Here is a 107395-nt window from a genome sequence, read left to right on the forward strand (position 1 = left end):
GGGTTCAGGTTCTTACAGTGTGCAGTTTGCATGTTTTCTCTGTGTCAACAGGTTTTCTCTAGCTGCTGCTGTTTCCTCCCACAGTCCAAAGACATGCAGCTTAGATGAATTGTAAACTGTGATAGACGAGACCAGGCTCTCACCTAAAACCTGCTGGGTGGAGTGAAGGAGAGATGATGGATAATGTGGCCCTGTGATATTTACCCATATATCCTATTACCAATTTAGATATACAAATATAAAAGATACCAATGTGTGTGTGTCTGTGTGTCTGTGTGTGTATATATATATATATATATATATATATATATATATATATATATATATATATATATATATATATATATATATATAATTATAATTATTATATATTATTATTAGATGGTGTAAAGAAAGGTGCTTCAAACCAACAAATAGTCAAATATGCCTACCACAACTGGAATTCTAATTTTCAGATGCCATTAAAGGTTAAGTTATATCACTAATCTTTTACACAACATAACAGATTTGTGTTTTCATTTCATGATTTCGATTCGTGTGTGTGTGTGTGTGTGTGTTTATTTTGATTAGTGTTGGAGGTTTGGGGGTGTCCTCGGTGATAGGCCGTACCACTAGGGAGCCCCTGGCCCAGCTGCTGTACATGACTCTCCCACCCATGGATGTATAATAACGCTCCCACCCTTCAAACCGTGTGCGGTTGTTTTCTTTGAAGAGGGCGCCGTTTTCTCCGCAGAGCCGCGCGCGCCGCTGACCGTGCTCTGCGCCCGGGCCACGTGACGAGGCGAAGCGGCCTCTCCTCTGTCGGTCCTTCCTTCCCAGGGTTCAATGAGCGCTGTGTGGCCCCACCCCGTCTCTCTTCAGCGCTGTCTATCTCCTCAATGTAGGCTACTATTCTCGGAGAGAGAGAAAGGGAGAAAATAATAACCTCCAAGAATTGGTTATTCCTGTCTTTCACCTTCCACGACCAGCGGCCAGGAGGGGAGCGGCCTTCGCGGTGGGAATGTGCTGCTACAACAACCCCGCGTACTATTTTTTTGTGAATGTAAATGCACATGCAGTCTCAAGCCTGTAGCCTATTTACCCAGCTCGGATTCAAGAGGAATATAGCTATATATAAATGTATGTTTGTATGAGAGTGTGTATGTGGGTACACACATATAGGCCTTATATGTAGGCTATAAAAACTGAGCCTGACAGCTGGGTTGCTTTTTCACCTGCAAGAAACGTGGATACATTTCGAGGGATCTTGGTCACGTTTCCTTTTTCTTTTCTTTTTTTCCCTTTTTTAATGATTTTTTTCGTGAAGGGATTCATCGAGCCGAGCCGGGAATTTAAAAAAAAAACAGTATCGGTGCGCAGTTTGCTCTGTGGTGATGTGAGGGGCTGATAACACATTTCAGCAACAAAAGCGAGGGGCAGGGAGAAAGAAGGCCCTTTTGGAGGAGAAAACAGCAAGGAACAGCCATCACAAATAAGGAGGACAAATCGGGGGGTAGGCTATTGGATCGTTTCGGAGTTGGAGGCATTGGGGGATCCAGCCGAAAAGACAACCGCAGTGAGTTTGGAGCTGTTTTGGGTTGATTTGATGCAGCGAATGAAAAGCAGCCGGATGACGACGGAAGCAATGAGAATATCACACATGTAGCTCGTTTGGGTGTAATATCATTTTCCTTCCTCCTGTCCTGCTGGGCCCCCCGACGAAGACAGCCGTCGGGGAGAAATATATAGAGAGTATTAGTGTACACCAATGAAAATGTTTATCATCAAAGGAGACGTGGAAACGACCCGCGCCACTGCACGGGCGAGGTTTTCGGACACGCCGAGTTTGGCTCCTTGTCACGGGCAGCAGTGAGACGCAAGACCCGGGCTTTTGGAGATGCAAATTAGGCTGTTTATTCTGCCTCCGTTAGAGGTGAAAGCCCGATTTTTGGTGTCTTAACAGACGTTGTGGATTACAATTGTTGATGTTAACGTTACACAGTTAACGGGGAGACACTGGGAAAACAAAACAAAAACTATACTGCATGTGAAGGAGGAAAAACCCGAGCAGCATTCAACAAACTGAGAAGGCGGCCTCGGTGTCGTCAGCAACAGTATCCTGTCCTTTCTCTGACAGCAAAATCCGCGTTATGGACAAATAATTTCTACACGGACAATTTTGGAGCAGGCCAGTCACGTTAAACGGTGTAAATGTGGGCGACATTGCTGCCAATTCCGCATGTCAAACGAGGGCTCTAGACTAGTTTAGTTTATTTATTTATATTTCTTTCTACATACCCCCTCCACCTTCTCCACTTCTTCCACCTCCTCCCCTGGACCTCCTTTTTTCTTTTTTCTTGCGGGAAGATGGGTTGTTTGGGCAACAGTAAGACCGAAGACCAGAGAAATGAGGAGAAGGCACAAAGAGAAGCAAACAAAAAGATAGAGAAGCAGCTCCAAAAAGACAAACAGATATACAGAGCAACACACAGACTACTACTTTTAGGTGAGTGTGGTTATTAATATATATGTTGTTATTTTTTTTATTATTTTTTTTATGCTTGCTGCTTTAAGTCCTCAGTCTGCACAGTTGAGGCTCTGCTTCCTCCCTGCATAACCTTCTGGGATGTTGTTTTGGGAAACATTGTCGACAGTGGGACTTTGCCATTGCATAAGGCTAAAATGCAGCACCGTGCTGGGTTTTCAGCATTGCTGTCAAATCAGTCTGCCAATACCAAAACATGCTGTAGCAGAGGCAATAGGTTGGGTTGAGAGTATACTGTACAGTGATGTAGAGGTAAATGTAAGGTGGATTAACTGCTGTCAGTGGTCATCATAAGAGAGACAAACTGGGTTTATTGTCATTTATAGTTAATTTATTCATGTTTTTTTTTAACATAACATTTCCCTTTTCAGCTGTATTAGTTTGGGACTTGCATAGCATGATGTGCAGTATTCACTTTAGTCTTAATTATGCATATAGGCGTGGAAAGTTAAACTAACACTACTTTTGTATTATATGCCAGTTTTAGGGCGTGTCACCCAAACAGTGTCTTAAGATAATGTAACTGTGTGTGTTGTGTGTCAGAGAGTGAACTGGAGGTGGGCTGGTTCTCTACATTACGTAAGAGACAAATAACAGTGTCCTTTCCCCTCCTTTCTTTTTTTTTTTTCTTTTTTTTATGTCTATTCGCATTTTTGCTTTCCATTCTTCTAAGAAGCTGTGGTGTTCTTTGTTTAATGTCAATTTTTTTTGTGTAAAGAATGCGTGAATGGCTGTATTTATGTTGGGAAGGAAGTTATGGTGACTTTAGGAAAGCAGAAGGACAGGACCCATATGAAAACAAAAACAAAAATGTCTGCCGTAAAGTTAGTTGCCTTTAATTTTTATGATCTACTAGTTGACTGACTTTATCATGGACCTGCAGGCTGTTTTTTTGTGATTTTTGTGATGTGTATACATACAGTGAACAAAGCCAAATGAAGCATCAAATTGTCACTCTCAATTCAAACCTGGTGCAGCTGAAAAACTGTAAGCTAGGCCTTGTGCTTGGTTTGTATCCATGTTGGGAAAAGACGTATCTGAAGTGGTACAATCCATATTCTTACCATAAAGAATCTAGCAGTCAGCAATCAGGAACCAAAACATGGTCAATTGTTCAACATTTGTGGTGTCAATCTTTACATTAATTGTAAGTGACACACAGATGTTGGCCGTCTTACTAAATTGAAGTTGTTAATCATTGGATTGTATTGCTCAGTATAATTTGTAACCTGCAACTTGAACTACACTGGTCATTTGATTAAATAGATTACCTAATTTAAAGTATTAATGGATTTGTGGTTCATATTAGCAAAGTTTGTTTCACTTTGATGATGATGCAAAATATGTGTTGTATTGAGGGATATAAGTTATTTTTTAAGTCCCATGTTGACAAAGTAACACTTTTACTAATCTATATCCACGACGTTCCACTTCCGGGATTGGTCTGTTGCTGCCGGAAATTCTGCCAATGTCACTCTTTACGGTCGGATGTCCGTTACCTTCCGCTTTCTTTGTGGACTATCTGTCCAATCTGAGTTTTCTGTTGCACGACTAAAACAACCTTCAAACGTACACAAGTTCCTCCAAAACAGGTTCCTTCCCGAGGCTATTTTGCAGCGGCACCGTGGCTCCGTCCGTCGCCCAAGATGATTGTGATTGGTTTTAAGACATGCCGATAAATCGGAGCACATTTTTCTCCCATCCCGGAATACTGTGTGGACTAGCCAGACCCTCCTCCGCAGCGCTGTGGAGGAAGATCTGACAATGCGAGACTACACTTTTACAGGCTAGACTCTCCATACTGAAAATATGATGACCTTCGGGTAACATTCTTTTAACCAAAATGTATCTATTGGTCTCCATCTTTAATCAGGCAGTTTATTTGTCTTTGTAGTTGTGTTTTACTTAATCTGACCCAAGATTCCTTTAAACGTTTTATAATTGAGGAGAACTTTTTGGTAAAATCATTGCAAGTATTTGAATTGACAGTGCAATTCTAATGCAATATCACCGCAATATTTGTAAATCAAAGGGACAGTCCTGTGTACACAAAGATCTGCAAATGTTTGTTTCATATGGTAATGTACACAGTTATATGTTATTTAACTGCAATATATGTTAAATAGACTAACAGTGTTCCACCCTTCCCAAGAGATCATTCACATTTTAGTTAATGAGTTCATGACTTTTATCTGACATATTGTTTACATATGTGTCTGCTCTACAGTTGTAACTTGATACTCTATGTATTTTCATGTCTCGGGTACAGAATAGATTGATTTACCACTGATGTTATCAGGAAATTTGTCATTAAGGTTATGGATCCTTAAGAGCGGACCGATCTCTACCAGCAGCCATGCTAGCTGTTAACATCATAATACATGAGTTTTCTGATTTGTTTCATAACTTCTCTCGTCAGAGAAACAACTATAGAATACTGGTAGATCATAGTATCATTCCAGATTTACTCTACTCCTGACCTCTGTACCTGGTCTGTATCGTGTTGGATGAGACACTTACACTTTTTATTTTTGAATTGGTGTTATTTTAGAAGTATGACTCCGTTATTAAAACTCTATTGGTGTGGTTTTAAACTTTCAGTAACATATAGTCAGACTGTATGAATATTTCCTGTTGGACATACAGTACCACTGATGTGCCAGGATTCTCTTGAGAATTTTACTTAGGCCAAAGGCTTGCTTTGCAGACTATAATTTAGCCAAACTTCTCAAATGCATCAGGGTTTAATGCTGTCTTCACAAACAGGCTAAAAGTATGATCTGGAAATATCTCAAAATAATGAATAAATAGACTAAGAATCGGACCAAGCCTTGAGGGTGAATTTTTTGTACCTGTTTTACATACGTTGTGCGATGGAGACAGTTCCGGTTCAATACCACACTTGATTTAGTTTGTGTGTTTTTCAAACATGCGACACAAAGTGGTTTCACGTACACAAGAAGCTACACTATTGTACTTTACTATTTCATGCAAGTATTTTTGCAAGATGCTGTGGCGTTTCTGGTTTATCATGTAGTGTGGGAAAAGATGGGGAGATGGGAGAGAAAGAGGAGGGCTGACATTGGGTCATCAGTCAGATTTGAGAGCATGATGTTTTGAGTTCATGGTATGCGCTGTAGCTTGCTGAGCCACCAAAAGGCCCAAGTCCCAGACTCTTCTGTGGCTTGTCTGATAATGTATCTGAATACCACAAATATGTCTCATGGGTAGGAAACGCTGGCTATTGATTGTCATTAAATGAGTGTTATTTACAAATGGATCAAATCTTTAGGTCTCTGCCTTTACCAAACAGCACAGATGTGGTCACAGTTGTTGTCCATTTTTTTTTCCATCAGAGAGATCCAACAAGGCCAAGAATAAAGTCTCCTTACTGAAATGCATCTTCATATCAAATCTTAATATTGGGACTATTCTCAGTTATAATCATCTGTGTTCAGAGAGTTTTTGGATAACCGTATCAGTACATACATTTATCACTACTCCAAAAATCACCAAAAGCTCATCAGGGGCTCCAGCCAAAAATGGCAGCCATGTCCTTCTAAACATAGTTGTGTGCCGTGCTTAAGCCAAAGTGTTTTTTTTAGATTTAGCTAAACATAACCAACATTGTCTTGAAATGAGACACATGGCGGTACAATAACTAATGTTTAATAATTTAGACCTATTTTATTTTATTTATTGGTTTGTTTAACAGTGACACTGTACTATGAGAAGCCACCTAGTTCAGAATTGAATACTTCACTTGCACATACAGTATATATGTACTGGTTGCACATACAGTATATATGTACTGGTACTAAACACTTTCACATACATATATACTTATCTTGCATATACATATATACTGGTACTAAACATACACATGCATACTTCAGTTGTGCACACATAGATACTAAACTTGCGCATATTTCACTTGCGCATACATGGATACTTCACTTGCGCATACATATATACTTCACTTGCGCAAACATGGATACTTCACTTGCGCCTACATGGCTACTTCACTTGCGCATACATATATATTTCACTTGCACCCACATGCATAACATGTGAGTATATATGTATGTGTGCATAAGTATTTACATATTTTCATGGGGTTGATGTTTGTGTTGGATGGAGGACCTAGTTACTTATTTATTTCTACCTTAACTTTCGTAACAAACATACTTATTTATCCCAACTTTGTTACGTTAACTTGAAGTTTCTACAACAAGGTGGCACACCAACCGCAAATAACATAAATGATGAGGTTGAGACAGGTAGAGGAAAAATGCATTATGGCAGTCAATAATGCATTTTGCCTGAAACTGTCTCAACCTCTTCATTAATGTTATTGGCACCTTGTTGTGGAAACTTCAAGTTTACGTCACTAAGTTGGGATAAATAAGTTTGTTACGAAAGTTAAGTTCGTAATCAATAAATAAGTCACTAGGTTACCTATGTTTTTGGACAGGACTTGAACCCCAACCTCCTGAGTGAATGTCCTGTGTTTATGTGCTCCACCATCCGCCTCAAATGCGTTATTATGGAACCCACGTAACTTCTAGGAAAGTCCTACCCTACGAAGCAGCTCAATTGGTTGGGGTTAGGCATTGACCTCGAGTGGTTAAGGTTAGGATAGCCGATTGGTCAGGGGATAGGACCTGAACAAATTGGGTTATGTTACCTTGCATAAGCATAGACGCCTTGTCAATAGTAGTGTGAATGCTATTGAAGGGTGGGCCTTTCCTAGTAGTTGCGTACGTTCCATAGTAACGTGCCCCAGACAACAATCCCACGCACAAACATATATACATACTCGCACATGTAATGCATGCATGTGCAAGTGAAGTGTATATATGAATGCGCAAGTGAAGTATCCATGTATGTGCAAGTGCAATTGTTTAGTACTAGTATATATGTATGTGCAAGTAAAATATTCAATTCTGGCCTAGGTGACTTCTCATACTGTACATTAATACACCAGAGTTTGTTAATAGGCTGTTTTTCCGTCTGTAGTCCCTGGACAGATTTGACATACCTAAAAGAAAAAGGAGTAAAAGATGAATCATGGTATTACATAGCAAGAGATGCAAGTTTCATTCTTAGATGAGTGTGAGCCAGCCACAGACCTGCAGCATACAGCTAACTTGCTAGCAATGCTAAACTAGTCTCTCTTAGAAGCATCATTTATATATATTATTTTACAATTTACTGTTTGTTGACAGCCAAATACCACAGACACAAACTGTGATCACATTTTCCTCACAGGACATAAAGACCTATGATGAGCACTTTTTTATTGAAAACTATAACACCTGCTTTTAAAGGGAAATGTTTAAACATGCCTTTTATGGAAAAGTCTACAGGCAGTCTTCATTGGGTCTAAACATATAATCTTGTGATTGTGATCACAGTATCTAGTGGAATAATCCAGTTTATTATTTCAACCATGACCATGCAGCACTGTCCTTGCCTCTGCTCCCAGTTTTCCCAAATAACATCAAAGTCATGTATGAAATTAGCTGTTTGTTCATTCCTATTGGGCATAGTAATTCACAGCCCAAACAGCTTATGAACTTCCAAAAACCTATTAGTGAAATACAGTGTCTATATCCAAATATGGTAAATAGAACTACTGTACATGTACTGTAAAGTGACATTTCAGAAAATTTGTATGGTCTATATCCCAACACTGTGTATGTGTTTGGTCTTGTTGCACATGCCAACAGATTCCTAATCTCTCTCTCTCTCTCTCTCTCTCTCTCTCTCTCTCTCTCTCTCTCTCTCTCTCTCTCTCTCTCTCTCTCTCTCTCTCTCTCTCTCAGGAGCTGGAGAGTCAGGAAAGAGCACCATAGTGAAACAGATGAGGATCCTACATGTCAACGGCTTCAATGCAGAGTAAGTATGATATGAGTAAAGGAGTAAAGTAGCTGAACCCGAGCATGTATCCAAAGTCGACCAGCATGCAATGGATCGCGAAACACTTACAACCAGTATTAGAGGAGCATTAAAATGTGACAGTCCTGTCACCCATCATCATGATGTGCTTGGTTTATGAAGTATGGACTGAAATGGGATGCAGTCTTTAGGTTTATAAGGCTGCTTTTTGGATCAAACTGTACTAGTCAGCCAGACTACACAGAAAGACGGTGGTGGCCTACTCAGACTGCAGTGCAGAAATTGAAGTTTGACCCCTTGAGAGGTAAACTCAGACTCAAAACTCAAACAAGAGTTTTAGCTCCAGTAGCAGAACTAATCTCCGTCCATATTAACATGCCTGACAACGGATATCACACGACCATTCGCATACACTGGACATGCACGTGCCGGTGTAAACAGGAAGCAGATTGTCTGATGTCGCTCTGCAGTTGAAAGTCATAGCTGTTTAAGTTGTAAATCCAGAAAATACTTTGGAGAAAGAACAACATTAGCGAAAAAATAAAACCAGCGATTTATTTGCTTGGACCGACAACGAGGTGGAGCTGTTATTGAAACGTATGTAAGCTTACCTAACCGATTCCAAAGGTCTCCGTTTCCGCCCGTCTAGACTACAAAGCAAGCCTGGAGTTTTCAAACCAAAATTTGGTATGGGTAATTTCCTTTACATTAGTAGCACATGTCCAGTACCCCACCGCTTATAATACTTATAAAGTGACACTACAGTTAAACAGCTTCATTTATGGTCTGTATTACAAGAAACAAACAGAAAGACAAAAGTGTAGAGCACAAATACAAATAGAAACAATGAAATAAAGTAACTTAAGAAAAAAAGCGATAACTATAAGTCTTGCAAACCTGTCTGTTTTCCATAATATAATTTTTTTTTACCCTGTCTCCATTGCACTATGCTTGGGGGCTCTGCTTTCAGCCAGGATGCTGTTATTGTCTTTTTAGCTATTAGAAGCAGAATCCTCAATAAGGAGATCAGGCCTCTATCTGTCATTTTCTCAGGAGGTATACCCAAAATGAACAGTGCCAGATCCAAAGTTAAGTTAATGCTCAGAATCTGCCCAACCTGATCATTGTTGTTATATTTTAGATAAAATAACAATGTGTTATTAGCAAGTATAGGAGGAAATGCCCATTAAGCTTAGAATGAACATAATATCACGTCTATACAGAAAAATCTGTATAACAAACCCTCTGTGTAAAAATTAATTTTGAGGCCAGCCTGATCTTTCTATAATGCTGTCATGTGTTTGTCTATACTGTCTAAACATTATTGTTTGAACACTAATCTGGTGACCCAAACAGTAAGACAAGCATCTGGAATATTTATTTCCAGTGTCCTGAAAAGAAAAATCCCTTATTGCTCTGAAGTCAACGTTCTTCTGCCTTCAAGCATGTAAATACAGAATTATTTAATTTAGTCTCATGACACACAAGTCTCAAGTATCTCTTACAAAAGATTACAATTCCACTGACCTCTTTTTCTCGCTTTTTGGTCTCTGGCTCGTGTGTGTGGGTGTGGGTGTGGGTGTGTGGGTGTGGGTGTGGGTGGGTGGGTGGGTGGGTGGTAAGGTTGGACTACAAAATCAGCACCTACGGCAGACAAGAGCATATGACCCATCGTGTGACTCCACAACACTGAGCTGTGTGTGTGGCAATATATGTGCCTGTGTGTAAGTTGGATGAGTGTCTTCAATAACAAGACACACATACAGCATTATCACTTACAATTAGATTTGTGACATTGATTGAATTATTTGGTCGATTTTTGTTGTTGCTGTTGTTTACTAAGCTACAGTATGTATTAGGCCTGCATGATTCGGGGAAAAATATGAATCACGATTTTTTTAGCTTAGAATTGATTTTTTTTCTGACAAAGTGTAATGTTTATTGCACACATGAACCATAACAAAACAAATTGACAGTACCAAACAGATTTTTTTTTTTTATTTAATTTTGGCACCTATAGCACATTGCGCCTCACCACAAGCCTGTAAACATAGAGGCTTCAGTGAATAAAGAAAATAAAGTATATACTACCAAAAATGGTAACATATAACACATTGAACTAAATATGGCCCTGATACAGGCTCTATCTGAACTCCTTGAACATGTCTTTACATAATTAAAACATGTCAATGTCAGTGTCAAATGCTTTCAATAAATTAATTGAAGGAGAAAAAAAATTAAAAAATCAAAACCGGGAGGAATCGAGATCACGATTTTTATAACAATTTATCGTGCAGGCCTAGTATGTATGACTCCTTTGTTTCCTTATGTTTTGGTAAACTTAGATACATGTTTTACTTGTGTGGTCAGATGTCATCTTTTAAAGGGATACTTCACAGAAATCACAGACCCAGCGTTGTATCATAACATTATGGGTCGTATGTGTGAACGAATTATGGTAAACTGTCCTCCATCTTGCCAGCGCCAAGATCTCCGTGCTCATCGCGCAGCTCAAAACGCAGCATCAGGGCACTTTTCGCTGGCTTGAGGTTCTGTTGCTCGAACTACAGATTGTATTTTGCATACAGACAAGAGTATAGAAAGCCGATTGTGAGAAAGAGAGCTGCCCCTCTCTCTCTCTCTCAAACTTGGACCTTAAGTGTAAAACTATGCAGTGCTGTTACTGTATTACCTATTTCTCACCTTCAATTTTTTTTTACAAACATGTACTAGCTTAATGTTTAACGGTAATACGAGATTACCAACCAGCGGGAGCGTTGATTGGTCAAGTGCAGTGCTGTGCATTCGGGTATTTGTAGGTTTTCTTCCCTTTGAATGGATAGGAATACCACAGCCCATTTTCTCTGTCCATGTAGCACCAATTTAAACAATTTTTAATTTGTAACAATGAATCACCTTTGTTTTTGAAGATCCGCTCAAACCAAAACGACAGTCTTGCAGGCCAGTTACAGGACAGACCTTTACTGATGTGGGACTGAAGGAGTTCAATAACTGTTGTGGTAACCTCAAGGTCAGAGTAATTGGCTTATGACCGGAAGACTGCTGGTTCAAATATCTGGCCTGATTTGAAAAATGAATGAATGACTGACTCAGCTCTCTCTATTCCTCTCAACTGTGACTAAGCTGCCCTTAGACAAGGAATGTAACTGCCATTACTGGAACTGTTAAGTGGTCAAGAGGACTGAAAATGTGTGGGACAGTTTGGTTTTTTTTATCGCCGAGAAAGCTCAGATAAACCCAAAAGCTCTTTGATTTGATGAGAGCCACCAGACTGAATCGAAACAGTAAAGTTGTGTCAAACCAAAACCATGTGCTGAAAGATGCTAAGTGCTCCACATAGCTGAGGGGAACTGCAGAGAGAATGTTGATTTTTCATATTTGCCTTTATTTTAACGTTTGCTGGTTCCAGCTTCTCAAATGTTCTTATTTTTTATATCAAATTTAAATTGCCTCGACTTTTATTTTCCTCTTGTATCCTGTGATGGCCATTTTGTCACTATTTCTTGACATTGAATAGAAGATAGAAATTATTGATTAGTTAACTGAAGATATAATCGATACATGCTGCAATGTTATTTTTTATATATATATATATATATATATATATATATATATATATATATATATTAAAAAAATAATGTTGCCCTGCCAATATTTGTGCACCCATGGGACCTTGGTTCCAGCTATGCATGTCTTTTTCATTTTCTCTTATGCTGTGCGCTTCAATGCATTGGACATAAATGTGATTATTTATCCTAACATTTTGCAGACGAATCCATGTCGTGACACACTGAATGATATTACAGAATTTTAGTTATTGTTATATTGATTTCAGCCCCAGTCCCTGTCATCTGCATTTATTCACCTTAACGTATCACCAGACATTGTCACTGAAGCATGTTGTGTCATATCTATTCCCTCTCTAGCCACACACAGGCATGCAGTCGTACTCTCATGATTGGAGAACACACACACACACACACACACACACACACACACACAAACATGTGATTTTTAATGACTATCAGGTTGAAAATGTAAACAAGGCCTTCTCAATTTCCCTCCTAACTCAATCAACTTTGTCTTACCCTCTCTCTGTTTCTCTTGTGTTGTTTTGGTGCACAGTGACCTCACAGGCTTCTCAGACTCTGTTACCATTTGTCTATGAGTATTACAAAGATTGTATAGTAAGTAGTAACTGTATTCTCAGTCTACGTGTATTTTTCGGTCCAATACACAAAATATTTTCACTAAAGTTTAGGTCAAGCCTTTCTGTTCCAAATTATAAACAATATTTTTAGAACAAACTTGTAAATTGTGGATTTTGTTTGAGGCATTCCTTTCTAGTCAAATGTACACTAGTAATTGTAATAATAATCATCTCTTGTTTTTTAATGTTTGTTTTTGTTGCATCTGCTAGAGAGCCAATGTTGTGACAGATATCTATGAAAGCATTGCAGTGACATGGTGGCTTGGCACAGGAAGGTGTGCGTGTGTGCTTGCATATGTGTATGCATTTTGTATGAGAGCTTGTGTGTATTTTGTGTTTGAGTGTGGTGTGAGAGAATACGTTCTCAGTATTGACCTGGCTGTTTGTGTTTGGTTGGATGTAATTTTAAGATCCTATGTGCTCTTTCACTTAAGCTGATACATGTTAGCAAATCTTGTTTGTTCATGTAAGCTTGGCGAAGAGTTTATGCTACGTGAGTGTCTACTGTCCTTGACTGTACGTGGCGATATTGTTGACATGTCTGCATCTACATGTCTAATCGCTACTGCAATTGCTTTCCTTGTAGCTTTGGAATGATTTGATTAGAAAATCTGATGCAAACATGCAGCCCTGACCTGGACTGTTAAAGCAATGACCCGCTCATAGATTTGACCTGTTAGGTGAAGTTGTGAAGAAATTGTACAGCAAATTGAACTGGTCTAAAGAAATTGATAAACCTTTGCATCAATTTGGTTCGAGTGCAGCAGAGTCCCTTGTGAAAAAAGTCCAAACTGTCAGAAAGGGGCCCGTCTTGCCCTTTGTCATGACTATTGTAAATACAATGCGCTGTTGTCCTGGCAGGCTCAAGGTGAAAGATAGGCTAACTGGCTCTCTGGTTTGTCTTTAATAGAAACATTTCTGTCACAGACAAATGTCTTGTACAAACGGCTATCTTTCACAGCAGACAGATATAATTTCTCTACCACACGTGCCAATGAAGGTCTGTTTACCCTTCCCAGATCCAAAACAAACTCCATGCAGCTCACTGTAGTGTGCCATCTCATGGTAACATGAACACTCCCTTAACTTTACTAAAACGATTCTTGCTAACTAAACCCTTATTTGTGTTCAAAAGAAGAGCTGATTCTCTGTGGTAAATATAAAACTTCCAAGACATTTGTTCCCTGTTCTCGACTAACAATTGTGACAGACATTCATGTACTGTAATTAATTAGAAGTTTTCTGATTTATACCATTATGTCTATATTTCAAAGTATTTGTATTACTTACTGAATTTAAATCTCAACAGTTTTAGATTATTTTGATATATTTTGTGATTATTGTACGTTTCTGTCCTGTCATGTGTGAGCACTTTTTACATGAATACGTCTGCATAGTAGCTAATACTGTGTAAAGACAAAAATCACAAACATAAAATTAATGAATTAAAGGGGCGCTCCCCCAAGTGTTTTTCTGTATAAGAAATTTGTTTCAGGACCACAGTGGTTTGTAGGTCTGTCTGTGATGAGCCTCCACATAGCACAAGGCAGTGGATTTTTTTTTCTTTGCATTTCTTACATTTGTTGTGAAGAAACTCTTAAGTCTGTGTGGTACTGCTGTACATCAATAATCCCTAACATGGTTGTCACTGAATCTGTGTGTCTGTTTCAGAGAGAAGAAGCAGAAAATTCAGGATATCAAGAATAATATTAAAGAGGCTATTGAGGTAAGTGGTGAAAACACCAAAATAGTTTGAGATACTTCATTCAAAAATCCTGTCCATCTTCTGCCTTTATGTCATCCACACTTAATTTATTTTATTTGTGTGTTTGTAATAGACCATAGTAACAGCTATGAGCACCCTGGCACCACCGGTGCAGTTGGCGTGCCCAAAGAACCAGTACAGGATCGAGTACATCCTCAACCTCGTCAACCAGAAGGACTTTGAGTTTCCGTCTGTGAGTAGTACAATATCGCACGCACGCACATAAATGAAAAATGTCTGGGCCTTATTCTTATTTTAGAAGTTTTACCATGTGGCATGCAGTTTTAGCTTCAATTAGATCTACCATGTACTTATATTTTGATATACAGGTGCAGGTATCCTCAGCTGTGTGTGTGTGTGTGTGTGTGTGTGTGTGTGTGTGTGTGTGTGTGTGTGTGTGTGTGTGTGTGTGTGTGTGTGTGTGTGTGTGTGTGTGTGTGTGTGTGTGTGTGTGTGTGTGTGTGTGTGTGTGTGTGTGTGTGTGTGTGTGTGTGTGTGTGTGTGTGTGTGTGTTATAGTAGGTAATAGTCCCAACATCCCAGGTCATAATCCCTCAACACGGGTAGCAAACACTGAGGTTTACTAATGACCTGATGGGTAACGTCTGTGTGAGTGTAGTATTCTCAGTGGGACATTACTAATTGTCCGGGCCAAGAGAATAAACCTCAAAGTCTGGGACTTGCGCTGTTTATCCACAGGCACCGGCGGGGCCAGGTTTAATTCACTTTTCAGTTCATTAAGTCTCACATATGAATAGAAGCTGTAGTTAATTTTCTAGTAATGCAAATTAAATTTCTTATAGCATCCTGCCACCATGGTACCCAGTTTATGTCGTTTTAGAGGCATCTGTCCGCCTGTCAGTCGGTCTTACCAAATTACATTACATGATTAAAATCTTTAACATTAAACCACAGGTACAGTACATGATTGAATTTTAGAGCAACTTGATGCATACATTTGCTTAATAATTAGAGGAAGAACAGCATTCCCTGAAAATGCTAAAGTTTCATGAACAACCATATCTGTGTTTTTGAATGTTTAGTCCATTTATCACAAACCATATTATACACTGACCATTTAAATGTTTGTTTTAAGCTTCTGGCAACCTCAGATTTAAGTATTATGTGAAAGTCAACTTGCAGAGTCTGGAAACATAAACATGTGAAATAGGCGATCCATGACATCGACCAAACTTAATCTCATAAAACATTGTTCAAACTTAAAGTCTAATGGTGTTTGAAAGGAAGGACAATTAGATGTTTATAACCTGGACGTTGACATGAATACTACTTGTTACACACCAGGTTAATTTTAGAGATGTACAACTGCAAAGACTTGGATGTGGCAAATCCATACTATAATCCAGCAAACCATTTTTTTAGATAACTCAAAGGTTTAACCATATTAGCTAAACATTTTATTTGGAATTGAAAATGGAGGCAAATGTTAAATTGTTACACAAACTGTGCATTGTAAACATCTGTTGGATTTTTTTTTTTTAGCTACTTTAATGGTTCATCTTTGGCCCACAATATGTACACACACACACACACACACACACACACACACACACACACACACACACACACACACACACACACACACACACACACACAACCACTCAGTTTTACATACCGTGGCTGGAATTTGGGGTGCATTCACCTTGAAGAGTTGCTTATGGAACATAATTATCCATTTTATATCCATGGGGATAAATAATGAATAAATAAATGAATAGAAGGTAGAGGTCAGGTAGTAGAAGTCAAGTGATCTTATCTTAAGAGTTATCTTGAGTGATTTATGATAAGTGAGCAAACGGCAACAAATGTCTTACTCAGCAACACTTTATTACATTAAGAATCCAATCTGTGAGTTTTCCTCTGCGGGATGCTCTCTTTACCACTAGATCACCCTGCTGCCCCAGGAATCCCACTCATGCTGAGCTGTTGGGAAGCAAATATTTGTTTAAAGTTGCTGTTTGGCTTTACTTGTTTGGTTGGTTGACTAGTTTATGACGAGCAAGGCATAGTTTCCAAGTTATTAAAGAGGATGGCGAAAGTGTATTCTGCTTTTCGATCTGCATGAGGATGGTTGGATAACTTTTGTGATATTTATCGCCCTGTGGAGTTATGTTATTATAGGTTGTACATTTCTGTTTATATAATACTCTCCGGACAAATAATCTGCTGTTTTTGAGTGAACGGATATGTCCTGACTCCTGCCGGTCATTTTTATTGTTGTCTGTTAATGAAAATATTAATGTACACATTGGCACAGTTTTGACTTGGTGTTGTGCGGTTGTTTAGTTTTAAGGTAATATGTGATGTATTATTAAAGACTGAAACTCTCCACCCTAAGTTTGGGTATTGATAAAGTTAATTTACGTGAAATAACTCCTTCGGCCCCTCCATAAATGCCACAAACGTATGGCTCGAAGAGTTAACCAGGGCTGGGTAATAAACCCTAAACCTACCAATCCAAACATGCCCAAGCATCAAGTTTAATAAAACTGTCAAATATTTGAGGTTCCCTTCAAATGCGTCTTGTTTACTTATTCTTTGATCAGATATTCCTCGCTGGCTTGTATTGTATTTTGTTTGTTAGTACAGCTGCTCATGTTAAAGCTTTAGTGCGTAACGTTTTGATATTAATAAACGTCTGTTACATTCAAGCCATTGCCAAATGAGTTGCTACAAAGCTAATTAAGACTATCCGCTCCACACAACTCTCTCTGTATTTCTCAGTATGAATATGTTGAGAAGATTGTGTCGTCCAGTGACTTTCCCGCGCAGAAGCTTGAGTGAAGATAATTACCTTTTCTGAAGATTCCATCATGTTAATTTAAACCTCAGTGTTCTCTTTGGCTACTAGCAACTGCGTGGAGGAGGGGTGGGGGCGTGTGCGCGATCACGTAAGGCTTGTATCATGTGGAGTCGCCAACAGTTTTGTTGTCAATACTTAGAATTCCTCATGTGACCGACAGAAACTAGGCACTATGGGCTCTATCTTGCACCTGGCGCAGCGCAATGCCTGAAGCAAGTGTCTTTGCTATTTTAAGACCGTCCAGCGCCCATGTTGTTTAAATAGCAAATGCACCTGCGCCCATGGGCGTGCTGGTCGTACAGGGAGGTTTGTTCAGGTGAATTCTTGGCGTATTGCTATCTTGAGGCAGCGGGAAGTGATCATGCCATTGACCAACAAAAACCTCATCTAAAGTCAATTGCTCAGCATTTTATTGTTATTTTAACAGCACATTAGTAAAATGCGTGTAGGCTTATGCACAGCACGCGTACACTATGCTTGTTACACACACACAGGGAAGCGCAGCAGCACACACACACATGCAAAACATTCCAAAAAAGATTTTCATTTTCACTGTAAATGCATATCGGTTCCAAATATCAGTTATCGGTTTCATTAACCACTAATAATCGGTATTGGCCTTGAAAAAACAGTATGTGTGTTGTTGGAAGTTTTTGTACAAGTTACTAGCTCATGTGTGCCATCTGGATCACTGTGTTTTCAGCAACTTTACAACATCCTTGAAATGAAATGAACAAAGGGCACCTGTTTTTCAGTCAGTACAAAGAATGCAAGAAAAAGTGAAGTAGTTAATCCATGCTGTGTCCCAGCATGTGAATGAGTGTCTATAGTGCCAGTTAACAGTGAAACGTCTCTCTTTCCCTCCACGACGATTTACCTTTACAGACATGTACACAGCCATCGCCTAGGCACAACCTACACTGCATGTGGTGTCAACAAAAACAATGAGCGCCCAGTGCCATCAGATGCACATTGCAGATGACACACAACCCTGTCCAACCTTTCTTTCTTCACACTAGCTATGTTTCCATCGACCCGTTATTATCCAAATTAAGTGATATCGAATGAAAAATGCCTTATGGAAACAGTAAAATCCGACTGAATTTCATGAATATCGACTCAAATGAAATACGTTCGGTCTCATCGGATTTTCTCTTGATCGATATACGGCTTATGCGATAAACGCTGATGGAAACGTTATTTGCCGAATAAATAATGAATTGCGATTAAGTTTTAGGTCATTTTATGGTTGCAACCCGCAATAAAACGAAGGATAAGAAGTTTCAGTTCATTTCCGCCCAGTATTTTCGCTCTGTTTGCAAAACAAAAACAGATGTAAGTGGACAAACGCGGAGACGAGATACTTTTTTAATTTAATTTACCAGAAAAATATAACAGCTATTTTAGATAGCAAAAATCTAAGAAACGCCATCATTTATCAGGAGCTCACGAAGGAAATGACCAACAGTTACGACGGGGACATTAAACGCTTAACTTGAAAAAGCTTAACGTGGTTTAATGTATCTAAACAACGATCAATCATCACCAGATTTATCATGGTTATATCTTGTCATGAACACTTAAGCCTGTCAAAAAAACTAAATCGAAATCCAACGATTATAGAAGTTATCTCACGTTAATGTTTTCTTCATCAGTGGCCGTATTAATATTATTAATATGGCGAGGAAAAAGCTTAACGTGGTTTAATGTACCTAAACAATGATCAATCATCACCAAATTTCTCTCTCATATTCCCCATCATAACCACGGAAAACTGTCAAATAATCTAACCCAAAGTCCAATTATTATGGACGTTATCTGACATAAAGCGTTTCTGCTTCAGGGCAGCGGAGTGGCTGGGGGTTGACTCTCCACGGTTCTCATTGGCTTTATAAGTCCTAATGTGAAAAAGCTTAACATGGTTTAATGTACCTAAACAACGATCAATCATCACCAAAAAATCCTCTTCTATATTGCTCATCATAACCACTTAAAACAGTCAAATCTAACCCAATGTCCAAATATTATGGACGTTATCTGACACATTAACGTGAGATAACTTATAATCGTTGGTTTTCGATTTAGTTTATTTTGACAGGCTTAAGTGTTCATGACAAGATATGACCATGATACTAGTGATGACTGATCGTTGTTTAGATATTAAACCATGTTAAACTTTTTCACGTTAAGCGTTTTAGAATGTCCCCTTACGACAAGCCGTGGGACGTCCTGCGGAGTAAATGGAAGGCGCTCAAACAGCGATACACAGCTCAAAAAAGAGAGTTGTCTCGCAGCGGTGCCGGAGGGAAAATCTAAGGCAAGTTCCACCTTTTTGATGAGCTGGATCATATCCTCAGCCAAAGGTCCATCGGAGCTTAGGCTATAGCTTGGCTTCTAATATTAACAACTACTTTTGTCTAGCAAAACTTTGTTCGCAAAAGTTCGCTTGAATCTTGTGCGATTCAGTTCAGAAATGAATGGAAACACCATAAAATGTCTCAAATCAATTCGATATACCAATTTAATCGCAAAACAGCATGTGACGTCATTACGCACAGGTTTTTATTCGCTTTAAAGCTGTTGGATGGAAACACACTTTCACCAGCTTTATTCGCATGAGTTTTTTTACCGAACTTCAGATAATTCGATTGACAAGTGGATGGAAACTTAGCTACTGTCATATTTGGTATAAGATGCACAGTAGATAATACAGAATGTCTCCTGCTTGAAGGAACAATTTCCTTCTTTGATTCCGCAGTTACTTGACCCTGTTTAATCAAGCAAAGGTTGCAGAATTTTGTACTTAAAATACAGTATGTAATCGAACATTACCATGAGATGAAACTCAATGTTTTTGACCAATGCATCATGTCAGCTTGGAAAACGCAGACAAACACCAGTGCATTACACCATTCAAATAATGAGGTAAACGTATTTTAGACATCCCTGTGAGCAGAAACTATTGTGAACGCTCTGGTTTCAACTGTGTTTTTTTTCTACTCTCAGCTAAGTCTTAGGCAACTCTAAGCCGGCCTGCTATGATTGGTCATCTGCTAAGTAGGCAGGACTGGAGTGTTATTTTTTTGTTTTTTTTGTTTTTTAAAGCCACTGTGGTGTTTATGTATGTACATGCTAATGGCAGTAAAATATGTCATCTTAGCTGCCAATGTTGTTAAATTCTCCCCAATTCCGGGTCGTATTACTGCTGAAACATGTCTGATTGGGTAGTGTTTGGTTCAGAAGCCTTTTTCTGCCATTTTTGACGGTAGCAAGTGCTGCTTCGTTCACTACAATCTAACGTTAGCATACTGCTAACTAATAAGCAGCTACAATAGGGTTGGGCATCGTTTGGATTTTAACAATTCTGATACCAATGCCGATTCTTCCTTTCGATTCCGGTTCTTATCGATTCTCTATTGGATTCTCTGGCTGGAGTTGAACCGGGTCACATTTTCACAAATAAGAGGATCGTTTTATTTTGATTCAATGGTGGTTTGAAGTTTAACAGGGCTTTTTCAACGTAAAATAAGGCCACACTAGAGCGCCGCTTACTGTGCTCCAGGGCTGCAACACAACAAGGCAGCTACGGAAACCAAAATCCTCCAAACGATTCCAATAAAGAAACAATTCTACTGGAATCATAATTTTTGGAACGATTCCAAGTAGGAATCGGTTCTTGATGCCCAATCCTAGTAAACCTATTCTAGTACAAATACAAAGTATAATCATGAAAATGCTATAGAATAGTTGCCCTTTTAGAAGCAAGAATGAATAAGTTACTCTGACAGTTCTTACGTCCTGTCATTCATGTATTTCTGTTTCCTCCTCAGGAGTTTTACGACCATGCGAAGACACTGTGGCAGGATGAGGGCGTCAGGGCGTGCTACGATAGATCCAACGAGTACCAGCTAATCGACTGTGCACAATAGTAAGTAACCAGCTACATGGTGACATGATCTCTACACTGAGGTACCGGTTTATTAGGTCCACCTGTTCAATTTAATACAATACAGTATTATAGTATGGTAAATGGAGTATTTTCAAAGCTTATAATGTTTCTGTGTCAGAAAGGTGTGGAATCAACTCTGGTCAATTTTGAGGATGTAGTTGGTGTTGATTGATTGGTTTGTCTATACTTTGTTGCATTTTTTTTGTTGGTATTTTTATATTTAGTTTTGGTGCACACTGCCAGATTACAAGTGAACCAGGGCAAGCAAAGTCAAATGGGCCTGGGACATCCTGGTGGTTCTGTGATGTTAGAGTACTTTCATGCAACACAGCAGTGACCCGTTTAGTTTTATGTACACTTTTGGCCTAATAATTGACAGGTTAAAGGTTGTACTATTGTATTATACAGAATATAATATATGCCAATATGTTTTGTGATGGGAGGTAATTATTTAAATTATTCAAAAAGGAGCGGTGCGCGTGATTACGGAAGGCTTGTATCATGAGGATTAGAGCTGTAATCGGGCCCGACAAGGCCCGAGCCTGACAGCTCTTTTGCCTTTTGTCAAGTGAGTAAATTATACATTTTCTAACAATTTATTCATGACTAACGTACACTATAGACCACTTGGAAGTTGGAACAAAGAAGCCTCCGTTTCACCTCCTCAGCATCCATTTTCGCACTAATCGAAACGCATCACCTGACCGCTCATTTACCGCACAACCCGGAGCGTAAGCCCGAGCCCGGTCCGAGCCCGTGTAAAATGATAGGGTTCGGTCGGGTTCGGGAAAAAAAAACTTCAGCTCTAATGTGGATGCAGCAGTGGTGTTGTCATGCTTAGAATTCCTCATGGGGGCGACAGAAACTATGCACTATAGTTTTAAAGTTGAGAGAAGTCACACCATCCTGATTCCAGTCCCTGAAACTGTATCTGAACATGATAGGCTTTATGTCAGTTTAGGACACACAGGCTAGCGTTTCTAGAGTTAGGTGGATTTCCTGTTTGTCCGGTGTTCGAGCTTAAGCCCTTTTGATTTTATGCAAACCAGCTCAACCAACACTTGCCATTATGACACTTTATGACAAATTAAAAAGTAGCCTACATCAGCAACCTGTGTCGACGGCGTCACAACACTAAATCCAACATGTATTGCATTAGTAACAAGCAGTGTTGGGCAGTAGTTTAACTACTTCTATGTAGCATTGTTGTTTTCGTAATCAAATAGCTTTTTCAGTAGCTTAGCTCTTTCATTGGTTGAGTACTGCAGTAGCATCCACCCGCTACATTTCCTCAAGCGTTTCTGAAGCTTAAGCGCAGCGGAGCGTTCTGCTGCGATCTGAAATAAAATGTACACAATGTAAAACTAAATTGGTTTTAGACTCAAAACAACGTCCTTACATCCAGAAAAGTGTGCATTGTAGGGTAATTTAAATGTTTTGGATTATGTCCTTTGGTTTAAAGAAAAAAATAACTGAAATTAACAGGGTTTCCCCAAGGAAATTCAGTCAGTCAGTTAGTTAGTCGAGGTGAGGTAAGCACTGCCTTGTGATTATCAAACTGACTTCAGTTTGGTGTCTGACCTGCAGTGCAGCGGTGAGTTTTTCTCTCACACATCAGCACCTTATTGTGACCGACTGGCTGTTTGTCACTACTTTACTTTTTCCAGCACAGGTTTTCTTCTTTCCTGATGTGTTGCTCTGATTAATTACTGTAAAGCGACTGTACAATGTGATCTATCAATCAGACAGATTGATTTAATTTCAGGGAAGATGGTGTGACTCCTGCCGAAAACCAGATTTTACAGCCTCTGTGCTATTCGTATTTGTTGTTACTTGTTTATTGCAGTGTCATTTCTCTCTCTTGCCTATACAACGTAATCAAAAGGAGAAGTCATACAGAATGAATGGAATACAACAAACATGCCTGATGTAAACTTTAGACAGCTTTACAGTATGTGTTGCGTATTGTAAAAGATAAACTCTTAGAAGTACACAGTGTACATTTATAAAGGTGCTATAGGATTTGCCTCTTTAGTAACCTCTATTGGCAGCTGTGGGACACCGTCACAAGCTTTGGTCCTAGGTTTAGATTTTACTTAAACCTCCATGTGTACCATGCAAATGTTATTATAATGTTATTTTACACTGGCGTACAGTGTAAATGGATTCAGGTCTCTTTCCTGTATAAACTGACAGACAGATATTAAGTCAATGCACAGATAGAACCAACATCCAACCAATATTTTACTTGGTTTGCATCTGTAGTTTTTTTTTTTTTTGGCGAAATATCAGCAAATAGTTAAAGCCAAGCCGAGTGCCTGTTTATGAAGCTATGGACCTTTTTCCACAGCAGACATTTTGACTTGTCCTAGTAGGAAAAGCACAACTGAAATTGATAACCTTAACGATGGCTCAATTCCATCAAGTGTCCCAGGAAGCTATTTCAGTGAGTCAGCATGCACAATACCAGCGCCTCTCCTAAGTGGAATGCAGCCATCATTAACGGTTTTAAACACACCTGTGCTTTTTCTACTATGACATGTCAACATGTCTGCCGTGAAAAAGGTCTATAAAGGCAACACAGGAGTCACTGGCAGTGATCTCAAACATTTGTAAATCTTAGACGGAAATTATGTCAGATACTGTTTCAAATAGTTCAGTTGACAGTTTGTTGAGCCCTGTAGTTATCTAGGCCCTTCACTGCCACCTGTCTTTAAGACTTCTGTTCTACAATCACCTCTGCCGTCCTTTTTTTCCCTAGGCATTTTCACCCTGTATAATCTCCAAAACATAACCTTTTCATTGTCATATCTAAATCATACATATGTATTTGCTTAAAGATCTAGGACATCTCAAATGTGTTCTTGACAGCTCAGAATTGAGTATCTAGTTATCATTTCCAAAGTAAAGGCAGGTTAAAAACACAGAGATGAGAAATATTGTAGTGGAAAAGTTTTAATGTAACGGCAGCAGTTTGCAGTGTTTGGGATAAAACATGGCCAAGGCTGAGTCATCTACAGATCAGAGGATGTTTATTGGTGGAGAAGGGGTGATGAGTGAGCAGGATACCATCGCTGCTCAGCTGTGGACTACAAGCCTGTAGCCTGAACTGCTTTTTACTAGTAAATTACTCTTGGTGAATATTATGTGCATTTAACTCAGCACTTCAGGCTGCTATGGTGTTTTGGGGTTAGGGTTAGTTTACATGAGGAAAAACTCTTCTCTCTCTACCCCCCATTTCTCCTTCAGGTGGTTGCGATGGTACAGTCCAGTCTTTTGTTCCCTCCCTCCTCGCTTGCACATCCAGCATAAAAACACAAGCTCATCCTCTCTTGCTTTCTTTTTCTCCTCAGTCTTCTTTTTCTCCATCTCCATCTGCCTGTCTTTTTCTCCATATCCATCTGTCTGTCAGTCTTCTTTCTGGAGACAGTCCAGCCGCACTAGATTGGGAGCTGATAGACTATTAATAGTGCCTGTGGTTGGGTCTCCATGGTAACCATGCTGGAGGCCAAGGCGCTGGGGAGCTATTTTTGAAATCTGCTCTGTAATGTCAGACGCCACTACACTTTCATTCTCTGTCCTCTCTCATTCTGTGTCTGACCCCTTTTTTCATGTTCGCTCTCATCTATGGATGTCCCCGACTAAGAATTTACATAGTCGAATCAGAATCGTCAAGTCGTTCCTGTCGACGACTGATCGTCAAATCATGTGGGGGGTGGGGCTTGACATTAATAAGTGGTACAAGGGTGTAGAAGATTAATTGAAAATAGTTTGGAGCGCTCGCGTGTCCAAGCAGTCAGCAGCTGTCCCCCAGTGATGAGAAGCAGAGCGCACAGAGCAAAAGTCTGTTGTCCTGGTCTTGACTTCATTTACAGTCCTCTTGTCATATTTTTCTGTTGCAAACGTTGCCTCTGCTTCACCCAGCTTGCTGGTCTAGTGTGCAGGATGTGGTGATCATGGGGCGGACGGATCATGCTGTGGGCTGCGCATTGGATCACAGCTGTGCTCCTGTATCTGGCAGTGGCACAGTGGCCATTCCAGCGATCAGGGTTACAATAATATGTTCATCCACTACAATTGTCAATATTACCAAGCACATTTTCAGCTCTGTTTTCTCAGCGTTTAGCTGTTATGTGAAAGATGCATTTACGCAGTTTTTTTTTTTTTTATTATTATTTTTTTTTTTGAGTTGCATACTACGCAGGAGGTGGCGGTACACAATAAAAAGTGAGGGTAGTCATGTAGACAACACAACTTGCATCTTACTTGGATCATCTTTTACTATTTCAAAGTGCACCCACACTCTTTTCCCAGACATTTTTCAGTTAAAGATTTAAATCCCTGCCGCCAAGATGTTCCTCCATCACGGATCATGGAAAGTAAAACTTAAGTCTGTCATGGGGCGGTTGGATTTATTCACGCATATTTGACAGCATTATATGTTGATATTTATATCATAATATGCTGTATATTAACTTATTGGGAGAAAACAGGTAGTGGTGTAAAATCTGACATAGAGCACCCCCATATTGCCAAAATGGCATGATCCTTGTTTCATAACACCTTTGCCAAGATTCAACCTACTCTCATCTCTCCTTTACACGTGCACTTTCCTTGAGCTAGTTTTTTCTCTCTTTCCTTGAGTTTCTCTTTTTTTTTTTTTAGGAATACACAGATTTGCTAAAATCCTCTTTCTGCTGTGAGATGAGAAGTTCACTGCTCATTTCCTTCACCCATGTTGCTAAAAGTGATTTAGTCTTGTGCCTGTGTTTTAGTGGAAGATGCGAACATTTCAGACTAACCAATCAAACCAGAAGTGGGCGACTTAGCAAGTCCATAGTTTAATGAAATAGTTTCAACTTCAAGACCCAGGAGTTATATATTTAAACTTATGTTTTCATTTGATGAGATGGGATTACATTGCACACATTAATATTGTTTTGACCACTCTGACCAGTCTGTCTTTTAAAAGGAGAAATAGAGTAACAGTAATAGAGCTTATGATGGAGAGTCAATCTTTCACTGGATATAAAGACAACTTGTATTTTGCTTTAAATGTAATCTTTTGACAGGGTTTGAAAAAGGGTTACTAAAATTATTCGGTTGATAACTTGATAAGGGACAATAACACTTGAATGTTTCAGTCATGTCTGGGGTTTTGACTGTTTTCAAACTTTGTCTCTGTGGACAACTGTGCATACTGTAGCAATCCACCATCTTTGGATAATCCACCATCCCTGTATATTTCTTATCGGTTGCATTTTACATTGAACATTGAAGTTCAGAGCCTGAAAGATTCCCTGGGAATGCTCCTCCACATGATATTTAGTCGTTTCCAGAAGATTTTCAATCATGGCAGATGCTGCAGGTGGCCTACTTCCTCACACTTAATAACTGCATATCAACAAAACCATTTCATCAGTAGGCAATGCAGCATTAAAGTAATAATAGTGCCACACACTTGAAGCTCTCGGAGTTTGCTTGTGTAGGAGAGCTGGATTTCTTCTGACGCACAGACCTGAAACCTGAAATGACCAATACTTACACAAGTGAAATAAGGTGTGTTTCTCTTGTTTTCTTTGTCGTCCTGATCACGTGTAGGTAAGTTTATTCCCTTCTGGCACATTGGAGTGCTTTAATGTCGTCCCATGCTATTGAACAAGCAGGGAGGATGCCTCTGCCTTTGTTTGTTGATGAGGATGCCCGCTGCATAAAAGTACTCTGTCATGTTTGGAAACTGTTCTTTTAGTTGTTTGATACTGATTGTGGTGCCTGAGCACATCTGTACAAGTCTTCTTCAACATTGGAACTGCAATCTGTTATAAAAAAATATACATTATATAATAATAGTGATATTATCCCCATACCAATGTTCTTACTTTTTTTTCTCTTCTTTCTCTTCAGCTTTCTAGACAAGATCGACATTGTGAAACAGAGTGACTACACTCCAACAGATCAGGTGGGTGAAACTCTGTCAAATTAACAAAACCACACACTTCATTATGCGTTTCATATATTAGAGGTATTTCAAGATGAAGTGGTTTTGAAAGTTTGATTTATATTCATCATTAATAATTAGTCTATTACTGTTTGGCATAACTAATAACCCTTACTCAAATGTCAAAAAAGGTACTGTGTACTAACTAGTGAATTTGTTTTCAGTTAAAATTTTTATCCTGGAGTAGAGCAGCATAGCGTTTTTACGCTGTTCATCAAAGCCCATCAACCATCAAAGATAAATTCTATGTAGTCTTTTTTTTCCCAAGTTGACTTATGCAAGCCTCAAAATAGGGGCAGAAAATAAAAAAAAATCTCCTGTCCCAGTCCCTTCAAGTTTTTTTATTCTGATCTAGAAAATAATTGCAGGCCACAGAAGCAATTTGCAGAGTGTAAAGCTTGCTGAAGATTTACAGTGTAGTCATTCAAATTCTGTAGGATATTTTTAAGATCTTGGAAACCGTTTTGTTACAATTTCTGTTATCTTTTACCAGGATTTGCTGCGGTGCAGAGTTCTGACTTCAGGAATCTTTGAGACAAGATTTCAAGTGGACAAAGTTAATTTCCAGTGAGTAAAAACATAAAGGAAAGGGCAGGGAAATAACAGTGTATATTGGTACTTCTTACTAACCTGACTCATAGCTTCAGTATATAAAACATGTACAATGACTCAGGATAAAAACACATGAGAATCTAAGATGTACAGTTTCTCCACACGATGGCAGTATTTCGCCTGTTAACACCAATGTCTCTTGTTTAATTTACACAGTATGTTTGATGTTGGTGGTCAAAGAGACGAACGCCGTAAATGGATTCAGTGCTTTAACGGTAACTTGTTTCTTTCTGCTTCCTCTCACTTCGCTCCACTCATGTCTTTTTCTCTCACTGTGTCTGATTGATCTCTGTCCCCTCTCTCGTCCTTAGATGTAACGGCCATCATCTTCGTGGTGGCCAGTAGCAGTTACAACATGGTGATCAGAGAGGACAATCAGACCAACCGTTTACAGGAGGCCCTCAACCTTTTCAAGAACATCTGGAACAACAGGTTAAGAGACATAGATACTGGATCCATCTGCATGTTGTTTTCTGTCACTGTAGTAAGTAAAGTGGAAAAAAGTGCCTTTCAAGGGATGACAAGGAACTCTATCTGTAGATTGAAAATCGGAAAGCCTTTTCAGAACTTAGATATTTTTTTATCGCAGACAAATAATTTTAATCGATCAAGGCTGGGTAACCTTTTTAAACCAGCCATCTTTTTCTCTTGAATGATTGCATAACCAAGTGTGGGGGTTCCCTAGCAACAAACGCAGCATAACACCAATCAAGGGTAGCTCATGTACTTTATTTACAAGTTACAGTGGCGTGTAAGCAAATAAAAGTTGCAGAACGGTGGAAAATTACCAAAACTTTTGGCAGCATGTCTCACGTCACAGAAGAAATGGTGGTCACTGAGTTTAATGACTCCATTAAAATGTATTCGTCCTAGTACTGAATCCACACAGTCAAAATGTATTCCCTTTGCTTTTCTTTTTTGCTGTTTAGACTTTTCAATAAACAGAACTAGTTTTTGTGCAGTTGGGCAACCATGCAGACACTTTGGGATAACTAGTATTTTCCAGGAATTATCTATCTTTTAATGTCATCCGCTGAAAGACCCACTGGCCCCATTTGTATTAATTTGACCAACTCTAAGCGGTGATTTCTTCTCATGTCGTTCTTCACACTAAGACACAGTTTGATAGTTAAGTGTGTGATGTTGATTCATGGTGTTTTGTTCTCTTCAGGTGGCTGCGGACCATTTCTGTCATCTTGTTCCTAAATAAACAGGACCTGCTAGCAGAGAAGGTGCTGGCAGGGAAGTCCAAAATCGAGGAATACTTTCCTGAATTTGCTCGCTACACCACACCTGACGATGGTGAGCAGTTGTACCACAGTTGTGTCCACTTCCAGATACTTTTGACCTCGTATGGCCATTAACTTAGACAGGAAGGTGTGAATTTAGTTCACCATTAATTCTCAGCAACACTATCCGTATTAGTAGCTGTACAAATACAGCTGGTCTTTTTCAACTTGTAAATATCTCCTTTGGAAACTGTTTCTTTAGTTCAGGAAATCGTGTGATTATTGTTTGTAAAGTGGGGTGACCAGACTCCCCAAACTGCCTTAAAAGAGTCCCAGCTGGAAACTGCTCTCTGAAAAATACCAAGATGTCCCAGTTTTCCACCACCTGTTCCAAATATGTCTCCGTTTTTAAAAATCCCTTGCTTCTCACTATAGCCTTGTGCTTCCACAGGGATACACAGACATACTGTGATAGTTCTGCTTTTAGTGTAAAGTCATGCTTTTTTTCTCCATCATTTAAACAGCTGTGCAAATACCGGCTCAAACTCTTGACTCCTCCAAAAAATGCTGCCCTATCAAATAAAGGCCTAAAATGCCCCCACCCCCAACAAAAAGAAAATAGGTCATCCTTGATACACACCTGTGACGTCATTCTGTTCTCTCGCATTTGATCACAATGACATAGAAAATGACTTACTTACTCAACTTGTTACAAAATTATTCACATCATTAGCCTCTCTCTCCTCTTCCAGCGACACCAGAGCCTGGAGAAGATCCACGTGTTACAAGGGCAAAGTACTTTATAAGAGATGAATTCCTGGTAAGTGCAATGGGCTTAGGTTTTGCTTTTGTGCTTTGTAATATGCAAATTTTAAAGGGTAAGGCTGCATTCAGACAGGATCAAGTGCTCTGGCGAGAAGTCAGTCCTCCCATTCATTTGAATGGGGGTAGTGGGTTTAGGCTGCAGCGCTGGGGGCCACAGGGTGGTGCTGAAAAAAAGTTGAGACCATGTAACCAGCGATCAGACTTATCAGTCCGATTTAGGCATCGTGAGAGTCCCTTTCAGTAAACCGTAAACATCCCTGTCTCTCACTGTCACAAGAAAGTTTAAAAAAAACTATGAGGGCAAAGAAATGAAACCCAAGCCCTTAACTGCCAGAGATGTGCTCATAGGTTTCTTGAAAATAACTCATTCAGGATGAATAAAGCATAAAACATGACTAATCGACTAAAGAAATCTAAGTTGACTAAGACCAAAACGACCGATAAGTCGACTAATCGACTAAGAGGGAGCAGCCCTAGAATGTCGAGATCGTGAAAACGCTTTGATGGAAATTATGGAATTATTGTAAAATATAAAGTCTACTTGTGCTACATTGGGGAGTTGAAGTACACAACAGGATGCCACACAAATGGGCCGTTTAAGTGACACTCCCACACTGCGGCACAACCCTGTGGAGAATTCCCAGAGCTCCTGAGGCTATGTCATTGTTAAAGTGCCCATATTATGAAAAAAACACTTTTTCTGGGATTTGGGGTGTTCTTTTGTGTCTCTGGTGCTTCCACACACATACAAACTTTGAAAAAAATCCATCCATGCTGTTTTGAGTGAGATACGGTTTCTGAATGTGTCCTGCTTTCAGTCTCCTAGTGAGCTGTTCAAAATCGGCCTCGGACTGTGACGTCACAGTCCGAAATGAGCTGGCTAACCACAACAGTTAGCTCATAGCGTTAGCGTTAGCTAACATGCTACGTGGTTCTCAATAGCAAAGCACTGCTACAACACACACAAGTTCACCATAATCTACAAAAGAACTACTTACATGTGCGCCCTCATTTAGAAGTCTCCCAGCTAATCCTGCCTTGTAACTGACCAAAGTTGGAGAAACAGGCTTTCTTTTACTGTCTCTAGAGCTAGCTAGCTGACATGCTCTACATCTGAGCTACTGCGCATGTGCGAGTGCAATCAAAGATAGTAGTGAAGAAGAAGATGAAAAGAGGTCTCACTCTGTAGCTAAAACAGAAACCAGGTGAAAAGAGGATCTGCAGCAGTGAGAGAGAGCTGTGCAGTACAACAACAATATGGTGTTTTTTGAAAATTAAACCATGTAAACCTATTCTGGTACAACCTTAAAATACAGTTATGAACCTGAAAATGAGCATAATATGGGCGCTTTAAGTTGGGTACTTTTAAAAATGTATTTTCAGTAAAAAACTAATGGGCTTGGGTCTGACTGCCACAGATATTGTTGAAAAGTGTTCAGAGTCTGTCTCATGGGATTTGTTGACAATTAACAAATATATAGAATCATTTAATTGGGTAAATATGGCATGATCATGAAGGTGTTTGTGCATTGTATGTCTCTGCTTTACATATGCTCTGTTAAAAATAAAAAAAATTGGAGACTGCTGCTCAAGGAAACCTTGACCAATCAGCAACTGTGTTAGTTGTAATATACACAGTGAAATGGTTTCTTACTTTTTCCATTTACAGAGGATCAGCACAGCAAGCGGGGACGGGAGACACTACTGCTACCCCCACTTCACCTGCGCCGTCGACACGGAAAACATCCGCCGTGTATTCAACGACTGTCGAGACATCATCCAGCGGATGCACCTGCGGCAGTACGAGCTGTTGTGATGGGAGAGAAAAAAAAGTGTTCGCCAAAAACACATCGGACTATGAAAAACCCTGAACCCTGAGTCTCGGAACTCCCCTCTTCCACAGAACTGTGTGAGCTCTTGTAAAGGAATGGGGGCCAAAACACACACATACACACACACACACACACACACACACACACACACACACACACACACACAGTTACAGACACACCCTGAACCCAGAACTTCCCTGATGCAAACTCCCTACCTGCAGTAGACACCGCTATTTTTCTGGAAGGGTTTTAGGGGTTAACACATACACAGACTCGGATCTTCACCTTCAGCCATACTCCCAGCTTCACACATCTCAACATCATATATCGTCCCCATACACGTTACCCTCACCTTTCTAGAAACCCCGAGTGGCCCAGTCTGGACTGTGTTTCCTGCAGTGAGGAGGGTTTGAGAGCCGCGGTTGAGATTGTGAGATTTTCCTCTCGTTGAGGTCAGAATGAAGACTGAGCGAGCTACTACGTCAGTGCAACTGGGAAAGCAAGGACTGTTGAATTACTGCAAATAGAGAATAAACATGTCACAACAGATCAGCTAAACACTGTATCTAACAAAAAAAAAAAAAAGAAAAAGCACTGTGCTCAGGACTTGACTCAATCCGTGTACACCAATCCTTCCTATCACTTACACACATCCATAAATCCAACCACAGGATCTGCTTGCACACAGAAACGTATCACATGCTTTTTACTGGACTGCACAACCGGCTTGGATACGGAAACGTACTGATCTGCCGACAAGTGGCAGGCTGGTTGAGCGGTCGGTGGATTTTTTCCGGCACAGTGCTTTGAGATTGAACTAAGTGACTGCGCAGACGAGGAGCAGCGTTACCACAGACTAAACAGACCAGGGGTGTGGTCAGTTGGGTCCGCAGTGCGGGGGCAGGGGTTCACCTAAACAGGACAGAGCTGACTCCGATGTGAATTTCTCTGATGGAGTCTAGATAAGTTTGCCAGAGACAACGGCAGTCCCTCGACTTCTCCACAGAACTGTTATGCCACCGGACTTTGCCTTGTTGGTAGTGGAGCAAAATATGAGGAGGATACATTGAGTTTAAAACAAAAAGAAACACAAAAAAGCCAACTTTTATGGAACTTAACTAACAGAGGGCAAAAAGCATCCTTCTACAGTACAGTACCATATAAGTTAAAGAGAACTCTCATCTTGTCATGATTGACCCTGTTTTACTGTGTAGACTTTTGTGCCATTGTGCCCTGTATGCTCTCTTTCTTTATCTTTACTCTCTCTGTCTCGGTCATTCTCTCCTTTTTTCACCCCTCTTCTTTCTCATACGACAATTTTACTCTCCATCACTCTCCATCTTGACAGTTCTCCCCCTCCCTCTCATTTTCTCCTTGACTGCACCTCCTCGTCCCCACCACCACTACCACCACCACCTTCCCATCTGCACTTCTACCTTCCTGGCTGTGCTCTTTTGGTTTAAGAGAAAATAAAATAGAATAATCCTGAAATATAAAAAAAAAAAAAAGATAAACAACAAACGGGACACTAATTTTTTTTTTTTGTGGTCATGTGGTCAAACAGCCCGCTCACACCTCCTTGCCATTCCCTCCCTCTGCCATCCCTCCATCTTTCCTTCTCTCTCCTTCCTCCCCAACCTCTTGCTCCTTTGTACGTCTGTCTTTACATTACTGCTGAACTATTATTCTTGTACAGACTGTAAAATGTATTATTTTGTACAACTTTGTTGAAAAAAAATAACTTTTAGAAGATCCCTGTGCCTTGATCACGACTGTATGTGTGTAATGAGCTAAAGTGGGTGTCAAACTGCGCTGTATAGCTTGGCCAATCCCCTCCTAACTCCCAGCCCCTCTCTCTCTCTCTCTCTCTCTCTCTCTCTCTCTCTCTCTCTCTCTCTCTCTCTCTCCTCTCTCTCTCTCTCTCCCCGGGGATGGAGGACAACCATTCGTAGCTTTTGTAGTTTAATTTCTCTCCCCTATCCTCCCATTCTCGCTCTCTTTATGATTTAAATGTATATTTTTGAATCCATATACCCCAAAAAGATAAATATATGAAATGTATATGGGTTTAAAAAAAAAAGAAGTATTTTATTAGAATCAAATGAACCTTGACAAATTGTACACTTGATAGTGTGCGTATTGCTATAACTTAAATCCTTTCAACTGAAGTTGTGTTCAGGTTTCATTTATTTTCTTTCGTTGACCTCTGCAAACAACATTTTGAAGGGTTAAAGTTAGAGGAGATGACAGATGCAAAGCATTGCTTGTTTCTACACAAATCTTATTCTTTTGCTAAAAACTGGCCAAAAAATTTGAAAAAAAGAAATTATTTTGAGTTTATTTTCTGATGAGGGGGATGTCCTTCTTCCTAGCCTTGCACAGCAGAGGCGGCCTGTACAGTATTAGCATATCTCTCCTTTCAGTGCCCGAGTCTTCATTTAATGTGTACATCAAATATGGGTCTCTACTTTCTGAACAGACGCTCTAAGAAATAAAGTTTTTTTTGGTGCAGACAGCAACAAGTCTGGGATTACACATGTAAACACACTCACAGACACAGGCAACACTACTTTCTCACATAAGCTGCATTTTTGCAATGTTATCCCTACATTTTCATCAGCCGGAAGGGTTGTTGTAAATCCAGGCTAGAGGAAGTTTCCTGTTTGTTGACCAGTCATTTCCTCTTCAGATATGCAGTGTATTTATTGGGACAATTATGAAGATTGTTAAGTCAGTGTCTGGCAGGGGGGCATCTGGTTTTGAAGCAACAATGTGAAAATTCAGGTTAAAACTTAAATAACAAAGTTGCCTCATTCACCATAAAAGTGTAACTGGTGGGTCTTTATTCTGCAGTAAGTCCCTGAAGGTTTAAAAAAAATGGGAAGTTCTGAATACCCAACTTAATTCTGGAAAATACTTCTGATGCATATTTTTTGATGTTTTGGCTGTGTCGTCATGACATTTTGAAATGACTTTAAAGGAAAGAATGTTCCTTGCTAAGTGTTAACACACAGTGAGTTAATCCCAAAGTGTTAAATTTAACTTTAATTAATCAAGACTAATAATTAATGTCTTAATCAAGACAAAACTTGACTCACCCTATAGGAATGTTTTGTGCCCAAGATGCTCAATATATATATAAGTCTCTGACCTCAGATTTGATCCAAAATACCAAGTTTTTTGTATAGCCATACTGAATTTACAAGTACATAATTTACCTTTTAATGTGTTCATTTTGAGCTGTGAAATGATTGCTATGCAACCAATAGAGTGAGGGGCAGTCAAGCTTGATCTACAGGAGCTAATTCACTCGGGTGGGCCTACCAACTTTCAAATAATCAAATAAGTTGATGTTGAGGGAAGTAGAAAATGAATTGTTGGTGGGAATAGTTGCTTCAAGAATACAGGAATAGATGCAACAAAAGCAGCAACCTAGCCTCTACCTTAACATTCATTTTTTATGAGAAGAGTATGATGGAATGAAGGCAGCAGTATTTCCCACTAGGGTAGAAATGAGGCCATTTGTAAAAGTAAGTTCAAGGTTAATAAATGTGACTGTGATCTGGAGGAAAAGGCACAGCATGGTAACCAGTTGTACCTGCTATATATCTGTATGTAATGTAAATAAATGTAAACTTTAGCCTACTATTTACCATGCTGTAACACTGGTAGAAGTGTCTGCAATGAAACGTGCAGTAAGTATAAAATTAAATATCTCTGAGTGCCAAAGTGATTACAAAAGGAAAATGTGGGCTGCAAGGCAAAATGTATCAAAACAATATGTGGTGGTAGGTTCTACCAGGCATAAGTGTAATTTATGCTTAAACCCCCGCCTCCTCTCTATTTCAATGAGGAATGCTGTGCCTGGCAAAGACACTTAACAGACATGTTGCTCGGGATAAGGACAAAGGTATGATTCTGGGAATAATGGAATTAAACATGAATCATGACTTTGTGTAGGAGTCTAAAATAACTAACTCAACTCCCAACAGTGGAAACTGATTCAAAACGGTACCTTTGTAGACCCCTGACTCAGCTCTTTCATGATTCATGTGAGGCCCTTCTCTTAAGACCAGATGTTACACACATACGGATGCATATTCCTTTTTAACAGAAGAAACAAAACTCAACTGTAGCACTTATGGGACATGACCCCTGCTATGAAGAGTATCAACCTGAATCCTATGTAGCACACTGTGTGTCTGTAGTTGAACCCTCTTGAATGTTTAAAGGTCCTATGACATGGTGCTCTTTGGATGCTTGAGGTGGAGGGTGGGGGTGTGGCCTTGACCAACTGCCACTTTGCTCGTTTGAAAGCCATGATTATTTCTCTCTCATGGTAGAAATTGGTCAAGGCCACACCCCCACACTCAACCTTTCCCCTCTCTCATCCTCAATAGCTACAGACACAGAAATGGCTGAATTTAGGGAATGAGACTTCAGATACAGTATTAGGGGACCACGGAGGCATTGCTCAACCAGGTGCACCTGGCCTGGGAAGGAAGCGCTTAAAAGCAGTTGTGCCAGCAGCAGAAAAGAGAGGCCTCTGGTATGGGGACTGCTGGTCTTGCTGCCTCTCAGCCTGGGATGTAACAGAACTAAAGAGCAGTGGTGGAAGAAGTATTCAGAACCTTTACAGGGCTGGGCGATATGGAGAAAATCAAATATCATGACATTTTTGACCAAATACCTCAATATCAATACCGGAATGATATTGTAGTGTTGACTATTGGTGCTTTCACAAAATATTTACACAATGAAATTTTTGAAAAATAATCATCAGTAATGTGGATATAATCACTAAGTGGGTAAAGGCAAATAATATAACAGTTACAACAGTCTGGTAAGTTCAGAAATGACATCACTTTACTGTAATGCAGCCTTTCAAACCAGGAAAAGACAACAGTTATGCCAGATTACGATATTATGATATCCTAAAATCTAAGACGATATCTAGTCACATATCACAATATAGATATAATATCGATATATTGCCCAGCTCTGGGGACACGGTGGTACGGTGGTTAGCACTGTCGCCTCACAGCAAGTAGGTTGTGGGTTCGTACCCCGGTTGGCCCGGCCTTTCTGTGTGGAGTTTGCATGTTCTCCCCGTGTCTGTGTGGGTTCTCTCCGGGTACTCCGGCTTCCTCCCGCCGACCAAAGACATGCGGGCTAGGTTTATTGGTGTCCCTAAATTGTCCGTAGGTGTGCATGTGTGAGTGAGTGGTTGTTCGTCTATGTGTGGCCCTGCGATGGACTGGCGGCCTGTCCAGGGTGTACCCCGCCTTTCGCCCGACGTATGCTGGGATTGGCTCCAGCCCCCCCACGACCCTGTGCGCGGGATAAGTGGTTGACGATGGATGGATATTGCCCAGCTCTACCTTTACTTAAGTAAAAGTACTAATACTACACTGTAAAAATATTCTGTTACAAGTAAAAGTCCTGCATTGAAAATGTTACTTAAGTAAAAGTATGTAAATATCATCAGGAAAATGTACTTAAAGTATTAAAAGTAAAAGTACTCAATGCAGAAAAATCCTCACATTTTAGAAACTGGAAACAATCAAAACAGTGATCGGCGAATCATTTCAGCTCGACTTTTAGGCCTGAATATTGTAGTTAATTTTATAATTAATGCATTTTTATAAACTAGCCTACATGTGTTTGTGTGCAAAAATCTTCATTTGCAAAATAACTAACTAAAGCTGTCAGATTAATGTAGTGGAGTACAATATTTCTCTGAAATGTAGTGTAGAAGTAGAATAAAAAGAAAAGACTGAAGTAAAGTACAAGTACCTAAAATGTGTAGTTAAGTACAGTACTTGAGTAATGTACTTAGTTATATTCCACCATTGCTAAAGAGAGGATTTCATGGGATTGTAGATGTCCGTGGCAGGGCCGTAGCTGCTATTGAGGACATTGGGGTCATGTCCTCTCTATTTTGGAGATGGAGGGTTTGGGAGACTGCAATTAAAAATGTATGCATTTTGTAGACTGATTCTAGACTCAATAGCCCTCATTTATCAACCTAACGTAGAAACCAGCGCAGATATGAGCGCAGAAATCGTCTTATGACAGGCTTCACGTGGTTTATTACGTGGCTTTGAGGCCTCGCCCCTACAATTTACGACATGGCGAGACATAATCCGGCAGAGAAGCGGCACTTTTCAGAGGTGGAGATTGATGCGGTCACTGATGCGGTCAACAGTGTTGCTGTAGTAAATCGGACTCCAGCTGAAGTTTAACCTATTTAATTTATTTATACATCCTTGACACATTTTCTATAGCCCTAATAGTAATATACAGGCTTTATTGTAATCTCTTAGGCCTACATGGTGTACTTATATTTAAATAAACACACGGTAGCGGAGTTTATGCAGTGTCTTTTATTTTACTCGTGTTTTTTTTCATGAGTCAGAACGAGACAACAGCTGAGGGAAGGCGTTCCTCCATACGTGCTGAGAACATTTTTCAAAGGGGGGAAATTAAATAAAAATAAATCTAAGAGCCAGATCTGCAATTGCTGATAAGTGATCAACTGATGACTTCTCCTTCTCCTGATAAACTGATTATATGCTCCGCAAGGCCACACTGACTCGGAAACTTGCGTACACAAGTTCAGACCAGACGTGAGATTTTATCGCAGCCTACGCTCACGTTCAAATTGATAAATGGCGAGCTTTGCGTAGGAATCGGCGTACGCCCGTCCTACGCCTGTTTTAGGTCGTACGTACGTTTCATAAATGAGGGCCACTGAGTTGAAATGTTTACTTTTAGGTTAACAAAATAATATATAAAGGCTTCAGCATTCCCACCGAACTATATATTCCTGGCCAAGTGGAGAAGGCTTTGAAACAGCATTTAGATCGTCATGTTGCTGGGAAATGAAATTTGCAATAAGCCTAACTGAACTGATTGAATAAACTAAAATACAAAATGGCATGTGTAGGCTACGCCCCTGGTGCATATAGTCTTTCTGATTAGTGTTTCAAACCACTGGCCCTATCTCCGCCTTAAACTGGTGCACGTTGGGTTTTCTATGTGAAGTTCACATGTACATTTTGTCTTTAAGGTGTGAACGTTTGTTTTTGCAATGGGCAAGTAATAAAGTAACCCCGTGACATATCGCACGAGCCCCGCCCCTCGCGTGACGTCGTCCCCCTCCTTCCTTCCCGTCTCTCTCTCCCTCCGCTGCTAACCAACAGTTAGCACTAGCACGTTAGCCTCCAGCAGCTGTCGGTGGCAGTCAGTCCGAGTGGTGGTGCATTTGTAATCATCCTCCTCCTCCTCCTCTCCCGTAGATAGACCGTGGACGGCCAGGTTGTTTCTTCGGGAGCCAGCTGCTTCACCTCCTCGGGCTACCTGCAGTAAAATTGTGTTGTCCTCGTCGTCACGACAGGAAGAAGCCCTGGGACATGGCCAGACCAGAACAAGTACTGGTGCTAGAGCCACAACACGAACTGAAATTCAGAGGTAAAGCTGAACCAGAGGGCAGGGCCGTGGGCTAGGTAACGTTAGCTAACCAAGAAGCCGTTAATGATAAGCACTGTATCGACTCCTGCATTAACCAGTTAACGTTTGCTAATGTGTCTGTATGTGTTGTTGCTGTTATTGCATTAGACGGATATAACGTTAGCTAGCTAGTCTACATTGTGTGTACGACAGCAGTGGCGATGACAGGTGAAACGACACTGTGTGCGACGATGCTAGCAAGCTAGCATTAAGCTAACCTAGCTAGAATGTCAAACTACTAGCTTTCATTGCAGCGTCAGGGCAGGCCCGCTGTCCCATTTCCCTAACTCATTCTAAGTAATTTGCTCCCAATGTCTAGTCTTGTATCCTCTGACAGCATGTGAAACACCGTGATGTGATCAATACTTGACATACATACATCCCCTTGATGTTGTTGCGAACACCCGGCTGCAAATAAGTGACTATTCTAGCAATTTCTACGATCAGGATGTCATTGTTTAGCCTTATTAGCATGGTTATTTCATAATATTATAAGCTAGCAAGCGGTGATTGGGAGATTTCCCGTTTACTCTCACTGTGCAACCTAAATTCCTTTCCAGCTTTTCTATATCCAGGCAGGAATATTGTGAAAATACAGCCTGAGTTGGTGTGTCAGAGATAAGGGCTACATTCTAAGATAATTGCCTTTAGGTGTGATATTGCTGTATAAATGGGTCAAGTGATGGCCTCAGGTGATGGGATCAGTCAGTAGCTGGTTGTTCACGGATTTATTATTGCAGAGCTTTGAGTGCAAAGATAACCCAGGAGAAGATGAATACGCCCACTCAGTTCCTGATACACAGTGGATCTGATTAGAGCAGAAAGCAAAGTGTGGTTGTATGTCCAGTACACATTGCCAAAAGCCAAGGTTCAGTTTTCAAAAGAGGTTGATTATTCCATTAAACGTGGTCTAATGGGGGATGCTGTGAGGGTGATGTACATGCTACACAAGCAACAAGAAAACATAGTAATAAGTTTTCTACAGTGTCAGGTTTTGGCTGAGGGCGGGGCATGAATAATAAAGTAAACGCTTGTACACTTTGCTGCTCTTTCCACCGCTTTAATGTTTAATGTGCACCGTGGAGTAACTCGCAAACACTACTCATATATCCATCCTTGCAGACACACAATGACAATATTTGTATGTAATTTATCATGTATCATACCCATGCCCACTGACTTTTGATTCTTAACCAGGAAACTAAGCCATGCACACAAATGACAAACAAACACTTAAACTAGTAGACACAAGTGTAAATTTACACAATCATACATGCTTGAGTCACTTTACTGTTTCTTGTGTCCTCCTCAGGCCCGTTTACAGATGTCGTCACTGCCACTCTGAAGCTCACCAACCCCACAGATAGAAATGTGTGTTTCAAAGTCAAGACAACCGCGCCTCGCAGATACTGTGTGCGCCCAAACAGTGGCGTTATTGATGCTGGAAACTCCGTCAATGTTTCTGGTTCGTGAACATTTTTGCATCTTCTAGCAACATTGGTAAAAAGCCCAGTCAAACTTCAAACCTAAAGAATGGTTTTCACATGTTATTCTGTTAATTGGTTGGTACTGATGCAATGAATCTGTATTATTGACTTAGTGCCTTAAAGTGGTGATAGAATGCAAAACTGATTTCACCTTGTCATAGTTGAATAATGACAGTTTAGTGGGTAACTAGGACATACATAGAACCTCTAAATCCCATTGACACCTCTTTTCTCTGCAAATCTCACTATTTGAGACTGCCTCTGAAAACGGGCAAATCTCAACGAGCCCCATAGTTGACGTCAACTATTGCGGCTCCTCCTCATTTGGCTCTAGTCTCTCTCTTTGTCACGCCCCAACATTTGCATAGGCTACACAACTGACCTGAGATCAGTTAGTCTTCTGAATCTAGGTCGTGCAGATCTCAGAAATTGTATACATTGTTCATCTGCTATTTTACCATTAAATTCACTTCTGAGACTTTTTTTATGCGACAAATCAACTATGTAGAGGTCAAATATGGGCTGTTTTTACGAAAATTGATGTCTAATTGCAAATTTTGTCCGACTGTGCGACCAGTGCTGCCTGGGTTGTTGCCTCGCCGCCCGGCCTGCCTTCCTTCACACACCCCGGCCTGCTGTGAGCTCGATTGAGCTCCGTTAGGCTGGCAACCCACAGCACTCCATACCCGCACAAATATTCATTAACTTGAAATCGGACACCGTTGTTAGCTTTATAAGACCTTTAGGGAGATGTTGTATAAGTGGCGTGATGAAATTCAAACTGTAAATATACTCAAATTACGACCAAAAATGAAGCTAACTATCCACAGCCAACTATACACAGATAGGATTGAAGGGACTGTCGCAGCTAACGAAACACTTAGTCTTCACAAATATTCATTAATTTGAAATCGGACACCGTTGTTAGCTTTATAAGACATTTAGTTAGATGTTGTATAAGTGGCGTGACATGTGTGTAACATGTGGTAAGAGATTGCTGGTGTAACAAGCTCGCTGACGGCGCTCTCACTGTCACAACGGGCCATTTAGCTAGCAGGAAGAGAGGAGTTGCAGGCCCTGGAGCTCTGTCAGGGCAGCGGCGTTTGGTAGCTAGTCCATTAGCCCAAGCGGTGACTTTGCGTGGGTGTGAGGTGCTGTGGGCTGCCAGCCGTGCCGGAGCTCAATCGAGCTCACAGCAGGCCGGGGTCTGTGGAGGAAGTCAGGCCAGGTGGCAAGGCAGCAACACAGGCAGCACCGGCCGCTCAACTCCGACACACAGTTTTACCAAATTTGCAATTAGCCATCCATTTTCGCTTTATATAGTTGATTTCTCGCATAAAAAAGTCTCAGAAGTGAATTTGGTAACGAAACTTTGCAGTGTCTGGAATATGAGATTCTGTCGCGTCTCTAATGTGTGTGATAGAATGTATTTTGTATTGGGGATTCGCTCAACCAATCAGCACGCGTCTCTACGTGCGTGTACAGGGATAAGGCTCAACCAAGCAGCGCGCAGCTCACCTAAATATTCATGACCATACCATATTTGGAAGAAAAGCTCTTGTTACAAATAGGGCCAAAACACAGGGGTGCATAAGGGCCAATAAAATATCAACCAGGACATTTTCAGCCCAACCAATGTTACATACCCCATTAGGAGACCATAAGGAACAGTGTGAAATACCCTATATAATCATTCTATCACGCCTTTAATAATGTGATGATCTGTAGTTGCTTTCAGACAATGTGTCTAAACGAGGGCTTGGTATTTGGTATCTGAGGGAAAAAAATAACATTTTATAACATTTGTGGATTTAATGGCCCAGCAGAAGGAGGCATTTATTGATCTTTTCACCCAGCAGTAACACGAAAATAAGTTGAGAAAATTTTACTTGAATGCAAGCTATAACACAATGAGCTATATCTAGCTATCAGTCAGCATGTGTTGTGTTTCAGCACCAAAATACATCTTCTCCCCTCAGTTCTACCAGCCATTGTACTAATACAGCAGTTGGCCTCTTGAGGTTAGAAATATTGTTAAGAAATCATCTGGAGGCATATCTGTAAAATCTTTGCAGGTGCTGGGTAACTACAATCTGCACAAAAAGATGAAAAAATACCTGCACAATGCTTTTTGTGTTCCAAATAATTGGAGAAATATAATTGGGTTGTTCAATTGAAGATCATGATATAGAATTGGTATTTGTATTGAACCTAAAATAATGTCTTGTGGATATTGTAATATTGTTTTTCCAAATAGCCAAACAGTCACCCTAAAATGGTGCAAGGTTATTTCTGGTTGAAGTCTTCACAACTCTGTAATATCTTAAAGCTGTAAAAGATAGTTTCAGTAACTTGAGTTGTGATTCTTCCCTGCTCTGTTATATCGCTATTTGAATGAACAAAAATAAACTGAATTTCTAACATTAATTATGAACAGAATCATTTTACTTGTATCATTGTACTCGTCAGTGACTAAGTAAATGATCATCCAGGCAGGTCATAGTGTAACCTAAATCATAAACCTGACTGACATCTTTTGATTGTTGTGTAATCGTTCTTATGGATCAATACAGGAAGCCACTCTTTCCCTAATGTTCATGCTTTCCATTCTGTTGTTGTTTTGGTCCACAGTTATGCTACAGCCGTTTGACTACGACCCCAATGAAAAGAGTAAACACAAATTCATGGTGCAGTCCATGCTGGCTCCATACGACATGACTGACATGGAAGGAGTTGTGAGTACCAGAGTGCAAGATTTGATTTTGGATTATATTATTGTTGGTATATTTATTCATTGCTTAAACTATTTGACTGTTGACCCTTAGTTTTTCTTGTTAAACCACACTTTAGGCATCTCCTAAAACTGTCAGAAACCTACGCTACCTCAAGATGACCTCCTTAAATATGGCAGTTTAAATCTGTCTGTCTCATTGTGCAGAAACTTTTCTGAATCATTTATAATACACTCCTTATAATTCACCCAGTTGCACACTCATACCTGGAAGCTGCCCAGTACAACCACAGTCTGATCCACTGGAGCAGTTAAGGGCCATGCTCAAGGGTACCTCAGTGGTCTTGAGGGAGGAACAAGCACTGCTCTTTCACTTTCCCCACCCAGATTTTTATCTGGTTTGGGGATTGAACCGACGACCTCCTGGTCACAAGCTCTCTTCTCTAAACCTTTAGGCCACCACTGCCACCTTTAGGGCACCACTAGAGCATTGCCTGTAAAGTAATGACTTATAATTTGCATAAAAGATACAGACAGAACTGATCTGATGCTAAAGAGTCCCCGTATGAACTTTCACTTATTTTCTTCCCATCTGTCTCTCTTTCCCTCTCGATGTTCTTGTTCCACAGTGGAAGGAGGCAAAGCCTGACGAGCTGATGGATTCAAAGTTGAGATGTGCATTTGAGATGCCTGTAGAAAATGACAAAACTGTAAGTCTAACTCTTTGGTTAATGGGCATTTGTTGTACTATTGTAAGCATTTGATCATTAAGTGTCAGGTGTGGATCCACAAAAGTCACATTTTCTCATGTTGCCTAATGTATTTCACAGATTTAAATGAATTATAATAGCCATTTTAGAAGAATCAGATTGAAACATTCACATCGCATGTTTCCTTTAGAGCTTTCTCAATTTCCTACCCATCAGCAACACATCACTGTATCACCCATTATATGTTTATTTATTCATCTATGATTTATTTGTTTGTACGGTCATCTCACTCCCTACCGCGTCTCTGCATGTGTCTTCATCCCCTTCCTGCCTCTCGCCCCACCACCCTCCCCCACCCTCACTCTCTCTCTCCACAGCATGAGAGTGAAACCAACAAAACTGTGTCTTCCTCTGCCTCCTCTGTTAAGACTGAGCTCTCCACGCTGCCCAAGTCAGCCAGTGCCTCGCTGGATGACGGCGAGGTGAAGAAGATCATGGAGGAGTGCAAGCGGCTGCAGATGGAGGTGCAGAGGCTACGGGAAGAAAACAAACAGATCAGGGTGAGACGCGCAAAAACAAAAAGGCAATCTGTCTGCGTTTTCTTGCTGCCTCGTATTTTCTACTCCAGCACTTTATCTATCATACACAGAAAGAGTGAATGTGGTGTCTGGTTTGAAGGGGAAAAAAAAAATAAAATCATGTGACATAAAAACATAAATGATTTAGATATTTGTTGGCTGCTGTCACAGTACAAGCAGTTAGTCGCCAGCTAACGACACAGGTGTGTGTGTGTGTGTGTGTGTGTGTGTGTGTGTGTGTGGTGTGTGACATTTCAGCAGCAAGGCAATTCAAAGTGCTTTACATAAAACATTAAAGCGCATTTTAACTGTCATGAAAATAAAACTGGTTAAAATACAATAAGATAAGTTCAATTCCGACCTGCAGCCTTTTGCTGCATGTCATCCCCTCCCCATTCATGTCTAAGCTGTTCTATCAAATAAAGGCCTAAAATGCAACAACAAAAAGTATGCTCATCTACATTTTCATCTCAAGGCTTGTCTCTTCATCATCACACCTAGGCAACACATTTGTTGGAACACTGTAGTGCTGTACTTGTGTTGAGGATGTGTGTGTACTCAGCTTGTGATTGGACACTTCTGACAGCACTGAAGGCAGCAGCATAATACATGCTTGCAACAAACAAGTGTGTGCTGAGCTGTTTTGACTGTACCTCTGACTCCTCTCTTTTGAACGCAGGAGGACGACGGGCTAAGGAAGAGAAAGGTGACCTCAATGGGCGCGCCTTACTCTTCTTCCTCCTCCGCCATGGCCACCTCTGCCATGAGGGACGAAGGCCTAAGCACCCGCATCCTGGCGCTCTGCGTGCTCTTCTTTGTCATTGGAGTCATCATTGGCAAGCTGGCCCTGTAGAGACACAGACAGTGACAGACGGGCGGATGGCGTGCTCGGGAGGACATGTGTCAATGACGGCAACGAGGATGTCTTCTGGGTTTATGTTGATTTCTCTTTCTTTTTAACATTTAAGGCAATATCACAATGGTTTGTCTGGATGGAAAATGATTTAACGTGTAAAAAGAGAACGAAGGAAGGCGATCCCTAGTGAAACCATGTGCGAGCGTTTTTGTCACAGGTCTTGCCTTTTTTTTGTGAAATAATCACCACCTCTGATCTGTTCTTCTCTGTCCATCCCTCCTTCCTAAATGATCTTCCGCATCTTGCACAGGTAACAGTTAGTTGTGTGTGGAAGTGGCTTCATGCTGGCTGAATGTCAAAAGTCTTTCATTGATTCTTCTTTTGATTCTTAAGTCTTCAAGTTCCTCACTCACATTGTCTATAAAAAAGATCTAACACTCCTCTTCTGATAATCTCTCTTCCACTTATTACTGCTAATCTGCAAAGAGAGGTGAACAGTAATCAGTGAAAGGTGTGTGTGTGTGTGTGTGTGTGTGTGTGTGTGTGTGTGTGTGTGTGTGTGTGTGTGTGTGTGTGTGTGTGTGTGTGTGTGTGTGTGTGTGTGTGTGTGTGTGTGTGTGTGTGTGTGTGTGTGTGTGTGTGTGTGTGTGTGTGTGTGTGTGTGTGTGTGTGTGTGTGTGTGTGTGTGTGTGTGTGTGTGTGTGTGTGTGTGTGTGACGATGAAATCACAGGCTGTTTAAGAGCGGAGGAAGAGGGGTGATTTGAAAACAAAATGTAATCTAAACAGATTTCCTGTACACAACAGAAAAATGGGGGGTCTTTGTTGGAAATCAGTTTAAAACTTGATCATGTTTGTCGCTTACTGGCCCAAGGAATCAGTAGAAATCCAATAAATCAATTTTTTTGGCCATTTGTGAAATTATAACCTGGTACGCATCAAGATATGGATAAGAATTTATGCTGCACGATGATGTAGTTAAAAAAACAAAGCTGTAATATTTAGTAAAAGACATCAGATTTTTCTAGTTCACATTTTTACTTGTCTTGATACTTCATCAGTTTGAGAGAGGCAGCCCCCTGGACATTTTCAATATATAACATACAGTATGTAACAATAGCTTTGGCCACCTTGTTTAATTTTGCCCATGGAGTATTGTATTTGCGTCCTCTAGTGTATTACAGCAGCTGTTTGCCTTTTTTTCTTATCATGTAGCCACAATGCTTCTGTTGTTTATAATATTCAAATGCACTATATTCAAGTGTCCACTCTGCATGAAATGACCTGGATTTATTATGATTATTATTCTCTTTTCTTTTTTGAGTGTTGAAGTTTATTGGCAAAACAAAAAAGACATACCGTCTTCTTAAAAGGGACCATCGTGGGTGTGTGCGTGTGAGAGAGAGAGAGAGAGAGAGAGAGAGAGAGTGAGTGTGTGAGTGAGTGTGTGTGAGAGAGAGATTATCTTTTTCTTTTGTTTCCTGTTGGGCTCTGGTGGTCGTGCGGTAACTGAGACAACACAGCTGTATTATCTCGGCTGTCTCATGACCATCTAAGCAGGTTGTTCAAGAAAAAAAAAAAGAATAAATATCTGTATTTTTCGTTGCCTGAGGGAGCTCTGGGAGCAGAGAAGTGGGAATGTGGATGTCTGGGAGGAGGACTGACCTGTGAATACACACTACATTAAAGAAGAAAAAAAAAACGACATTAGCGCTTCAGACCACACATGCAAAGATACAGTCACACAGCAATGTAATCACACAGTAATTGGATACTCTTTTGTATGTACATAAAAATATAACTGGCAAAGTTATTAACATACTGTAGTAAAGGAAGAAAATAAACAACCAACATGGATCATGTAGCATCATAATGAATTAAAATATATAAATTCCCCCCCCCCATCCCCAACTGTCTGCTTCTGTGAAAAGCTTGCACTTTTTTGGTATTTAATTCTAAATTTAAAACGAGATTGTAAGGTGTGTGCCAAAAAGAAATTTCAGATAGTAAGTAACGGAGCAAATATCTGGGGTGCAGAAACACTAAGCTGTTGCTCTAAATTAGTGGTTATCCAGTGCTGAAATAAAATGTAACTGCTCTTTGTATTAAAGGAGCACTCCACTGATTTTACACATGTAGATCATACTTTTTACTCGACATTAAAACAGTTGTAATTTGTCCTCTGGGGTTCTGAAGGGAGTTAATCATGACCAGTAGCCTGACGTGGTCACATTCAGATTCTAGTCAGAATGTGTGTCTGATACTGCTCCATTGGGCTGTGTTTATGGGGCGTGTTTCAACCGAAACAGGAAAGAAAATGCCTCTGCACTCTGGATAGACCTACAACCAATCAGAGCAACGGAGACAGACGTCACAGTAGCAGCGAGTCAAAGGCAGGCTTTACGTTACTGTTGATCATCTGTCCATCATCGTGTAAAGCCCGCCCTGACAATTTGATTGGTCCGAACAGCTCTGGTTCGCGTTCTGGTTCTTGCTCCACAACGGATCAAGTCCAGACTTCCCGACCTCAAATGTTGTGGGCGGGGCTACGTTCGGCTGGCATTCAGGCTACATGATCAGGGGCTTTGAGACTAAATTCTTAATTACAAAGAGGGGGGTTACAAAGAAATAGACATTTACCAAGTAGGGAAGGTCCAAAGAAAGATATTGGTTACATAGGAATTCTAGGATCTTTGGAGCTTGAGTAGAAGTCGGGATGTTTAGGCTTCTGCTGCATCGTTTTGACCATTATTTATTTAATTTCTCTGTTGCAAGTCACCCATTTGCCTATATTTGAAATTGTAAAACCTTATAGATACCCCCAGCATATTAAAGTAGGCTACATATAAGACATTTTAGAATAAGTTTTGCCTAAAAATATGTTTCCTCCCAAAAAGTACCTGGCCTGAATTGAGTGAAATGATGAAAAAAGCATATATAAATCCAGTATTTTTTAATATGAACATACTTCAAAGTTACAAAAAGAGAACTTTTCTACAACACATGTCTGAATGTGGGACTATAGAGACCGATGCAGTGCGTATTAGTAAGCTGTTTCAGTTACAGAACCATCTCTAACCAAGGCTTTATGCCTTTGTACAGAGGTGGAAAAAGTATTCAGAGTTCAGATCCTTTACTTAAGTAAAAGTACTAATACGCTACCACACTGTAAAAGTACTCTGTTATAAGTAAAAGTCCTGCATTGAAAATGTTTCTTTAAAAAGTATGTAGGCCTAAAGTATCATCAAATAAAAATCCTCACATTTTAGAAGCTGGAAACGATCCAAACAGTTCTGTGTTGAATCGTCTTATCATTTCAGCTTGACTTGTAGTTATATTGCTGGGTAGTTTAATTTATAATAAAACATCGTATTTTATAAACCACATAGGCCTATGTTTTGTGTGCAATCATTTTAATTTGTAAAGTAACTATAGTAACTAAAGCTGTCAAATCATATTTCTTTCTGAAATGTAGTGGAGTAGAAGTAGAAAGTGGCATGGAAAGAGAAGACTAAAATAAAGTACAAGTAGGCCTACCTCAAATATGTACTTAAGTACAGTACTTGAGGAAATGTACTTAGTTACATTGCACCACTGACTGTATGTTGGATGTCTCCGACAGCTGATGGAAAACACCTGCAGTGACGTCAGTGGTTTGGGTGTGGCCACAGGTTCACCGGGATCCGAGCAGCAGGCCCGTGCAGGTTCCCCTAAAATGTTTCTGAAATAAATTGCAATTATTTTATGAATTAAATGATCAACAATCTCAAGAACAAAATGCCAGGACAGTAAACAGCACAGTAGCCTACAGAAAAAATAGAAAGCATATTAAAATAAGTGAGTACAAAAAATAAATAGCCCAGATAATAAAATAATAAGTACATTGAAGTAAAGCGACACGAGTGCTCCAATTGTCCAGCAGATGGAGATAGATATCCAACAAGCACCGTGCTCACGCCTCATCGGGCAGCGAAATTACGAATCCAACTATGGCCACGCCAAGACCCGACCTACGAAGCAGCTCGATTGGTTGGGATTAGGCATTTCACCTCGAGTGGTTAAGATTAGGATAGCCGATTGGTCAGGAGATAGGACCTGAACAAATGGGGCTACGTTACCTTACGTTCCTGCTGGCCAATAAATGCTATTGAAGGGCGGGTCTTGGCGTGGCCATAGTGAGATTTGTAATATCCTGGTGGGTAATATCCATGGATGGTTCACAAATGTAGAATTATGAAATCCTCTCCCAAATTTGTTGTTTTTTGAAAATGAATTTAAAATGTATTTGAAATCCTTAAAAACTATGAAAAGTCCTAAAGCACAAAACATATATGATACCCTAAAACACTTCCCAACTGAGGTTAATAGCTGAACAATGACTGGAATCCCCTTTTTTTTTTTTTTTTTTTTTTAAATGTCTCTTCTCCCTTAATAGCCATCCTTACTTCTGTTACTAAGACTACATGTATATTTCCTGTTTGTATTAAGTGCTGCTCCATCTGGCTATATTTTCCTTGTATTACACTCTGTTAATATATATGTCAATGGTTATAACGAGTTCTATGCAGCCATGTTTGTTTGTAAATCTTAATATTTCAATAAAAAAAAAAAAAAAAATATCCATGGATGGGCAACATGACGTCATCGGGCCTTATCCAGGAAGTAGAAAAACATCAACAATCCTTCCAGGTTTCTGGCTAGGGCGAAGTGTCAGTGTAGCCTAGCAGCGAAGTAGCTAAGCTTGATTTTCTTGGGGTTTTCGCAGATTTGTTTTATTATTTATTTTTATAATTAGTGTAACGTTAACTGTAGCACTCCAGATATGTCGTTGTTTGGTAAGATATTTGGAGGAGGAGGAAAAGGAGGAAAGGGACCGAGCCCACAGGAGGCGATCCAGAAACTCCGAGAGACGGAGGAGATGCTAACGAAGAAACAGGAATTTCTAGAGAAAAAGATCGAACAGGAACTGCAAATTGCCAAGAAAAACGGCACGAAAAACAAAAGAGGTGAGATATCGGGGCGTATTTTCGGATAGTTTCTACGCTTTACCGCCACATTGCTTGGTCAACAACACTAGCTAATCTAAATGTTAGCAAGTTAGCTAAGTTGGCTAACTTTTCTCAGCTGTCAGAGAACTGTTGGCTGCCTCACCTACCGTCGTTATCACGGCCACGGTGGCCACCACAGGGAAGTGGACGTTTTATCGATTGTGTGTGAAATTAAATTATCTCATTATTGGTTATCGCTGACTTCTTTTCACTGAGGTAAGGTATCGCGAGCCTTGTCTTTTCCCAACATATCTGTGGTGATAATTTGTTCGTCTGATTGATCAGTGGTCATTTAAAAATCAGAAAGGTGCGGCAAGCGGTACGAATCCAGTTAATTGTCAGATACTGCAGATACTGGCTCAGTGTGTCAGGACAAGGGTTGAGCATGAGTTGCACATGTTAAAGGGACGTGATATCGCTGTCAGAGAGGTGGGCGTGTCTGCACCTTGGTCAGAAGTCTGAGACCTCTACACCTCCAGAGGTCCTACAGCTGCCTGACATGTTATTGTAGAAGCTAATAATGCCAGAACACCAGTACAAAGACCCATAAACTTCACGCTCTCTATCACCGGTAACCGGTAACATGGAAACAATTTTTTTGTTGATGTCAAGCATATTTGTCATCAACTAAGGCAAGGAAGTCAAACTGATATGTTGTTGGTAAAGTTTGACATTTTGGCCTGATAATGGCTGTGTAGGAAAGCTCATTAGTTGGTTGTTAAATTGTTATGATTATTACTTGTGTGTAAATGGACATGTTGGGCTAATGACACTGCTAGAATACAGATCAAGAGGCCACCAAATATGTAGTATAAATCCTCTGGGATTATGAATATCAATAGCGTATAATGTGGATGTCTGGGCAGAAGTTTTGAAGACTCCTAAAAAGCATGAAAGTGTTGATTAAGGGTACAATTTTGTACCTTCAGAGTGGTGAAAAGCAATGTAGGTCAGCGGGTCACCAAAATCAAAGGCACAAATATCCAAAGAGCACAAATATCCAAACCAAATCTCATGCCAACAGATGTTGAGCTATTTTGCTCTCAAATAAAGTGTTGGAGAAAGAGGAAAAACTGATAACTTGAGGTTATCCATCAAGTAAAGAATCACTGGAGATAAAGAATATTATACTTGGCTTGAATACTTTGTGTACATTGACCTTACCCTTATTATTATTTCCTCCTCCAGCTCCACAAAGGTTGACAGAATGAGTCAACCCAGCATGACACTGATAGTTTCACTACAGCCCATCAGGTGTGAGTTAGTGGTTGTGGTCATGTGACTATTTTGTGGCTGATTCATTTCTACTTTCCACTTTCTCCATCTCGCCAACCAAGTGCCAATCACAAGCTATATCTAGTTGTCCTAATAGTCACTAAAATGGTAAATTAGTGTGTCAGCATTTTATTTATGATTCCACTCAGTGGTGTATCACTGTAATTTCACAGAGCAAAAGATATGCTGACTAACCCTGCACATGTTCAACCACTCAGGCTCTCATTCCTGTTAAAGGACAAAAGAATCCCCATGGTGATGATTTACAGTTTTACTTTTACTGTCATTGAATGTCCTTTCTGCGCAGTCAATCTATTTTTGGTGTCAATCTATTCATCGTGACTCCTTCCCTCCTGTCTTTCTCTCCTCAGCGGCTCTGCAAGCTTTGAAAAGAAAGAAGCGGTATGAGAAGCAGCTCGCTCAGATCGACGGCACCCTGTCGACCATCGAGTTCCAGAGAGAGGCTCTGGAGAACGCCAACACCAACACTGAAGTGCTCAAAAACATGGGCTTCGCTGCCAAGGCCATGAAGTCTGCCCATGAAAACATGTAAGAACGAGCACCCAGTCACTGATTATTAACTTCTTTACAATTTTATTGATGGATTGGACTATAGCGAAGCCTGTTTATAAAAAAATATATGTGTAGCCTGCTGCTTCTCAATTGCCTTCATGGGACTACGGGGAGAGTAAAAAAAAGAGTAAGTAAATCAATCAAGAGATTATTCAGTATATGCTTTCCTCATAACAAAATCCAAAGGATTTGACCCATATTCAGTAATACCTCCCTAATCCAAACCAATCAGCACTGGATGTTATTATGTTATCAGTGAAATAATATGAAGAATATATATTAAAACAGGCATTCATACACATTTCCCTGCTAAAATACTTAGAATTCTGCCAATTTATCTGTGTTTAGGAAGATGAGGCTTGGTTAAAAGGTGTAATAGTGCATTCTGTTTTATGAATCATCCCTTGCTGGTTGTTTCAGGGACATTGACAAGGTGGACGACCTGATGCAGGACATTACCGAGCAGCAGGAGCTGGCCCAGGAAATCTCTGATGCCATCTCTAAACCTGTCGGCTTCGGAGAGGAGTTTGATGAGGTGGGCGACACTTTTCAGATACTAGATTTTTGCATTCTTGCGTGTAATCCATGATGGACTGATGACAACACAGGGTTAACCCAGTAGAGCAAAGTTCATTGTCATCCTTGATGCTGCCCAGCATTGTTTTGACACCCACCAGGTTAAACACAGTTTGTTGACCTGACATTAGGGCTGTCTTATTTTTCAATGGTCTTATTCATAGACCAACTTCACCACAGTTGATGGTATTCAGTCATTAGGGGACAGTATGGCAGAAAGAATGAATACGCTCTTTCTCAAATTCTCAGTCAACTGACTTGAAGTATTTTGATTAAACTCTCAATAGACGTTTTACTCACCAAGTGAACAGACACACAATATTAGGACCAGATTATAGTGGGGTTATACACACACACACACACACACACACACACACACACACACACACACACACACACACACACACACACACACACACACACACCTTTGTGGTTTGGATTTTACATAGTCTCGCATTGCCAGACCTTCCTCCTCAGCGCTCTCTGCGGAGGAAGGTCTGGCTAGTGCCCACAGCTGTCCGGGATGGGAGAGAAACATACTCTGGTTTATTGGCATTTCTTTAAACCAATCACAGTCGTCATGGGCGGCGCTGATCGCCACACAGAGCCCAGGTGCCTCTGCAAAATAGCCTCGGGATGAAACTTGTTTTGGTGGAACATGTGTACGTTCAAAGGTTGTTTTAGTCATGCAACAGAAAACTCAGATTGGACAGATAGTCTAGCTAGCTGTCTGGATTTACCCTGCAGAGGTCTGAGGAGTAGTTAACCATAGTCCTCATAAATCAACCAGAGTTTAAAATTCTAAAAGAAAGCAGAAGGAAACGGACATCCGGCTGAAAAGAAGGACATATGGCGGAATTTACGGCGGCAGCGGAGCAATCCTGGAAGTGGCAGGTCGTGGATATAGACTAGGTTTTACATGAATTAGTGTGTGATTATCCTCATCTTTAGTGTTGCTTGCTGTGTTTGTCAGGATGAGCTGCTGGCGGAGCTGGATGAGCTGGAACAGGAGGAGCTGGACAAAAACCTGCTGGAGATCGGGGGACCAGAGAACGCCCCCCTCCCCAACGTGCCTTCTACTTCATTACCTTCCAGACCTGGTAAGAGCCTTGATACAACAACTCTGTGAGCCTGACTGCAACATCTTATTTATTTTTGTTGTTGTTAAAGGAATAGTTTGACACTTTGGGGAAATATGGTTATGCGCTTACTGGCCGATGATATTAATCTTACAAATGCAAAATTGTGAAGCGACATAGATATTTGTTTTTGGATTGAAAAGTTTATTTTTCTAATATACCCCCAATACTTTGAGCGCCTTCACCATCCTGCGGATACAAAAATCATTCATTTATTATAAACTTGTTTGTAATAATCTTACTTTATATATATATATATATATAGACTAATTAATGACATACTTCATCCCATTATTGACAAGCATGTATAGGCTACAAGAACCATTAGAATAACATGACATACTGTTGGACTAATGAATGGTTAATGAAAGCTATTGAACTCAACTATTTAGAAAGGCTTCAGGTCTTTTACATAAAACTTCCTGTGACATCATTCATCCTCTTCTCTGTCCTCCCTCTGCTGCTGATGTTAAACTCGTACTGCAGACAGGTTCTGCTGGTAGAGAAATCCCCATACACAACTGGGATTGAAGTGCCATCCGTTGTCATCCACCTTATCAGACCTAATTATCATGTGAAATTCCACTCGAAATCATAACAACAATTTAATGTTCCTACTTATCGGCCAGTAATATACCAACCACCATCAATTCCAAGTATTCCTTTTGGCTTGAAATTTTACATTTGCATTTGCATGAACTGGGTAGACGCTCCATATTCATGAGCCATCTTGAAATACGTTAGCCGGTAAGGGACATACAGGACATACTGCTCCGCCTTTCACGTTTTCGCTGTCACATGATAAACTCACAGGTGCTGCTAATGCTGCTAATGGGTATCGTAGCTTCCCGGCCCCAGGATATTGAAAAGAGCAAGAGACCAGCTTTTTGAAGCGTGAAGGCTACCGTAGCTGTAATACGTACTTTGAACTGCGTGGTGCGAGAGAGTTGATTGCGATATATGATCTCAACGCTAGATGGGAGAAATTCCTACACATTGGACCTTTTTAAGCTCTGCTGTTAAGGCAGAGTACAAACCAGCTGAGAACAGCTAAACATAACCGAACCAATTCCTTTACATCTCTCACAACTGTTCTTTCTGTCTTTTCACCCCAAAGCCAAGAAAGAGGAGGATGAGGACGATATGGAGGACCTGCAGCGCTGGGCAATGGAAGCCATGTAAACGCAGCATCTGCCACATCATACCTGCATCAGAGAGGGAAGAGGAAGGAGCAAGGGGAATGAATGGACTGATAGGATGTTGTGTATGAGTATATTTTTGTGTGTCTGAGGAGAGCTGACTTGATGTAACACTACGAAAAAGCGAAAATGCTGTAGACTTTGTTTTCATGTCCCCTTCACGAATACAGAGAACCCTGGGTGCTCAGCCAACGAGTCAGTCAGGGGCTTTTATATTGAAGCTCTGTCACTGTACACAATATTTTTACCCTCAATTTTAACACAATACTAGCAATTAATGGTCATTGACTGGGCAGGGCTATTTCAGCACCCACAGAGTTCATAATGAGGTGTAATAATATGAGCTCTGTGGTGCAACAACGGAGTTGTTGTCAGATTAGTGTTACAGACTGCCTGCCATTGCTAACGTCTCTGGATGACCGGGGGAATTTTCATGGGGGATAATCCTCAAAGATCCGTTTCCGACTCACATATTTACCTGTGTTTGTGGCGTTAAACTGGCTCGATGTTTGTTTGTTTTTCCTTCTTGACAAAAATAACAGTCCTTTGCTCTCTGTTTTTTGTTAATGCTGTTGAAAAGAGGAGAACAGCTGAGCATGAGCTGGATGAAGAAGCTATGAGCTGTGTGCTTGCCAGAATCCGAACCTCTTCTTTTGTTTCAGGCTGCGTGCTTTGTCCCTTTCCCTCCTCCTCTCTCCTCTTCCACTCCTGTCGCCATTTCAGCGACTTTTACCTCCCTCAAAGGCGTTTTCACCAGTGGTTCTTGTTATTTGGTGTAAATATCCCAAATGTGTCTCTTTTTATATACTGTATTTCTGCCATCACTGAAAGGTTCTGTTGAGGTTGTGTGAAGCATGCAACATTGGGAAATCACAATACAGATTACAACGCACTGCTAGAAAGAGAGATGATAAGCCTAACCCTTTCATCCTGCTCGGTCTGTCTCGGTCCTTCTCATAAGGGTTTTTGTTTCAAACTGTATAATGTTGAAAAATAATAATAATTAAGTATTATCACACCGTATTAACTGCATCTTAAAAGGAGATGATGGTTTGTAAAAGATTAGATTATAATTGATCTACAACATTTTGGAGTTTTAAAGAGTTAGTTTCTTTAATTTTTCAAAGTCATCATGTAAATTTTTTACATAGAAAAAAACATAACACAAGGATGGATGGACAAGCATGTTTGCATTTCTATGTTTTATTTATCCAGATGAGAATATTATTTGCAAAATCATTAAAGGTTTTCAATTCTTTTATTGTAGTTTTGTCATTTATAATATGTCAGAACATCATAATCCATCATTATTTTCCAGAGCCCTAGAAGGTGTCCGACCAGCTGGCCAAAACCCAAAGATATTCAATTTACTATTAAAGAAGACAAAGAAGTGGCCGGGTTGGGTCAGTGGTATACCAGGCACACATATACTGAGAGGTTTATGCCTCGATGCAGAGGTCAAGGGTTCGAATCCGACCTGTGACAAATTTCCTGCATGTCTTCCCCCTCTTTCTCACCTAGCTGTCCTGTCAAAAATTAAAGGCGGAAAAGCCCATAAAATTATCTTAAAAAAGCAGCAAATCCTCACATTTGAGAAGCTGGAGCCATCAAATGTGTGGCATTTTAGCTTGAAAACTAAAATAAATAAATAAAAATAAATGTCAAACAGCATACGAGTAAATACATTCTAAATACAATAACATTAGAAAATGCAATCACTAGTATGAGACACCTGTAACAGACAACAGTAACTATATTTATCCTGCCGGCGATACTAGCTGTTCACAGGTTTTAGATGCAGGGCTTTAATATTTATACAGTACATTATAACAGGTGTATACTTCTGCTCAACATGGTAATGGTATAAAAACTGTAACATTGGGAAAGGAAGAGCAGAAAAAGTGTGATTATCCTGAGTATACAGCTAGTACACAGACACTATTAGAAATAAACTTTTAATTTGACTGTCAAGTCAAGATCCGTGATGGAACAGAGCTATTATACCTCTACAGACTCATAATTTACATATTTAGCAACAGTTTTGGTTGTGCAGTCTTGCTCTTGAACACCCAACTGGAATGCGACGTCGCAAAGTAATGACGCCCGGATTTGGAGACTTCACGCTTGCGTATTGCGGATCCAACGCTGATGCAAGACATTTTCGGCGCAGCATTGTGGGGCTGATCGAGGAACAAAAAGTAGCCAGATTGCAGTCACTTTTCAACCCGCAAACATGTCAGGAGACGAGGTAAGTCATATCGGGTTATCCGCTAGTTAGTGTGTGTTGGTGTGGAGACTGTGAAACGTGAAATTGGGCGAATTATCGGGTCAGATGGGTGTTGAGGATGACTTTGGGCCTCGGCGCTGCTGCTCCCCTCCCTGTCCGCACCAGCTCTCACATGGCTGCAACCGAGCTAGCAACGGCCCGACCAGCCAAGATGACAAGAAAATATCCAGCACACCACTGTATCACGATCTATCACATCGTGCATATTATTTATTCTCACCGTGGTTTATCAATCCGCCCTGTCACATTTGCTGGATAACTCAAATTGATAGGTTGGAGTTAGCTAGCTAGCTAGCTAGCGCTAGCTGGCCGGTAACTAGCTAGCTAAGCTACGGAGCTAACGGTCAATGTTCTCTAACGTTACCAGAAACAAAGCGATAGTTCACACCCAAGACAGAGTCCTGACAAATGTCAAAATGAAATATCTCGAAATGTAACTTGTTTATGAATTGTATACAGGCTCTAAATCAATTTAACGTTGTGACTGCTTGATGTCAATTTTATTTTTCTTAACTATCATAGTAACTTAATCTGGTTGCAATGACAGACCAGTGCAGTAATTCAATTAACAGTTAACGTTACTGTATTTAAGGAAGTTGCATCATGTAACTGAGATAACAAAACCAAACTAAAGCAAATCCATATTACACCATTAATTTGATGTTATTACTCGCAAAATCTCGTATTCATAAATCTAAATTATTCCCACCATAAACCACCTTAAATCTATGAACCCTATCTAACATTTAAATGAACTGATTTAGTATTTCTTTCTATTGTCTGATCCCCTGGCATTTTCTGTTTTTGTACGTTTCATGTTATTTGTAAATAAATTAATAAAAAAGTGATATAACAGCCGTTAAGACGAGGAAGAGTATTGCAATATTGCATACCAAGTCTCAGATCACAATATCTGTATTAAGGCTATACATCGATTTCGATCTCCTCGATATTGAGTCACACAAAATACTCCTTTCTGAATGGCTGGAAGGTGTTGTGGGGCTGCATCTTGATTATTTTCCTTATGGATGAGTCCATATTCTTTATGGTTTACTACATAAGACGGCAGAAAAAAAATCGCAACTCTTGTTTTGTCCTGCAAACTGTCCAAAATCTTAAGATAGCCCATTAGCTATCATTAAAGGCAAATAGTCCCATTTGTCTGTCTGTAACCAGAGAATCTTTGGCATTTTTGATAAACATGACATTAACAGAGATTAATTTTGCAGATGAATTGTCTGTTGATTGACTATTTGATTATCATCTATTACATGACGCTTTAATCAGTGTTGATCAGTAGTTGAATCACTCTGTTTAATATCAGAGCACAAATTATCTAACAGCACTTACCTTTCATTTAATATTACCAGTTGACTCTGATTAATGAAACTAACCATGGGTTAACCCTAACCTGTAAATGAAAAAATTGTTATAATATTATATATAATATAGTAATAGGTCATCTAGTAATAATACACAAAAATAATAGAATCGGCCTCATCTGGTACTTTTGTATATCAGGAGGACACATCGTCCCAAAACTGATAAGGATCACAGTGAAACACACTGAAAAATGATCTGCAGGGAAGATATAAACTAAGTTGTAATGCATTAAACACCTGCCTAAGGGGCACCCACATAGCTCAGTTGGTAGAGCAGGCGCCCATATATAGAGGTTTACTCCTCGATGCAGCGGGCCCGGGTTCGACTCCGACCTGCAGCCCTTTGCTGCATGTCATTCCCCCTCTCTCTCCTCTTCATCTGTCATCTCAAAAATAAAGGCTGAAAATGCCCAAAAAAATCAATCTTAAAAAAAAACCTGCCAAAGCATGAATATTAATAATCACACATGTGAAAGCTAGGAAAAGATAACATTGGTTGAATTGATAAAAGAACATTTCTCACAGGGGAAAATGTTAGTTAGAAACTTATTGATTTTCTCTCTTTTATTTTTCTCTCCTTCAGATGATTTTCGATCCCAACATGACCAAGAAGAAGAAGAAGAAGAAGAAGCCCTTCATGCTGGATGAGGAAGGAGGAGAAGGGGTGGGAGGAGAAGAGGCTAGAGAGGTGGAGGCGAAGGAGGCCGAACCAGAGCCGGGAGACGACAAGGAGCTGGATCTAGAAGAAGATGAATGCAGGAAGAAAGGTTAGAATGATAATAGAGATGTGTCAGTGCATATTCTTCACGAGGGATGTAACAATGTACATTTAACCACCAGCCTGCATCAAGTTGGAATTAAGCACTTTGTTTTGTCTTCTCCAGAGCCGTCCGATGATTTGAACGACTTGAACTTCTTCAACCAGAAGAAAAAGAAGAAGAAACCCAAGAAAGTGTTTGAGAATGATGTCGAGGAGGGATTAAAGGTCAGTCACTGCGAAACCACAACCAGTTTTTCGTCTTTCTCCTCATCCCCTTGTATTCTGCATATTTCTGTTTGCTTCCATCCTCTGTCTTTCTGATCATTTTACATCAGCACTTCTTGTTCCACTTCTACCGTTGCCTTCCCATCAGTCTCCTTTTTCCTTGTCGTAACCACATTCGCACAGTCATTTCTCATCATCATCTCCTCGCTGAATTTCACTTCTCATTGGTCCAAATCAGGAGCTGAAAATTGAAGGAGAGCAGCTAGAGGTGCTGGAGGAGGACAACCTGGATCTGATGCTTCCTACCAAAAAGAAGAAGTCGAAGAAAGTGGACTTTGATGAGGGAGAGTTGCTGGAGAAGGATGACGGTAAGAATAAGTGACATCATATTTAAGGCTGACAACTTAATGAAGGTGTGTGTGTGTGTAATAATATGTTTGTATTACGTGTTTCCAGTATTAGAGGATGATGAGGGGAAGAACAATGATGGGATCTCATTCAGCTCGTCCACAGGACCAACCTGGGCCGGCACTGAAAGAGACTACACTTATGATGAGGTAGGACAGCTTAGAGCTGGGCAATAAAACGATATATCGATATCGTGATATGAGACTGGATATCGTCTTAGATTTTGGAAATCGTAATATGGCGTAAGTGTTATTGGTTTTAAAGGCTGCATTACAGTAAAGTGAAGGAGGGAAGGAGGAAGGAAGGTATCTCAATTGTTATCATCTTTATTTCCTGTAAACTGGAACAAATGCATAACTTTTTTGGACATCGTTATATCTGATGTCCATCGTGAATAAACATGTAGAAATCACAGGAAAAAGACGCTCCTTATAACTCCAGAACTTGCCTGAGAATCATCACATTTTTTAAGATTTTTCAGCAGCAAAGTTATCTAATGATGGTTATCTGTACATCCATGGGTATGTTGCAAGAGGAACTGCTGTTAGTTCGGCACGCTTTTAATTGTGCCGATTTGCCAAAATGTAAACGATAACAGTCTTTCAAAATGGGGCTCAAGTTGTAGCCCTCAGCTAACACACTAACTCCATGGCAACATTATACTTCTTATTCACATCCACTGAAGGAAACGTGGTAATGACCAAATAGAATTAAGACAAAGAATAATAGGAGAAATCCATCATTATGGACTTTTCATCTTGCACTATCAATATGTTTTTTTTGTTTGTTTTTTTTTTACATTTCTCTAATACTGACACTCTCTTCTATCTATAACTCTTTGTGCCTTCTGTGTCTCAGCTCCTGAACAGAGTCTTCAACATTATGAGAGAGAAGAACCCGGACATGGTGGCCGGAGAGAAGAGGAAGTTTGTGATGAAGCCTCCTCAGGTGGTCCGAGTGGGAACCAAGAAAACCTCCTTTGTCAACTTCACAGATATCTGCAAACTGTGAGCCCCCCTTGTACACACCTGTGCACTTCTCACACTGTTATTGTCAATGTTACTGACACCAATGCTACATTTTCAAAGTGTTTTCTACAAACTGACCTTTTATGGACTTTATCACAGGTTGCATCGTCAGCCCAAACATCTCCTCGCTTTCCTGTTGGCTGAGCTGGGAACAAGGTATGTTTTTGTTGTATTCAAAATCATGAATAAACAGTATTTGTATTTTGTGTCAATTTCAGGCACTTAGTTCCTAAAATGAAAGGAAACTTTTCATGTGCATTTTAATGAAATTTTTGATTTGTGTGTTCGCTTTGTGCCATTTTTATTTTTTTCTGTTCACAGTGGTTCCATAGACGGAAATAACCAGCTTGTGATCAAAGGCAGATTTCAACAGAAACAGATAGAAAATGTGTTAAGAAGATATATCAGTAAGTAACAATTACACCTAGCGAATAGCAATTAATTATTTGACTCTTTTCAAATTAATACTTTGGTTTTACACGCGTTTTCCACCAACTCGCTCAGTGCCTGTATCCCTGTGAGTACTGCAGTGCTAATCACTGTCTTCCCACCCCCGCAGAGGAATACGTGACGTGTCACACCTGCCGCTCCCCAGAGACCATCCTGCAGAAGGACACTCGCCTCTATTTCCTGCAGTGTGAAACGTGCCACTCCCGCTGCTCCGTCGCCAGCATCAAGACCGGCTTCCAGGCTGTGACGGGCAAGAGGGCGCAGCTCCGCGCCAAAGCCAACTAAAGACCACCGAAACTGGGCTCCCCCTCCTCTCTCGGCCTCCCCTTTCTCCTCAGAGGGGCCGCGGCTGGGGTTGGACGCCCCCTTGATTTCGCTAAAAGGACTCTCTGAATCGAACTGTGGGAGGGTTTGGCTGTTGTTAAGTTGTCGTGGCCTGACAGGGCAGGGAGTGAGAGAGTATCTGAAGCTGAACAGATGGGGTTCAGGCACTGTAAGCAGATGATGTGTACCACATACACTGTTGGATGCATTTGATTTGTTGTGATCTGGCTGACGAATCCTCCACCTCCTAGTTTTTTTTTTTTCTTCATTTGCTGTGCTTCTTGATTCCAAGAAAACCCTGCTTTAATGTGGCTTCCTCATTCTTTCCTCTCCAATTTACATACACCAGACATGCAACCAGCCAAATTGCAGTAAAGCTAAGTTGATCTACAATAACAAGAGCGTAGTTGCTCTGGTATTTGTAGTCATGTGGCTAATGCGGTCACCTCTTTATTCTTAAATTCCACATTGCTTAAACTCAAGGTTGTGTTCCTGTTTCTGGACTGGCCTAGAAGTTACAGAACTGCCAGTCCAGAATTTTGTGCTCTAGCTTATCAAAGATAGAACTCAAAATCACCGGGCTAGGCGTACAGGAAGATTTGTCGCTGTAGCTGGTCTGTGACCGGCTCATTACACAGGCCTCGTGTTGATCATCTTATAGCAGGAGATGACCACAAAGTCGAACAACCAGGGATTGATAAAGGAGAGAGCACCTTCCTACTGAATACTTTAAAAGAGGTTGTGTGTTTGACAGACAGAATTATACAGTGTGTTTGTGAGTGCTTTTGTGGCATTGATGAGCAATTGTGTACTTCATTATTTCTTCCTTTTGACTTCTGAAGTTAAGATCAACCCATTTTATCAAACATTGGACATTTTATGGAAAATTGAATAAAATCAATTTTGTCAAGAAGAGCAGGTTTTTTTGAGCTCATGCCATTCCCTTAACACCCAAATGCTTCTCCCCTAAAAACAGCCTGTGAGAAGGCACCTCGGATCAGTCTTCTCTAACAGGTCTTTATTTACACCACAAGCTAATCAGGATATGAAGAGTGAGTCCAATGACACTCGATACTACATGATTTACACGATATTGGTTATCTTCTTGTTTGAGAAGAATGTGGATGAGAAGGTCTGGCTGGAATTGTTTTAAAACCTGGTTTTTACAAAAATAAAATATTCTACTCTCTCTCTCCATTCATTACTGCTCTCTCTTTGTGCTTACATCCATGTTGCCACAAAAGTTGTTTTGCACAGAAAAATGAAATGGTTATTCAATTTTTAATTTTTTTTTACCTTGAAAGTCTAACCATAGTTACTTGCTTTTTGACGTCAATGATTGATTACCCAGCAGCAGGTTTGTTACTCACTTGACATAGATGCCATGTTGCTGCAACTTCTGCAGGCCCTAAAGTGTTACTTGCAAATAATGCATTCATATAGCTGAGAGCCGTCCTACTAGGGACATGGTTACATTTATCAAGTGTCATTAACAAAAACAAAACTGTATTTTAAGTCTGCTAAATGCTTGTGAGGCTATTTACTTTATAGACATTTACTGTAGTATACCTGATTTATATTTTTAAAACACTGGCATTTGGGTACTTTTACAATTTTAGAGTGTACTAGACACTTTGCTGGATCATATTTTACATGCAGAGCACTAAGATCATACATATGTATCAAGGCCAATACCAAACGAAGTAATAAGACTAGTAGTTATAATCTCAATTATTATAAATAGCCAACATATTATTAAACTGCTTTTAGTATTGTTTCTTTGATACCTGAACTCCTTGAAGTCATATTCATCCCATCAGTATGTGATAAAATGCATAAATAGGAACATTAATCATTTTTAATTAAAGAATGCTTTTAATTTGAAGTATAATACCGGAAATCTCCCACCGTTAGCTTCGCGTTGATTGGCTAGTTTGGCCCCATCGCTCACAGTGCTAACGGCAGACAGCTGGCCCCAGCTTGGTAACAACTCGAGCCGTCGCGAAGAACAGTCGAGAAATCATGCCTCGTGTGTATATTGGACGACTGAGCTATCATGTCCGCGAAAAAGACATCCAACGATTTTTCAGCGGATATGGAAAGCTCATGGAAATCGATTTGAAAAATGGGTGAGTTTGTGGTTAACAAACGCGGGTATTTTCCAGCTAAGTTAGCATTAACGTTTACGACGTCAACGCTAGTGCAGAAACAATTCACGCTTCTAAGCAAATATTTTTTTCTTTCTTCTCTGCAGTCAATCAGCTTATAAAGTTAGCTAAACCAACGAGTTTGTTTTGTTGGAATATAACCTGTAATGTTAGTTTTTGTGCTTTGCGTCTCGCTCGTGTGGCAAGTGTCGCATGGCCAACATGGCGTCTTTGTGTTTGCTACAGCGCGGAGCTAGCGGGCCCAGCTCACCATAACTAACGTTAGCTGGTTTGATCTAAATGGACACATGGCGTGTTTCAAGTTATGACATAGCCTTCATTGATGTGGCTCTATTGTTTTACATTTAAAAATCCGTATTTCCCTTCCAGGTATGGATTCGTGGAGTTCGAGGATAACCGGGACGCAGACGATGCCGTGTACGAGCTCAACGGAAAGGAGCTGTGTGGGGAGCGGGTGATCGTCGAACATGCCCGGGGCCCGCGGCGAGACCGAGATGGCCATAGTGGGGGTTACGGGGGTGGTGGGCGCAGTAAGTGTAGTCTTTTACAAGATGACCTCCCCTTCCCTTCGGGGGGAAGTGACGATGTGGACTGCACAGAGAGCTGTTGGTTTCATACTGGCGCTAATGAACATACTTGCATAGATATTTGACTATTTTAACTGACTCTTGATTTTCAGGTACATTATCAAGGTTGTAACCAGAAGTCTTTAATCATATGGCTATACGTTTACGATGGCTCAGGTTGCTTATTTATTTATTTTTTTATAGAGGTACTTTACTCTATTCATGTTAACTTATGTAGAAGTACGTCCACATGGAGAGGTTCCTGATCAACATTCTTCTTGCTCAGTTTAACAGTTTTTATTTTATTTTTATTTTTTTTGCGTGTTCGGCCTCATCCTGCTGAACAGTTCTCATGTTCTACCGCCAAGGGTTGGTGACCTGCTGGTTTTTGCTCCTCCCTAGTGATCATGGGCCACCCTTGATTGGTCTGTGGTTCATTATGGGGTGGAACAACAATATGCAAGTCAGAGCCCTCCAATAGCAGAACTCAGGCTGTAGAGTTGACATTAGCTAAGATAGCTTGAAAGCAAGGCTTTCCTGTTGCGAGAGTTCTCTTGGATGATCATTATTTTGGTGAGCAATGTTTTGAAGGAGTGCAATTCCAAATTGTTTGCACCGCAGACGAAAGCTAATCACATGATCATTACAAAGCTAGCTAGTATAGTTTAGCTTAATTATTAGGACTACACTAACATTTTCATGTGAAATGTGTATTTTTTTTTAACTTTGGTATATATATTTTTATATTCAACATTAACAAAAGTCCTTGATGTTTCAATTTGAAAGAGTCCAGTTGCGGGCTGAGGCTGAGAGTCCATTGAGGCTAAAGATGACTGGCTAAGATGACTGCCTGTCCCGTTTGGCCTTGGCTTTCACCTTACAATGTGTGTGTGACCTTTGCCCCCCCTTGATCCTTGGCTGACCTAACCGGAAGCCATGATGACAGCATCCTTTTGCCAATAGACCAGGGGTGATGGTGAGGATTGCCATTGGTTTCTATGTTGACAGCAAACATAATTGGAGCGGCTCAAGTAAAGAACTTACAATCAAAAAATGTTGTAAGTCAGAAAACTGGAAAACCAAATTTCAGACCGACATCTGGTCAAATACCAAAAGATTGGTGTGTTTCTTTACACCGTTCTTTCTCAATTTGATTGAACAGTGTCCTTGGCCGCAACCTATGTGGATACTTCCTTTCTGTTTGTGTTACAGGGTTCGGCGGTCTTGAAAGAACATCACTGTTCATTTGTTTATGCAGCTTAAGCATCACAGTGTGATGTACCGAAGTAAGACAGGCTTTGTATTGCCGGAAACAGATGCAGTGGTGCTCTTTGCAGCAGAGAACAACATCAAAATGCTGTACAATACAAATAATAGAAAGAGCCCGCGCAGTGGCCTGTAGATCACTTATCTGAAGCTTTGTGTTTGGAAATGGGATCAGAGGGACTCCTTTCATAATTGAGTTCAAATTTATAACCCCCTTGGACTTTTATCTGGCAAGTCACTGCCTTGTGTTCATTTGATAACCAAGGCCAGTAGTTCTTTGTCTCTTGGCCACTTTTGTCGTTTCTAACTTTTTTCATGTGCTGTTGTTTTTAAAGGTAGCGGTTACAGCAGCCGGAGCCGTTCTGGCAGGGATAAGTATGGACCTCCAGTCCGTACTGAGTACCGTCTAATCGTGGAGAACTTGTCCAGCCGCTGCAGTTGGCAGGACCTCAAGGTACAGGTTTGAACACAAGCCATTGTTGGATCAAGCTGGTTTACGCTGTAACTGTTCCGACAGCATGAGATTGTCAGTAAATTTCATTATTCTTCTCTCATTTTTGGTGTCCCGCAGGACTTCATGCGTCAGGCAGGAGAGGTGACCTATGCAGATGCCCACAAGGAACGCACAAATGAGGGTGTGATTGAGTTTCGATCCCACTCAGACATGAAGAGGGCCATCGACAAGCTGGACGGTACAGACATCAACGGACGGAAGATTCGTCTGGTGGAGGACAAGCCTCGCAAACGAAGGTCTTACTCTGGCAGCCGCTCGAGGTGGGAATACTGAATAAGCTCTTTGACGCTTTACTTTTTGGAAAAGAAAATGCACGCTAAGGTCTTCTGTATATCCTCTGTGTTGCTAACAAACTCTTAACACTGATATCTGCCACAGGAATTGACCGTAGTTCGGTTTGTGACTTTGTGTTGCCATCCTTAGATCTCGTAGTCACCGCCGCTCCCGCAGTAGGAGCCGCAGAAGCAGGAGCTCCAGGAGTCGCTCCAGATCCCACTCCAGGTGAGAATGTGTCTTCTCTAAAATAAAACATAAAGACTGCAATACAGATTACAGTTCCAGTTAAAGTATTGTCATTTATAGGTAAGGTGTGTATATATAGGCTATGTGTTTGGTCTTGTGTAAGAAATCGATTAATTTCTTTAATTAGTGCAGTCAAAGCATGAAGTAAAACATATGCGTTTCTTTATTTCTTACAGGTCTCGTTCCCATAGCAACAAAAGACGTCGCCACTCCCGCTCCAGATCTGGAAGGAAGTCTCGCTCCAAGTCAGGAGAAAGCAAATCACGATCTCGCAACCGCAGGTCCCGTTCGCATTCCCGCAAATCTAAATCTCGTTCACGCTCCCACAAATCCCAGTCCCGTTCAGCCGACCGGAAATCGAAATCCCGCTCAAAGAGTCATTCAAAGGTAAAGTCGGAGCGGGAATCTCGCAGTAGATCCAAGGATATGTCTGGTCACAAGAAGTCCCGCAGTCGTTCAGCCTCCCCCATGGAGAACGGGGTAGGAGAGCGTGTCGCCAAATCTCCTTGCCGCTCCCCATCCCCACACGAAGAAGACCGGCGATCAAAGTCCAGGGAGAAACGTTCAGCCTCCCGCTCGAAGTCCCGCTCAAGGTCTCGCTCACGGTCTAGGTCAGCGTCTCAGAATTAGAGAAATCTGAAAAAAGGAGGCATTGTTGAGCTTGATCCCTATGCTGTACATAATGAGCAGTGTTGTCATACTGGCTTATGCTTCCTTGCTTGTTTACTTTTTCTCAAAGTGTGCACTTGTCTTAAAGGTGTTGAAGATGCAGTTTTATTAGAGGATGCACCGCGGTGAGGGCTACCTATTGGAATAATTTTGGTCACTGAATCGTCGACTCCAAAAAAAAAAATCACATCTTCTCCTTTTTTTTTCTTTTTTTTTTTTTTTTAATTTTCAAAAACTGAAGTGCTAGTCTTAAAATCTTTAGACCTGCAACCTGAGATGGTTCAAGTCAGTGTCCCAAATAATTAAACTTGATTGGTAAACTGTAGGTTTGTCACACCAACCAATCAAAAAACTAATGAATCAAAAACTGTTGCTTAGCGAAAGTTGAGTTGTCAATTTTATTAATGCATTTCAGTTTGCAACAGATCTTATTTGGTTGGTAGGTAAATACAATTTACTAGCATTGTTTAGTGTCCCTAGTCCATATATGTCTGGAGCGTCCCTCAACCACTGGTTGATGCAACTGTTTTTTTTTTTTTTTTTTTCATGTTCATTGAAACTGCATGGTTGTGGGAGAAAAATAGCATTTGGCTACAGTCTTGGGGTGGTTTCCCCTTTATTTTGAACTGCAGTCTCAATTGTTTTCTAAAGGAATAGGCCAATCTTAATGTCTTGCGGCACTCTAAAATGCACAACTGGGATGCAAGAACTTGAACTGCATATTTTCAAAAAAAAGGGTTTGTATTTCACGTTTGACCTTTCATTGTAGGTGGACTATTATGATCCCTTTTTAACCTCTTGTACATAGACCGTGTGATTAGCATTGAACTGATTTCTTCCTTTTTGTTGCCATCGATATTTGGGTTTTTTGTAACCTTGAGCAGGTAAATTGTGGAAGACACTTTTTACTTTCTATATTTCGGTTTACCTAGAGCTTCGAGGCCTCAAATACAATGTCCTGTTTTTCTCGCCTTTGCCGATTCGTTCTGATTGCCCCCTCCCCTCGAGTCATTTTCAGTTTGTATTTCATCTCTTTTTTTCTTTTTCTTTTTTCTGCAAGTTTAATACAAGGGTTAAGGGTTTTGTCAAGCCTATGCTTGCACTGGAGTTTTTGTACTTGCAAGGTACATTGTTAAAATCTCTGGAGGGTCTGCTTGTAGGTTCATAACGACCGCCATCAGACTGACTGACTGAATGCACCCCCTCTCTCCATCTTGTGGAACACATTTTTTTTTTCTCTCCATGCTAACAAGATCTAACAGAAAATTGTCCTTTTTTTATTGTATGTTCAATTAAAGATCTTAATGAAAAAATATTGCCGTGTGAGGTTGCTTTTTGTCTGCATTACAGAAACTGACTGCAGTATCGACGTGACCTATATCCTGCTAATTATATAATAAATGCTTTATCATTAACTGACGGCTCTTTTTGGATAAATGAACAGGATCAGGGTGTTGCAGGTGTAGCCTACGCAGAAGCTGTTTTAACTTTGAATTAAAAGCAGCCGAGCTCCGTTCTCCAGACTAATCGATAGTCCACTACATTATTTTCATTTAGTCCTATCGAAGGTGGAGCGGTTGCTCTGGAAGTCTGTAGGTCTTATAGCCTACGATCGCTGACTGTACTTGGGGGCCCACGCATGCGCAGTCGGAGCCCCGGAGCCGCAGGAGATCATAGCTGGTAAGCCAAATTTCAGTTGCGAATTGATCGGCAACCACGAATTTATTTTTCATTTATGATTTTACTTTTAATTGTGGCAGTGACGAGCATCTTTCATGTACACTTACGGTTTAAATGTGCATATGTAAATGTGTTTTTTGTTGAGGGGAAAGCGTTTGGCCATTGTGGGTATAATCAACCACAAAGCTTTCCATCTTAAAATATATAGGCTAAGCTTTATTTGATAATACCACGCGTTTAATTCATCTATCGGGTTAAAGTTAAATACTTTTGAATAAAATAAGCAGTCGCGCCGATGTTTACGAAATATCTAACGTGCTACGTTGTGGGGTGGAAATGTTGCTCATTCATTTGGGATGCAGCCGGAATGGGTGACATGGTTCAGTTTTCACTAAATGGGATTTTCACAGGATCGGAGAACGCTTTTATACATTTTTTGCCTCATGTTTTTTTTTTTGCCTCCGCCATTTTAACTGAAATGTATTTTTTGAGTGTGTGTGTGTATACTTAGGCTTTTTACGCACAAGCTTCAGTCACCATCATTGCCATGATTTTTGGAGGTAATGGATGGCTGTTAAAAAGTCACAAGGGGTCATGGCTGTTGATGGAGAAAGCCTCTGTCGTCATTCTGTAAATGGCACCATTAAAAGTTACTTACTTATTCTTTCTTTTTCTTTTTTTTAAGTTGGGGGAATTATCCCCAAGTATTTTTCTTGGTAGTTTTACATTTGATAAATCTTAATCCATTATGTTTCAGAGCCAATTTAGGAAACAGTTGAAGGCAGCAGGAGGTATACATGGAGAGAAAAAAGGCTCCGTGGTCATATAATCTAAAAATGTTGGTCATCAAAAACACAGATTTTGAGGTATGAAAGTATAATACTTTTTTAGTATGCCAAGCAGTGATGGGCAAAGCAGTTCTTTTCAGTGTACTGAATCACAAACTGTTAATTCATTCTGCTCAACTGAACTGAGAAATAAAATGGATTGTTTTAGAAGGTGATTCAGTTCGTTATCAAAAAATATCTAATTAATTGAATGAATTGTTCGCTAACACTAATGCCAAGACAGTTGGTAACAAAAACTGATAGGGGTCTTTCTGGAGGGCTATAGGAAGCTTTGTGCTGGGGAGAGACGTGATGGGCTTATGGTGGTGTCATTTATACATATGTTTATTTGGTTTATAGTTTAGTGTCTATTTTGTTATTATTTTTGTTGTATGGTCTTGAATACTGTCGTTTTTACTTGATTTTTGTCTGGGTGGGTGGTTATGACGGGGGGGAGGGATGTTCATGTTGCAAATTGTATGTTTTGTGGGTTGTGTTAAAGTTAAATAAAAATTGTTAATTATAAAAAAAATACTGATAGGAGGGTGTTGGCCCACCTACTAAAACTTGCATCAGATGAGGTGAGGCGGGGAAGGACATTAAGATCTGCCCCAAAGAGTACTCTATTTGCCATGTGACATTAAGCAGATACTGCAATAAATTACAAAACCTCAGAGAAAGAGGATCGACACAGCTGCCCTGTGTTGGCCATCACAGCAGTCAAAAAGTCTTCAATGCGTAGCAAGAGGGTGTCTTGACTGGTTAGTAGACTGAGGCAGCAGACTTGTATTTTGGACTCACTCCACGTGAGGTACTAATCATCTGACAGGTACAGGTTAGTGAGTTAGACCGTAGTAGGAATTAATTAATAGTGTATGCATTGTTGTAGTACTCGATATCTGTCTTGGTCTTAAAACCGGTCTCGACCACTTTTTAAAGGTCTCGGAATCGACCACATTTTAACTTTTACTCTTGTCTTGGTCTCGCATAAATAGGACTCTGGATTTTATTTCAAGACCAGTCAAGACCACAAATTCAGGGATATCCCTAAGTTGCCTGTGCATTGTCTAATTGTATGTGTTAACATCATCACTATGATTGGATGTAAAACTTCCTGCTTCAAATGCAACCAATAGCTTGACTCATTTCTAATTAGAAATGTGTTACTGTTAACCCCCCCCCCCACCACCTACACTTTGGTCTTGGTGAGATGACTTGGTCTCAGTTTAGGTGGTCTTGACTACAACACTGAGTGTATGTGTTTACTTGTGTAATTCTTTGCACCAGAGAGAATTGCTTTGTACTGTTCCTCACAGGCTACTCTTTGCTCTCCAGCGCTCCGGAGTAACGTTATGAGTGCCAAAGTGAACATGGAGGCTCCACCCAAAGAACCCGATCGCACACCTTTGGACCCGTCCTCATCGTCCCCCAGCGAGACCGTCCTTGTCTGTGGGAGTGATGGTGTGGCCAAAAAGGCTCGGCCCCAACCCCACACCACTACGACTTTCCTGCTACCCGGTGAGCACAGATCTGAGGGTGGCAGTGTGGTGGTGCCCAGGGTTTACAGAGACCATCCTTTAACTCTGGGATGCAAGTACAAGCTACTGTGTCAAAAAGTACCCTGTTAAAGACCCTGATCTCCTTTAATTGAGGATCACATTCACAAAAGAGTGTAAGGATCAGAGTGCCTTGGTAGCTGAACTGTATGTCTCAATATTTACATTTATGATTTATTGATGTCTAAAAGGAGATGCTTGGACCGGATTGTTCTCTTGGCTCTGAGTCAGTATTCAGATATAACTTAAAGTATTAAAAGGTATAACAAATTCAGGTATAAACATAATGATAACCATGTTTCTGCGCTGAAACAAACACAAAGGCTATTTGCCTGATTAACATGGCTATAAAGTGTTACTGGAAACTTGAACTTACAAATCAAAGCCTTTTGTGGCTCCAGAGGAAGCTGCGTACTCAAGTGATGGCAATTGTGTCATCATTGGTTGGGGCTGAAGACTCCAAGTTTAAAAAGAAGTGAGCTTACCAGACCTCTGCTCCTCATCTCTGTTTGGGATTAGTGGCTCAAGGCTACTTTAGCCGCTACTAGCTTAACACACAGGAATCTCTGAACGAACTGTCGGCAGTCTAGTTGCATAGTGGGTAATGTAGGTAGAGATGTTCCGATACCGATACCAGTATTGATATCACTTCCATATCCATACCAGATACCAGTATCGGTATCGGCTCCGATACTGCCTAAAACGCTGGTATCGGTATGGGGAAGTACTGGAGTTTATGCACCGATCCGACCCTGGAATGTTTCGGTTTCGGCAAAAGGTTCATAGCTTGGATTAGGCTCATGTACACTCACCCCACAGCGTCAGTGCTTACAAACGGCATCATCTCCCTCCCATTTGAACTGGAAAGAGGCACGAGGCAGGGAGACCCTCTCTCTCCTCTACTTTTTGCAGTTGCACTTGAACCGCTAGCGGTTGCTAAACGTAGAGAACCTGCATTTCCAGGCATACAAATCGGTGACAAATGTCATAAATTGATGATGTATGCAGACGATATCCTTTTGTTTGTCACAGATCCCGAACATTCTCTTGCATCACTATTTAAAATTATTGACAAGTTCTCATCCATTTCGGGTTATAAAGTCAACTGGACACCATACTGTCCCAAATCCCTCTTCCGGTCAGGCACTTTTGCCTGGCCTAAGAAAGGCATTAAATATCTCGGTTTAACATTCCCCCCCCCCCATATTGACGGATCTGATCAAAACTAATTTTGACCCCCTACTGAACAAACTGCGGGCTGATATAGAGCGGTGGTCTCCATTGTATCTCTCTATGTGGGGCAAGGCAAACATCATTAAAATGATTTGTGCTCCGAAATTCAACGAGTAGCTAAGATCTTTAAATTTGATCCATATCTGCACCAGTCTGCCAGGATCTGGCAAAATCCCAAGTTCTATATAAATAAATCTCCCTTCCTTTGGAAGCACTAGTTGCAAAAAGGGATTAGGGTGCTTGGAGACTTGTACCATGATGGGACATTAAAATCTTTTGAGGCACTTAGACAGGAATTTGACTTACCACGCAATCAACAATGGAAGTATTTTCAGTTAAGACACCTCCTGGTGCAGGTCTTCGGCTCCCCTTCATTAGTCCCACCGAGCGGTGACATGTTAGAGAAGGTCCTAACAATATTTGGGCGTGGCCATGAAGCCTCTGCTTACTACGCTATGTTCCTTACGGCTACCCTAGTACACATGCTCTGGAGTTGCCCAAAAATTCAGGCATTTTGTCTTCCCTACATACAATTGTACAGAAAATTGTCGACCAGAATATCCCGTTCACCCCTAGTCTGTTTATTTTGGGGGACCCCTCTGCATTAAGTGACCTGACCCCTGCACTCTCTAACTGGACCTAGACTGTCCTCATGTTAGGCCGGAAACTTCTGGTCAAAGAATGGAAAGCCCCCTCTGCACCAGGACTGGATTTGTGGCACGCCGCTCTGGGTCAGCTGGCTGCCCTTGAACAACTGTCCTATAGGTTGCTTGACAAAGTGGAGGTGTACAACTTGAAATGAGGGAAGTATCATTCGTACACTTTGGACATTTAATGGTGTTCCGGCTCACAAACTTAGCATTTAACTAGAAAACATGACTGATGGATACATTTTGATAGAATACTGTGCCTATAGGCAAGGTTGTAAACTCAAGGCCTCTTTTTTTTTTTTTTTATAATTTTCTAAAATTTATTTATAGTTTAGTTTTTGTCTATGGTCGTGCTATGTCTTCCTTTCATTCTATTTTGTTGTATGTGTACTGCTTCATGTTTCTGATGGATATGTGTGTGTGTTTAAATTTTCTGAAAAACCAATAAACTCTTAATCATAGAAAAAAGACAATATCCCTGATTCGGCTGTATCAATTTTGATCCTTTAAAATGTGTCCATCGTGACTCTGACTATGTTACACGAGTGCAATGCTAAATCTGTAGAGGACTCTTTTAAATGTTTGTATGTAGGGTAGCTGAAGAAACCCGGGTCTCTAGTAACGCAAGCTAATATGTCAACATGGTACAACTCAGTTTTTTGTATCATAAGGTAAATGAAAAAGAGAGAAAGTTAATGCATTTGAATGCATCTCTCTTTTCAGCTCCTGTTGCCGGCCATCAGAAGCTGGAGGTGACTCCTGTTGCCATCGGAGACCCAGGTAAAGGAGGCAGGGCCAATGAGACGGCCCCACCCACCCTGACAGCACAGGTGGGCGGGGCTTGTAGCATCGTCCACGTTCTGGAGTGGAAAGAGGGGATGGCCATCCTGCCCAGCAGCAACCTCAAGGTGAAGTGCCGTTTCTGGCTTAAACATTTGTCGTAAAAATTAAACTACATTTGTGTTCCTCCTGGTGTAGCAGCCTAGTAAGCCACAGTTCCCTCACAGCATCGTCTTTAGAGAGGATTTTAAGTTGTTTTTCACTTGATTGTTTTCTCCTTAAAGTGCTTTATAGATTGTCCTGGTAATGTCTCAATAATCTTATTCCCACAGCAGTTAGAATAACTCACATCATTGGAAACCCTCGTTCACAACATCTACTGCAGAAAGATGACACTAAACGAGGTGCACATCAGTCAAATGTCAGGAAACAGGCAAATATTTATGAAAAACACATTACATTGATTAGTGCTGATATGATTAGGGGATTAACCAAAAATGAATCTGTGATAATCCGATTTCTACATTAAGTCATCAAGTAAAAATACCAAATATTAATGTCAAATGTGTAGATTTGTTACTTTTTTCTGTTTCATATTTTGGTAAATTGAACTTTTTTATTTGTAGACTGTTGGTGAGTGGAAATCTACATCATGGTATAAAAGAGTCCACCGTAACAAGCTAAACTACTAGATAAACAAAATGTGATGCATCTATTCTCACATTAAAAAGAGGGTGTGCTAGCATGGGAACAGGTTAGGGACATAGAAACACAACAGGCAACATTACATATTTCAAAATTGTCTGATACATTGTTTTGAGGGGAAAAAATGGTTGAATGGACAAAACATCATTCATCACACATTAAGACAAATTTTAACAGATGGAGTGACGGTGTGTTGTAGTTCTGTGTGAGTGACGTGGGAACGCTGAGCACACTGATCACCCCAGGGACCACCAGCAGCACCACTGCACCAGCAGTCGGGACTTCTGGGAGATCCGCTGACGCAGAAATTGCTCTAGCAGACAAGCCAGGTAGAGTCATGGTTACATAAGGCTGTAGTAACGCCAGGGACTGAACACAAAATACTGCAGTTTAATGCCAATTTTAATGCCTTTTACAAAATTAGGTACCTTGAAGCACCTTGGTTTTTACTACTACTACTACTAATAATAATACTGTATATTATAGCCCTTGTTTGATGGATAAAGCTTTTGTATGATAGGAATAAAAGATCTGATTTCCTGGTGTATTGCCTGGTGTCATGGTAGTTAAAGGGGACATATCATGAAAAACTCCCTTTTTCAGTGCTTGTGTCTACATTTGTGTATCCTACCAACCCACAAACTGAACTGTGAAATCAGTTTGTTGTGGGCTGCCTTAAAGCTTTAGTGCGTAACTTTTTCATATTAATGAATGTCCGTTACGGTCACAGAAGGCTTGTATCATGTGGACGTGCCGACAGTGTTGTTGTCATTACTTAGAATTCTTCAGGGGGAGGGCAGAAACTATGCACTATAGCTTTAATCAGAAAACATGGGATTCAACAAGCCATTCCGATTTGGCTCCCCTTCCTATATCACAAGCAGGCTCATTAGAATATACCAACCCCCATTTGATTATCTCCACTCAGGGCTTGAGAACTACTGCACCATATATTTCTTGCAAGCCAATCGGAGCAGACTGGGCTTTTTGTGAGGGGGGCTTAAAGAGACAGGCTCTAAAACAGAGCTTTTCAGACAGAGGGTGAATAAAGGTATATTAAGATATACAGTATGAGAAAAAATAAAGTATTTTTTTTAACATTAAAGCATGTAAACATGCTCTAGTACAAACCCAAAATACAAGTATGAACCTGAAAATGAGCATGATATGTCTCCTTTAAGGATTGTTATTTGCAGTATTTCAATGACCACTTGAGCAATAATTACATCAGTTGTAGCAGAGCTCCGCTTGACAAATGAAGAGAGTGCAGCTGCAAAAAATATCAACCAGGCATCACTCACATGTTTGAAAAAAATCCAGCTGAAAAATTGTGAGGCATAGTAGAACAGCAGAGTCTTTACCTGTATCATCAGTAGTCACCTGTAGCCTTCTAATAACTAGTCTCTTGTACGTCAGATGTGTCGGCCCCTGTCGGCTCTGTGAGAGGTGCAGCTGTGGAGCCAGAGAGGTTGGTGCCGGTCAAACCTGAAGTCCTGGTTGGACTGGGACAACTGATCCATGATCCCCGAGCTCAGCGGACCTACACAGAGGAGTTACGCCGAGAGGCCATCACTGACAAGTATGGTACTTCTCCTTTATGCTCACACATGCATCTCTATATACACATCTTATATGCATCTTAATATATATACTGTTCATAAGGCTGTTTTTTGGGGTTAATGAAACACAGAAATCACTTACTGAAGATTGAGACAAATAGGGTGCAAGGAAACTGTAAAGTACACCAAAATCCTGCAGTGGGGAGTTCAAGGTCAAAATAAATCCCATGATAATAGAAAATATGGAAACAGACTGGTGATGTGTTTCTACCTGAGGAACACTACCTGTCCTCTCTGCACCTCAGGAGGAGTGTCGGGGTAGAGAAGGTGCCGGCAGGCGGGAGGGTCTCCTCCCTTAACCCAGATCACCTGAAGCCCATGAGGAAGAGGAAGAGGAAGGAATACCTGAGTCCCTCTGATGAAGACTCTGACATCGAAGGCACGGTGGGACAGCATCGTTATTTCCCTTTAACATTCCAGAGATAGCCAGATGTTCTCATATCTGTAACTTCAGTCAGATGAGCATGAATATGGCATATCATTACTGAAAATATTTTCTGTGACTGTCTTGGCTTTCTACTCGCGTGTGATATCTGTTACATGTTTTTTTAGGATGAGAAAATTGATGATTCTAAAGCAGACTGCAGACACATCAGAGGAGGTTCGATGAATCTTTCTTTTTTTTTTTTTACATTTGTCTGTTTTATCATCTTTCATATCTTTTTGCACTTTTTTGCTCATTTGTTTGCAGTATTTGTTTTTCCTCCCATCCTCCTTCTCCCCTTACACACAGATGTAATGTCAAGTCATAATTACATATCCCTGACAACATAATGCAATTCCATACAACGACACCACAAATTATAAAGTTGAATCAGTGTCTCTCTGACACTATCAAACTGTTGTGGGTTGTATTATTATTATAGGGCTGCTGCATTGAATTGTGTTTTAGTGTCAAGTAATACAGCCCCTGTATGTCTTTAATACCTTTTTATTTTGTCCTTCTTGACCTTTAAGCACTTTTCTTTCTTTTCTTCATTTTTTTCCCATTAATGGGAAGGAATGGAAGTGCTTTAAAGGTCCCATGGCATGAACATTTCACTTTATGAGGTTTTGTAGCATTAATATGCGTTCCCCCAGCCTGTCTATGGTCCCCCAGTGGCTAGAAATGGTGAAAGGTGTAAACTGAGCCCTGTGTATCCTGCTCTGTCTTTGAGAAAATGAAAACTCAGATGGGCCGATCTGGAATCTCCTCCTTATGAGGTCATAAGGAGCAAGGTTACCTCCCCTTTCTCTACTTTGCCCGCCCAGAGAACATCATGAGTTGCAAACAACCAAAGTGGCAGTTGGTCAAGGCCACACCCCCACCCTCCACCTTGCCCCCCCCCTCTCTCCTCCTCAATAGCATTTAAAGCTACAGACACAGAAATGGCACATACTAAGGAAAGCTCATTGTGGGACTGGCTCTAGTGGCTGTAATTCTGCACCAAGGCTGAATTTCAGGAAAGAGACTTCAGATACAGTATTAGGGGACCATTAAGGCCTATATAAAAGCATCCAAAAAGCAGCATGTCATAGGACTTTTAAGGTGAACATTTTAACTCAGAACTTTTATTTTAATTTTTACATTTCTTCAAACATTAGCTGCTTAGGGAGTCTGTTTCCCTTCTCCTTCATGACTTATTTTTGGGATTCTGTTCATTAAATTAATTTCCTTTCCCGGTTTCCTTGCATACATGAATTAACTAATTACTTCACTTATATTTTTGATGAAGCTGGAGACAGTAAGACAGAGCTGTGGACGTGGACTCAATATCTGGAGGAAACCAAAGCTGTTGCTGCGCCCAACAAGCTTTTCCAAGAGGTATGTTTGAGTTTAATAGTTAGACTGTAGTTTTCAGGATCAGCTACTGCTATGTTCACACAGGCTCATCCAGTATACCCATGATTTTTTACTACTCTTTTTTTATTACCACTGCAGCTCTGCACAGGGCCAAATCTATCACACTGAGTGAAAAAATAATGCAGCATTGTTAAGGAAGGAAATTTGAAATGTTAATTTACCTGGTAGAAAGAGATGTATGCAGCTGAAGGCCATACATTAATATTCTTATTCTGTTATGGAGTTTGGGGTTCAGGGAGTTTCATTTTAAAGTCTTTTACAATCCAAACATTTTTACAACACAAGCTTTGTCTTAAAGAGACTTTCTGTTCGAGGAGAGTAGTATGAGAATGATAAAAACTCTGTGTTATAACCTTAGATGGTCAATAATGCACGCACACTTTGAACTGTTAACGGACTTTACTTAACGTCTGCAGAAGCCCACATACACAGGTAGGAACACACAGGAGAAGCACATGTCAACAGGGCGGGGTAACCTTCTTAACGTCCCTGGGGGGGGAACCTGGGTTAAATAATAAAGGTTCCGGGGTGCAGTACCCTTAAACACAGCGACACAGTTTCAGTCTGCAACACTCTGTAATCTCCATTTGCTCTACTCTTATCTTTTGTTCATTTTCCTGATTTAATTTCCCTCCATCCTTTATTTTCACATCATTTTATTTCAATCTCTGCGGTCTCTACTGAAATATTATCTTTGTATTATCCCATGTGTCCAGACCCAGAGAGTGCCAACAGTGAAGAACGGTTTTAAGCAGGGGATGAAGCTGGAAGGCATAGACCCGCAGCATCCGTCCATGTACTTCGTTCTCACTGTGGCTGAGGTAAGCCTGACGACCGTAAACACGCTCGATGGATCTAAAAGCCTGCTTTCGTTTCTCTAATATACGATGTCATCATTTAGGTCTGTGGATACCGGCTGCGGCTTCATTTTGACGGCTACTCTGACTGCCATGACTTCTGGGTGAATGCCAACTCTCCTGACATCCACCCTACAGGCTGGTGTGAGAGCACAGGACACAAACTGCACACTCCCAAAGGTCAGAGGTCACAACACTCTGGACATATTGTAAAGAGCAAATAGAATCTGAAGAGAATAAGACAGCACGGACAAATAAACCTGTCCTTCATTTACGTTTAACCTAGTCTCGCTTTGCCAGACCTTCTTCCATAGCATGCTGGAAGAGAGTCTGGCTACTCCACATAGCATTCAGGGATGGGAGGAAAACGTGCTCTGGTTTAATGGCATTTCCTTAAACCAATCACAATCGTCTTTGGCTTTGAAAAGCAGTGGTGCCGCTGCAAAATTGGCTCGGAAGGAACTTGTTTTGGTGGAACATGTACCGTACGTTTAAAAGTTGTTTTAGTCGTGCAACAGAAAACTTGGACAGATAGTCTAGCTAGCTGTCTGGATTTACCCTGCAGAGATCTGAGGAGCAGTTAACCATAGTCCTCATAAATTGACCGGAGTTTAAAATCCCAACACAAAGGAAGTCCAAGACAACAGATATCCGGCCTAAATGAGTGAAATCCGGCGTTTTTTCCGGCAGTAACAGAGCAATCCCGGAAGTGAAACGTCAAGGATATAGACTGTGTTTAACCTAACCTTTCACATGATAAATCTTCAGATGTTTTGGGAAATACACTCACTTTCACTTACTCTGTCCAAAGGTAACAAAATCCACCTACCAGCACCTCTAAAAGTCACTAATGAACTATTTCTTGGCCGGGCGCCTCGGCTGGTTGCCTGGCAACCTCACGTTGTCGACTAATTAATCTGCACACATTTTAAAAATGTTGTTCTTAAATTGCCTTGACAATGACATTCCAAGAAGTTGATGAGCCCACTTTTTTATGTATTAAACAAACAAGATATAAATAATGCTGGTAGGGGGATTTTGTTACATTTTAGAGTCAGGCTAGCTGTTTCCCCCTGTCTCCAGTCTTTATACTAAGCTATTCTAACCATCTGCTGGCTGTAGCTTCATATTAAACGTACAAATATAAGAATAGTATCAATCCTTTTGTTAGGCTCTCGTTTTGACCCAGAACTCAAGAGACAGGCACACGGACACAGAGGAGCAGTTTAAGTGTTTATTAGAACAAACTTGGAATAAAACGGAGAGGGATAGTCTAGTTGAGTAGCTCCAGGTGTGGCCAGGTAAGCGGTGATGGGAGTTGGGTGGAGAGGCTGGTTGCGATGCGAACTGGGTGGTGAGGCGAGCAGGCAGCAGGAAAGCAGGGGAGCAGCAGGTCCAGAGATGGGATCTGAACAGAGGAGATAACACGTAAACTAAAGCACTACGTAGCAACAAACAGAGCTAGAAAGCTGGGATACTAGGAACGGAATCTCTAGTAGAATGTACTAAGCCAAGTTACCACTGGAATGGTTGTAACGAACTGGAGGTGCAGAGGTGAACAGCCCGGGTAGATAACTGCTAGGTGATTAGTGGAGATGTGCTGCAGCTGAGCTGGAAACAGAGCAGGAGAGAGTGGCCACGCCTCTTGACCTAGATTCTCCCCAGGGGACAGCCCCCCCCCCCCCCCCCAACAAACCCACACACACACAACAGATGGGAAAAAAAAAAAAGACAAAAAACAAAGGGAAAAGGAAGAGGATAACGGGCAGGACAAGGAAACAGACACTGACCCATAACACCTTTCACCTCTCTGCAAGAAAGCAAATAAGCTTACGGTATTTCCCAAAATGTCGAACTATGGGATTTTTTGGAAGTACGAGTCATTTCAACCTTTTCTCTGTATTTCTGCTCCTGCAGGCTGTAAAGAGGAAGAGTTTACCTGGACCAACTACCTGAAAATGACTAAAGCACAAGTGGCGTCCAAAGAACTCTTTGCCAGTCCTGGGAGGGTAACTGCCACTATATAATATACGGTAGTTGTATTATCTACAAGGATGAATGGATGAGGTGTATGATTTAGGGTTGGGAAAACTTCTATGGGAAGCAGTTATAATAAGACTGATTTCTTTTAAGCAATTTGCACCTTCTATCTCTCTCAGAAAACACTTTCACTTTAAGTAGAAAGCGATAGTTGAAGACCTAAAGTGCCAAAGTCAGGCCCGATGTCCTGTCTGATATTTGCAATTCATTTTTATTTTTTATTAACATTTATCAGCTGGTCCGCAGCTCTGTCTGTCTCTGTTTCCTTATGTGCACTTTCTAATATTTCTGCTTTCTGTTAAGATCGATGTGAAGTGCAGTTTCGAGATAGGAATGAAGCTGGAGGCCGTCGACCGTATGAACCCCTCCCTCATCTGTGTAGCAACCGTCACTGACGTTGTGGACGACCGCTTCCTGGTTCATTTTGACAACTGGGATGACACATACGACTACTGGTAAGCCTAAAAAACATTGGGGATGTAATGGGCTTTAGGAAATGACTGAAGAATATGCTGTAAACATATTCTAAGTAAATCTTTACTGTCATTCACCGAAAGAACCAAGCAGGCCCGCCTTATTGCACAATTCAAATTTCCATCAAAACTTGCCATTTTCAGCGTGTAGCTTGCTAGCTCGCAGGTTGTTGTTGTTGTTTCTCTTAGCGAAGGGATTTTAAGAAGGGTAACACAGAGATGGCAGAAGGGGAGGGGCAAAGACAGGATGCCAGGCTTTATCCTGGAAATGTACTTCCGTTGCACCAGACTAGTCCGGACCAAATTAACCAAACTACAGGTTTAGTAAGGCTGCATTCATCTAAACGTGGCCATTAAAGGGAAGAACAACTCAACACCCATGGCATATATCATCATAAAGAGTTGTTATGGCTAAAATAGAAACAGTAACATTCGTTATGGAGTTGTGCTTTTGCTCACCTGATGAATATTCAATATAAGATATATAATGCTCTACTTCATTCACCAATTGCTAACTCTGTTGGTCTTATACAGTTTTTTCTCATATAGCATACAGGATTTTATTCACTGTGTTGACAACAGCTGCTGCTGCTGGGTTAATAATGGCACTGCAACTGAACCGGTTAGGGTGTCATGAACCCAAAACAATGAGCTAAAAGGATAGAGAGAGTTTAGTAGAGCTGTACAGTTGGGTGATAATTCTCTCTGGGTTTGTCATCATGAGTTAGGCCTTTCACATTACATTTAGTGATTTGAATCAGTGTTAGTATAAGTCTTTAAATAGGCGTCAGAAAAATCTACAGTTAAAGCTGTTTCAGCATCAAAGTGACCAGCTTAAAAAACCCCGCCAGTTATTGACCTTTTCTTACAATGAAACTATCAAACGGCTGGACAATGTTGTTTTTCAAAATATGCAGGTGTGATTCCAGCAGTCCGTACATTCACCCTATTGGCTGGTGCCAGGAGAGGGACCTCCCCCTAACACCACCCCAAGGTGACCAGTGTGTTCCCTGTTAATCATTAATTTAATCATATTTGTAGTCATAACATGGGTCATTACCTTTAAAACAACTCTGCCCACTTATCCCTCTTGTCATATTGTTCCTTTCTCTTCTATTAAACTGTGATTCATTCAGTACACACTGTATACATGTACCTGAAATAGACAATGGATTTTTGAGCATGAACTTTAACATAATCACAAAGATTAGCACAAATAAGAAGAAGATATAGGGGATGAATTGTTATATTTGTATTTACTGACTTCTTTTTTTTTTTGCTGCACCAGATTACCCAGACCAGGGGCAGTTCTCCTGGTCTAAGTACCTGGAGGAGACTGGTTCCAAGGCGGTGGCCGCTGATGCCTTTAAAGTGGTGAGAACAAAGAATGAATGTACAATTTTTGATCCAATTCACAGTATGATATGAAATGATTAAACCTAACTGTAATGTGGATCTGTGGTATGGGCTGGCAGGAAACAGCAGCGACAGAGAAGGCAAAGCCAGACTAAAAAGACTAAAAATGTCAAAGTAATTAAAAATTATGAGAAGCATGTTTCGTTACAGTCCTAGTCAAATCAGTTACAGTATATCGTGAGTGTCGTTACGGCTGACGGATCTTTAACAGTGCTGCAGTCAGTACATTAGGCACAGTTTAGGTGTTTATATAACAGATTCTAATGCGAGTCCGGTTAAGGACTTTTTGTTTCATGTCATTTTTCTTTCACTCTCCCCTCATTTCCTGTCATCTCTCAACTGTAAAATATCTGATAAAAGGTATACAATGCCCCAAGTTAAATAGGATAGTAGACATTATGTTTGGTGCAAGTAAAGCCAATGCTTTATGGAAAGTATATTTGACATGTTTGGTTGTTTAGCTGAACGTACAAGTTAATGTGTTTTCCCATCATCCTCTGCTCGGTCTCCAGCGTGCGGCACACAGCTTCCAGCCTCAGATGAAACTGGAGGCTGTGGACAAGAGAAGTCCTGGTCTGATCAGAGTGGCTACAGTGGAGGAAGTCGAGACTCATCGCATTAAGGTATTACTCTGCGTGTGTTGTCAGTGTGTATAAACAGCTGAGGTAAGGAAGGTTATGATCTTGTTTGTGTGTGATATTGTTTAAAATGTTTCTTGAGCTCCCTCAGGTCCATTACAGCTTAAACCAAGTGTACTTGTCAGTTGTGGCCCTGGGCAAATAGTTTTTTATATTCCTGCTGGAATAAGAGCTTACATGTACAGAACCAAGTTGAGCGGTGTGCATTTTGAGCGTGTGTGTGCATGTACAGTATTTTTTCATTTCTATTCCTCCTTCAGGTCCATTATGACGGCTGGAGTCATGTCTACGATGAGTGGATGGACTCAGATCACCCCGACATACACCCAGCAGGCTGGTGTGAGGCCACCAATCACCCGCTCAAAGTTCCCCCACGGGAGGCCAAAACACTGCAGCCCCATGGTAGCAACCAGCACTTCAGTCAAAACTGGAAGTAGATTTTCTTCAAAATTCAAATCACTTATTCTTGATAACTAGCATTAAATCTGCTCTGACGTAGCTCAATTTAGCCCCTGCATGTCAATTTAAATTAAACTAGCAAATGGAAAAGTAAAAGGGGCAACCAATTGTAAATGTTAATTAAAATGAGAACCCCTCTTTTAATACTGTATATATTTTTAACTATTAAAAAAAGAAGAAAAACCATATTTTAAGTAAGTATTTATACACCTGTATCATTGTTTGCCCCTTTAAATTATATTTGCATTGATAAATTCTACCATTTACTCTGTTGCTTATTCATTAAATCACCTATGTTGTTATTTATAACAATCTTTTTTGGGTGGATTGATTTATACATTTTCACATAATTTACTAATTCCTCTTTTTATTGCCAGTTTCTTTGAACTTCTTTCCATATGTTATGCTGATATATACATGTGTTATTATCATTATGTGCCGCTGTAAATAGGCCTTTTTCACGGAAGACATTTTGACTAGTCACATTAAGAAAAAAGCACAGGTGTAACTAAAAAAGTAACGATGGCTGAATTCCATTTAGCTGCTTCAGTTTCAGGGTCCTGGTATTGTGCATGCTGGCTCACTGTCTTGACTTACTGGGACAAACAGAGCCATTATTAATGTTATTGGTTAACACCTGTGCTTTTCCTGCTGTGACATGTTAAATGTCTACTGTGAAAAAGGCCTCTTGGCGTTACACTACCTGTTAGCTGTAGGCATAATCTCCCATACTGCAACATTGCAAGAGGGTTTCATCTGTGTGTATTTTATTGTATTTAGGTGTGAGGGAACCTCCTGCTATAGGCCAGGCCACCTACCCCTCCTCTGTTCCCTGTAAACCCATCAGCCACCCCAGAGCCAACAAGTACAGCTTCCACAACAGGTCAGCTGAACTCTCTATCCTCAGGTCATTTAATGGAGGGGTTTTCACTAAGCTAACCATTCAAAATACACATCAAACCTGACATCAGTTTTAAGCAGAAGAAAACTGTTTTGAAATAATGTAATAAGTCTCCTTAAAAAAGGCTCTATCTTTGAAACAGGAAGTGTCCAACTCCTGGTTGTGATGGTTCAGGCCACGTGACCGGTCGTTTTACTGCCCATCACTGCATATCCGGCTGCCCATTGGCTGAGCGTAACCAGGGCAGGCTGAAGGCTGAGCTGTCAGACTCAGAGTGCAAGAGGACCCTCTTCTTTGGCCAGAGGACCAAGAAGACCCATTACCGTGGCAGGTGTGTGTGTGTGTGTGTGTGCGTGTGTGCGGTGTGTGTGCGTGCGTGCGTGCGTGCTTTTATCCCACATTAATCTCATTCTCTGTTATCAGGATTGGCCGTCCTCCCAAATACAGGAAGAACCAGCAGAGGGACTACCAGGGTGAGTTTTCTAAATGCACTACACATATCCTACTTTGATGAGAGGATTTTACTCTGCAGCTTCAGGGGTGTCCGCCTGTCAAACCTGTAGCCTTACCCTGCTTTAAGGAGCTTAGAATGGATTTCAGTGGAAATCTTTCATGTCACCTGCAGGTGTGAATGTTGTTTCAGGCTCATATCTGTCCCAAGATGCAACACAGTCTGCTGCTCTGCAGTCAACTCATTTTAGGCATGAAATAGGTGGCTCTGTTCCTTGAGTTTCCCACTTAAGCCAGACCATCTAAATGGGATAAAGCCATAAACTATTTACACCTGTTCTTTTCCTGCTACGATGTGTCAAAAATGTATGCCGTGAAAAATACCTGTTGGGAGTTTCAATCTGAAATACTTGTCCAAGTGATCATAAATCAACAGCTGAATCCAAGCATGTTTTTGTGCGTGGGTGTTTGTCCTCAGACATGTCCTCAGAGGGTGTGTATCCGTCACTGTTCATGTCGGCTTTGAGCAATCAGTCAGACAGGACTCTGTCTCTGTGCTGGGAGCAGCACTGTAAGCTGCTGCCCGGCGTTCAGGGCATTCACGCCAGCCAGGTGGCGGCATGGAGCGTTGAAGAGGTGAGCAAACCTCATAACTTACCTAAATATTTATTTATTTTGGTTTGGTTAGGTTATTTGAAATCTGACATGTTTGTGCCACAGGTTTTCATGTTTGTCCAGAATCTAATCGGCTGTGAAGACCAGGCTCGTCTCTTCAAAGAAGAGGTGAGACCACCAAGTGTAAAAGTGTGAATAAAATATTAGGTCACATTTGCGTTACTAGTATTCAAGTGTAGACAGTCCTTTGCAGTATTTAAAGCCATGCTACACTTAAAACAGTGTAAACAACAGCCTGTTAAGTGTCTTTCAGTTTAAAGTATTCCTGTCTGCCTCTTCGCTGTCACTGTCCAATAAAAACGAAAAACAAAAAAAGGAGACCCCCGGCAAACAAAACAATCCTTTTCCTGACCTGTCAGCTCCACGTCCAGTTGCATCACCATTGTTGTGTCTGCATCTCCCAGATGATTGACGGGGAGGCCTTCCTGCTGCTGACCCAGACCGACATTGTGAAGATAATGAGCATCAAGCTAGGCCCCGCCCTTAAGATCTCCAACGCCATTCTCATGTTCAAGAGCACAGACGAAGTACTCAAGTGATCCTGCCCTCACCTGACCGGGGCCGTCAGGCTGCCAATCATCATGTGCCAAATTCATTCTGTTGCAGGGAAAAGTCCCTGACCCCTTTTTCATGTGTTTGGTGTCCTGTACCCATCAGAGAGAGGGAGGGAGGGGGGGTGGCGGGGGGTTATATCCGATCAGGGTTAGGGGGGAAATAAAATAGAGACTGGAAGAAGGGAAATAAGAAAATGCAGATATTTTTAAAGAGTAATGTCATAAAGATGATGGACAAATTGGTGTGGAGGGTGGATAGAAGGAGGGTGATGAAGGTGAGCTGCAACATCAGAAGTTTTTAGTTTGGTGGTTTTCACATCATCTGATCTGCAGATCTAACAGCTCTGCCAGTCTATGGTATGTTTAGCTAGTAGTATATTTCCAACCACCTGTTTTTAATGCTGAGTTTTAATTTGTGCATTAAAAGCCTGAGTGGAAATAGTAAAACAAAGATCACATTTTGCAAAAAGGATTTTGCACTTAGCTGAGATCTGTAAGGTTCTGTATCAATACAGAGAAGGAGTGCTGAAGGCTGATGGAAACCGATTTTTTTTAAATCTGTTGTTACCATCTGGTTCTTCTGTCGGTGTGGCATCGGCATCTGCTGCCACTCACAGCCATACAGGAGATACTTGTACTTTTACTTCCTGAATGCGAATCGTTGCTATTGATGCAAGCCTTAACACAGGTCAGTTGAAGCTGTACCCATCACCTGGCAGAGGAGAAAAAAAGGGGGGGGGGGGAAGAAGAGGAGTTAATGCAGTAGACAAGGCTGGTCAGTGAGGCTCCTACAAGCCTCACGTTTTGTGCAATAAAAACGTAACACATATTTCAGCTCCTTTATGTTATCAGGATAAAATGAAAATGAAATAAAGAAGCTGCTTTGTTCAGACTGTTGGAGAAAGGTTTACGTTTGTGGCAAATGAACAAGTTAACACAGAGAGAAAGCCATTTGTGTTTAAATTTTCCACACTGTACTTTCTCACTGCACTGTTAATGTGACCTGTAAGTGATACAGGAGCTGGAATTTAAAATGTTACCATCTAATATAGAATCTGAGTCAGAGAACAGAAACAACACAGTGTTTTCAGTTTTTATATCTATAATAATTTTTTAAGTCTTTAAGTCTTAATAGATGAAATGGACACTTTGCATTGGCGTTTTAGCACAACTGTGAAACCCAAATGGATTTTACACAATGATGTTCCTACACTTGGTCACTAGAGAGTGCAAAAATCCACATTTTAGCACTATAAACATGGATTTCGAATCAACTCAATGGAGCTCTTTGCAGTTTACGTGTGATGGAAACAACATTCAGAGTGTGTTCTTCGAAATGTTTACATTATATGTCAGAATTGGTTAAAAAAAACACTTTAAAGATTTGATATTGTGAATGAAAGTTATTTTACTGACTGGTGTTTTAAGGGCTCTTGGAATTACTTACTTCTTTGTCTCTCTGGTGGGATGTGTGTGTGTGTGTGTGTGTGTGTGTGTGCGTGGCGCGTGTGTGTGTGCGCCTGTGTGTGTGTGTAAAATCTTGGGTCACAAATGTCATTGAATCCATTGGAATTAATAAACATCCAAAGCTGTCTTGTCTGATTAAAGCTGTTGCCTCTTGTCTTTTTTGAGGTGTGTTGTACTATTGAAGGTGTTGTACTATTTATTGACTTTAAACTTACTTTGCCTATATCACATCCCCCTATTGACCATGTTGTCTTTAACATTTGGTCGTGGTTGGGGCCCACTCCTTTCACGTCACTTCTGCTTTCGCTGATTATCTTCTTGTTCCACTGCAGAGGCCAGGGAACAAGCTGATAACCTTCTACTGCAGTCAGATAGCAAAATGAAAGTACTCATTAGACTGTTGGGTGCTAAATGTGTCATACTGGAAGCAATAGCAGGTATCTTATTTATTTCATAATTTTAAGGGAGGATGGTGCAGAAACACTCTTCAGTTGATTTTAAAGTGCTCATATTTTGCTTTTTTTTTGTTATATATCTTTTTTGTGTGTGTAGTGAAAAAGACCAAAGTCCACCCCAAAGGCACTATCTTCCAGAGAAAACACTGTTCACCAACTGCTCCAAACAGCTTAATTGTAGTCCAGCCTTTACTTCCATGCATGGTTATGAAACATTGCATGGTTATGACACAATTGTTAGCCTATTTTTATAAAAATGTCTGCTAAAGAGCCATAACGTGAGATACAAGGTAATGGAGACTTTGATACATTGTTGTGTTTCTTTAGAAATAAACAATGGACAAATAAAGTCTTTAAACGCTTCAGATGTAAAGTTATTTGCTGTCAAAGTGGCATCAAAATGAATGGCAGTCAATGGAATGCTAACGGCGGGTGAGTGCTTGTTAGCATCAAAATGGCGACATAGGAGGTATGCGTTGTGGAGAGAGGCTTACCTCCTTGCCTAATACTCTGCAACTGTCTAGCTAGTAGGCTAGTCCTTACCTAGCTACTGCACATGTGCAAGTCCCAACAAAGATGGAACAGAAGTGAGATGCCTCACGCTGTAGCTAAAACAGAGAGCTCAACACACAGGGTGAAAAGAGCTGCAGCAATTTGTAGTACAAAAAGAATATGGTGTTTTTTGAAAATTAAACCATGTAACCCTATTCTGATATAACCTCTAAATACAGTTATGAACCTGAAAATGAGCATGAGCACTTTAAAATAAAAGTAAAATGCTTAATTGCTGGACTGGAAAATGCTAAAATGTTTAAAAAGTCCACCTTCATTCAAAGATGTAATTTGCTTATGGTTTCTTCGTTTAGATGTTTTAGCTTCACTGTGCAGAATGATGCATGTGCACAGTTTGACACTATAGGCTGTTTTCACATTAATCTGCTGATTCATCACTGTCATTAACCAGCTCGAAAATAAGGGAGACCACACAGAACAGCTTGATTTTCGACCTCACTGAGAGAGAGAGAGCGCTCTGCCTTTTTATTACCACGAGTTTACAGACACGTCTCTGCTGGTTGAGTATCACCTGAGCCAATAAACTAGAGACACACCCACCAAACGAGAGAAAACATATCTCAAACATAGACTTAAGATTTACAGTCTATTAGGCTCTCTCTCTCTCTCTCTCTCTCTCTCTCTCTCTCTCTCATGGGGGTCGAAAATCAAGGCTTGCCCTAGAGGCCTGGAGAACTTCCCTTGTGTAATCTGGATGCAGTATTTTTTTGTTGTTGCATTTGTTTTCGGGGATTGTGTGCTTTTCTTTTTGCATCGTTTCTGTTTTTGCAGCGCGTTTGTGTATTTGGTTGTGTTGTGTGTATTTGCAGCGCGTTTGCTAAATGCTGCGCATGTGTTGTCAAATTAATGAAGATGTTTTCTTAATTTGCTTGTGTTTTGTGTTTCATTAAGTTGCAGTGTGTTTGCCCCTGTTGGCCACCGTAGAAATGTATGTGCACAAGCACTGACAAAGTATTTTGTAATCATCATCTGCACAAAAGATATTTATAAAAAAAAAGAGCTTTCTAATGACTTTCTAAAAATATAGATAAATGTCCAAGTATAGGCTACTGCTCTTATTTTGAAAGCGAAGAACAGAGTCCGGAAGTGAAATTATTTTGGAGTCTGGAAAGCCAACTTTTTCACACACACACACACACACACACACACACACACACACACACACACACACACACACACACACACACACACACACACACACACACACACACACACACACACACACACTCCTTGCTCCGCCTCATTTTAAAGATGTGTAACTTTTCACCAATGATTCACTCTCTTGAAGTCGACCTTCCTTCGTGACCGTAAACAAAAAAAACTGACCTCAGATCAGCTTCAGCTTTGAGCCTGCCAGCTGAGTCTCCTCAGTGTCCTGAACACAGCACACTGATCAACTCATCGCCTGCACGCAGGTGAGCAAACTGTACTGATTTCAAACTGATAACCCGGATTATCTGTAGAGTGCCTGTTTATTCCTAAATTAAATTAGATTATTTTCTATTTTGGCGGATAATGCGCCAGTATATTTGTAGATTATTAGGTCTACTGTAGCCCATCTCTTAATTGTAGCTATTCTTGTTCAGCTAATCAACTTATAGTAACCTTATTGTGCTGCTAATATTAGTGTAGTAATGCTAATATTTGGTATATTCTAAAACAGTCATTACTGAAATTGTTGTGTCTTGTAAATTATAGTGTGGTCTAGACCTACTCTATCTGTAAAGTGTCCTGAGATAACTCTTGTTGATTTTATGCTATAAATAAAACTGAATTGAATTGAATTGAATATCTGAGTTACTTATTGAGAATAATGATGGCTCAGGTGATCCCTAGTCTTATAGTCTATGCAAAATTCAGGCTGTCTTATCATATTTTGCTTGTCTTTGAATCTGTGCTTATTCAGATCATTCGAGTCATTCAAAAACTTGTGCTTTTTCAATGAAAAGTCATATTTCTAAAGAGGACCAGTTGTAAACTCAATAGTGAGAATTGTGGGATAGGCAAAATTATTATTGTTCTTTTCTGTCAGAGTTTAAAATCTCCTGCCCGCTCTGAGGAATAAACCTTGGAAGGTTTTCCTTGAGTGTTGTGGGCAAAGATGAATTTAGAAGATTAAACAACGTAAAATATAGAATTGTGCATGGTCATTATAACCTGCAGATATGGTCTCTTTGTATGTCTCTGTGTCCATATTTATACAAATACAAATAGCTGTATTGTCATTGTACATGCACAACAAGATTCAGTGTGCCAAGCTATAGGAGGAATAAAATGTAAGTGTAAGATTATTAAATAAATATCAGTAAAAATGATAATAGGCATGGAAAGGAAATATAAATAGGCCTAAATAATAAAATGTTAGGTCATAGATTATTTAATCTTGATTTCAATCTCTTCAGGAGTTGGTCACTTATCCAAACATCAACAAAAAAAACCAACTCAGAACGCTTTGCATGTGTTGGCTATGTATTGCATTTTCTGTTCACATTGTTGATTCAAATAATGTAAGTCGATCAACAATATGTCAATCACATGTTTTCGTCTTGTATATATTATTGTGGGGAAACTGCCATAAACATGGGTGCAACTTGGTTAAAATGAACAATTTCAAATAATATAAATGTTGCACTGCAGACTGTGATGCCTTAATTAATGGGGTATTTTTTTAGTGAACAGACAGAAGTTAGCGATAACATGTAGTTTGGATAACAATGGGGAAAATAAATAGTTGAAGCTCAGTTTATGACTTGAGTAATAAAGTGTTAAAAAGGGTCCAAGTGGGTCTAAAGTCTGTTTTAGATCATACTTTTGTCCCCAGGGGTTAAGATGCTTGTATTTGTTTTTAATTTGCTACTTGGACATTAACTTCTCCAGATAGTTATGAACCTCCTAATGTTACTAGTAATGAGTGATCTTTTCTTGCTTTGTGTGATTTTTCAGTAGATGCACAGCAAATTTGGGTATTACATCTTAAATTACTGGGGCATCATGCAATTTGATAGAGAAGTTATTGGCTTAAATGCTACATTTGGCTCCTCCGTCGTCTGTATGCCTACATAAACAGGCTTTCCTGATGGAAAAATAAACTGGAATAATTACGAGTTTTGTTTAATTTCTGTGTGTGCATGTGTATGTGAGACCTTTGTCATCCCCTATTTTTTGACAGATACGAGAATGACACAACAATATTTACCATGTAAATGTGTTACCTGATGCAGTCTCCGCACGCACGCACGCACACACACACACACACACACACACACACACACACACACTGAGTCTGGGCTCACGAGAAGATCTTATCTGTGAAATGAGAAAAGGTTAAAGTAATAAATGTTCACCACCACAGTTGCATTCTGCACAGCTGCTGACCTCATGCCTCTCAACATCTCCTCTCACAGGTCTGTCAAACACCGATGCTGGATCAGCAGGAGTGGAATGGATAATGGCCATGGCACACTGTAATGTGAGTGCATTTCAGTATTGTGCTTTTGGTTTTGGTTTTCTATTTAGGCCATGTGACAGGGGATCCGCCTGCAGCCCAGTTTAAACTCAATTTTCAAGAAAAGGATGTTTGTTTAACAAATGTCTGTGAGCAAATTAGTGATACATCCAGGAGGTCTGGGGTGAATGGGGTTGTTTGTGTTGTAATTTTCCCAACATGATTTCATATCTCCACAGCCCAAAACAAATTCCTTCATACATTAAATATATCAAACGGATGATCTCTAACAGTGGACTCTTTCCAAAAGGATTGTAATTACTCAGTGATCATGCAATATGAGGCAAAGTTACTCAGATCCTCGTGTTTTTTTATCTTCAGGCTGAATATTCTTCCCTTTTGGTGCCGCTGTTTGTGTGCTACCAGTTTATGGAGACCGTTTTGTCTCAAAATAAAAGTAAATGACTAAGTAGCAGTCAGTTATTTTTTATTTTGAGACAAATGGAGTGCATTTGATTTTTCTTACAGCATGTCACACTAGTTCAATCAAGTTGAAACTAAACCCGCTATATCTGAAATCACATCTTTTCGTCTAAGTTTTGGTTTTCAGTCCGCAGGAGGTAAAGAGATTCCCGCATTGTGCTTTTCACAAAGATAAAAATCTGAAAACACCAGACTCAGGTTGTGAAAGTCGTTCAAGGAAAACTGATATTAATCCTGCTAGATAGAGGAATAACAAGCCTGTGTCTGTCCCACTCCTCATATGATCGCTGTAATGCACAATAGGGTTGTTTGCCAACCAAAACAGGGGAAAGAAGAAATATTTTGAGTAATGCTGATGTTGAATGGTGCAAGTTAATGAAAGTTTTTAAACACAAATTATTCATGTTTTATGTATCTCCATTTAGACATATGATGGCAAAGTGAAGTCTTCTTTCTTTTGCTGACATGTTTTGTGTTCTTTCTTTTGCTGACATGTTTTGTGTTTATTTATGGCATCAGGAGGATTATGTCATATCTTGCGAGTGCGATAAAACGTGCTCACGAGTAAATTATATCATTTCACACGCGCAGATATTACTCTTCGTGCACCAATTCAACAATCAAGAGTTGTACAGGCAGCTGAGAGCGTGAAACAAAACATAGGGAGAGGGAAAGAATGGCACCAGCGTGTATTAAACAAAGCATCACGTGCACAGAGCAGCCTCCACGCGCCCATGAGTGTCTGCTTTGCGAGCGCTGGAGGGCATACGCGCTCTCGCAGGTAAACTCTTCTCTCGAAGTTGATTTCTGCTCGCACGAATGAAACTGACTTTTGACATTTTGGGTCGGAAACCAAGGAGGCACTGACCCTCCTATGATTGGTCACTTTCAAGGCGATCCCACCCACGGACCTACTTAGTTTGTGCACTCTCGCGTGTATGCCCTCCAGCGCTCGCAAAGCAGACACTCATGGGCGCGTGGTGGCTGCTCTGTGCACATGATGCTAAGTTTAATACACACAGGTGCCATTCTTTCCCTCTCCCTATGTTTTGTTTCGCTCGCAGCTGCTTGTACAACTCTTGATTGTTGAATTGGTGCGCAAAGAGTAATATCTGCACGTGTGAAATTATATAATTTGCTCGTGAGCAGGTTTTATCGCGCTCGCGAGATATGACATAAACCTGACGCCATATTTATTTGTCCTCCAGCTGCGGTCCCCATCCTCCTCTCCTCGTGATGATGTCAACCTGGGACCTTCAGCAAACCCAAAGTCAGTAATCTCTGCTCTCACTGACCAGCATGTAGCTCTCTTTATATTCATCAATACAGCTATATATAACATATGTATTATAATATATAGAGCAAAAATAAACTGGTACTGTATTTGTTAAAAGTGTATATTCAGTGTTCTGGATCAGGTATTTTCACAAAATATTGAAAATCTCAAATATATATATATATTGTATTCTGTATTTTATGTATGAAAAGGCCAATTTTGAGTGAAGGGTCGATTTGAACAAAGCATTGATTTTTTTTTTTGCTGGTTGCTTTTCTACCATTTGTAAGCTATTACAAATAAAGTGCTTTAGAGGTTATTATGTAATTTTGTCCACCATTTAATAGATAACTCTCGGTCTTGTTTCAGTGCCAGGCCAACTGACTTTGACTTCTTGGCTGTCATTGGCAAGGGGACCTTTGGAAAGGTAATACTGAAACAATTACTTATTTATCTATCTATCTCTTTATTGTTGAATATATCAGCAGTTTCCTTATTGCAACTCATTCAGGTCACATACTCACCCGCAGTGAAAGTGGTTTAAACTAGTCTCTGTGAGACCAGGTAATGACATCAAATGATAGACCCGGATCAGAGAGAGAGAGAGAGAGAGAGAATGAGAGAGAGAGAGAAAAAGAAAGAGAGAGAGCTGTCTGACACTGCAGACAGGGTCACTAGGGAGTCTACCTGCTGATTACTGTCTGATCAAAATGTGCTGCCAATTTCATGAATCATTAACTTTACAGTCTACTAAGGCATGTTAAGGTTACCTGAACATTATCAGTGGAACAGCAAAACACTAAGAAATAAGACAGAACCAGAGACGTGTTTTATATAAAGAATACAATCAACTTTGAATGCAACTTTGTCAGCAGGTTTGTATTTCTCCATAAAAATCAAGTAAATAATGTTTTTGTTGGCCTCAGGTCGATCTACACCCTACTCAGATTTCTCAGTGTCATCTGTTTCCACAGATCACATATCTGTGTTATGTTCTCAGAGGGGTTTGATGTAATGTTGTGACAGCGCTGTGTCGAGATGGTGGCGCAGTCTGTTTACCAAACAAACCACTGACAATCAAACCTTCGTGCAGGTCCTGCTTGCCAAGCTCAAAGCCGACAACAAATTCTACGCCGTCAAAGTGCTGCAGAAGAAAGTCATCCTGAAGAACAAAGAGGTGGGCTCTGCTATCTCAGTATTAAAGTAGCTTGTCCAGCTGATCCTTTCTGGCTTCATCATTTCTTTCTACAAAGTCCTTTATGAACCCAGCCTCCACACTAATACAAACCAAACCTCCCCAAAGCTCTAACACTTGAAACCTCCATCTTAAAAATCATAAAGGAGAGGTTTCATTTTCAGAGGCACTCTGTTTTTCATTTAAATTCCCTCAGAGCAAATTATGTTGAAAAATTACGACCAGGAAATCAAAATAGATAAATGTAGATTGAATTTCACAGTACTCTGATGTGCTGCAGGCTAAAGTAAATAAGGGTGGAAAATAGCTCAATGAGCCAAGAGGAAAATGTTATTAGTAAACAGTGTTTTCACCCAGCAACATGATCTGAATCTTATCTAATCTACAGCTTGTTCTGTACAAAGGGCAGATTTTCACCAACTCCCAGAAAACAACCTGAGCCACTTCTGTGTTTGTCTGATCAAACACACTTGTCCTTCTTTCATTTGTTTGCTACTACTGAAGTGAAGTTTTAAGATATTAAACGGCAATCTTTTTGTGTGCTCATTACATCTTTAATGTAGATACTGCCAGTCAAGAAATCTTGTCATTCTCTGTTTTTGAGCATCTGCTGTATAATTCTTGGTAACACTTTACAATAAGGTACACAAACAAATAGGTAGTTATAGAGTAGTTACCCTTTTTCAGAAGGGTAACAAATGGTTAGTTACCCTTTTTCAAAAGGGTAGTTACCCTTTTTGAAAAGGGTAGTTACCCTTTTTCAGAAGGGTAGTTAACCTTTTTCAGAAGGGTAACAATGGTTAGTTACCCTTTTTCAAATGGGTAGTTACCCTTTTTCAGAAGGGTAACGAATGGTTAGTTACCCTTTTTCAAAAGGGTAGTTACCCTTTTTCAGAAGGGTAACGAATGGTTAGTTACCCTTTTTCAAATGGGTAGTTACCCTTTTTCAGAAGGGTAGTTACCCTTTTTGAGAAGGGTAGTTACCCTTTTTCAGAAGGGTAGTTACCCTTTTTCAGAAGGGTAGCTTCTGGGGAGTTTACTCCCCGGAGTCCTTATGTTTTTTCCCCCAGCGTATTTCTTTGGAGAACGTTGGCACCAAGATCCTGGTTGCAGCTGTCGCCGTGGTCCTGCTGCACTCCCTGCTAAGCTCTGCGGTGCCCTGCAGTGTCATGCTGCGTCCTGCTGAACCCTGCTGCTTCCTGCTACGTCCATCCATGCTCTGCTGGGCCACGCTACATCCTGTAACGCCCTGCAGCGCCCTGATATGACATGAACTACTACGACTACCATTTGAAGTCACTGTTCCATTATTAATGTGACTATTATCGCCACTGTTCATCACATCCCCAACCGGCCCGTCAGACACCGCCTACCAAGAGCCTGGGTCTGTCCGAGGTTTCTTCCCAAGAGGGAGTTTTTCCTCGCCACTGTCGCACTGGTCGCACTGCTTGCTCTTGAGGGAATTACTGCAATTGTTGGGGCTTTGTAAATTATAGAGTGTGGTCTCGACCTACTCTATCTGTAAAGTGTCTCGAGATAACTCGTGTTATGATTTGATACTATAAATAAAATTGAATTGAATTGAATTGAATAGTTACCCTTTTTGAAAAGGGTAGTTACCTTTTTTCAGAAGGGTAGTTACCCTTTTTGAGAAGGGTAGTTAAAAAGGGTAACTACCCTTTTCAAAAAGGGTAACTACCCTAACTACCCTTTTCAAAAAGGGTAACTACCCTTCTGAAAAAGGATAACTATCCTTTTCAAAAAGGGTAACTAACCATTCGTTACCCTTCTCAAAAAGGGTAACTACCCTTTTCAAAAAGGGTAACTACCCTTTCAAAAACAGTAACTAATCATTAACTACCTATTTTTTTGTGTACCTTATTGTAAAGTGTTACCGTGGGATTTTGATTTGATGTTGTCATCGGCGTCTCACTCTGGTGTCTTCTCTCTTCAGCAAAAGAACATTATGGCAGAAAGAAATGTGCTGCTGAAGAGTCTCAAGCATCCCTTTCTGGTTCGGCTCCACTACTCCTTCCAGACCCCGGAGAAGCTCTACTTCGTCCTCGACTATGTGAATGGGGGAGAGGTATGTGTCTTAAACTAAATAAGTACATACATGAACATGGAATACTTTATTTTCATTGGACATGGTCAGAAATGGACTTTGGTATGGAGTAAATATCAGTTTCCAAAATAAAACACACAAACAAAATGTAATGTGGTGTTTTAGCACTAGTCACCAATTTACATTTTCAGATTGTAGATGTTTCCTATAATGAAGGTCAACACCTAGTATACTTTTATAATATGTGATGTTCTGGTTTATGACACAAACTGCTTTGACTGTGCATAGATCAATTAGTGGCATCCTGCTAGACAAGACAGTCTTTATGCTAAGCTAGGCTAACCATCTGTTAGCTGCAGCTTAATATTTAGCATACATACATGAGAGTGGTATCAATCTTCTCATCTAGCTCTAGACCAGTGCATTTGCAACTATTGCTTTGATATGTTAAAAATACTACACATAACATCTTCAGTCTTCTAAAATAAATTCCCGTGCAAACAGTTTTAAAACTATGAATAGTATTTTATTTTATTTATCCTGCCAGGGTTGTATAAGTTTTTAAGGCTATTATAAAAAAAAATCCACACTTTGAATTAAACTGGAGTAAGACCTGGTTTTACATCAAATCATCTAATGCCTGTACATTTTGTTTACTTGTTGTTCAGCTGGGACACGGCAGGCTGCACTGTAATAATGTCCTAATAAGTAATCCTTTATTTACACATATCAAATAAAATCAGACACAACTCACTGGCGTGCAGTCAGCAGCCTCGATTTCAAACACACAAACTTTGCTGTGCTTCTGTGCGGAGGGCCAAGCATGTTACCCCAGAGCCTGGTTGAAAGTATTTTATTTTTTATTTTAATTTCTCCCACCATCCTCTCCATGCTCTGTCCATCTATCCTCCCATTATTCTCTCTCTCTTTCTGTAGCTGTTCTTCCACCTGCAAAGAGAGAGGTGTTTCTCCGAGCCCAGAGCGAGGTTCTACTCAGCTGAGGTAGCGAGTGCCATCGGCTATCTTCATTCTCTCAACATCGTTTACAGGTCAGAACCGACAGACATTTATTAAAATACTCTTATGGGTTGGCCCGATTGATTATATTTTACATCCAAACCGTAGTGGCTTTAAGGTTAAATACTGTAAAACACAAACCAGTCAATTCGCAGATTATCTATTTTTACTTTCTATCATGATAATCTGCGTTCTTGTCTGTTGCAGAGATCTGAAGCCAGAGAATATTCTCTTAGACTCTCAGGTGAGTCCAATTTGATTTGTTTCTGTAAACTTCAACTCCTCCATATTTTTTTAGCTTTATTGCAGTCATTGTAAATATATTTCTTTTACTGAAATGTAAATATAAGTTCCTGCTTGTGGTTTGTTGTGTGCAGGGCCATGTGGTGCTGACAGATTTTGGGCTGTGCAAAGAAGGTGTAGAGCCGGAGGGAACCACCTCGACTTTCTGTGGGACTCCAGAAGTGAGTAAAAAACTGTACATATAAACGGGAAAAGGACGTTTGATGAGTTATCTATCCTACTGTGTCATACATGGTTACGTTTTAGAGGTGTAGAGGGCTGACAATTACATCAATATATATAATATATAACATATAATATAAAAGCCACTTGTAGAAAGAGAAATAGCCCATACCCTCTTTTTCTATCTGTCTGCAGTACTTGGCTCCAGAGGTTCTTCGTAAGGAAGCCTATGACAGGACAGTGGACTGGTGGTGTCTGGGAGCAGTGACCTATGAGATGATCTACAGTCTGGTATGTGTGTTTGTGTGGCTGATTTGCACGTTATTCCTTTTGGAAGCATCTTTGTGTTGACTACAATACAGTATATATTGTGTGCAAGGAGGGTGGTGCTAAAAAAAAACTCATGGAGTGTCCAAACTAGAACAGGTTCAGCCTCTGGGGAACATGAACATGCTCAGTACATTTCGTGGCAATGTGCGCGTCAGATTTTGATATTTTTCATGTACAAGTAGGCCTGGCTGCGCTAGAGAAAAGGCTGAGCATCTCTAAAATATTAGGCTTTATCCTCTTGGGACCTCAAATATATACAGAAACTTTTCATAGAAAATTGGCCCCGTTGTAGCCATGCAAGCAGGTCAGTCGGAGACTGAACTATTGAATGGATTGCCATGAAATTGGGTTCACACATTCATGTTCCCCTCAGAATGAATTGTAATCACTTGGTGATCCTTAAACATTTCCTCTAGCGCCACCATCAGGTCAAAATTGTTATTTATACAAAATGTATCAGATTTCCATCAGCTGTACTTTTGTGTTTGGTAATGAGCAAATGTTATCATGCTAACACTAAATTAGGATGGCGAATAGGGGTGTGCAAAAAAATCGATTCACATTCGTATCGCAATTCAAGCTCTACCGATTCAAAATCGATTCATAGCATCATCAGATTCATCATTTTATAACCTCGAAGGGAAGACGGAACTCGATAGGAATCATGCTATTGGCAGGCTTTGCAAAGCAAAAGTTAAGTATTTTGGAAACACCACAAACTTGAGAACTCACGTGGTACGCAATGGCCCAGAGATTAGCATTAAAGACGTGGACGAACAACGACCTAAAGTACTCTTTTAATGCTCTAAACTCCCACCGATCTCTGAACAAAAAGCTCTTTTTATTTATTTTATACTTGAAATAAATGTATTTGAAAGCTGGCCAAAGCTTGGCACTTTGCAGTTTTTAGTTGCAAAAGTTTTTGTTTTTGTATGAAGACATATAAAGTAATATCAAACTTACATTTCATTTGTTGTGTTTCTTTTCTTTTAAATGGTATGTCTACTGCAATCACATGGGAAAAGTAACTACATTTACATACTGAAATTGATTTTTAATCAAGAATCATTTTTTTAATTGAAAATTGATTTAGAATCGCATTTTGAGCCTAAAAATCGGTATTGAATCGAATCGTGACATTTTCTGAATCGTGCACCCCTAATGGCAAACATGGTAAATATGACCTGCTAAATATCAGCATGTTAGCATACTGATGTTGACATTTAGCTCAATGTACTGCAGCCATAACTACGTACAGTCTTACAGAGCCGCTAGCTTGTCTGAAGACTCTTGATTACACACATAGAATATATAATTTATAAATTTGTAAATATGTAAAACAACTTTCCTTCTTCATCTGTTTTACACTCAGGTCGTAAAGACACACACATCTAAAATGCAACCTGTTAGTTATAAGTTGTAGTTAACACTAGGGAGTCATGGTCTTAAGGAATACAAATGGTTTAATTTTATACTCATGATGTTTGTACCCATCCCTCTGCTTCAGCCTCCTTTCTACAGCCGTGATGTCGGTGAAATGTATGATGGGATCCTCCACAAGCCCCTGCCACTGCCCCCAGGAAAGTCTGATGCCGTCTGCTCTCTGCTGGTGGGTCTTCTGCAGAAGGACCAGCACAGACGTCTTGGGGCCATCGCCGACTTTGTGAGTGTGTCTTTCAACCGTTGCTACACGTTAAAACAGATGGTTTGCCAGACAAGAAATAAGCCTAGTCTTAGACAAAGGATGATGGCATTAAATGTTGCTTTAGTCAAGGACTAGGCTCATTCCATGTTTAGGAAACTAGCCTGGAACAGTATAAGACCTCTTTAAAGGGGTTTGGACTTTTCTGAGAACAGATCTGCACCCAGTCCCTCTGAGAAAATTTACCAAGATGACATCACTGCCATACTTTCTTTCCCATGGTTTAAAACAGCATAATCACTGTACAAATCTCCATTGGAGTGCCTGTTTGTTCTCATAAATGAGTCTGAATTTTTAATAGGAGGAATGGAAAAATGCCAGTTTTACTATATACAGCACATGTATAACTTTTCTTTCTTTAATTCATAGTTAGAAATAAAGAACCACATCTTTTTCTCTCCAATCAACTGGGACGACCTTGACCACAAGAGAATCACTCCTCCTTACAACCCGAATGTGGTGAGTTGTTTCCGGCTGTGAACTGTGACTGCTCGTGTCTTTACATATTAAGTCTGTTTTGCCCGCTGTGTGTGCCTGCCTAGAAAAATAATCATTTACCTACCCTTGAGTTTTTTTCACCTACAACACAACCAGTGACATCAGTCAACAAAACCCCCTTGTATCATTTTCTAAATCTCAGTCCCTTTACATATGTTCTTATTTGTATCCTCTCTTTCAGATAAACAGGTGACAAAGGTTCACCAGTTCAACCTCTTTGTAAGGCTTTATATTATTTACTCACATTTTAATCCAAGCAAATTTCTTTGACTTTTGGACTCTCGTTCGTTCGTTTTTTTTTTTTTTTTTTTTTTAAATCATCTGAAATCGTCCCTCACCTCTTATGATGTTTGTCATAAAGGCCCAATAGAGGCATGGTTACGGTTTGAACATCCTCTGCAGTGCTTTGCCTTCATTTATCTTTCAATAGCATTGTTTGATATTTTGTAGCTGGAAATCTTTTCTTTGTCGTTCAGCGATTAGTGGTTACTAATCATCACTGCATAATGTAAACTAGAAAATTTATTTTCTTTGTTATTTCTTTTAGAAAACATAAGAAACATCACTTATATGAGAATTCTTCTTGGGGGTGATCTTTATGATTTGTGTTTATAGAGCAACTGGCTCTAGGTTTAGTCACTGTTATTCATAGTACCATGGCAACAGAAAAGATTTGTTCCTGATTGGCTGACAAGTTTCTATTAATAGAAAATAAAAAACCTGCCAGCTGAAACTTTACCTCCACCTCATCCATTATTTCATATATAAGGACAACTTGTCGCACATTATCACTTAGCCTACATAGATTGTTTCATCTTTCAGAGAGGCCCAGCTGACACTCAGCATATTGATCCAGAGTTCACCAGAGAAATGGTTCCTAACTCGGTGAGTCGGACCCCGGAGCTGAACACCAGCAGCAGCTCCAACAACGCCTTCAATGGGTTCTCCTTCGTTGCCACCGAGGACAGCTTTCTGTGAGGCAGGAGTTAACTGTTCAAATGTTTAAACAGGGTGATTGATTTTATGGCGTGATGACACCTTTTTGAATCTCATGAAAATAAGTGCTCCTCATGTAACATTGCAGAAATTCCATGTGGTACCTATCCTGTTTGACTACTGCAGGGATTCCCTCTTGAGGGTGTAGCAGAGAAAGAGCCCACCTGCAATGGAGACATTTAATGTTAACATATAAAACATTTTTTTTGCCTGGAAGTCCCAGGTCTGTTCTTAGAGAGATAGCGAAGTTTAACATGAACGTGTTACCAAATATACAGGACTTGCAAGAAGTAGGAGCATCTTTAAGATGCAGTGCAAATTATTTTTATTCCATTCATTTGCAATGGAACTAATAGTGTGTTTAACAATTATTTTATACACAGACATTATCATATCATGTTGGTCCAGCCAGACTTAGGGCTCTATTTTCCTAAAATAGGGTGCAGATGCAAACACAAGCAAAATCTCCAGGCGCAAACAAAAATGGGCTTGACCAGAAAATCTTTTGCAATTTTGGTGACCACAGGCATTGGTGCAAACCAGGTGTAACCAGACAGCTGATGTGTAATGGTGCAGCTGATGGAATATCAATGCGGCTGGTTCAAGTTGTGCAAACAATTAATACAGGCTTATAAATAAAATATTTACACTCTGCTCCTCTGCATGTTCCAACCGCCTCATTTATGTATTTTCAGTCAAATAAAGTCTTTAAACAGGAAAATAACATAATAAAAAGGAAAATATGAATAATGAATGAAGTCATTCCTGTGTAAACACACAGCCCCTCTCCCAAATCAGAGACTGTAGATGAAACACACATATCATTCCTGCTGCTGTGTGCTGATTACTGAAGTGTTTAATCAACTACATGGCTTCCATTCTACTTTAGGAGACTGGGAACCACAAGTAACTCTGCATTCTGGGAGCGCAGTGCAGAGGGGCAATAGGGTAATATGAGCTCTTTGGGCTATAACAGTGCCTGACTATTAAGAGCTTTGTAGGTCAGGTGAAGGATTTTATATTCAATTCTGGATTTTACAGGGAGCCAGTGCAGAGAAGCTCTTACTGGAGAAATATGATCTCTTTTTCTAGTTCTTGTCAGTACACGCGCTGCAGCATTCTGGATCAGCTTGAGGACTTATTTAAGCAACCTAATAATAAGGAATTACAACAGTCCAGCCTAGTTTTTGAAATATTAAGCAGGTAAAAAAGGCACTCCTCGAAAGTTTGTTTTATGTGGGCATTAAATAATATATGCTCCAAGCAAGAGAGAGCAGAAGAGAGAGAGAGAGAGAAGCCATCACTAAATACTAAGCTAAAGTAGCTAACAGAACTAATAGTCAATAATTACACCTGGTCTGAAACAGAATCTCTCAGTCCTTACAATAGTGGTCTTGTTTGTTTATGGCAACTATGTCAACGTGGCAAAATTAATTTGCAGATAATGCACCGACGATGGAAAATCCTTCATGTAGCACCTTTTTAAAATGTCAGTCAACTACACCGCAGTGTGCACAGTATGGTTTATTCTATGGACTGTGGTTTTCTGTTTTGTAACTGGGAAACTGGGAAAATATTATTTTAGCCTATAGATAGTGGACGGTGATATAAGTTGTGTTTTGTTTCATAATACATGTCAATGTTATATTGAAAATACTGTATGTAACATATGTAAATATACAGTAGCAGCTTTGCAATATATACTGTAGTAATGTGATTATATCAATGTAAACCATAAAATGCCTCTCTGCCTTGGAAATGAAGTTGGTGATTGATGGTGCTTGGCATTTGCAGTAATGAGTGATACACTTGTACATCTGATATCCTTGCATTTTATTTTTATTATCTCATTTATATACTTAAAGTCTTGTTTGTATATCTGATATTAAAGATGCTCTTCTCTACCAATTTCTGAAAATAGTATGCTCCTATTGATATTCTTAAAAAAACTAAATATGCCAACCAGGAAATACAGCTTTAATATTTTCTTCTACATGGTCTAAAGTCACTCAGACTAATGCTGCTCTGGCACTCCTTGTTCCCCATTTGTAAGCCTGCATGCCGAGCTGTTGGTCCCTGACTGATTCTATAAACAGAGGCTGATGGGTGTGTGTGTGTGTGTGTGTGTGTGTGTGTGCGTGTGCGTGTGCGTGCGTGCGTGTGTGTACATAGAAACAGTGTTAATAATTCAAACATCCGTCAAAACATTTACATGTTCTTTTGGATGAGCCATTAAATATGTTTGCATAACAGAAACAATGTTTTTGGTTATTAACTAATCAGTGCAGTTTAGTAACTTTACAAGTTATCAAAAATCCTTTCACCTTAGTGATGACCTGAGCGAACATTGCTGAAATTAGTGTCTATCCTTCCTTCCTTGTTAAGTGAGTCCTTAATGTTTTATTTTCTTATAAAAAGTGGAAAAACTGCCCACGTATAGTAGAAATATTTCAACCTGAAAATCAACTTGTTTTAAGAATTTTCTAAAAATCTACTTTTCTTTAACCAATCTCTTTATTGTTTCAATATAGACATCATTTCTAGAACTTTTTTTCATATTAAATAAAGGACTGAATATTGTTATTGCACTACAAAACCAGGTTTATACGACTTTATTACAGACAGAAATGTTTTTTTATAAGATTGAAGTTTGCTGATCCAAAAGCCCAGCAGTATAACGTTCAACCAACTCCAATAATGCTGCTCACACATTACTGTAATGCATCAGTGATAATAACGATTAGTAAGCACAATGAGTACTTCAACTTGTCTTTAATTTAGCTGATAATACGATTGTACTTTAACTTATGTAAGATTTTGAATACAGGATTTTTACTTGAAATGGAGTATCTTTACCATGTTACATACTCAGATCTGAGTACTTCTTCCACACCTTATTGAAAGCACTTCCACCTTTTTTACTTTCAAATAAGTGTTCAGATTTTTCTGTACTTCATTAAATTATTGCAACTCTGTTGGCAACCACCTCAGCTCCTCTTACTACCCTTAAAGCTGTGGTCTTCAAACCATGACATACTCATAGTTCAGTATACAGTGTTTGTTTGTTTTATTGTGTTTGTGTTCTCAAGAGTGTTGCCAACTGTGAGTCTCCGTGAACGATGCCAACAGAGCCTAGTGGGATTGCTGAATCCAAAACACAAATCCACGATTCCACACTCAGCAGGTAACAGAGTTGTTAATTTATGTACAAGAGAGCAGCAGCTCAACACTTAGATGCACAGGTGTGTGTTTTTAGCTGCATCATATTTTGGTATGAGTGATAATGTAGACTTAATCTGTGTGCATGTGTTACACATACTGTGCATGCAGTTAATGTGTTTATTTCATAATTTGTATATGTTTCTGTTCTATTTGAAAACACTTCTGCATCATTTCAGGTATATTACATTGTACCTTAATTTAAAAGCACACCTCTTATTTTTGTTAAACTGTATAACCATCACTAATAAATGGTAAATGATATTTTCTTACTTTACATACTTACTTTAAGTATTATTGAAGGCTATAATTGATGTTGTTTCAATAGTTTATTGATGCACACATCATGAGACATTTTTTTATTATATTAAGTATCAGAATCAGAATACTTTATTGATCCCCTCAGGGAAATTATTTAAGTATGATAACCACATTATTTGTAAACCTTTAAGAAGTTGTTTGTAAACCATCAATAAACATTATTTGGATGGCTATTATCTGTGCACAAATAGTTAAATAATCATCTCTTTTATAAATCACCAAAATTAATGTAAATTGATGCATTACAAACCACTTATTAATCAATAATTAATTATTCTATCATGCATCAGTTGCAACTTTATAATAGCCATCAAAATAATGTTTATAGATGGTTTACAATACAATTATTAACCACAGACAAAGTATTATCTATAAATCTATAAACAAATTATTTTATATTACACTAAACTAATGATAAAATACAACATCAATTATAACATTACTAATAAGAAAACAAAAATCATGATTTCATAGTTTATTAACAGTAAAATAACTAACTAAAGTTGAATTAACTATCAATTTACCACTTATTGATGATGGTTATTATAAAGTGTTACCACTCAAAGTCCTTTTAGCTCAAAACTGTTCCATC

General features: G+C 40.1%; 7 protein-coding genes and 1 long non-coding RNA gene across 12 annotated transcripts; 7 read left to right on the forward strand and 1 right to left on the reverse strand.

The window, feature by feature from the left end:
* Positions 1-761: 761 nt before the first annotated feature.
* gnas (GNAS complex locus) lies at positions 762-34208 on the forward strand. Its single transcript, XM_039801748.1, has 12 exons — positions 762-2485; positions 8353-8425; positions 14328-14382; positions 14495-14614; positions 21075-21172; positions 27098-27152; positions 27685-27758; positions 27960-28018; positions 28115-28235; positions 28975-29105; positions 29785-29852; positions 31527-34208. Exons 1-12 carry the CDS (start codon positions 2347-2349, stop codon positions 31671-31673), a joined length of 1140 nt encoding a protein of 379 aa, XP_039657682.1. The 5' UTR covers positions 762-2346; the 3' UTR covers positions 31674-34208.
* A 4641-nt stretch (positions 34209-38849) lies between these two features.
* On the forward strand, positions 38850-47671 carry LOC120559571 (vesicle-associated membrane protein-associated protein B-like). 2 transcript variants are annotated; one of them, XM_039801395.1, is made up of 6 exons: positions 38850-39162; positions 40514-40666; positions 43320-43423; positions 44049-44129; positions 44558-44689; positions 45387-47671. In XM_039801395.1, the coding sequence occupies exons 1-6, from the start codon at positions 39105-39107 to the stop codon at positions 45558-45560; spliced, it is 702 nt and encodes a 233-aa protein (XP_039657329.1). In that variant the 5' UTR covers positions 38850-39104; the 3' UTR covers positions 45561-47671. The 2 variants fall into 2 exon arrangements, with proteins under 2 accessions (XP_039657329.1, XP_039657328.1); XM_039801394.1 differs by having other exon boundaries at positions 38851-39162; positions 44507-44689.
* A 2548-nt stretch (positions 47672-50219) lies between these two features.
* On the forward strand, positions 50220-56630 carry LOC120559781 (charged multivesicular body protein 4b-like). Its single transcript, XM_039801795.1, has 5 exons — positions 50220-50567; positions 52256-52433; positions 52878-52992; positions 54007-54133; positions 55290-56630. Exons 1-5 carry the CDS (start codon positions 50384-50386, stop codon positions 55352-55354), a joined length of 669 nt encoding a protein of 222 aa, XP_039657729.1. The 5' UTR covers positions 50220-50383; the 3' UTR covers positions 55355-56630.
* An 845-nt stretch (positions 56631-57475) lies between these two features.
* Positions 57476-63436, forward strand: eif2s2 (eukaryotic translation initiation factor 2, subunit 2 beta). Its single transcript, XM_039801580.1, has 9 exons — positions 57476-57619; positions 59624-59807; positions 59925-60025; positions 60264-60393; positions 60482-60582; positions 61292-61440; positions 61561-61617; positions 61783-61868; positions 62021-63436. Exons 1-9 carry the CDS (start codon positions 57605-57607, stop codon positions 62194-62196), a joined length of 999 nt encoding a protein of 332 aa, XP_039657514.1. The 5' UTR covers positions 57476-57604; the 3' UTR covers positions 62197-63436.
* Positions 63437-64178: 742 nt separating this feature from the next.
* LOC120559568 (serine/arginine-rich splicing factor 6-like) lies at positions 64179-69255 on the forward strand. The gene is made up of 6 exons (XM_039801392.1): positions 64179-64364; positions 64773-64933; positions 66571-66689; positions 66807-67009; positions 67173-67250; positions 67448-69255. The coding sequence occupies exons 1-6, from the start codon at positions 64258-64260 to the stop codon at positions 67899-67901; spliced, it is 1122 nt and encodes a 373-aa protein (XP_039657326.1). The 5' UTR covers positions 64179-64257; the 3' UTR covers positions 67902-69255.
* A 325-nt stretch (positions 69256-69580) lies between these two features.
* Positions 69581-87399, forward strand: l3mbtl1 (L3MBTL histone methyl-lysine binding protein 1). Of its 3 annotated transcripts, XM_039801964.1 has the most exons (23): positions 69599-69620; positions 70378-70486; positions 71783-71965; positions 74610-74794; positions 75571-75700; positions 76788-76950; positions 77236-77374; positions 77543-77591; positions 78706-78794; positions 79550-79654; positions 79735-79870; positions 81608-81699; positions 82034-82185; positions 83121-83197; positions 83492-83577; positions 84132-84242; positions 84518-84686; positions 85497-85599; positions 85760-85948; positions 86041-86090; positions 86546-86703; positions 86788-86850; positions 87147-87399. In XM_039801964.1, exons 3-23 carry the CDS (start codon positions 71800-71802, stop codon positions 87279-87281), a joined length of 2547 nt encoding a protein of 848 aa, XP_039657898.1. In that variant the 5' UTR covers positions 69599-69620; positions 70378-70486; positions 71783-71799; the 3' UTR covers positions 87282-87399. The 3 variants fall into 3 exon arrangements, with proteins under 3 accessions (XP_039657897.1, XP_039657899.1, XP_039657898.1); XM_039801963.1 differs by lacking the exon at positions 70378-70486 and having other exon boundaries at positions 69581-69620; XM_039801965.1 differs by lacking the exon at positions 70378-70486 and having other exon boundaries at positions 69581-69620; positions 84518-84659.
* Positions 80911-81292, reverse strand: LOC120559888. Its single transcript, XR_005639377.1, has 2 exons — positions 81210-81292; positions 80911-81098 (listed from the first exon to the last, which is right to left on the reverse strand). It is a non-coding gene; the product is annotated as an uncharacterized LOC120559888 (long non-coding RNA).
* A 3598-nt stretch (positions 87400-90997) lies between the features above and the next one.
* Positions 90998-105171, forward strand: sgk2a (serum/glucocorticoid regulated kinase 2a). 2 transcript variants are annotated; one of them, XM_039801522.1, is made up of 14 exons: positions 90998-91206; positions 93196-93260; positions 94928-94989; positions 95365-95422; positions 96089-96172; positions 98145-98276; positions 99192-99304; positions 99480-99516; positions 99650-99736; positions 99933-100028; positions 101575-101730; positions 102139-102228; positions 102449-102486; positions 103090-103228. In XM_039801522.1, the coding sequence occupies exons 2-13, from the start codon at positions 93240-93242 to the stop codon at positions 102458-102460; spliced, it is 948 nt and encodes a 315-aa protein (XP_039657456.1). In that variant the 5' UTR covers positions 90998-91206; positions 93196-93239; the 3' UTR covers positions 102461-102486; positions 103090-103228. The 2 variants fall into 2 exon arrangements, with proteins under 2 accessions (XP_039657456.1, XP_039657455.1); XM_039801521.1 differs by lacking the exon at positions 102449-102486 and having other exon boundaries at positions 91000-91206; positions 103090-105171.
* The last annotated feature ends 2224 nt before the right edge of the window (positions 105172-107395 follow it).

Source organism: Perca fluviatilis, chromosome 5 (assembly GCF_010015445.1).
Source record: "Perca fluviatilis chromosome 5, GENO_Pfluv_1.0, whole genome shotgun sequence".
NCBI classification, from domain to species: Eukaryota; Metazoa; Chordata; class Actinopteri; order Perciformes; family Percidae; genus Perca; species Perca fluviatilis.

Excerpts from the sequence above, each read along its gene's own strand:
- gnas (XM_039801748.1), top strand. The coding sequence starts at position 2,347 with ATGGGTTGTTTGGGCAACAGTAAGACCGAAGACCAGAGAAATGAGGAG. Across the intron at positions 8,426-14,327 it reads GTCAACGGCTTCAATGCAGA|AGAGAAGAAGCAGAAAATTC; the intron begins GTAAGTATGATA and ends TGTCTGTTTCAG. Across the intron at positions 29,853-31,526 it reads TTATAAGAGATGAATTCCTG|AGGATCAGCACAGCAAGCGG; the intron begins GTAAGTGCAATG and ends TTCCATTTACAG.
- LOC120559571 (XM_039801394.1), top strand. The coding sequence starts at position 39,105 with ATGGCCAGACCAGAACAAGTACTGGTGCTAGAGCCACAACACGAACTG. Across the intron at positions 39,163-40,513 it reads ACACGAACTGAAATTCAGAG|GCCCGTTTACAGATGTCGTC; the intron begins GTAAAGCTGAAC and ends TGTCCTCCTCAG. Across the intron at positions 44,690-45,386 it reads AAGAAAACAAACAGATCAGG|GAGGACGACGGGCTAAGGAA; the intron begins GTGAGACGCGCA and ends TTTTGAACGCAG.
- LOC120559781 (XM_039801795.1), top strand. The coding sequence starts at position 50,384 with ATGTCGTTGTTTGGTAAGATATTTGGAGGAGGAGGAAAAGGAGGAAAG. Across the intron at positions 50,568-52,255 it reads CGGCACGAAAAACAAAAGAG|CGGCTCTGCAAGCTTTGAAA; the intron begins GTGAGATATCGG and ends TTCTCTCCTCAG. Across the intron at positions 52,993-54,006 it reads TCGGAGAGGAGTTTGATGAG|GATGAGCTGCTGGCGGAGCT; the intron begins GTGGGCGACACT and ends TGTGTTTGTCAG.
- eif2s2 (XM_039801580.1), top strand. Across the intron at positions 60,394-60,481 it reads GTTGCTGGAGAAGGATGACG|TATTAGAGGATGATGAGGGG; the intron begins GTAAGAATAAGT and ends ACGTGTTTCCAG. Across the intron at positions 61,869-62,020 it reads TGTGTTAAGAAGATATATCA|AGGAATACGTGACGTGTCAC; the intron begins GTAAGTAACAAT and ends CCACCCCCGCAG.
- LOC120559568 (XM_039801392.1), top strand. The coding sequence starts at position 64,258 with ATGCCTCGTGTGTATATTGGACGACTGAGCTATCATGTCCGCGAAAAA. Across the intron at positions 64,934-66,570 it reads TTACGGGGGTGGTGGGCGCA|GTAGCGGTTACAGCAGCCGG; the intron begins GTAAGTGTAGTC and ends TTGTTTTTAAAG. Across the intron at positions 66,690-66,806 it reads GCAGTTGGCAGGACCTCAAG|GACTTCATGCGTCAGGCAGG; the intron begins GTACAGGTTTGA and ends GGTGTCCCGCAG.
- l3mbtl1 (XM_039801963.1), top strand. The coding sequence starts at position 71,800 with ATGAGTGCCAAAGTGAACATGGAGGCTCCACCCAAAGAACCCGATCGC. Across the intron at positions 84,687-85,496 it reads CCAGCACTTCAGTCAAAACT|GTGTGAGGGAACCTCCTGCT; the intron begins GGAAGTAGATTT and ends TATTGTATTTAG. Across the intron at positions 85,600-85,759 it reads AAGTACAGCTTCCACAACAG|GAAGTGTCCAACTCCTGGTT; the intron begins GTCAGCTGAACT and ends TCTTTGAAACAG.
- sgk2a (XM_039801521.1), top strand. The coding sequence starts at position 93,240 with ATGGCCATGGCACACTGTAAT. Across the intron at positions 96,173-98,144 it reads TCATCCTGAAGAACAAAGAG|CAAAAGAACATTATGGCAGA; the intron begins GTGGGCTCTGCT and ends TTCTCTCTTCAG. Across the intron at positions 98,277-99,191 it reads ACTATGTGAATGGGGGAGAG|CTGTTCTTCCACCTGCAAAG; the intron begins GTATGTGTCTTA and ends CTCTTTCTGTAG.